Consider the following 126,029-nt stretch of genomic DNA (forward strand, 5'->3'; position numbering starts at 1 on the left):
ACGAAATTCTCACAGATCTAAAGAAACCTCAAAGTTGTTTATTCATCTTCATTTACCAAAATGTTGCGTACCTTCAGAAATACATATGCACTTCTTTTTGTTCTCATAAAATTTGCTTTATGAACCAAAATAACTGACAGGATATGTTACTTGCCAGGTCATCAGAAGTTTTACAGTTACATTGCGGTAAAATACAATATCTTTTAACGGTTTGAAACTAGACTCAGCAGTCTCTGTATTATGGGCTTTCACTAAACGATCCAGGCTGAAGATCTAACTAATATTAGTCAGTAACATAACACTCATCTCATTCATTCAACACAGATGATTCACTTATCTTGTCCTTAAAGTAAGTATCCTGGTATATCGGCGTTGTAAATGTGTGATCGAAACATAATGTAAGGTTGCATTTTTTCCTGACCTTTGAAGATGAATACCCCAAATTCAATTTAAAAGACACCTCAAATTTCAAACGATTAACTTAATTTGAATTTAGAACACCAATAAGTTATAGTGTTAGTAATGATATGTGATGGAATATGTGATGAGCTATGGTAGTTTCCCAGTTATTTTACTAAGGTACATTCTATTTGTTCCCAATACTAAACAACCTTTAATAATAAAACTAACTACTTACAAATTAGAGCGTACAGCCTCAACTAGCTATTCCGTGGTTTATTGCGTCCCTACTTTTTTTCTTATCTAACTCATTTTATTTGCTGGAAGTATACGAGTCTATTCACGACAAACGTTTGTAAACAACTAGTTATATTACAGTTCATATCTTATAGCTCACCTTGACAACAATGTTGTCAAACAATGTTATTGCAGGCATTTCATTTAAACATAAAATATCTTGACCTACATCGTCCCATAAACGCAAATCGCTTTGCGCAGATAATACTTATTTCAAATTATAAAAGGTTCCAAACCCCAGTTGACCCCTCCAACAGCATAGTGTTCAAAGTAGGCTATGACATGGTAAACCTAACCATACGGACTAAGTGACCCATATGTTAACACTACAGAGTATTTGTCATATACATTATCCACCCTTGCAAATGAGAGCAGGCTATGAGGCCAATGGGTCCATGATCGGCTTCATTGCCTCACTAGGCAGACAGCCGGTGCCTCGTTAAACACAGTTGCGATACCGGATAATTAGACACTTAACACGTTAATATTTGCCCAACATGTGCCCAAGTATATAAACCTGGGCCCCCGACAACACTGCACTCACTTCCATCATCATCATCAACATGAACTCTCTGGTAAGTTGGCTGCCACCCTTTACTTCACTAACGTAGACTTTTCGTAAACGTTAAAAAAACCTTTAACCGTGGTTTGTAACATTAACTAGGGTTTTGTAACCAGGCAAATCGTATAAAGTGTTTCTTGTAAAGTGAATAGTTAGTTGATGAAATTATTTTCATGTTTTCGAAGCTTAAGATTTGTTTAAATAGCCTACAGTAAGTAGGCTCTTAATTGTATTTTCTGAATGCATGTGAGCTTAGTCCAATTAGTCTAGAAGGCTTCCTCTACTGTAAAAATGTTCTCTATTATTTTACGGTAAAAAGCTTAGAAGACGCGTTCAAGATCCATAGCATTATATTCACTAGAAGTAGTTATTATTGATCCCGGTAGTTATTGGTTGATAAATCGGTTTTTATTTCTTTTATTTATAAGTTGTAAACGTCTAACTTATTTAATGATACATACTCAAACGTACTCCACACTGCATAGACACTTTATCCACTTACCTAGCATTAGTAACTAAGCATGACAGCTACACAACCAAATATACAACCAATGTATTAGTTTTAGAATGCTTTATCAACGGTTTGGTTGAATAAAATTACTTAAACACTATTTACCTTGCTAACAACCTTATTAAAACGTACGTAGTAAGACCTCCTTTTATACTTAAGTAAATTGTATGGGCAATGGCTAGAAATAAATTTTAATAGTTCAAATCTTTTGGCATATTAGGTAAGAAGTAAGTAAAACATGGTTGTTGTTATAAATTAATATACATTTTTAGCGCCAAATGCATTATAAAACTGTCAAAATCACTTATCAGTTGAATAATGCGTATCAGTTGTATTTTCTTATAACTGCATAGTTTCTTTCTGGAGGACAGATATGCTCTATGAACTATAGTCAGGCATAACCTATAACCATAGATTGCGCTTTACTCTTTCACATGAAAACTCATTTTTGCAACAAAAGTAGTATGCCTTTAAATCCTAATTACTCTTGAAGTCGTACCTTGTAGATTGTACTTAGATGGTGGAATATATATGTCTCTTGTTGCTTTATTATATTGTTTTAAAACATTATTTATAGATTGAAATAGCAAGGTTTTCTAAAATATTTACTAATAAAATATCAAGAGTTCTGTTCCGTCAATGGATTTCAAAGCAGTGTCTAATGCATGTATTTGATTGATAAGGCAGTGATTTTGTTCCGCAATGAATGATATGACTAATTTGTACTTGCCACTTATCCAGTAAAAATTAGTAAAATATAGAATATATTAGATATCTTGTTTTACATTTGTAGTGCACACTTTGCCTAGGAACTCTTGTTTCGAAGTTTTATAGGTTTGAGATGTCATAAAAATGTCAACATCTTTTAAAACTAATTTTATTAGATTTTTTGGTTACAGAATATTTACCTGCCTGAAAAACGATATTATATGTATTTGTTCTCGGTCAACACAAATGCCATCTAAATATGTAAATAATAATAATATACAAACTAACATAAAAAAAAACATAAGATATCACATACTTGTTACCATAAACTAAATGTGTTATTTTTAAAACTTAAAAATGTTGATACATATCAATTAAATCCAGAAGCATATTTTAAAATGTGACACATAATTCATGCATACCTAACAGTCGTAAAAAGAGTTAAATTAAAATCCATTGGTATATTTATTTTTATACAGCTTTGCTCTTTTAGGTATAGTTTTGAATAATCTATGCAGTAGCTAATGGTATTTTTATAGATTTTTAGTTATGTGGGCTTGGAGAGGACTTGTTGTAAATCGTGCATTTAAATTAACTCAACCCTTAACTATGCTTGTGTAGAAAGTATCATTGAAAGTATCATACTTAGTGTAGATTTAGCTTACAAACCTTCAGCGTTCTGGTTATGAGATCATTTTATTAGAATTAATTTACGGATAAACATATGCAAGTTTTGTTGTCTCTTTACTTTATTCCATTCAAGATTTTGAGGATTGCATATAACGTCATCGTTACACAATAATGTATTTTTCCAGGCCGTGATCTTTCTGGTGGTCGTAGCTCAGGTCCTAGGGGCTCCCAGCTACCACGGACCCGAGGCCAAGCCTGTGGTGTTGCCTAGCGGACACTTGGCAGACACCCATGAAGTGGCGGCCCTCAAGAGTCTGCACCTGGGTGCGTTGTCACAGGCCGGAACCCACGGCCACGGCGACCATCATGACGACGGCGACCACGGACACAGCGGCGCTGCCTATCATGGACCTCACGCTCTACCCAAGGTATACATTCAAACACCTTAAGGTTTTATTTTGAAATTATTTCATTCAAGCATGACTAAAAACTCTCTTCGTACAATTATTCCAAGACTTATACCCAGACTCTTGAAAGAACAGGATACTTATACTGTATAGCTCTCTACAGGGATGCAGTATGTCGAATATGCGTTAAAATGAATTTTAATACAGTTAAATATTTAAAATCTCAAGGTCTATTCGCTGAAGTTAAATCCCTCCAAAGATTTTTCACACGTGTATTCTCTTATGTCAATATTAGTTGAAGTTTTGTGTCCCTGTGTTATAGTGTCACTGATTTCAATGTATGATGTATATTATTGAAGTTTTGTTTTCGTGCCAGGTGTTACCGGACGGTCACTTAGCCGACACTCATGACGTAGCTGCCGCCAAGGAAGCTCACCTCGCCGCCCTGGCCGAGGCTAAGAGCAAGAACCCTGGTGGAGACTACAGCGAGACATCTTACGACAGCCACAGCCACCACGTGACCACTGACAGTCATCACGGCCAGTCGTACCACGGACCCCTCGCCAAGCCCGTGGTCCTCCCCTCAGGTCATCTCGCAGACACCCACGAGGTCGCCGCTGCCAAGGGAGCTCATCTGGAGGCCGTCGCCGCACAACACCACTAGTCACTCACTCACTGTTGCCATATGACAAGACCATCTGTATATAACCATTAAAATATTATGATCATAAGCTGTGTATTTCTTGGTGATCGATTTCATTTTCAACCTTTTCCCCTTTGATTTGTTATAATGTAAGGTTTATAGATAAAATGAGAAAATGGTGGAAATGGAAATGGTCAAAACGGTTAAATTGCTCTGGCATCATTTTTTTTGTATAATCACTTAAATTTTGAGTTTATATACCAGTGCTTCATAATTGGTGTAAGTTTAAAACGGTAAAATATTTAAGTAGGGTGTTTATAGTTTGCTAAAATATGCATTACAGTATATTTGCACAATTCAGAATAATACGATACTATTTGTCATACTTTTGTCTCGCATCTTCCTTGACATATTACCGCATGAATGTCATACTGTACATGGCGTGTCAATAAAACCACGCATGCTATTTCTGTTTTATAATTATGCCCTAATAATTTTAATTCTAGATCTTCCTTAAATCGTTAGTTACATCAATTCTTGAAAATAATTGTAGTATTATTAGTTGTGATTAATGATTAAAATACGCCATCACAAATACATAAAAGAGGGTTAAGAAAACCCCATTTTTAAATTAATTTTATAGCTTCTTACCTAAACAGGTTTACCTATAGGTTCTAACGGTAAACAGTATTTTTTCTAATCAGTTTTAACTTGTGTGAGGGAATCTTTATCTAAAAATGGTATAGACCAAATTCAGTTGTTCTAGTGATTTGAATTTGTGATTCTTGAGTTTTATTTGAGTCTGTAAAGGCGATTTATAGGTAAGGAGTATTTACTAGGAAAGTAATGAATGTCCTTAATCTTTTGAAAACAAATTTATCTAATTAGTTTTCAAGAAGAGATAAATTAATAAAACTAATTCTGTTGGTAAATTATTCTACAAATCGTTGACTTTTGTGACCTCTCCACGAAGGCTCTGTCTCAATGGCGTTCATCAGAGCTTGGAGATGGGCGATTCTTGCCTGCATGACCTCTGCGGTATCGGCCAGATAGCCCGAAGGAAGCACCACTGGACTGGCCGTGGGTCCCGAGTAAGGAGCAGCGACAGTGAACGGGGACATTCTTCCACCTCCTGCTGCTGATAATGATGAGTGAACCTGGGTAACAGCAGTTGGGGGCTGTGATCTAAATGATTTGCTATCATGCGAGCCTTTCTGCAAGAGACTGTTGATTCCAAGAGCATATTGATTAAGAGCTATCGGTTCATGTATTTGTGAAGTTATCGTTGCTGCTGATGAACCATGAGTTGCCTTCAAGTTCGAGTTAGACTCTCCTGGATAACTCATTTGATGATTGAAACTAGAGTAAAGGGTGTTTTGTAGTGCTCGAACTCTTGCTGCATAGTCCTGAGCAGCTTTGGCTTGTTCAAGATAATATTTTGTGGATTGGATTTGGTATTTTCTTTCTTGTTCAATGCGGGATGAGACTTCATGTCTAGTAGCATCGTTAACGTATGACAAAGGATTTTGCAGTGAACTGTAATCTCTTAGATGAGGATAGTTGCCATCTTCGACATTATCATAGTCTTCCTCTGTCCCTCGAAACATGTTCAATGGTTGTGGATTTCTATACGAAGCTGAGAACGGTTTTTGAATAGTTGGAGCTGCAACGTTATACATTTCGAGATAACTCCAATTAGGTAAACTAAATCCATTGTGTGTTTGAGGAGACTTTTGCATGGTTTCTGTGTTGATTTTCTTGTGTTGATCGCTCTCCTGAGAACTTAGAGAATCCAAATTTCCAGATAAATGTTTGTTATTACTGAATATTGCTTGTGTGTAGCTGTCACCTAACGACTCATCGTACTGCATTGGATAATCAATAATGTTGTATGATGGCGTAGTAGATCTTGGGGCAGGAAGTACAGAATTGTCAATAACTTCGTCTTTAGTTGTGGTTGTTGATGGCTTCTCAGGATAAGAAGTTTGTCTCTCTTCCAAGGAATCGTCATAGTATTCTTCGGAAGAGGAAAAATTCTCAGAGCTCGTTGACGAGGAGGAGGCGTTAGAACTCACTTTGTCTCCGTATTCGCCTCTGATGGAAGATATGCAGAGAACAGCCATCGTGATGACACCCTGAAAATATGAAATCTGTGTTATCTAATACCTTACTACAAAATGATGGACTGGTACATTGTGGATAGAAGTACTGATTCTTGTTCAATTGCTTTTTGGAGTAAAAAAAGTATAACGTAATATATCTTGGGGAAAGTGGAACGTTGTTTGGTATAAAAACAATTATTTACTTTTTGTGTAAGCTTTTAACTGGGTATCGATTGTATTGTATAGTATGCATATACCCTTAAATTTGCCAAAACTCTAAATTTAAACACTAACTCATGTCCAGATCTTCAGAGGAAAAACGATTTTCAACAATTAAAATCACGTTAAAATCAGTTTAAAATGGATCAAATACGTAAATAAAACTTATTCAATTTACTCACTGTTTTTGCATATTAGTTACTGCAATAGTATCTAAATAATTTCATTACCATAGGTTACTTTTTAACTATTTTATATTTACCTACTCACTATTCAACCCTAATTTTAATATTACCATCGATATCATTTACTTAATTTAAAAAGTAAGTATTTAGATTTTTTGTTTGTAACATGATTTTTTGTCTTTGGCATCACAATAAATTTTAAACTATCACTAAATACATTTACTATAGTTTTATTTATGTTTAGTAAAACCAGTTTCACTTTAACCAAAAAATTTTAATATTCGTAAACATATGTAGGCCTACTGCAACATAATTCTCTTCGTCAATTTACTTAGATGTATTATACTCGTATATGAAATACCATTTGATTCCCTGTTGATTTAATTTTATATATAAGTAAATTTGTATAATGGTAAGTTATTACAAATTGTTTAACATAGACTAATCAGAGTATGCAAATCTGTTTCAAGTAACCATGTTTGTATTTTAGACATATACCTACTGTAAATTTTAAAACCAAAAATACATTCTAAAGATATATACGTACCCAGCATCTCATGATGACCAACAGACAGTTAGTGATGATGGAGATTGCAAGTCGCAGATTTATACCACTGAACATAGTTAATATTCAGCTAGGCTGGCCTCATAACCAGCAAACAGTGCAAGGAATTCGGAGATGTAATTATATTGAATAACCTCTGACTCCTACAGCATGCTTAGCAGGTTGGTATCGCCAAGCACAGTAAAGAAAATATTTACATCAAACATTGTGGGTGGATGCAAGCTTATAGGCCTCAAACGAACTAAGGATTTCCACTTTAGGGGACATTTAAAAATAAATATTAATATTGAAATAAAATACTGATAGTTAAAATACCCCCGCCGCAGCAAACCTGCCGACTAAGCGAATTTCCATTTGCCTGAATTGATCTTCAGTTAAATATATTTTAATAACATTAGGTTTAACGAGTACCTAGGTTTGCTGCTACAAGGAAACTAATTAAGTGTGTTTTTGAGTAAAATATTGATAGCTTAGTACAAAATAAATAAATTTGCCAAGTTTGATCAAAATATATCCATAAACAAGCAAACTACAACATTTGACAATATTCTCCATAAGAATAACATGGGAATTTTAAATTTACAATTTTTTTAATTTTCTCCGTTACTAATAATCGAACAAAAATACTTTTATATACTAAATTTTTTGTTTTTTCAAGCTCTTTAAAAACGTCTAAAGAGAAATCGGGAAATTTTGTGTTTTGAGGGTCAAAAGTGAGAAAAACCAATTTTTACCCCATAAAACCCCCCGTAAAGCCCCGTTCCCATGGTCCGATCGCTCTGGTTCGCGAACTCATTCAAGATTATCCCGCTTTACACCTTTAAACCAAATTTCATCAAAATCGGACAAAAATTACTCAAGTTATCGCGTTCACGGACGTATATATATATATATATATATATATATATATACGTCCGTGAACGCGATAACTTGAGTAATTTTTGTCCGATTTTGATGAAATTTGGTTTAAAGGTGTAAAGCGGACCTATATAAATATAAATTTGAACGAATGGTGTTTTTGGCCTCTGGGGACATCAAAATGAAAAAGAAAATCGGTCCCGGGTCTAGGTCTTACCGTGCCACCTACGGTAATAGCTACTTCCCTATAGGAAAATTCGCTAAAAACAACTAAAATTATTAGAAGATGATGTTAAGTTGACAGCTGAGTTTTTAAATACAGAAATTAAATCTAAAATGCAGAATACATTTTTAGGTTAACAATCGACCATAATTTAAACTGGAAAAAATACATAACAATAGCCTGAGCTCTGCTTGTTTCCAAATGCTTGTGTTAAGAGATAGAACTGTTTTAAAAATTAGATTAATGGTTTATTTTGCATATTTTTATTCCATAATGAAATATGGAAATGTGCTATGAATTCATCGGTTTTTTTGAGAAAAATATTCAAGTAAAAAAAAAATGGTTCGCATTATGGCATTCGCGGTCACGAGTCCCATGTAAGCCAACCTTTAAACGGTTAGTATTATAGAGCTTTCCCTCTCTTTATATACATTCATACTTACTGTTCTTTCAGAAGAATTTTGATCTTCTTTGTGGACAGCATCATTTACATGCATACAACACAAGGAGCAGAGACAATTTTGAATACCAAATACATAACTTAACAATCTATGAAAAATGTACCAGTTACATGGGTATGAAGTTTTTTAATAATCTACCTGCAAACATTAAAAGCCAAATCCGTTTAAAGACTTTTAAGAACACACAAAAAATTATCTTTTAAACCAAGTATTTTACTCTGTAAGTGACCTTTTACAAAATTAAACAGTATTATTATATGTAGCTATTATGTTCTAGACTCAGACAAAAATGTTCTGTAATTGTATTTTTAGGTTAAGATTGAATTGATAATATGTCACCAGTTTTATAGCTTAGCTAGGTACAAATGTTTTTATGTGACAATTAAGTGAATTTGAATGCATCTCTCTGTGGGTTCATCATTCACCAATCATAAACTACTCAAATTTAGGCTGAAATCTAAATGTTATGAAAAGATGGGTATCTTAAGAAACATTTATTCTATTTCATGATTTTTCAGTTACAACAATCCAAAACCTGCAATGATTGTATTTTCAGTGTTTACGTATCTAAAATGCTATTCGATCTTAATCCATACAATGCTGCAAAGCAAGAGTAAGTATCCCAACATCGTATTTGTCTTAAGGGTTTGGACTATTTAAAAATGGAACAAACAAACAAAAATTCCATCACACTAGTGATGTTTTTTATTTCTCTGTGGAAAGCGGTGTGAATATTTTTTTACAAAGACATATTTCCAGATGTTAACCCCTTAAATTCTTTATTAGCATATAATTTATCTTACTAATGAATCATAAGTCGTAAAGAAAGTTTTCCAAATAATTATTAATTTAATATTTATATGAATCCTTACAACCGTGGAAATTTCAAAGCCATACGATATCGGCTATACGTTATCAACCTAAATTAGCCTACTAGTGCAGTATATTATCTTGTTGTGCATTCTTCTGTTACAGTGCAACCCCGTCGTCAGTTATATTGGCTTTAAAGGTGAAGTTAATCTCCACTAAGACAAGGTTAAATAAACATAAGGATATCAAGTACGCATTCATCAAGCAGGATAAAGGGCAGATTTTATTTATCTCAGTAATATATTCAAACAGATCATAACTCTGCGTAAGTGAGCAGTGTAGATACAGTACATTAAGTGGCTGACATGGCTCGTGTGCACCTAGCAACGTATCACATGAAATGTGGCGCCGTCATAGTCGTAGTGTCTACCTGTCTTGTAAGGACGTACAGTAGTACAAATAACACAACTGTAATATGAACTGAGAAACGCTTGCTAATAACCTTTTTATTTATTTAATACACAAGTATTTTTATAATAACTACTATTCCAGTAATGTATTACATACAGTATATTTATTACATTGGTTTTCATGATGTGGATGTATTGTAATAATTTCTAAACGCTTACTAGCTTATCACTATCATATAAATATTTAATAAGTTTATTGTTTGTACACAATTTTACCAAAATGATTTGTTAGAAAAGGCAAACATAATTATTACTGATATTTTCATTTCAATGGTTTCCTAATATTAACCTTATTAATATAACGTTTTCGAAGTCTTTATATTTCAACTTTTAAAATACCTTGGATGTCGTATAGTAATAGCGATTCTGACTAAAAGTTAGTTGACTGCTTTATGTTTATGATGTAACAATATAAGCTGTAAAACAGTTTATACAATTTAAATTTAATCTACGAAGAAAAATCCTTTATTGACAGCCCATGTTTTTTTTATACTCACAGAACGGACAGATAGTCAATTTGTTCCGCTATTTGCATTATTGTAACCTTGTTAGTTTTACATCAACTTATTTGTCGTCAACATACTAAGATATGATTTGGTGCAGTATTATTACGCGTTACAATCAAACTGAAGCCAGTAGTAGTGTGATGAAACCGGCTGCAGTCAGCTTAAGCATGCAGCTAGATCGTTAAGCTTCAACCATGACATGGTACGATACCAACAAACGGTTCTGTTATTGCAGCTGCACATGCAACATTAACTACTGGACATTCCAATATAAACGGGAGCCTTAGACTAAGCTGGTGTCGCAAGATGGCCACAGTTGTGGCGATATCTATGAACGTGTGCGGTTGAATAATTTCATCATCAACAAATTGGATGTCACGGGTGACTGGGTGGTTTGCCAACGGCCTGTATCAGACAGTGGCCGGTGGGTGGCGAGTCACCAGTAAATCATTGTCAGTATAACCACTTCGTGCCACTCGTTGAACCATGCGGAATCTTATAAGGCTAGTGGGGTAAATGCAGTTAAAAGAAAGTGTTTCATTAAGAAATAATATAGCTTTGCAGAAATAAGAACTAAATAAAATGTTGAAAAGAATATAGCCTTTTATATTGCTTTGGGAATTGTATACTTTACATGGTGTTCCGTAAGTAAAAAACAAAACTCCAGGACAAGGTTCCGTGGGTCAAAATAAAGATAAAATCAAGAATAACATTTTTTACAAAGTCGCTTCGTTAAATAGATACCCGCCATTTTGTTTTTTTTTCACATAAACATTTTTATCTTTGAGTTTTTTCAACTGATCATTACGAAACTTTGGTATGTATATTGAGGTAAAACAGACCTACGTCAGAAAACAAATTATCATAATCCAATTGAAAGTTTCAAAACGGCAGCCGTTTTATTTATTTTTTATATTTCAAACTGCAAAAAATGGCAAATTTTTTAACAATGTCATAAAATTCTCTTCCAGCGTACCCTAAAAGTTTATCAATATTTATATTTATTTTAATATTACTAATTGGTACCATCTCGTCCATATGATAACTTAACAAGGGTTGAGGAATTCAAAGCAAGTAGCCTGCATTGCCAGACTTGGTTTGTGTTTTAAGATCAAACCTTTTTAGTAATATGATAATTCTCTTACAATAAGTTCAATCATTCTGCAATCATCCACATTTTAACCAAGAGGTTGATCCCAGACCTCCCGGTGTGGGTTGGACCACAAATTTGGGGGGCTGCTGATTTAATTTTACATTAGTTTTTAAAGTATCTTTGATAAAGATTATATAAAAGAGTGCGGCGCATTGCGCTGATAGGACCCATTGTCATATATATTCTCTGTTATTGAAATTGAGTATTGGTACTGGTAAATGTACATTGATGTTGACTCCCTTAACTTTATTTTATTTAACCTATCGTAAGCTATTGTATTTGGATGCACCTAAAAATAATGCACTTATAAAATACTTAACAATAATATAGCCTTTATTGTTACTGTAATGATTTTATTTGTTTTTATCAGTGCTGCATTCCGGCGGCAGCGTGTGGTTTCCAAGCTTCCTGTGCCTTGAGTAGGGCTGAGAGATGAGCAGCCCTCAATGCCGCAATTTCTGGGGTGTCAGCCAGATAGCCCGACGGTAGTACCATGAGCATGGCCAAAGGTCCGTTGTAAGGAACACTTCCAGCTGCATCTAATGATCCACCTTGTACTTGACTACTGTGCCAGTACCTCCTGGAGGAAGGTAGTTCTGGCTGTTGCCTTCCAGGGAGTTGGAACCAGGGGAAGGATAGTCGTATCCTTCACTGTTTGCGGATGATGATCCACCTTGTACTTGACTACCACTTGTGCCAGTACCTCCTGGAGGAAGGTAGTTCTGGCTGTTGCCTTCCAGGGAGTTGGAACCAGGGGAAGGATAGTCGTATCCGTCACTGTTTGCGGATGATGATCCACCTTGTACTTGACTACCACTTGTTCCAGTACCTCCTGGAGGAAGGTAGTTCTGGCTGTTGCCTTCCAGAGACTCGGAACCAGGTTGAGGATAGTTGTATCCGTTATTTGTACCTTCAACTCCCTTGTTGGTGCTCATCTGAGACCACAAAGACTTTGCCTTGTCCAAGGCTGCGAGATGAGCGGCTCTAGCGGCAGATACATCCGCAGTGTCGGCGATGTGGCCATCCGGCAGCACCATCAACATAGCCACGGGGCCGCGATATCTGCTGTCATAGTCCATGGACACTGGAGGGTAGCCACTACCACTGCCTGGTATGGAGTCACCTCCTTTACCAGTGTTGAACGGGACATCTGGAGACTCCTTTGGGTAACCCTCTGCTTGCACGTTTGGGAGCAAAATTGCAAGAACAGCGAAGCAAACTTGATTCTGAAATTTAAAATAGATCCATAGAATATAAACTGTCATATATCATAATCATAAATAATTATTTCAATACGCATAAACCTTTTTAACTCATTACCTGTATAAGCCCCTTAAGTAAGTATCGTTGGACAACATGTCATCCAATTCGATAATGCTTCTTTTGATTTAAACAAACATTTAAATAAAAACCTACCATTTTTAGGAGATATGGCAGTGAAATAATGATTTTTTTCAAAAAAGTAATTTTTTTAAGTTTGGCTATTATTTATTATTTATAATGCTGAAAAAAATAAAAAAATTTAGTTTTTTAGTTTGTAAACTATATTTAGAAAAATACAGAAAATAGTTTTGAAAAATCCGGTGATTGACGTATTTCAATAATAAGACATAAAATAAAAATGTAATAATAATAATTATTATTATTAATATAATAATTAAGTAATAATTACATAATAATATAATAAATAATAATAAAATGATCTAATGAACATGTAAATTGATACATAACTTAAAAATAAGTAACACCATGGCTACACTACCCAGTTAAACTTTTAAAGTGCGATTCCAGCAAATCAGATTTTTAACATTTGTTACTTCTAAATTTATCTTCAAAACAATTTATGCTACATGATTCAAATTTTAACCAAGTGTTTAGAATGTTATTATCTAAATAATTAGGTAGAATTGTAAATGTATGTCTATTCTAAAGTGAATTTTTTTGTATTTTCATAGAAAACCAATTTCTTTTTTTTTTACAAAATGACCCATAAAAAGTAATAAATCAAGACACATTTATAATTCTACCTAAATATTTAAAGGCGAATTATTCCCTGCAAACTGACGGTTTAATGATTAAAATCAAATAATTAGAACTGAAGTTATATCAAATTTAGTTAATGGCCTAAAAAAAACATTACAAAAAATACTAAGAATGTACTTAACCAAAAGATTTCATTTTAACTACGTTTATACGTATTCTTATGCCTATAAAAAAACATGGTATAAGTTGGAAAGTGATAATGTTAAGGAAGATAGCATTTTCAATGACATATCCCCCAAGAAGAAACAATCTGTAAATATTTAATTTTACTAAAGGTAATCAAAAGGATATTTGAATGTTTAATTTTCGAATGTTAACGTGTTTACAAACTCTATCATGGTAAAGGGTAAAAAACAGAAAATAATTGATTTTTAGGTCTTACCATGTTGTTTAGTTGAAGATGTTATCGACAGCGGGTTGAATGCTGCTATGATTCGTCTATCTGCGACTGTCTGCTATAAAACTGTCTTGATTGCCGTGATAAAGGGCAATTCTTCAGCTGGAGGAGCTACATAATGTCTATGCAAATGCAATGTTGCCATTTCTAAACCGATGAATTAAAATAGTTTGTCAAGGGTGAGGGAAAACTGCTGAATATATTGTTGAAGTGAATTTATGGAAACCACCTCTTTTATTCGACAACTTGTACATCTCAACTCGATATCTGAAAATATATACTTGTCGACAAAAAAACCTCGCAAAATTTATGTTTTTATTTTCAATAAGTGTACCAGCTTCCTCTAGCCATTCTAATGATTCGCAATAAGAACATAAGAAAACAATAAATGTTGTTATTTACCTGTGCTACACAAGTCCCAGTAAATCACCAAAATATTTAATGTTTCGGTTTTAGCTAGATAGTGGTTAGTTATGCAATAGAGAATTTGTTATCTTTTACATAACTGAATGGTAAATGGTTGCCCTGAAGACATTGATAACATATCAGGGGCAGTGAATTTGGCGGTGGCCGCGACAGAGGAAGAGTGGCGATGGAGTGTGACAAGTAAGTGGACCGCAGCGACGACAAGCCACTTACTGGGCTATCAGACAGCGGCTAGCAGGAAACTGTCAGCACTATCTGCTGGGAAAAGGTATACAGAGCTATGTGCACATATAGAAAAGATGTCCGATTTGTCTACTATTAGAAATATTAATTAAACAATTATGGTGTATAAGTGGTTTCATTGACCGTTGGATAGAAATTATACATCCTATATTCTATAATGATCAGCCGTAGCCTATTTTTGTTCAACAAGTGTGATAGTATATTTGTTTGATACCGTCGAAACCAATATTTTCTCCATTAGTTTTAGTGACTGAATTAGTTAGAGCTAGTTAGAGAGTTAGAGAGTGAGTTAGAGTGAGTTAGTTAGAGAGAGAGATCAGTATTCACATAAGCACACTGTGTTATTGGCTTGATATATAAATAATAATGGAGCAGAGGACAGTTCAATATCGTGCTCTGGCTATACTTTAATGATAGTGAGATTGTCACAGGTATACAATGATCATTTCGTAACAATTTCAATTTTCCCAACCCAAGTGCTGTTCATCGTAGGAATGCAAATGAAATTGTATGTACAATTTTATAAATAGTGCTTTCACATAAAAGTAGTAACAACTGGTATGCCTAATACTGTGTATACTATTTTATAGAGGTTATTTTTTGGGACATCTCATGTCCTGTCCGGTCCCAAGATCTAACGGTTTGTGGTTTTAAGTTATGGGGCTACCTTGAGATCAAACTTTTTGTGACGAAACGTCACACACTTGTTGGTTTGTGGAATTGTATAACCAATGGGGTTGCTGCAGTACAATCCTGTTCGAAGTGGATGTAAGACTTCTACGTAATGTCTTCTATGCATGAAAATGGCATTACTATGTATAAACTTTGAACACTTCATCAATTAATTGCAAGTATTATCAGCTTAGTAGTAATTTTAATGATTAAACTGTTAGGTCTATTAATTACAACTAATTAATTACATTTTTATAAGTATCGCTTGGTTAACTTCTGTTTTATCCTTTCCAACATTTTTGTGAAAATACATTTCAATAAATGTTTACCTACAGTTTCAATGAAAAAAATGGGGATTTTAAATATGTTTTCAGTGAGCTTTAATTTCTTTCTTTATGCAATTGTTGGAACTATTTGCAGGCCAACTCATTTACATTCACTGTACGTCTGAATACCGACAGTACTCTCCGCTCTACTTTCCCTGGCAAGTTTCCTGCAATTAATTGAGGTCTTTATGATCCTGACTGCCGAATCTCAGGTGATGTGTTTGGAAATTCACCATCATTACTAGATTCCAAAACAGTAGCACATTATAATATTAGAAGGGTGATATACATCCCTTAGAGCACCCTTCTATATGCCCTGATTTTATAATCAATATTATTTTCCATGCCAGTTCATAGCAAATGCTTACAGAAAATGTGATTGGCCTGATGTAAAGGGCCTACAAATTTTAATTTAAGTTATTAAATTTTTTAAGTTATTATCATCAATCAGTCTTAAACAGTAAAATATTTATTAAAATAATCGAATTTTATTGATGCTTTTACGATAAAAAGTCAATTACATTTTGGTTTTGCCTTGAAGTTCTTATATCATTAAATTTGTATCCTAGGAATTGAATAACATTAAGAACTTCAAGGCAAAGCAAAAAGGTAATTATTTATTAAATTATTATTATTAAATTACTGTTCTTGAAACTGGGTTATATTACAGATACAAATTAGGTAATCATAACTTATGTATGATGATAAAAAATACTTCTTAAATGTATGTTTCATACTTATGACAACATCGAACAGTATGTACTATTGGTTTAAAATAAAATCTTTGAACTCCCTAAGTCGTAATCTATGTTAAAAATTGGAATTAAATCCATAAATGTTTTTTTTTTTTAGATAAGCTCAGATAATTTAGTAAAAGATTTACTACATTTCAAGCGGAGGCTAAGCTTATATTTGTTCAACGGCTTGACTTGTATAAAATAGATAAAAAATGTGCTTTCAGGTAAAATATATCGACATCAAGCTTCTTATTTTGAAAATTGTTTGACTACAGTAAAATCACAAAAAGTTTGGATTTAGACAAAAGCTTTGAAGATGTAAAGTCAAATTTCTTAGATGGTCGAATACATTTAAAAGATATACGTAGAGTTAAAACCCAGCAGTAGAATAAAATTTTATTAAACGGATATTATATTTCCAGTAAAATACAAATCTCAATAAAAACGTTTATAGTTTTTTATTAGCTAAAAGTCCCTACTTATAGAAAAATCGAAATATTTCGAGTATCCTACAAATATATTAGTCTTATTCATGTCATATTTATGATTAAAAAAACACAAAATGTTCGGCATTGCAGAAAAGCAATATCTATTTAGTTTGAATAGTCATTCTCAATGAGAGCAATAATTAAACTGAATAAACAGATTATTGGGGCACGGCCAAAGCCATTGCTCCATTGCATCGCCAGAGCTCTCCATGTACTTCCAAGTGAACAACCCTAACGTCGAGAAGATGACTTCCAGTTACTGTAATATTATATTTCCATATGCTCAGGCAATGTAGCTAAACAGTAAATAACAGAAAAATATGAAAGTTTAAATTGTTTAGGGATTTTAGTAATTTTTCTCTATCTATTTTTACTAGAAGTAATTTCTTGAAGTTAACTAATTAACTTTGTCAACCACAACCCCTGGCCTAAACTACTCTCATGTAGACTCCCAATGAACTCAAATTGTTTTGTCATGATTTTCTAGATAGCATAACACTTCCGTTCGGTATTTTGACCGTTTAGTTTAATTACTACGGCAGAGGAGGAATAATCTGATTAAAATGTTAATCTATTTCATACAATGTTTTGCTAGACTGTAGACTGTATACTATACACTATAAAGGAACTATGTTGGACATTGTAATGCTCAGCTATATTGCTATACTGTTGTTTGTAGACAGTATACTATACAGCAAATATACTGGATATATCTATACTTGATACTGTGATGCTCAGCTATATTGTATGCTATACTGTAGTTTGTAGACAGTATACTATACTTGATACTGTAATGTTCTGCTATACTCTATGCTATAATGTAGAATGTATTCTATAGAGCAACTATATTGGACACTGCAATGCTCAGCTATGGTGTTGGTAGTACACGTGCTGTTGGTGCTCGGTGGTCGGTGGTTGGTGGTCAGCGGATATCGGGTTAGCAAACATCTACATCAGACACAGGGGGAGGGAGGAGCTCGTGAATTAATTGGGAGAGGTGATTGAGGAAGTGGTCACATAACATAACCCGGCAATGCAACAAGTCCTAGTTTCCAGGCGACCGATTCTAGCCTCATACGAAATCGAGGGGGGGAATAAAACGTGTGTACAACTATATATAGATCTCAGACCCACCTCCTTATCAGTGCATTCGACCTTATCATCATGAACAGTCTTGTAAGTATAAGCCGATTTTATAACATGAATTTTCATCCGAATAAAATTATTAATGTTGATTTTAATTTATTCTTCTATTGATATAATTCTCGATTATAAATAAATGTATACAAAAAGTACTAAGTGTTACAGCTAATAGATATTAAAGTCGTTTAAATGGCTTAAAGTGTTCATTGTTCTCTAAAAGGTCAGCAAGGAATTATTTTGCCGGACTGTAACATCAAACACTCATTTATATAAAACTAGACAAAAGTGTTAGTAAACTATATAAACATTTGCTCAAAAAGTATAAATTTGAAAAAGGTCAGCAAGGAATTATTTTGCCGGACTGTAACATCAAACACTCATTTATATAAAACTAGACAAAAGTGTTAGTAAACTATGTAAACATTTGCTCAAAAAGTATAAATTTGAGTTATTAGTTCTGTTTACATTATGCTTGATTATGTTCTTATTATTTTCGTTTGGTTTTTGTATATTTTCTAAACAATAGACTGTATTGATACCGCGTGTATCAATTCTGAGTCTATACCACAACATAATACCGTTACAGTTAGAAACATTATTATAACAGATTAATATAAAAGGCCATTAACCAACTATAGTAACCGGCTGCCAAATAAATGAAATTAATGTAGCTTGGGAAACTATAATCGTCTATTGTCCTTATAAATATGTAATTTTAATTACTCTATGTAATAAAGAACAACAGGTTGATCCAAAAGAAACAGCCTAGCACTATAAAGTAGTAGTTTAAAGAATACAAAATTTATATGGCTATTTTTTATGATAAATGATTCTTTAAACACACCCTCACAACTCCAGGCAAGGATTTAGGAGCAACCCAACCCTGTTTTTGGAACCAACCTACTGAAATGATTTATTAGTTAAAAAAACAACTCCTCATATTTATTCTTAAAGTGAAGGTGGTTCTACCTGAAACTGATGTAGACTATTGTACCGTGGCAGGGGCTGGTGTTGAGCGCAGTGGTAGCTGTGAGTCTAGCAGCCCCCGGGCTATACCACGAGGGTGGCTACCACGGACCTCTGGCCGTGCCTCACGTGCTGCCCGACGGTCACCTGGCAGACACACACGAGGTGGCGGCGGCCAAGGCAGAGCACTTCAGCGCCATAGCCAAGGCAGCGGCTCACTCCGGGGCCCACCATGGGGCCTACCACGGGGATGGGGCTGCCTACAGCGATGGCTACGCGGGGGCCTACACCCACGACGATCATGCCGACCTCAGGTAAGCAATGAGGCACAAACGAGATGTGACGAGTGTGGGATCAGGAGATGATTGGTGGTCTCAAGACCCATATACTAAACTCAGACTACTGTGAATACTATAGCCTACTGAAAGTATACAAAAAAGGCATATACCATCGGTTGGGAATAACTTCCGTAAACCCAAAGATTTATGCAACTCCATTGAGAGCAATTACATATGTATAACACTTTTATACCATTTCTTACTATCATGATCCGATAACATGTAAAATTCTTATTAACAGAAGAATGCCATGTACTCTCGTAGCTATTTAGTCAGAAGTCATGGCAAATCTCCAGTAAAAAGGTCGGTTTGAAATAAAAAAGTATAAAAATTCGATGATCGCAATTTTTTCAATTTTAGTTTAAATATGGAGATTAAATATTTCCAACGATGGATTTTCTGCTTCAAATTGTTCAGGAGTAATTTGTGTACAGTTTAAGTTGCGTGAGATTAGTTACTTATTAAGTTACTTTTTAATACATTTATATGAATTTCTGGTCTATTAATTAGGAAAAATATTTAAATATAATACTTTACAGTATGAATATTAAATGAGATTGTTTAATAATTCTTTACAAGGTTTTCCATATTTTTGGTTGCTCAAAATCTCTAAAAGTTAGGGTAAATAATTTGTATAAATCAAACTTTACTACAGAATTTAACAAAAAAAACATGACTTAAAAGTCGGTAAATGTGTGGTCAAATCAAATGGCCATTATCAAATGGGTGGTTTGATCTTATTTTGTAACAACCATTAAAATAATATGCAAACCACGGATATTACAATGAGCAATGTTTAAACTGTTGTAATCGTTTATGAAATGACTGCAGCTGGAAACAATCCGCCACTGTAAGTAACTTAACATAGTGACAGGCTGCGTCAGTTACGTGCAAGCTACATAAGTGAAACATTAAGTGCTCTTGACTGATTAAATTTCTAGCTTCGTGTAAGTTAACATAATTAACAGTACCATATTGTTTTAAATTGCAACGAGCTATCTACAAAAACATATTAACCTTGACTTAAGTGAGTGTTTTTATTTCCATGTTCAGCTGGCTGTCATAAGCACTGCGTCCGCGCTTGTCCTGTTAATGTTGTCCTTATGATAATCCATCTTGTTAGAGCCCAATTAAATCACTTATTTCGTTTTTACACAGCCTACCTAGCAATTACTGTGGACATTATCCATGTAACGTAATACTGTTGTTTTATAGTTGCACCTGATGGTAATTGTTTTAAAATGTTCTATGATGTGAACATAAACATGCCATTGTAATTTATCCGGTCGAAAAGTAAAATGATTCTTAACACCAAAAAATCTTTGACCACAAACACAACCTGGGCAGGCCTTAGGTTCGCAGTTATAAAGTTGATATTATGTAATCTACGTATGTGAAATATTTTTATTTGGGGTCAGGTTGGCTTATGTAAGATGTCGATGTTTATATTTTAAAGATGTTTAAGTTAATTAGACCAAAGTATTGTTTGAGTAGTGTTGTGTTGTAATATAAGGTCTTATGAAAAGTAGGGTGGAAAACTGGTCGTGATCTTATTATAGTTTCTTCCTTACCTTGAATTCTCATTTGTTAGTTCCGTTGCTAACGTTTGTTTCCTTACCCCTTATTTGTTCTCCAAAACCAAAACCAAAACCAAAACCACGTTTATACCCACCCTAAAACATTAAACGATAACTGTAAATTATTTCAGTCATGATAGATGGCATAACTCTCAATACATTACACGTATTTAAAAATTAAAAAGTATTTCCCGTAGACAGTTTTCAATTCACAAATATTCTTATATGCTTTGTCACTCTTTAGGTACCACGGACCGATAGCCGTTCCACACGTCCTGCATGACGGACACATCGCAGACACTCACGAGGTGGCCGCTGCTAAGGCTGAGCATTTCGCCGCCGTAGCCAAGGCCAAGGCTCACGGAGGACACGGCTACGGAGACCACGACGACTACGACGGTAGGTACGCGGGCGGCTACGGTCACTCTGGGTTCTCCGGTGCGTACCACGGGGGTGCTGGGTACGTGGCAGCCTACCATGGACCCCTGGCCAAGCCGGTGGTGCTGCCCAGTGGCTACCTGGCTGACACTCACGAGGTCGCTGCTGCCAAGGGACATCACCTGAGCGCCCTGGCCCATGCTCATCACTCCGGACACCACGAATATCACCACTAAGCATACTGCTAACTTACTACCACTGTGATACACCTCCTGCAGACGACCCATTAAGTGTTTAGTTATTTATATGTACAAATAAAGTATTTTTATAGTAAACATGTCTCTTCTGTTCTGTTTACATGATGTAGACGTATGTTGGTGTAGAAACTAGGAGGAAATGGCAAAAACTGCTTAGTGAAAGAATTTTCATTCGGCTTTGTACGCGTTTATAATATCCCTAACAAAACAGCTTACATATTCCTCTTGCTGTATTCCTTTTAATGTGTAATGTTTAATGTGTGTTTAATGTGTTAAAACAGTGTAATTATATTGATTAATATCGCAATATTTTACCTTGCTTGGATGTTAAAAGCTGAAAATCCTTTAATTGGATTTAAAGTAAAACATTGTACACTAGTATATTAAATCTTTGACTATTAATATAGTCAATGATTAAAGAAATAAAAAGCCTTTATAACTAATTGCAAAAAAAATTTTTTATTACATTACATATATTATTTGTTCATGGATAAGGAGGGGACCCGTGGTAAAATATGCAGTTTTATAAAATTCATAACTCGTTTTCGAGGCAAAACTAATACAGCAAAAGATTATGTTGGTTTTAGACAGTTATTAGTTGAATAAAATAATTAGTTTTAACTATTCTAAATTGAACTCGTTGATTGCAGATCCAAACCGTCAATAAGTGGTTTATTTACTTTAATCAGGTTACAATTATCACTCAAAGTAGCCTAGGCTATTTTAAACCTATTTGTATTAACGGGTTTGTCTCTAACTCGCTTTACAAAACTGTGGTAAAACATTCAACTAAAGGAAACATTCAGCTTGCTGTAAGGTACAATTCAGATTTACATCCGTTGAGAAGATAGTTAAGCACCATCACTGCATCTTGGAAAGTGGACTCTAAAAATAAATCAAACGCTATATTGAATCGTAGCCGATATTTTAATTACCTTTTTTAGTAAAAATTAGTCACTCAGCTAGATTATAAGTTTTAAAATGAAACCTAAATAGTCAAAATCAGTCAAATAGAAAAGGTTTGAAAGAGATATTACAGATAAACCCCTATTGTATTGAGAATATAGATAAATAGATGAATCAAAACATAAGCAAAGCATTAATTTGTTTGTAACAATCGTGAATTATAAGCAAAACTGAATACACTTTTACTCAATGCATACTTTACTAAAGAAGGTAATCATTTACGTTCGTTTCGTGAGGATGGTTTGCTTAAAAAATAAAATTCCAGGAAAGTAAAAGGAAGTTCATAACCTTGTTTTACAATGATTCTTGTTTTAAACGAATCTTTTTAGAGTAATTGTTTAAATTGTTAAGTTAAACAACATCGTTAATCTTAATCGATCTTACTACAGGAGAGCTTGGATAATAATTTACACAGAGAAATACAGATAATCTAGTACTTGAAATGATGAGGCGTATCGTTTAAAATCGTAGTTAGATCTAAACTGCAGCACGTGAGGTGAGTGCGAGAGAACACAGAGTTATTCCCTGCTACTGTACACTGTACAGTACGCGAGTATACATGGGAAGGTAACCGTGGTAATTTGTAGTGAGAGAGTGATCTCTACAGCTTGTGTAACTGATTACCCTATTGCAATGTAATAGTGTAACCTCTCGTGTTGTACAGTGTGTGTTATGGGATAATATTTCAGTTTCTGGCTCCCATAGCGTACGTTACGTGTTTGTTCACTCGTAATTGTATACATGTAATTGGTGATTTGAAGTAAATTATAATGTTGGACTGTCCATGTTCACATGAGTATTATGATTGTATCCCATGCTAACAAAATATATTTATAAGTGTTGGATTGGTTTAGGAATACACAGTCTAATTAAGATGATGAGCTCAACAGTCAAAATCTTTATAAAATGGTTGGAAATTCAACCTTTCACGTTATTGAGAATTATGATAACATGTGAGCCTACAAAATAAAAAACAAACGTTATTTCTAGCACTGACAATTAAATAACAAAATAATCTTATTTCCAACCTTTGATCTCAAAACTCTAAAGCAGCAACACTTCATATCGTAAAAGCTGTTGCCATTGAGACCTAGGCATTTTAAGCTGAATAAAGTATCCAAATGCTTGTTTAAATTTGGCAAACTAGGGTCAATCTGTAAGTTATCATCAAACCTATTTAAGGGGTATCGGTAAATATGTAAACGGTATCGGTTAGGTCCTTAACGTGTTAAAGATACATGCAGTATATCTTATTCACCCTGTATACTGTTTAAGCATTACAATACACAATGTGTCCCATGATTATTCTTTTCCAAATCTCTTACGAAACATTGTTACCATTTAGTACCTGTTTCTTCTTATTTGTGATGTATACAGCCTACATTATGTTAATCCTAGCGTATTATATATTTTACTGTAGGCTACTTACTTGATGCGAGTGCCCTTAGGATAAGTGAGTAAAAATACAAATTACTACGGAAACTCAGTAAAGAAAATAAATAGCACATTTACTTCCAATTAAACCTTATAGGTACTTACAGATTACTAGAACTCACCCCATGGTCGAAAACTCGACCAAAGGTATGTATAGTGCGAACTACTCTATTTCCCCCCACGCTGTAACTGTAAATGTCACTGGAATTTCTTCATTTGTTTTGATTTTCTGTTTATATTTTGTTGTTATTTCGTCACCAACATCAATTTAAATTATTTTTTTTTGTGCTTATTTTTGAGCCTATTTTAATTTATAAAGCGATTCTTGTATATCTACAGGCAAATGTCTTTCCAACAGTATGCGTAGATTTTACCTGTGATGCACAGGAGCTGAGAAAATAGGATTTCAATAAACATGCTTGTCTATTAACATATAGAACTAGCCCCATGTTAAATCTCTATAAGAATTGTTGAATTTCCATTTTTGACCCAATTAACATAAATATTTTTAAAATACAAATAAAACCTGCCCATATAGGACCGAAAACCTTTGTTTTGGTACGTCCCGCGTGTAATTCGATCCAGACGAATGGTCGGGCTAGCTATCATAAGTTTTACTAAAGTTTTTACGTATATAATACGCATTTGGTAATGAAGCCTCAAACATATTGTATAAGTCTAGCCCAAAAGTTACTACAGTCATGATCCAATAATAGAATAGGTCCTATTGTATAGCGAAAGAATACATACAGTAAATTTACTAAGTCGTTTAGATGTTTATTTATGCAAGTAGGGCCTCTACTATTCATTCAATTCATCAGCAGTTTGACATCATATTTAATTCATTCGTTTGAACAGTTCCGATTTCGTCTACGTATCCAGAGATAGATCTCTACCTCAGAGGCGAGCCTGTGGCTGTGTTACCAAGGAATTATAGATGTATCTATTTTTATATGAGTTGCTATTTCATTCAGCCTTCACAGAAGGTCTAGTACTAACTTAACTATACAAACTACCTCTTGGCCGAGACTTGATGCCTTACAAGGGGAAATGCAGTAAAAGTAACGATATCTTGCAACTATCAGCCCGGCGTGTAATGTGCTGTTTGCGATAGCGAAAATACGTAGCCTAACTATTTTTAATAGATATGGGTATGAATGTGTTATTTTAACTCAGTCTTATAAATGTTTTATCATGGTAGTTCATGGAAGCCTTTGTTTAGATCAGACGATTATGTTTTATAATACTTACTGTACTTAGCTGTAAATAAAAAAAGATGTTATCTTCATTTTAAACTTAGTAAATTCCAAATAATCGAGCTTAGGATAGCTTAATGAACGAATCTTATTTTACACATAGGCGACCTATATCGACCTAACTCTTGGTCATACATATAAGTTTCAACAAACCCAACAAAATCCACATACAAATTTATAAATATATAGTTTTATATTACATTTAAATGCAATGCAAAAGCATTATACTTATACTGTATAATATACTAGCAGTTTCCCGGCGCGCGTTGCTGCGCTAACAACTATTATTTTAAATTGTAATTTGTTCTTTACGATAAATAGTATTAGTATTAATATTATTGGAGTGCCTTCTTTTAATGACAGTAATGTGGTGGGTTAATGACAAATTGGGAAGCATTTGAATACCTGAGATAGCACGCACGATTATTATTTACTTAATAATGTATGTTAGATTGTGTGGGTAGAACAAAAGATAAAAATATCAAGGCATTACCATGCCATCTATTGTTTAAAATGTATAATATGTATTGTTTAAAATGTAAAATGATACAGGTTTTTACAGTTTTTTAACATATTTAAAACAGTCGTTGAGAATTTAAACTTTGTAGAGTGTACAGGTGTGCTTTGTCCAAGAGTCAAATAGTTTTCTATTCAACATTGTGGCACTATTTTAAATCATACAGAATGTTGTGATTCAAACCTACTCAAACCTACAAAATAGTTGGTGAAAGTAAACATCTGGTTTTAATTATCTTTATTTGTAAATATTGTAGTTCCAAAAGTCTGACATAAGACCCCCTAAATCCCTCTGGGGCAGAGCCCTTTTGGCAGATCTGCAACAAACTTCACACAAACCATACTTGAATAATAATCCCTAAAAGTGTCATTACAATCTGTCGAACGGTCCCATAACGGAGTCCATAAGGTACATACATACATACATAAATCCATAGTTCCTCTTTCATAGATATAGATTTTAAACTATTTTTAGTGTTATTGTTCATTGAGAAACTAACGAAACAAATGAAAGAACAAAAATGGATTTTCTCACGTACTGAGTAGTAAAAATAAACTTTGACCTGCTGAGGAAATCGACTAAGGAGAAACCCACTTTACTGTTGTAGAAATCCAAACCTTACATTTTTTAAACTATGAAAACTATGAATAATGCTGTAGTCTCAAGTGTAAACATCTGTATATTATTAACAACATTTACAATCTATCAATCTATCCTATTGTTAAGAAGATTTGGTGTCTGTCTGTCTGTGAGTTTGTATGAGCCAAACTGAAAAACTACTGAACCGACTGGGCTCAAATTACACACAAAATAAAGCTACAGCTCCGAGGATACATATAGAACTATTACAGTTTCAATATTGACCTAGGACTCTGTCCTGTGGGTGTTCAAAGTTCTGAAGCAAAAGTCTTAAAAATAAATATTGATTGGCCTCAATGGCAACAAAGTTCAATATAACAAAGTTTAAATGTAAACAAGCAGAAGTGTCAAATGGATTTTTATTTCACAATTCCACACAGCTGGTTCAAACATTAAATTGTATTAATATTAGAACAGAAACTGTTTGATCATAAACATTAATAAATGAAGAAATTCGCCCAAATGTATATTATTTAACAGTACTTTAATGTAACTGACAAGGATTCGTTCGGTTCCATAAATTGTTTATGCTTATGATCCACACCGAGTTTTATGATAATTATTTCCTGGATATATTTTTGTGGAAACAGTAATAACATTACAATATTGTTAGGTTTGAGACTATTGTGATGATGTTTTGTTTACATGACAAACTACTCACTATGATGTTTGACTTTACATTAAAATCTATCATTGACTTTAAGGATAGAATTTAAAAAATTGTCAATGTTATTTTCCTAAAATCAATGGTAGGAGTGTAAATTTAAGGGTCTTGAATTTTGGAACCGAATATGTGACACTTTTTTGAAAAACGAATTGGATTTTCCAATTTACCTCTTCGTAAGTTTTTTGTCGATAACATATTTACATGAATGAAAATTGTGTAGTAATTAGCAACAAGGATATTTTGATATACTAATGGTGGACATATATAATCTTTCTTTTCCCTCAGTGTCAAATATGTTAAATGAGCTTCAAGGAAATAGGCCTTACCATACTCGAAGCATTTGAGTTATTTGTATCTTTTTTATGTGGCATTTATAACTATCAATGATTTTTTATTCACAACATTGCCCTTAGTTTTAGGATTCGTTTTACCTAGCAATTTACTTCCTATTTTTTTTAGTAAATACACTAAATAAGTAAGCGTATTTAAAAAACTTTAAATCTTATAGGTCTACATATAATATGTTCATGAGTGCTTCGGCATCACTTTTACACCATCCTAGGTAGCCTTAAATAAGTGTTCAAAGTTTGAATTAACAAAAACGGATTGTTATCAAGCTAGGTGGTACAGTTGAATTTCTTTTCCAAATTATATGGAGGATGATTTTCAAGGAACCAAAATTGTCTCTTCTGCATCTTGACCCTGTTGCAAGGCACGGGTATACCGGCTGGTCTGTAGAATAAAGGAAGAAACGACTGGCCTAACAGTTGGATCATAGGATATCTGGAGCCACACTGTATAATGTAAGCACGATCTTTTCATTTAAGTATCGTACCTACATTTTTTATTGCTTTTGCTTTAAAGTATTTGGTATTTCAAATTGAAGTTTTAAAATTTGGCTATAAATTACGAACTGAACGTTGTACGTTTGATATATTCATGGTTTATTTGACTTGGTATTTTTCATTTAACTACCACTATGGTACCACTATTGGTATTTAGAACTGTTGTGGAAAAATAAAACTTTATATAAATGGTATTCTTACATCTGGCGACTCAAATGACTTCGATTGCAATTGCTAAATCAACTGTGTTGATAGTTGCCTGTTACTAAACGTTCTTACTTATAAAACTTGAAACTCCCCCAAAGAAGGTGGATTGGCAGGGTTTACCTCATCATAACCTCCAAGAAGCCTATACTTGACTACTTGTAGTTTTCTTCTTCTAGGGTAGTGTGAAACAGAGTTTATTCTAAATATGGCTAATCTGAGAAATTTAAAAATAGATTTATTTTCTGCAGTTACAAGAGAAACTTTAGAACCACCGGAAAAGACATTCTAATATGTGCATGTAGGAACGACAAATCGTGGTCACAATGAAGTGAATAACAACCCATAAACATCTTTAACATGTCAGGAATTTGAAAAAACAAATATTTCTCTAGGTTTTGCAATTTTTATATAATGATTAAATTTCAATATTATAAACACCCTTCAATATTGCAATTCGGAGAACATCCGTCCCCACCTCTGTCTAAGGCGTGTACAGCGGACATGTCACACTCGGATGGGGACGGCAGGGGGAGGCGGCCCTGAACATACGTATATATACGCTACTGATATCTCACCAGGCAGATAACACGTCACCCACACACTCTCCAACACACTTCAACATGAACTCTCTGGTCAGTATGGCACTTAACACATTAAATAACCAAGTTACTCACAAGTACTAGCTTGATTATTAACTAACGATATTAAGGTTTGTTAGTTTTTTAGTAATTCCTATTTTCCTAATATACAACGTTTTATTTTGTCTATTTTACGTTGAACAGGCAGATATTTGTAGAATTTGTAACAGGTAATGTAGGTTTAGTATAGAAAGGTAACAACATTTTAGCTGAAAACCCCTTTTTTAACCTAGGATCATTAAAGTTAAGGTAATCAATACATGCAGTGACGTAAAATAGCTTATACAATTTGCTCCAGTCTGTTTTGCTAAAATATTTTTCCTTCTTCATGCTTTTATATTCCTAACAATTTAAGTTCTCAGGAACTTTAGTAGAATGAATGAATGTAGTTGAATATATTATATGTAATTCATAACAGGCTAAGGAAACATCTTTAGTGCAATTATCTATGGATAGAATATAACGATATTACTGTGCGTATACCCGAAAATTACATTTACATGTTGCATCCAGTTTTAAAATAAAGACGAAGGTAGTTAATTTATCCTCCGTCAGAGTGTATTACTATCGACAATTGCTGATTATTATGGTACACATAGAGAATTGGTACACTCAACTTTTTTAACCAAGCCAAACTAAAATGTATCATTATTTTCAAAGATTTTTGATATTTTCACAACTTGTGTAGTATAGAAACAACTAACTGGCCGAATAGAATGTCTCTATAAGCTTATTCTAATTGTTCAATCAACCAAGTCTTATTTCCATGATAATTCTGCCACTGGTCCATGTAAATGGGGTGGCATGGCTATGTAACCCTGGCGTTTCAATTCTTTGATAATATGTACAGAATATTATTTGTTATAATTATATAGGAAAGTAATAAATAGACAACAGGTAAGATTATACCCGCATACTAGAAACCACGATGATTAGGCCTACTCCTGCATACAAATGTACGCAACAGATATGTATATATAATATATTGTTACTAAACGTCATTTTTACGTGTAACTATACTTAAATGTATTTAGCTTGAGAACCATCATATTTGTTTAATTGTTCTCGTAAATATACATGAACTCTAAACTACATGCACTAAAGTTAAAAAAAAAATATTTAAAATAATTAAGAATTCTTTTATAAACTAAAATCTTATCTATACCTCTCTCTTGACATGAAATGGTTTTGTTTACCTTACTTCATATTTGGGTTTATACTCGTACATGAGTTTAATTTATAAGATAATTACTATATTTTCCAATTTTATAATCAACACTACAGTACTTGTTCTTTATATTTTCAAACAATATCTCTATTAAATGGATTGGTCTGCAGGTGGTTTTGGTAGCCGCTCTGGTGAGCCTAGTCCACGCAGCCCCTAGCTACTACACAGCAGCCCCTGTGTGGCACGGACCCTTGGCCGCCCCTGTGGTCCTCCCCTCGGGTTACTTGGCTGACACTCCGGAGGTCGCTGCCCTCAAGGCTGCCCATGGTGCTGCCCTCGCTTCTGCCCCCGGCGGTTATGCTCCCACCCACGGCTACGTCGCTGCTCCTGAGGCTGTCCACGGCCCCCAGCCTAAATGGCACGGACCCCTGGCTGTCCCCGTGGTCCTTCCCTCTGGGTACCTGGCCGACACTCCCGACGTCGTCGCTCTCCGCGCCGCCCATGCCGCTGCTCATGGACACGGATACCACCACTAGTCCGTTCTCCACACCTCTGCCATGCTCAACCAGTACAAAACTAGATCTGCTCTTACCAAAGGTGGAGCAAATTTTGTGTATTTATTACGATCTGTCAATTGCTCAATAGCCCAATAAAATAAAATCTTTATTACATTGAAGTGTTTAATTAATCATCCATTTACACGTCTCACATACTTATAAACAACGACAAGGGGATGATTCATATCTTATTACTATATTAATTTGCAAGGATATGCCTAATATTGTCACCGTGCAAAATATCAGAAATTTGCCTGTATCAAGACTATTCTTAAACGTCTGTTCAAATCTTCGACTTAGCACTAAGACGGCAGTGTCATATTTAGTAGATGAGGTTAGTGTGGTGTTTATTATTCTGTGACCAGTGTACTACAATAGTATTTTAGTAGTTATACAATAGTAAAACATACACACAGTTAAAGAAACAGGACGACAAAGACCAAATAAGTGCATATCAAATCATAATTTTAATACTGTATTCACAAAAATACGTTTTGAAAACAATTAATATAAGCCAAAGAATACAAGCCAAGTTCAAAATTCATACGTTGATACGGCAAATGATATAAAATCTAACTTATTTCCTATATCAATGAATAATTTATGTTACCCTTAGACCTATTCCATCTGAAATATTATAATACTAGCTACCGTACCCGTGCTTCACAACGGGAAGATGTACTATACCGCCTAATACAAACTCTTGTTAAGTAGTACGAATTTATAAACAAAAAACCACCAAATGGATACAAAAAAGTATGACCTACATTGTAATTGTCCTACTGTTTACATTAAAATATACCAATAAAATTATTTTCATAACATACGGTTATAGAATCTTTCATTATTTGTAACAGGTCAAAAATTAACTTGGGTAATATTTTACGGTCATCCCAATTACGTTCATTTGTTTCATGAAAAGGCCGCAACGAATGCTGGACATACTAGTCGTAAATGTATAACTGAAAAAACACGACCTTCTTACATGAATCAAAATCTATCCATCCATACAATTATAAAGAGGAGTTGTTATCTTACTGGCTAGCTGTGTGTTGTTGCACTAAAAACGTATAAACTAGTGCTCAAATTGCACAGAAATACAGTTACAGTTCCGAGGATACATTGAATTTAATTGCCGCTTCGTTATTGACCTAGGATCTGCCCCGTGGACCATCAAAGTTCTGTTGCGGGAGTTTAAAAAATTAAATATTGGAAAATGTGTTTTGAGGGTCAAAAATTAGAAAACCCATTTTCCCCCCTCATACTCCATCAAGACTCCCCTTAAACTCCATTACCATGATCCGATCGTACTGGTTCGCGAACTCATTCAATTTTATCCTTCCATAGAATTGAAGGAGGCCATGTTTTATCAAAATCGTTGCTATAGCAATTCCGTTTAACCTAACCGTATCATTAGGCTACGTACTTGGTTATTGACAGTCACACTTGGTCACTTTCATTGTATGAGATTCTTGTATACATACCCGTTCTATACATATATTCACAATATATAATTAACTAAAGTGATGTTCTGGCCCTGAGTCACCTGACTCTATTTCTAGACTTGACAGCATAATCAGCTAAAAATGCCTTTATTTTGAATATTTAATCATTGTAGATTAATAACATTGTAGATTTGGTGAGTCGGTGGCTCAGTTGGTAGCGTCGCGGACTTCGGGCCCGAGGCAGCGATGTCGTGGGTTTGGATCCTGGTCACTGATGAAAACATTTTATCAATACAATTCACCTTTGTACTGTACCGGCTCACCCCTTGCTTTGCTGGATACGTTCCACGCACGGGCAGTTAGTCTATGTGGGCGGGCAAATGCAATGTTAAAAGAGGCCACCAACCTCTTAAAAAAATTTCATAACATACACACGTTTGATCGTTTGTAGCGGAAATACAGAAATTTATAATTACAACAGTACCAGCTAGATGCCTATATATATATATATATAGGGTGTGTAAGAAAAAAAATGTATTCTGTATTTTATTGTTTATTCAGACCATATATTAAACAGTTTATCAAGTTAAAAAAAACAGTTCGATTTCATAGACACATCACGAATATGCTGGACCTGGATGTGCTGGTCCCGGATGAGCTGGTCCCGGATGAGCTTGCCCCGTATGTGCTGGTCCCGGATGTGCTGGGCCCGGATGTGCTGGTCCCGGATGTGCTGGGCCCGGATGTGCTGGTCCCGGATGTGCTGGGCCGGGATGTGCTGGACCTGGATGTGCTGGACCTGGATGAGCTGGTCCCAGATGAGCTGGTCCCGGATGTGCTGGTTCCGAATGAGCTGATCCCAGGAAATCTGAGTATAAATAAACAAATCAAGTTTTTTGTTTATAGTAAAGGACTTTTATTATTAATTAAACTTTTATTACTGTTATTACTAATTTTAGTATTGTTATTACCGAAAAGAATAATAAATTAAAATGAAAGTAAAGAATCATAGATGTAATCTTCGAAAAAAATATTACTCAGCAAGTTTTTGACCATTCGCCTAAATACAACTTTATATTTTTCTAGCTGTGGTTTGTCAAGTAGGCCTAGTGTAAAATGTTTTGTTAATATGAAAAATATGTACATGTATAATAATAATAATAAATGCAAATATGTTTTTGTTTCTTGGTGATTTAATTTACCTAACATGTATACAATTAATATGAAGTTAATAAATGTATCAGATTGCCGAGGTTCATGCTTTATTTGGATCAACTTCATCAATCCTTATATTTATACAAGCCAAAATTTTCTTGCAACCCTGTCGTAAAGCAACTTTATACTTTCTATGCTAAACATTAATTGCTTTCTACCATCATTTCGTTAATCGAAAACCCTTCTCAAATTTAATGATTTTTAGGAGGGATGAAAAAAAAAATTTTGTTAAGTTATTGAGATGGTGAGAGTAAAATACATAGGGCTTACTATTCAAATCAGAAGGAATACTTAAACATCGAAATTGGGACGGGTGATGAAAACCCCCCTTTTTAAGCCATCTAGTTTACTGAAGTTATTTAAAATCTTATATAATAAAATATCTCCATCGAAAACCCTGCTTACAGTTTGAATTATGTCAAGTGAGACTATAATTCATAATGTAAATAAAATAAAAGGACAACCGGTTGTTCAAATCATGTGTGAACTCTTACCATGGTAAACAGGATAACTCTGCCAGTAAGGCTGGTAGTAAGGGGCTGCGTGGACAAGGCCGACTATACAGGCTATCAGGTACACCTGAAACATAGCAATAATAATTGTCAATCAGTACCAGAGAACATAAATGGCCAACGGCCATTAGATTCATTGCCAGTTGTTAAACTTATCTACACTTAAAGTTACAATAGATGCTTTGGTGACAATCTTCCATGTTACGTGGTGACCTACCCTTGTTAGAATCTACGTATTCATACAGCTTGGGTTACCTTTCTTAGCTCGTTATCGCTATTGGATCCAATGGAGGAAACCCCATATAAAATTATTGCTTCTTCAGTTTCGTACTGCTGCATGCCAATTGAAAGTGAGGTAGTCTATTTGTATAACCCAGGGCTTCGCTGCCTGAACTTTGGGATTCAAATTCCGCAAGTCACAAATGGCTTTTGCTATTTCAATAATGCCACGATCATCTTGGTTAAAGCTTGAAGTAGTGTGTATAAAGGTTTAAGGCTTAGTATCTTAGGATATGAGGTTGGAACATGAAAAATCTTAAGCAAGCAACCTCGCTCGCTATAGTTTTAAACTCGTTAAAACATATTAAATCTGGGCTCATATCTGGTAACGGTTAACGGCCAAAGGCCTTGTGGTGTCACCTGAAAATAAGTTAATTTCTTTTCATTTAACGAGGCTAATATGATTTAGGCCAAACTGTTGAAAACATTTTTTACCTACGACCGTTTTTTTAAGTAGTCGTTTCAGTTTAGTTCTTAGAACTGAAAAGTTTCCCATAACAGCATCGTTTACTTTCATAACAACATAGTTTTACTTAACAACACGGGTAACTGACCAATGAGGTTTAGGGAGAAGAAGTAAAATTGTAACTATTCGAACTTCAACTAATCAGCCGTTCAGACCAATTTAATTGTTGAGTGGTGCAATTAGTGTTTAGTATAATGTTTCGTGTCATCGCTGTCAGTGGCAATGAGAGGTTATAACCGAAAACATAACCTCTTAAAAGTTATGAGAAGTGGTAATTAAAACACTGTCGTGACTACACTCGTTAATATAAAATAACAACAGGTCCAAAATATTATATTATTCCTACATTTTATTATGCTTAGTTTTATGCTTAGTGGTTATTATGCTTAGTATTATGCTAAGTTGTATGCTTAGTATTATGCATATTTTATAAAATTTCATTGTTCAGTTTTGTTGGAAAGTATCACGCACATTCTACGCACATATCTATGCCCAGTAATATAAAGTTTTTATCGTTCTGAGGGATTTTGAACTTAGGAATACGGTATACGCTTTCCTGTCATAACAACGACAAGTTGTTTGCTACTATCTCACTTACTTATTATACTCATACTACATCAACTACTCACCGTTGCGGACATGTCTTCAGTCTTCAGTCTCTCCTGGTGACAGAACTACTAAGCCGCCCAGTCACCCAACTACTAAACAACGCCGCCCAGCTACTGAGCCACCCCGCCCATCATTGACCTTGGCTAATAACTGGACACAAATGATTATAACACCTTCCGATATTATCTAACGACTCTTTTCTACAAAACCGGATTTCACACCGAATGGTCATTTTGCATTCAACAATGTTATATTTACATATTCAGGTTAATATTCATTCTTTGTATGTTTAATACTGAACGCCAACTTTTGAATTTTTTTTAGGAACACTGACATCATAGTAAACTAATTTGTGCCTTTAAATAATATTGTGGTTAGTTACCCAATCAACAATTAATTAAGTTGATTAATTAACAACATTAATTAACAATTAATTAAGGTTAATATTTTAAGGATGCCAATGACTCCAAAATGGATGAATAGTTCAGAGTTTGCTAATCAGTCTACTAACTGTACCAATTACTCCATAACAGTTTGGTCTTTAAATATTTTTTTAAATTTAAAAATGTACACTATCATAATCGTACTAGGATTAATTTCCCAAACAAGAACTTATGTTTAATGGAAGTTTACATGCACATTGTTCAAATTATGTCTGAGCTAAACTAACTCCGTACGACCTATTTATGTTTCATATAGGTTTTATAAGAGTAAATCAAACCTTCTGAAAACACACCTTTTATCTTTGACCTGTTTCACTTAGACAGTAAATATATTTGATCACTGACAATAATTTTTTCTGTGATTTGAGCTAATAAAAGGTTGGATCAATAGTTATGCACACTCTTTATAATGTGACTTTAAATCGATAGTGAGTAATTGTGCTGATAAATTTAAATACAGTATACTCTAAAAAATACTCAAGACAATTGAAAGTAATTATTTCTTTAAAAATGCATATTCAAATTATAAGTCAAATAATTAAATATTAAATATCAGGCTTATAAGTTAAATATTATATTAAAACTATATAAGAAAAACTCAGTTATTTACATTATTAACCTTTTTTTCTTGAGCAGTAATACAAATCCTCATTAAAAGCAGGCCTACTTTACTACAAATATGTATTGCGGTAGACTGGGAAATTCTGAACTTGTTTATATTGTAAAATATAGAAACGACTTCGTTGACAACTTGTCGTATATAAACAAGCGTACTTCAATATAAACATTTAATAGGATTCTTCCACAACTTTTAAAGTGTTTGTTTCTAGGTATAACTCAGTTTTTCAATGTTTTATGTATGCATTTTGGTTACACGAGTAGTCAATTGACTTAACTCTCTAGACTAGTAAGTGTACCATGAAAATAATATATATTCAGCTTTATAAATAAAATAATTAAGAAAGCAATACAACAAATGTATTTGTTGAGTCTCAGGATTATTTTTATTTACTTTTTGAACAGGGAAAAGTTAAACTAAACCAAGTTGCGTTGACCATTCTGCAAACGGTTAATTCAATGATTGACAATTTCTACCATCAGCTATCAGCTCCTATCAGCTAATCACTAGCTAAGTTACTGATTTTGTGTTCATAACCTAAGACTATTTTTGGTTTCTAAGCCAAAAGCGTTTTAAGTTTTCAATCTCTCGTACCGAACTCTCGTAATGATAAATGTTAGCTAATCAACAGTATCCTAACAGTATTCTGATGTTGCTGGATCTTTTAATCCAGCATAATATTATAAAGAAAATATAATTACTTGGGTATGTGTGAAAACTTTGGATACGTTGGCCCAATAACTTTAAATATAACTTAGGAAAATTAGAATAACATTTTACTATAATAGTACTTTTATTTCCTAGGAAATATACATAAATACAATTTAGACGATTTGGTTGAACAGTCTGTTGTACTCTTGAGGCGTCATTGAATCTGTTTGGCGTAGGTTAGGAATGATACTGGTTACTGTACAGGTTATAAATAGACATTATTTACAAAAAGCCCAACTGAGGTCTCCGCAGATCTGGCTCTATGTAGTTGATGGGGTCCGGGTAAGGTTAATGGTGGTAGTAGCCGTGGCCGTAGTGAGGGTAGGCATGTCCGTAGCTGTAGCCGTGGGCATAGTTGTGGGTGGCTCCGCCCTGAGCAGCGACGGCGGTCAGATGGGAAGCCTTGACGGCGGCGACGTCGGGAGTGTCGGCGAGGTAGCCTGAGGGCAGCACGTGGGGAACGGCCAGAGGTCCGTGGTAAGCACCGTGACCGTAGCCGTAACCGTGTCCGTAACCGTGTCCGTAGCCGTATCCGTAGCCGGGGCCGTAGCTCCCGGAGCGATGGGAGGCGGCGGCGACAGCAGACAAGTGCGCTCCCTTGGCGGCGGCGACCTCAGGAGTGTCAGCTAGGTAGCCTGAGGGCAGCACGTGAGGGATGGCGATGGGTCCGTGGTAGCCGTGGCCGGCGTAGGCGTAGGGGGAGCTGTAGGGGTAGCCGTGACCGGCCCAACCGTATGCTCCATGGTACGCTCCGGCGTAGCTGGCACTGGCTGCGGCCAGGCAGGCAACCAACACTACCTACACAACAGACATACAGTGTGTCACTAACATGGAGACAGCCAAGATTCACAGAAAAGCACCGCATATAATGTATAAACAAAGCTAGTAATTTCTATAAAGCATGTGCAATCGGTAAGAAGTATTGGTGTTTCCACATTTTCAGTTTTACCATTATTGATATTTATACTATTTAAAGTTAGAATTTAATATTTAAAGTTTATAAATTTGTGCTATTAAAATGCTCATTCTAGTGATACAAAATTGAATAAATCTATAATGGTGACATTAAAGTAGTTTGACGTTGAGGTAATAGCTAACTCATTTTTAGACAAATTCAGTTTTATTTAACGAATTCAAATGGTATTAAAAGTTAAAAGCAAAAGAACTTTAAATACCTTTTTGCATACAACGGTGGACAAAGAATATTATTACCTTTTCCTTTTTGACAGTCACATTGCGCACAAAAAGAGATTTAAAAATCAATACAATATTACGCGTTTTCTTAAGAAAAGGATATTTTTAACATTACAGTTTACCGCTTAAACTAGCGAAAAAACTTAGTTTATCCTGCTATACCTGTAGACACCCTTAGGGATTAAATAGTCATAAAAAAATTTGATATGAAGTAAGTTAATAATATTTAGCGATTTAATAATATTTATCGATTTAAAATTACATTTTGTACTAAACATATAATAAGTATTAAACGGATTTTACGTATAACATATTTATCTTTTAAAATATATATTAGCACTATTTTCCCTTGTAAGAAATATTCTCTTTTTGACCGATTCTGTTGCATACTATAGTTTTTACATTTTATATTAGGTTCTTAAAATTGACTTAGGTTTTAAACTGCTGTAATTATAATGACTTACGTTTGCTAATTGTATCTCATACCACACAAAGATTTGATTATAATTAACATTATTGTGAAAAATACATAATACATTGGTTTGTCGTTGAAGACTTTTTTAGATGAATAATGAATAAAATGAGTGAATTAATGATAAGATTAAAACTCATTTAGGATTCAAAGCTCTTTTAAATAATGCATTTGTTTTGAATTAGCATAGCAGACTGGTGAAACTATAAATATTCAAATGCAGATTTATCATTGATATGTTGACGGATTATTGGATTATTCATAGATTGATTGATGGATACTTACCAATGAGTTCATGACGCGAATACACCAGAGAGACCTGTGTTACACTCCGGTGACAAGATAGGTTTAAATAGTACGAGACAAGGTCAGGTGCACTAGGAAGTCCACACCCTTGCCGCTGTGCTGTGTGACGTGTTATGCAAGCGTTATACTGTAGTAACAAGGCCACGGTCAGGCGTGACGTCACCGTGGTGTAACGCCGAACAAGGGTTGTATGATGACGTCATTCACATTTGTGTTTTTAGCTGGTGGTGATGGCGTTATGCAATAAAATCCAAGGTACTGTTGTTGGGTTATAGAACTGACTGATTTTGCTGGTTCTTGATCTAGCCTACACAAATAATTTAAGTGAGAACTTTTTAGCTGATAAGGACTTTTGGATTGAAGACTTTTCGCTACATATTTTACATCAAACACTCGTCTAGGTGTGAAAATTTTCAAATTGGCTTAAGATTTTTAATCTTGAAAATAGCAAAAGATCAATTTATTTTCATTTATAAAATTTACAGTTCAGAAAGCCCAGCTGCTTAGTTTGCTAATCCACTAAAACCAAATCCAGATTTACTGCCAGTTGAGATGGGGATGCAACAATGAGTGGTTTGACCCAAATATGAGTGAACGATTACTGTATAATTTGATCGGTTTTAGAAGATGACAATAAGTATACAATTTTGTTTGCTGTTTAAAATTATGAAAGTTAGCCGGTCAGATAAGTCATTAAAATGGCAAATAACTATCACTTATGTTAAACAACAAATAATATAGCTTAGCAAGTGCTCTAGCCCAGGGTGTACAGCCGACCGGAAACCCCAGGACTTGTACTTAGATTTTTGGGACTTGAGAAAAAGTTGATAAATTTTATTTCTTATATGACCGGGAGATTTCATTTTTATTTTTTTATAATTATCAAAAAATTTCATCTGAAATAATCACAGGTTGTTCTCTTTTAAACCCGTTTTGTCAGGTAGACATTCGCTAAGATGCTGTTGCAATCACAGATGATATTAAAAATATTAGCAATGACATCTGTATCTGTAGATTCAGTTGACACCAATGCTAATGACAGTTCTGGGTAATGTAGTACCTTAATGCAAACCTTAAAGGAAGTGTCTTCATCGAAACCAGTTAAAGTCTTAAACTTGGCACCTTCTTCATGCTAATGCAAAACTTGAAAACGACCAAATTTGAATGAATTTTACTGGCTACAGGCTAGTGACACATTTAGTACATATCTTTAAGAGGGTTAAGGTAAACCAACCATCTATAGTTATATAAGTTAGTTACTTACTTCCAGTAGGACAAGCAGCTCACGTAGTTAGCCTTTACGACACTAGTAGAAGTTTTTGAGGTTCGTGCCTTAAATTTCTACTTGTGTCGTATTGTATCGTAGACTATCTGTACACGTTTTTTCATAAACTACTATATCAATACAAAGAAATAATCACGGAAAGAAACTCATGCTCTTCTCTAGATAGAAGCAGTAAAAGTCCCATAAAGCGATTAATGTTTTGTTTCAATTAACTACATCTTTCCTCGTTGATCTCAGATAAGTGGGTAATCTTGTAAAATTCGTTTTTACTCTTTGAACGAGGTAGTAAATATTTGTAAGTTTTCCGTTCAAACCCTCACTGATTTTAGATTTTTATTAACTATACAATCAAGGATTGACTTAACCTATAATAATAGCTAAATGTGACAAGACTAGGGGAATCTATTTTAAGTAACTCAAGGTCTTGCATCCAAGAGTCATCCCAGGATTCCCTGGCTTGGAAATCGCGTAATATCCAATGACTTGACAAACCAAGAAATAGCAACAACAAATCCTAAAGATCTGGTTTTGTGTCAAATGAGGTTTTGATTTATAGTTTAAAATAAACCACGGAACATTGAGTTTGATTGGACCTCAACCAGGTTTAATGAGAGCCATGAAGCTCGTAGGAATAATTTTATTCTAAGCTAATCCATTTCCTTAGAGGTGCCTTATATGTTTTTACGTTTCCACTGTGTAATAAAGAGAAGCGGATGCTATGGCATTACTGATGAAATTGATTATTTTAATCTAAAAATTTTATGATTTGTTTGTCAGTTTTACTTATGTAGAATCGTTATTGTAGGATATTTTTGGGGAGGAATTTGTTCAATTGGTTTTCAGAGTATTTTAGTAAGGCATAACAAAACTCTACAACAAAAGATATATATATATATATTAACAAAAAAATATAAATCTTTACGTTTAAAACAGAATAACTTTAACGCCTATTTGGAATTTTCTTTATTCTATAGCGACGTTGATACCTTAACGACATTGCCCCAATATACTTGCTCGGCTTTGCCAGACTATTATCCACGTAACTGGGCCAGTAAACGCCCGTTACAGCCCCAGTGGCGTAACAACCCGGACATTGGGGTTTGGTCGGCAAAAACAGGTGCAAGTGGTCCGACCACACGGTATCATTATCATTATCTCACCAATACGAGAAATAAGCGGCAGTGGCTCTAGGGCAAGATCAAGGTTATCAGACTCCAAGAGGCAATGAGGGGTTTCAGAAATGTAGTATTCATTATGAGAATAGATAAGTTAATTTTAACTTTTATTGGGCATTGCTTATGTTTTTGATTGTTCTTTTTTAAATGAAATGGCAACTTTTACTATTACTAATGATAGAAATGCGGTTCGTAGTTAAGCATTACCGGTATTATTATTGTCAGTTCGTCTACGATTCTCTAGAATTACCAATAGATTAGGTATTTATACATTTATTTTGGTGAACGGATTGAAGCCATTGATATCGGAATAATTTATTTTTCATCTATTTTTTATAGAAAATTAAGAGGCGGTTCACGAGTACGGGGTTTCGTGGCCCGCGGTTATCGTTGGTCTCGACCAATTTTAACCGACGGTCAAAAAATGGGTTCACGACATAGAGCGTTAGCCGAGATCAAGCTTAGCCGAGACCAACGCTGGCCGTCGCTCAAGAGCAGGGATTAACTGGGAATTTTCGTTGGGAGGTTGGCAACAGCCACCTGCCGGGCCGCTGCTCGCGGTCGACGAGCCCCAAAACAAGAGGATGACATTGCGTCATAATGATTGGTACATAAATTATTATAATTAAACAGTGTATTTACTGATATCGTATAAAAGGTTGTGGACTAGCACTTGAATTCATTTTATACTTAAGTTTAAGGTTACTCAATTTATCATTGAATTATGAATAATACACTTTTACTGAATACATTGAATCTGGAAAATGCAATTATGTTTCAAAAAAAGTTTATACAAATCTTGGTAATGTTTGCAATAAAATTCGATTACCAATTATGTTCAAAAACTTGCTTACTTTATCAGGTTTGAACATGAGGTACTTTAACTGCTTACTTTATTAGGTTTGCAGTTGTATCCAAACGTTAATATTATTTAATAAAATGACTGCTCTTTTCAAAGATTTATGAATATCTTTTATTTATCAGTAATTTGTATAAAAAATAAATTTCGAGCAACAACTGGCTATTATAGGAGCAGAGATGCCTTTATACCTGTACTGTAATAAACGTAAATATAAAATGGCAAAACTACAATAACATTTTATGACATCAAGATCTTTTAAATCGGTTCACAATTGGCTACAAACAGCAGGTCTAAGAACTAAGCCCCTAAGAACATTTGCACGTGCCAGACGGGCAGAGCGTAGCCCTAAGCATGAGAAAACAGGTTATAATTAAAAAAAATATTTTGTTGTAATACAACGTTTTGTATATTTAACTATAGAATTTATCTTTTACCTCAGCAAATTGAAGCAATTTATTGTAAATCCCGATATGACAAATATTAAGACATTATCAGATGAAAAGGTCTTTCTTTAACAAATCTTCAATCATAAAAATAATAATATAAACATATAATTTAAAACATACGAAATAAAATTTGGATACTTAAATAAAATGACCGATGTTTTATATGAATTTTATGGCGGAACAAAAATTGAACTAATTTTATACAATAAAAAATCTTAGACAAACCTAACACCGTTTGATGGAACCATTTTTATTTTGATATGATTCAGCTGAAATAAAAGGATTCAAAATATTAGTTATATTTTTACTTAGTAAATTAATCAAAATGCCTCAACAGTTACTTTTTACGGTGTTTTGCATGTTTTCGCTATCAGTAGTAAAAAATTAAAAAAATAAATATCATGTTGAGGGTAATGAAATTGTTCGGAATTTAATGGCGAATCCGAATATAACATTCTTTTTGCTAACAAAAAAACAATAAACGAGCAAATGAGATAATCCCGACATGATGTCAACTTAACCCTGCCCCCTAGCAGGGTTAAGTTGAAGACCAAAACCATTGTTATTTACGCTCGAGATTATCCAGTTTGCGCTAGACCATGACTCGTGAACCCGACATTTGGCCCGGGGTTTACTCTAATTGAACCCGTGAAGCCGACTTTTTGCGCTCGGGTTTATCCCTGTCATAATTGGGTGAAGTTTATCTGTCTGCGCTCCAGCGCGGGTAACCTCGTACTCGTGAAGCCGATTTCCAAGCCGCGGCGCAAAAAACCGGCTATAACTGGATTTTGCGCTCGAACTAAGGATAACCCGTGACTCGTGAACCGCCTCTGTTATAGTTTTATAACATAAATTCATTTTTAACTGGAGTTTTTTAAATTAACTACTTAAATAAAGTTTTAACTTAAATGTTCATAGGAAACATAGCCCAAAACCAACACGCAAAAGCCTTCCTAGCAAATAGACACTGTTAATAAGTCCCCAAAAGTAATATGTACAATGTAGTAACTACAACAAGCTTTTTCTATCCTTATTATGTCGTGGAGCATCCATGAGGATTCCTCAAATAAACAAACAAGAGTTTCCACCGTTACGCTGAGCATGCTTATCATGCTTAGCATACATGAAACACCTGCTTATACATTATAATGAAGAGAACGTATGTGCATAGTATTAATATATTTAATAGTTTACTATGGAGTTCTTACTCATTTAATTTACAGAAGTATACAATTACTGCTTACAACCAACAACCTAATCGTAAAATTACCATATAAACTGTTGAGTGGCTCAAGCAAAGTCGTAGTATTACATCAAGAATCTCGAGCTGATACAATAATCTTGTAAATACGTTTACATTGTTGAGCCAGTTTATTATCCAGTGGACTGAATCTAGTTATGCTAACAAAGTACGGGACACTTGTCAAAGTAGTATTACCGTATTACACTTTATTTATTCACTACTTTGCTTTACTTTTACGATGCGAAGGAAGGCAGACACGTGTTATTATACTTATAAGGAACTTGAAGAGTCTAAATATCATATGACATTTGTACCTTATACACATTATATACTAATACCTTTTGTAATGGCAATCACTTGCCACTCCATACATGTATATGTACAATCCTCATAACCCTTTTATAAAGGAAAGAGTATTAAAATAAAATGCATCTTTTTAGTATTTCTGAAAAAAATTTCACAAATATATAGAATTACTAGCTGACCCGGCGAACTTCGTATCACCTAAGTTATAGGTTTCCCCTAAGACAGACCAATGGAAAGAAAGTACCGTTACGTTTAATTTTCAAGATGATCTCGTTCGCATCGCTCAATCACGTCCTGGTTGAAGTTCGTTCGCTACGCTCACTCACCTTTGGGTTGGAGCTCGTTCGCTACGCTCACTCACCTTTAGGTTGGAGCTCGTTCGCTGCGCTCACTTGCCTTCAGGTTAGCTCGTTCGCTACGCTAACTCGCCTACAGGTTGAAGTTCGTTCGCTACGCTCACTCACCTTTTGGTTGCAAATTAGCTGTTGTCATAAATGTAAAAGAAATAATAGTGCTGCACCCTGTTGGTAATCCTTGTAACTTTAATGCTATTGAACATCATAGAACAGAACCAACTTGTTTAATTGAAACAGCTGTTAAGATTCATTAATTCCATTTCTCATAAGGTTAACATGGGAAACTCCAGAGCCACTGGGGCGGAGCCCTTTTAAGAATTTCGAAACGGGAAATAGTTTACGTCCGATTCGCATACCTACAGATTTTACACACCAAATTTCATAACGATCGGTGAAGTCGTTCCGGAGGAGTTTGCAGACAAACACTGTGACACGAGAATTTTATATATTAGAAGATTTATGTACTTGTGGTAATAACAGAAGTAAAGATAGCCCTTAAGACACGAGTAAAAAATTTTAGGTACTAGCCCTGGCGAGTGTCTTAAAGGCTAATTACGCGAGTTGCGTACTCTACTTTACCTACCACCGTTTTTGTAATTACTATCAATTACTACTAATAACGTCCAGGAGAGTTTATGTTTTTCGTTTATACAACTCTTATTGTCACTGATTGTGATGCAGCGAATCATTGTCCTAACCCTCCCAACCACACACTCATTGTATAAGCTTTTAAATTGGCCTTAAAAGCTGATAAGTTGATGTTCGAAGCATAACATTTTACATATTTTCTTTCAATTGCTGAACCTCTCATTAGTCCAAACTTGTACTTTAAAGTTAAAAAACAATGCTGTAAAGTAAGTCAACAATACTGTAAAGCGAATCTTTTCTATTCTAAAACTAAATGAAAAGACTAGGTTGTAACGGTCGTAGGTAAAATTAGTAATAAACAAAATCTTAACCCATACTTACCTGATTTTAGATTTAGATTAATAGTAATAACGATAATTATTAACAATAGGTATGTTAATAATTAATTAGTATATGTCAATTATAAATTATAGTGTAAGATTTGTTAAGTATTCAATTGGTTTTGTGATCCTTAATCAGGTCAAGGTAGAACCAAATCAAAACAGTGAATTTCTGACGTAATCGACCTAGTTGATATGTAAATAAGTGTAATACAGTTACAAAAGATAAAAAATCTCATTTTAACAAGTATACATTACATTACTTTTTTAGAAATAATAACGTGTGTTATAGAAAATATTTTTGTATCCTATAGAATTAAGGGTGATTGGTCGAAAATTAGATTTAAGATTTTTTGTTATTGTTCAATTATACTATAACTTAGAGATACAAAAGAAATATTATTTTATGTTGAATATTAAGTTAGATATGAAGCTTGAAAGTAGTAAATTTGTCATATTTTGGTACCAATTTACAGGAGGGTGGGTAATGCAATTTTCGCCAAAATTGACATTCAGGTGTGAAAAAATAAGATAATTATCACTAGCTATTTAAAATTAAAAATTGTTTTATTGTTATAAATTTTAAAAATAAAAATAAAATTAAACTTTAAAAATAGCTGGGTAAAATTCCTCTATATGTTGGAATTTAAAAAAATGCGGTATGTTAAGTCGTTTGGGCTGTGAATTCGTTCCTTTGATGCCTTGCGCTGGCAGTGCACTACTCGTTGACATTATGTACACTCACGCCGACGCTATAGAATACAAAGATAAATGTTTTCTGTTGCATGTTGTTACATGATGTTAATAATTACATAATGTTAATGTATTTAATAGCCCTGGCGTAAGTATACACATTCTCAACGAGTAGTGTGCCGCCAGCGCAAGGCATCAAAGGAACGAATTCACAGCCCAAACGAGTTAACATACCGCATTTTTTTAAAATTCCAACATATAGATGAGTTTTACCCAAATACAAACAGATATTTATAAAATTACTTAAAAAAAATTTTATTACAAAAATGTATAAAAATAAAAAAAATAAAAATTTTTTTGAATGCCAAATTTGATGAGAATCGCATTACCCATCCTTCCTGTGAATTGGTACCAAAATATGACAAATTTACTAATTTCATATATCCCTTAATATTCAACATAAAAAAAAATATTGTATCTCAAATGTTTAGTATAACTGAACAATAAAAAAAATCCAAAATCAAATTTTCGACCAAACAGCTTTAAGAAATGTCCTCGTTATAAACCACCCATAAGCTAGCTGCTAGCTTAGAACTAATGGCTTTGACTATTAATACAATAACTTCTGTATCCAATAGTTAATGCTAATAGTCAATCCGACCTTCATTGTATAATACATTTGAAACGAAAATCAGTATGTCTGGAGCCAACCATTAGCTAGACAAGTAGAAGAACGCTGTCTGTCCAGTCTATACCCAAGTGAACAACAACATAACAAGTGAATAACAATGCCTACGGAAAGAATAATAGGTTAATAAATAAAATAGTAATATACGCAAAAATAGTAATAGGTATGCAAATAACAAGGTTTTTTGTCACAATTGAAAGAACGATGTTAAACGTGACATTTGAGATTCAAGCGACTGTATGTTGTGCTCAAGTAAACCTATGTTCAATTGTTTGAATGCTGTTTATTAAAAACAATAATAATGATAATATTTATTTATTCTATTTGCCTTGAGATAAGAATTTAATGCATAAATACGAAATAATGCAAACAATGAATAGGTAACTGTATAGATTTACCTTATAAAATAATTTAAGACAATGGTTAAAAATAAAATAACCTAATTTACAATGAAGGTAAGATTATTGACTTTAACTTCATGTAACAAGAAACAATTTATCATCTCAATGGCACCTAAAACCTAAATAAGCTCTAATTAATAATTTCCTGACAAAGGTAATGTAAAATTAATTACAGTATAGACATTTACACCGTTTTGATTTGATTGACAGATAATGAACACAAACACGGCGTTACTGTGAGGTGATTTGTAGACAACTGACAAACGTTAGACAGCAATCTAGCGTGTATGATTGAAAGGCCTCACTGCCTTCTGTATCTCTCTTGTCTACCAGTGTTGACAGAGCTTGTAGACAACAGTAGAACCTTCAACTGACAAACGTTAGACAGCAATCTAGCGTGTATGATTGAAAGGCCTCACTGCCTTCTGTATCACTCTTGTCTACCAGTGTTGACAGAGCTTGTAGACAACAGTAGAACCTTCAACTGACAAACGTTAGACAGCAATCTAGCGTGTATGATTGAAAGGCCTCACTGCCTTCTGTATCGCTCTTGTCTACCCGTGTTGACAGAGCTTGTAGACAACAGTAGAACCTTCAACTGACAAACGTTAGACAGCAATCTAGCGTGTATGATTGAAAGGCCTCACTGCCTTCTGTATCACTCTTGTCTACCAGTGTTGACAGAGCTTGTAGACAACAGTAGAACCTTCAACTGACAAACGTTAGACAGCAATCTAGCGTGTATGATTGAAAGGCCTCACTGCCTTCTGTATCACTCTTGTCTACCAGTGTTGACAGAGCTTGTAGACAACAGTAGAACCTTCAACTGACAAACGTTAGACAGCAATCTAGCGTGTATGATTGAAAGGCCTCACTGCCTTCTGTATCACTCTTGTCTACCAGTGTTGACAGAGCTTGTAGACAACAGTAGAACCTTCAACTGACAAACGTTAGACAGCAATCTAGCGTGTATGATTGAAAGGCCTCACTGCCTTCTGTATCGCTCTTGTCTACCAGTGTTGACAGAGCTTGTAGACAACAGTAGAACCTTCAACTGACAAACGTTAGACAGCAATCTAGCCTGTATGATTGAAAGGCCTCACTGCCTTCTGTATCGCTCTTGTCTACCAGTGTTGACAGAGCTTGTAGACAACAGTAGAACCTTCAACTGACAAACGTTAGACAGCAATCTAGCGTGTATGATTGAAAGGCCTCACTGCCTTCTGTATCACTCTTGTCTACCCGTGTTGACAGAGCTTGTAGACAACAGTAGAACCTTCAACTGACAAACGTTAGACAGCAATCTAGCGTGTATGATTGAAAGGCCTCACTGCCTTCTGTATCGCTCTTGTCTACCCGTGTTGACAGAGCTTGTAGACAACAGTAGAACCTTCAACTGACAAACGTTAGACAGCAATCTAGCGTGTATGATTGAAAGGCCTCACTGCCTTCTGTATCACTCTTGTCTACCAGTGTTGACAGAGCTTGTAGACAACAGTAGAACCTTCAACTGACAAACGTTAGACAGCAATCTAGCGTGTATGATTGAAAGGCCTCACTGCCTTCTGTATCACTCTTGTCTACCAGTGTTGACAGAGCTTGTAGACAACAGTAGAACCTTCAACTGACAAACGTTAGACAGCAATCTAGCGTGTATGATTGAAAGGCCTCACTGCCTTCTGTATCACTCTTGTCTACCAGTGTTGACAGAGCTTGTAGACAACAGTAGAACCTTCAACTGACAAACGTTAGACAGCAATCTAGCGTGTATGATTGAAAGGCCTCACTGCCTTCTGTATCGCTCTTGTCTACCAGTGTTGACAGAGCTTGTAGACAACAGTAGAACCTTCAACTGACAAACGTTAGACAGCAATCTAGCGTGTATGATTGAAAGGCCTCACTGCCTTCTGTATCGCTCTTGTCTACCAGTGTTGACAGAGCTTGTAGACAACAGTAGAACCTTCAACTGACAAACGTTAGACAGCAATCTAGCGTGTATGATTGAAAGGCCTCACTGCCTTCTGTATCACTCTTGTCTACCCGTGTTGACAGAGCTTGTAGACAACAGTAGAACCTTCAACTGACAAACGTTAGACAGCAATCTAGCGTGTATGATTGAAAGGCCTCACTGCCTTCTGTATCACTCTTGTCTACCAGTGTTGACAGAGCTTGTAGACAACAGTAGAACCTTCAACTGACAAACGTTAGACAGCAATCTAGCGTGTATGATTGAAAGGCCTCACTGCCTTCTGTATCACTCTTGTCTACCCGTGTTGACTGAGCTTGTAGACAACAGTAGAACCTTCAACTGACAAACGTTAGACAGCAATCTAGCGTGTATGATTGAAAGGCCTCACTGCCTTCTGTATCACTCTTGTCTACCAGTGTTGACAGAGCTTGTAGACAACAGTAGAACCTTCAACTGACAAACGTTAGACAGCAATCTAGCCTGTATGATTGAAAGGCCTCACTGCCTTCTGTATCACTCTTGTATACCCGTGTTGACAGAGCTTGTAGACTGTGTTACATTGAACGCTAGATAGGTGGCAAAAAATGACATTGTGACGCATTCAGGTCTTGAGACATTGATCACCTTGATTCCTAGGTGAGGGAATTATTATCTACCTGTCTTGCAGATATACATTATGTTGATTAATCATAATGTGTCTAAAATGTGTGACAACTCTGTGTGCGAGCTTTGTCAGCAAGAAAAAGATCTACAATGTCATATCTACGGAATATACGTTTATTTATAGTTGTTCTGTACTTAATTCATTAGACGAAACCCACATGTCTAGGGAGTTGAAGACTAGGCCCCTTTACTCCATCAGGGATTTTTTTGAAACCCCTGACTCAGTTTGGACATCATGATCCACCGCCTTGTATATAGTGTATATAGTCAAAGTTTTAAAGTTTTAATTTTTCGTAACGCAATCTATTCAGCTATGGCTGGGCAACGATGAGGAACAAAAAAATAGTTCAATTAAACCACCATAATTAAGGCGGGGCCGAAAAATATAATCTCGAGAAATATCAGCTGTGCTTGGATACAAAATTATTTTCTTGACTGTAGAAGACTATATCTACATCAACCACTAGTACTGTCGGTCTTCCGGAGAGCTGCATCAAATTGGTATGTACATTATATGCAATACCATAAGTCTCGTCCTTTCTACGTTGTAGTATCCTCAGTGGTAAAGCTAACAAGAAAAAGTGAACTCATGTTAAACCCACAAATTGTGTTAGAGAGTAATTATAGGATTTCAATTATAGAGTTGTAGAAGGTTTATTTAACTTATCTTTGAGGTAATTATCCAGCTATCACTAGTCTACAAAGATATAATGTCTAGTTCACTATACAAAGTCAATAAATATTTATTTATATAAATAGTTGTGAAATGGCACTTTACTTTCGAGTTACACATTATATTTTTATTCCCTTCAGTTACTATAAAGCATATAAATAATTAGTCTTTCAAACACTAAACTTTACGTTTTAGGTTAGGCTAAATCCGTTTGTAAAACGAAGTATGATACAATGTCGTAGTCGTATAAGTGCTGTCAACTTATTTTCAAGCGTACACGTATTACGTGACTAAAAAAACCACACTGTTTTGTGTTGTTTGGTTGAATTGGTCTATTGAATGGATTTGAACAAAGATTACTCAATATAGGGGAAAATAGAGCACGTCAGTGTTGATAAGTGATGAGCGTTTCGTGTGCAATTTTAGTGCACTGGTCTCAACTCAATGATTCACTCACATTAAGGGTAGATTTTACAATTCGTATGCACGCTTTGTATATTTTACATAATTTGGACAGGTTTATTTACAATATAAATTTAAAATTTACTGGAACTTAAATAATGAAAGCCAAAATTAGTTGTAAAAACGTGAGTTTCCTTAATATTACTTTTACAATCGAAATAAACTATAACGAGCTATGGCTCGGTCCTCCGGTACTTATACTACTAAACATAGTATCCTGTTCTCTAATACGAGCTATGTCTGTTTGTCTGTCTGTCTATCTGTAAATATATCTTGAAATCCAGAGGAAAGGTGTTGTCAAAATTTTGGAATTAGGGACTTATAGGCCGAAAAACGTGACTGGTGACAACCACTAGCTGCCTCAAGAAAATTCGTATTTCGCCACACAACTCATTTGAAAATTATGAAATGTAACACACTGGCCTTATGGGTTGCTATGTTGGTTGAATAAAATAACAAGGAAAAGTAAACAAAGGAATTGTCACTACTCACATGTGTTTATAACAGGCCATCCACAGTATACTAGCAAATTACAAAATACAGCAAAAATAGGAAAAAAACATCAGTTGTAATTATTGAGCAAAGATTAAATTACACTGAAAATTACTCTATATAGGGGTAAATAGCTCCGATCAAATACTGATTATTTTACTTAGCCCTTTCCCACCAAAACTTAAACCCTGAAGTACTGAGGCATTCCAAATAAACTAATTACATCTGGGGGTTTTAATTGGCATAAAACTATTACCGTATGCTAAATTCCAATAACAAAAAACAGACAGAATCTCAAGTTTAGAAGTAGTATCGAAAAAGGGAAAAATCGTTGTCAAAGCCATTTTGAAACTAAGCAGATTGTGTTTGCATTTTATCTGCTGTCTTTAGCGAAAGTAAAAGTGGAACAACTGGTTTCAATGACTAGAAGGGAGAAAATTTCTGTGCGACTAGCACTTTAACTTAAGCAAGATCATACAAAATTTATCTTTCTTTTGTTTAATTGCATGCTTTTACATTACAGAGTTCAGTTATTCAGTCATTATTTCAGTGATCGTCTGTCTATGGTTTGTAAAAAAAATGTTTTCGGTGAATTATAAAGTGATTTTTTACAATATAGTTTTTTTTACTATTAAATCCATTTAACTACAACCGAGCAAGGCTCGGTTCCATGGTATTTATGAAAAAAGAACACAGTTATTTTCTTTTTTATTGGCTAATGCAAACTGCAGTTGAAACTGCAATTTTAATTACTTTTCACCTAAATAAGTTTATAAAATAATTTTTTTAACTGATTGCTAATTTTGAAATAAGTTATAGCATATTATTCATAAGGAAAACTGAAACCCATAAATATAACTAATATAAAACTTGTCTGTTATTAGTGCTATAAACCCAGAAACAAAATGTAAATTCACGTAATTACATACAATAGTAAACCTTTTTAGACAATTTATAGTGATAGCAAATGTCCTGTAATAAAATTGTATGTAACTGTCAGTAGGTATTTATATCTAGACCTAAGACTATTATGCTGGACAAATGTCAACGGGGCAAGAAACTGCAACAACGAGAAATGGCATATGTAAATATTCATTATTACCACAGTTCGTTATAGTAGTAATACAATTGGTTACGGTAATTATTAACGAATCAAATGTTATGATGTTATGAGAGGACGGGGTCCTGCTGGGGGAGCTGGAGCCCAAGGCCCTTGGCCTTGGGTCCAGGTAAGAAAATGTTAAGGGTTTTCAAGATTGGGGTTTAGAGTCTTTTCAAAATTGGGGTTTCAGTTTCTAACTAAATGATTACAGTTCCAGTCTACTCTACCTTTTTGATTGTTAGTTGAGCTTTGTGTTTTTTGTGTTGTTTTGAGTAATTAATAAAGTTAGGTTTTGTAAGCGAGTGCTGAGTTTCATTCCTGAGCTACGTCACCCAAAGTAACAGTAGGTATTCCAAGAGGAATACGACCGTTACAATTAGAGTGATGTTTTGCATCTTTCCATGCATGAAAAGTTCAAAGGTTCAATGGATATATTTCGCCTTTTGTATGTAACCACTATTTATGTTTTAAATGTTTATTTATAGTCTTCTTCAATTATAACGCAAGAGGTCGGCGGCCTATTGTAATCTTGCATTTGCCCGTCCATATATCAGGTCCATATAAGCCTCGGATCTGTGCGTGGAACGTACCCAGCAAAGCAAGGGGTGAGCCGGTACAAGAGCGAAACTGCATTGATAAAATGTAGTGGAAGGTACCAGGATCCGAACCTACGACATGCCATGGATTTTAAATCCGTCATGATATTGACTAATTCATTTGTCATTGATATTCATTGATATTTACTAAACATTCATTTGTATGTTTAGTGAACTTGTTGGAACATTTGAAGCATTACAAAATCCTGTAAAATAGTTTTAACCAGAAACTTTCCTAATTGCCAAGCGAACACCTGGTTACATTTTGGACGATTTCATTCTGGCGAAAGCAGGAACGATGAGCTTGTAGGAAACCTATTAATTTCCTGTCTACATGTTTCGCGGTTGTCATTCGTCTGTTATTATTGACCGCCGTCCTGCATGTCCGCTACGTGCGCTAGTGGAGTGTGTCCTCATTACCCTCATAGCCTAATTATTGATGCGCAGAGACTACGAGCATTGCGCGTGCCAGCTGACAGCTGCGCTACCCGCGCTTTCACTACGTCTGCGTTCTCGCGGGAAATCTTTGCGGCAGTACGGACATCCGATATTGAATACTTTGACACGGACTACTTTCTAGATTGTGATGATACATGAAAATAGGATAGCGGGGTTTATTCCTTCGTGTCATTCCGTCGTCCAAAATGAACCAATAGTTGGTTTACAACTGTTATGATACATACACCTGGTAACACTATAATCGGGAATATTGCTCAGTGTAATTTAGTACTCTACTCTGAATGATATCACCGTAGAAAATTAGAATTATTCGCTTTTAAGTGATTATTTTTCATTTAAAATTTAAAAATCCGTCACTATTTATTGTTTAACTTGACTTTATACTCTACTGTATGTATTAGTGGCATATACTATGACATTTTGTATATACTTTGTGGAAATACACTATTCTTTTAAAACTATTGTTTTGGCAATAACCCAGTCATGATTGATTTGGCACAGCTTCACTTCACTGACATAATACGACCTCAATAATTCCTAAGTACACATCATACGCAGTGACGTAAACAAATTATAATAGTAACTTTGTACTTTTAATTCTTTCACAGTTCTCGTGAAATGCAATACACGCATATCTTAAGTTTAAATCTATCATTAATTGGCAACATTGTCGGAGAGCTCGACAATCAATCTAGCGGCACAATGAGACAAACAGCCTTATATTATCTACAATAAATCTCACCATTTACGGCAGTCAACATTTTACAGTTACAATTAGCCTAGCTGGGTTTCGTTACATAAAACACCGACAACTCTGATTTCATACATTACTCAGTTATGGCCGTAATTGCCTTATTTCCCACACCTCTCTGGCGACTACTGACTGGTAATCAACGATTGCTGTAGGTAATCACTGATTGCTGGCTAAGTGTCCTTGGCAATGACAAGCGTTGTGGGGTTTGATCACTGATTATTGGCTATTAAGAGAACTAATTTGTCTTCAATTAACGACTGTACAGTGTACAGTCCCCAGCTCCTTGAGGTCAGACACGTGCTACAATATTAGAGAGTCGTAATTGTAACATATCACTACATGAAAAGCTGTAGTTTGATAAATGTAGGTAAATAGAAGTGTGTGGTCTTGCAATGTTTACCTTCCAGCGAGTGACGTGGGTTGCAGGGAAAGGTTATGTCCAAGTGATTTACGACGTTCAAACACGGACCGGCAACACTGTTCTTTGTGGATCTGACGTCAAAGCTTACAGGTATTTGGCTCCATTCTCAAGTCAGAGTCACGACATCAAGTTCTGGGGCAGTTTAAACTAATGAAGGAAAGGCACGAATCATCTGTGGAAATTCGGATGGTGATCGATTGGTTGAGAAATTTGTAATATCCCTCAATGGGCTTGTAAAATTGACTTTTTAGCAAAGCCAGATATGTAATATGTTTAACAAATATAAATGTAGTGTGGTTAATACACAGCCTTTGTGCGTGTTTAATTTGAGCTTATGGGGATTTGCCACTGAAAATAGGTAAAAATCATGAAAAATTTTCAAAATATTTTTTTACATTTCTTTGTACATTGGACCCTATTACATCCAAAAAGTATGAAATAATCCATGTATGAATGTTATTATATGTTATAACCAAGGGGTTTCGCTCTTACCAATAGCTACAAGATCATAGGACACCTTCTTATTCAAACGTGGTTTTCCGCAGCATTGAAATTTCACGTTTTTCAATACAAAATTTGATATATCTTGAGAGCCACTAAAGGTACATTGTTGAAATTCTTACTACTTATTCTAGACAGTATTAGGAAAATATTTAGGTAGAATTAGGTATCTAAGTTAATTAGGTACTGAACAATAAAGTTTTTTTCAAACTAATTCTTTTTTCTGAAGAAAAATTATATTTAATGTGTCACAGCAAAAAAAAGTATCTGAGATATTATTATGAATCTACCTAAATATTAAGTTTAGATAACTGTCTTAAAAAAAAATACCCCCGCCGCAGCAAACCTGCAGACTAAGCGAATTTCCATTTGACTGATAGGATTTACACTGAAATGTCTACTTAAAAATATAACATTTATTCTTGATTTAAATAGAATTAGTTTAACAAGTACTTAGGTTTGCTGCATCAGGGAGGGTAAAACTGTTTTTTTTTGTTTTTTGTAAAATGTGAATAGTTAGTAAGAAATAAAAACATTTTCCAAATTTGATCAAAATATGTTCACAAACAAGCAAACTACAACAGTTTACTTATTCTCCATAAGAATAACATGGGAATTTTAAATGTACAATTTTTTGGTATTTTCTCCGTAACCATTAGGCGCATAATAATGCTTCAATATACTAAATTATTTGTTTTTTTAAGCTCTAAAAAATGGTTTGGAAAGAAATTGCTAAATTTTATGTTTTTTGGGTCAAAAATGGGAAAAACCTATTTTTACCCCATAAAACCCCCCGTAAACCCCCGTTCCCATGGTCCGATCATGCTGGATCGCAAACTCGTTCGTATAAACGTACGTTTACACGTTTGTACCAAATTTCATCAAAATCGGATCATTCTTGCTCGAGTTATCGTGCTGACGGACACACACACACATATATATATATATATATATATATATATATATATATATGAATTTGAACGGATGGTGTTTTTGGCCTCTAGGGACCTCAAAACGAAAAAAAAAATCGGTCCCGCGTCCAGGTCTTACCATGAGTACTACGGTAATAGCTTATTCCCTATATGGGAAATTCGCTAAAAACACCAAATTTATCAAAATCCATAAGAACTCTCTTCAGAATATAGATTTTTAAAACCCCTTACAAATTGATCGAAAAACCTCTATTTTATTTTTTTACCACCTATAATTTATATTCAGAAGTAAACCAAAATTTTTCCATTTTTTTTTAAACTATACTTAACTAGAAAAAAAATAGTTTCACGACTTTCCTCATTAAATAAAAAAATTCACCCTTTTCAGTGGCGAATCCCCTTAACACAAATAATCATGCCATAAAACTTACGGGGTGGTCTATATTATAAACATAAATGTGAACGTTCCAATTTAGAAATATGATATTTTTTAAGTCAAGTTCTAGGATTGTGCCCCAGTCCTCTTGGAGCCCTCAAGAAGTTTTGTCATTTTAGACTATCTAGTTTGAATCAGTCATAGTGTGGGTTACAAACTTATTTAGGTTAATCCATAGTTCAACCTAAATAACGTTTTTATATCCATATTAAGAATAAAAAACTTTTGTAACATCACTGATGTAGTAAGGTAAAAGTAAAATCTGACTCTAAACATAGGTGCTGACATTCTCCAATATTCTTCCAACAATACAAGAGTTATATTTGATATTAATTGTCACAACTCATAATCCAATATATTTTCTCATTGTACAATACAATAAATGCTTTTCTTTTGAACTGTACAATTTGTTATCATGTATAATTTATTCACTTTTTGTTCTGTAATATAATTTTTCAGCTATTGCTGTGGTAAGCTATTACTAAATGGAAATTCATTTAGGTTTGCTGGGGCTGCGGTATTTACATTTTTATTCTAATTCAATTAGGTTAAGAGTAGAGTGTTTATTAATGTTTATTAAACAGACAATAATTCTGCATTTAAGAAAATATTTAAGTGAAAATTCAATGAGGATTGCAATCCACTTAGTCTGCAGGTTTGCTGTGGCGTAGGTATTTATAAATTATATTTTGTAAAGACATTTCAATTAAATTTTGCCGACTGTCCAAACTTGAATCTCTCTATTACAATATATTCATGACACACTAATAATGTTGTGAAATTATAGCAAACGCATAACCTCTTAAAATTTTTTCCCTCATTAGTGCAAGGTGAAATAATTCTTCATAAATGCGTGTTTAAGTCAACGATGTAAAAAAGTTGTTTGTATCGTTTGTTAAAGTAAAGATTTGTGTTATTTCAAACGCATGCTATGATTTGATATATTATCAAGTAGCTAACGTTATTTATCTAATCGTATATATGTGTGCAGCACTGCTTATGTTATGTAGATGAATGGAATTATTTCATAGCTACGATAAATTAGGAGCTAGTATATTGAAAAGGGAACTAGCTGGTCTAGGGGTAGAGCGCGGGACATCGGTCCTTGAGGCCCCGGGTTCAAATTCCGCCAATTCACCAATGGATGTCATCTGTGATAATGCTGCAACCCCTAGTTCTAGCCTGAAGTAATGTGAAAAACAATCCTGGCTTCGTGCCTAGCGTCTTAGGACAAAAAACTATATTGGATATAATGATTTGCCGATAAGTTAGGCTTTATGAAACACAACTTACATCTTTACAAGGTACATGAAGTTTATTAAAATTTCTTTTGCATATAAATACACTGTTATTTCAAATGAACTTAATATTGTACAAAATTGAGGTAGCAAACGTGTGATGTTTTGTACCAATTTACACGATAATTATAAGTCAAAGAACACATGTGGGAACTGACGGTTTTGGACTGCGATATTTTCCTTTTCTAAATAATTAATATTGAATTTTATATGAGTGTTTCTATGTACATAAATTTTATTTATACAAGACTTAAATTCACAACATGCAGTAAATAAATAAATAAATAAATAGTTGGCAAAAACAAAAACTCCTTCTCTAGTGTAAGTGTCTTTGTCATGAGCAAGTACTTCAGCAGTAGCAGGTAGCGTTCAACCGTGGTTGTTCTTCTGAAGGCCGAGTCCTACTGCGAAGAGAGCAAAGAAGAACCCAGCGAACCCTGTAGTTCCCACTATAAGCACCAGCCCACCCAACAACAGTGGTATCAGCGTGAAGAACTTGAGCTTGTAAGCCAGCAGTAGTGGCAACATGAATTTTCTCAACTTCTTGAAGTCCTTCAGTTTTAGGTACTTTTTCGACTTCTTGCGTACACGCTTGGTCTTCTTGATGGCCACTGGCTCCACATAGGACTGATCTGTAAAAGAATACATCATATATTCGTGTTTTATATGCATGCAGGGTCCTAAAATCAGGAGGGATGGATTTTTTTAACCATCTGTTAGAACAAAGTTTACTTCTACTGCACGTCAAAATTGTAAGGTTAATGCAGTGGTCAGTGAAGGAAAAAAGCAGCGTTTCAAGTGGCAAGAGGACAAAAACTAAATGACTCTCACTGGACTAGCACATTTTTAAGACCTCTCTCTTTTGTAAAAGCTTGAATGATTTTGCGTTTGAGGTGTCAATATATTTTTCTTAAAGTTGTATGTTTAAATATGATACAGCATGTTCAATAACTTTACACTAAAGAGGAAGTCACCCTCGCTTACATCACAGACTAATGTTGCGATGTAGGCAAACGAGATAGTGACAACGTAGTCTTTACCAATACACCGTACATGTCACCGTATTGTCTAGTCTAGAGAATCCATTGCATAAACGGGCTGAAAGAACTAAGAGACACGATTGGATGTAAACATCTTAATTTCTCAACTGTTGAATTCATGTTGTGTTATATAAGTGTTTAATGTTAAGCCATATTTTGTATGACTAACCTAAGGCACTCTTTGTGTAGGTTTAACAAACCACAAAAATCAACAATCCATCAATAATGAAACCTACTTAGTTGATATCTTACGTAGTTTGGTAAATTAAGCAAACGATGCATGAAAACAAGATACACGTCAGTATTTTCCTTGTCTTAAATATTTCAAAGGGGTTCAAGGTATAAGGGGTTCAAGGTATTTCGTCAACTAACTTACCAGCTTTGATTTAGAAATTAGTAACGAAATGGATATTTGTGAAAAGTGCATCTTTATTAGATGTTACAACTTGTGTAGTATTTTTGAATTTGTACTAAAGGATGATTTAAACCTTACACAAACAAAAATGTCCAAAGCCTGTAAAGTGTTTATTGAAAGTCTGTAATGTATAAGTACAACACGCTCCTAGAAATATTTAGCCTTGGCGCTACTTTATATCGCACTGCCCTGCCCTCAATTATTGTAGGTAGTTTTCTCAGAACACTGAAATGTTGGTATGCAATAATTTGACCACTTTATTGTGTTTTTAAACTGGCCTTTTATTGAACCTGGTTGTTAGCGGTTCCGGTCTTTGGTTGTTTGGCAATAAAATGGAACTACAGCTGCTGGCTTAGCTTTACTATCTTTACCTTGAGAAATAAATAACCTAGACATTAAAACTTTCTCTTCCCGCTGCAAGTAATTGAAACCCCTAACTGATAATATTAACAGTGAAAAGCACAATAAATGGTCAAAAAATAACAATATTTTTCGGAAGTTATTCTAAATATTTGTAAAAGCTATACTTCAGAATTTTTCCAAGGTATGGTGTTCGGCGTTGTGATGCTACTTTATGAATGCGAAAGTCAATGTGGTGAAAATTTTTGTATGTTATCTTCTAGGAGATTCCCTGAAAATATAGGAACATAGAATCGTTACCGATACATGTGCTTCTTCAACTGGACCGCCGAGAACACCAAAAACCCTGCAGTTTTCTGGTATTTCATAGGTTAATACAACACTTCCTTTGATTTAGTTTCATTAAGATCAATTATCCAATATTTTCTATAAGTAACCTATCAATAAAAATATTATTTCATTAAAATCTCTATTTAAAGTCTTTCACCCATGATCTTTTTTATTTATGGTTCAAAACTGGACCCAGCTATACCTGCTCATTGGGCTTTAAATGGATGATCCTGACTAATGTATCAACTTATCTTTGTCCGTAACAAAGCAACACAGATCATCACACTATATTCTGTACTCATTTATCCTTCACTCAAATTTGGGTTAAAATACACACCCATGTGTCGTCCCCACCTCAATGATTGATATTGGTATTCATATCATCATAATTGGATCTGGTTAAATATTGCGTTCCTAAGGATAACGTGCTCTTTGTTATCTTCAATAATCTTCAAAAGTCTTCGAGCGTCCTTTCTCAAAAGGACCTATCGATTTAGGGACATGTGGACGAATATACCAATGTGCTAGTTCAAGTAACTAGTTTTAAAATACAATCATGTAACTACTATACTCAACCTATGAACCTCTCGCCTACGACATAATTATAAAACCAATCCGTTATCGAAAGCCACCATCAACAACAGTTTTCATATCATTCGTGATGCGTGTAATCATGAAAAGACATCTGGGTTGTTTTCGTAGGTTAGGATTACGAAAACAATAATTACATAAAACATTGCCAAGAGCCTCTAGTGGTTATGCGCAATCGAGTCAACAACCTGTCTCTGTTTATTTTATGAGTCAGCTGTTAGGACGCACCGCAATCAGCTGTTTGGCCGGTAATGTGCACGACCGCCCGCCCAGCCGCCCAGGGGTCTCCTCCAGATAAGGTTAACATTGTTAGGAGTTACAACCATTCATCCGTAGCATCCATGATTTACCAATGAGTTGATAAAAGCTGGTGTTTTAGATTATTAAAATTAAACTGCTTTATTAATAAGTGCAGAGATTTTTAAAAACAAAATTGAAGCATTCCAAAATCAAACAGCAAAATAAATGTGATCTATATTGGAACAGTAGTTTAAGCAACGATCGCGTAAATATAGTCTTAACGACTCGAATATAAATTTGAGGTACGAGTCTTGGTGAGTCATTTTATCAGCTGTTAAAACCAATTCAATTTATTAAATAATGAGTGAGTGATTGGGACAATAAGCAGTTGCATCACCCCTAATCAGTGGGAACGATAGGTTATTATACATAAACGAAAACATAGCCTCTCTTAGAAGTTATGGGTAGTGATTTTTAGTAATTAAAAAACGGTCGTAGGCAAAGTAGTGTACGCAACTCGCGTGATTAGCCTTTCGACACTCGTAGAAGTTTTATAGGCACTCGCCAAGGTTCGTATCTTAAATTTTATACTCGTGTCGTAAAGACTCTTGTTCTTAACACGATCGTTTCGTAAACTACTATTTAAATAGATCAGTTTTGACAGCATTTCCCGCTTTACACTGTAGTTGCAATTGTTTTGGAGGTATTGGTATTGATAATGTGTATTAGAAAAACCAAGTAGCCTACTTATTTACTAGGCTTTGACATAAGAAGCAGGTTATCAAAATAACTTGAATATTAACTGTCCGATAAACGTTTAGTAGAGACCTAGTTTATTGCTTTTGGATGAGTTTCTACGTGCACGCCTTGTTTCATTCTTGTATCAACTCCCCTTACTTTGAAACTCACATTTTGAAAAGTGCAGCGCAGTAACTGGTTTAGTTTACTCACTTTAAGAACAATTTCATATGTTATTTGTTGAAAAAATTACTTATTTAAAAGTAAAAGTTATTCTTTGAGCATACATTATTTACCTTCTATAATATGATAAAATATCATAAACAGTATTCAAATAAATTTTTATGTTTTTTAATTTTTCAACTCTCTTAGCCTATTAAAACTATTTATGACGACAATTTTCGTACAGATAGCGTAAACAAAAATGAATAAACTCAACATACACTGAGCTATACGTGCCGATGATTTAAATATTTGTCCACCGTTGGCATTTCTCACTAATCTGAAAGATTTAGGTTGCGTAAAAGAAAATTGCCTCTTTGCGAATAAACAATATAATGTGCAATCCTATATCTCAATAGTTGTTTTCAAAGAAAGGAGTCAAGGTATACACGATCAAAATGTGTTCTATGTCAACTACAACCGAATCCCTATAGCGTACAATTTAGCCTCACCATCTCGGTACAAAGTGTCGGGTAACCACAGTGTTTAGCCCGGCCCTCACCTTACTTCTCGTGATCTCTGTGTAGCCTCTCTTCGCCCTTGCCCCGGGGGTGCAGCCCCAACATTCCCTATTGTTGTCTTATCATCCATATCGTGATAATGTCCTGAGGCACTCCCGTACAATTAGCATGATTCCCAAAGTGGCGATTAGGTTATGAAACAGGAGTAGAAATACCAAAGGTCCGCACGACGGTGGCGATCGTACGTCACAGTCCGATGGTCAGAGACTTTGAGTGTTTAGGCTTCGCTGCCTGACCACCAGGAATGTCTTTCGCAATATATCTGAATCATGGAGATAATCTAGGTTGTGAAAGTAATTTAGAGGAAGATCGCAATAGGATTTTTTATTTTCAATTTAACTATATTATTTTTGTTACTACATCATTTTTAAATTTTAGCATTCATGATTCCAATATTAGCCTGAATATTGAACTTACTGTTGGAAAAATGTGATTCGCAATTAATTTCAAATTCATCAAATCTTTAACATAAAGTTGCCAGAATTTAGATAGATAGATCTCTTGTGAACTTTTTGCATATCTTACATTATTAAGATTTGGCTGTAGCTACAAATGAATAGAAACATATTTTTTTTCATTTTACAGTCATCCATAATGTTATTTTAAGCACATGAAATAGTTAGTTATTTTCGAAAGTATCTTGTTTAGGTTATTCAAAGAATCTGTGAATTAAAATAACTCTTGTCATTGCCTGAAAACATCGTTCAATAATCCTGGTGTGATCCAAGAAGAAAAAAATGCTTGCAGAGCTCAGGGATTTCTTAAACCCAGAAGCAACTCCAAGGTTTTGAAATTGATTTGTTAACACATGACAAAACTCTTAGATATCTTCTGATGACTTGCAATCACCTTACAGATGACAAAGTGATAGTACATTGTGTGTGGTTGATGGGAATACTATTGTGGTATCAAGGTCACGTCTAGCTCTGTATCACTCTGGAGTCAGATCTGCCATCAAGCCATTGGTCCGTTGATAGTTGCCATCAGGGGACAATTAGCCATTTAATGGAGTGCTTGGCATCGAGCGAGGCTGTGGGAACCACCACTAGAGCGTTATATGACGTTTAGAAACCGATGTGTCAGTCGTTTCAAAAACAATATCCTGTGGTTTAGATATTATTTTAATTATTATAAATTATTGAACTAGGTATTTTATTATTATTTAAATACAATGAAATGAGTTAGGGTTGAAAATATACTTTTTTCCTGTGTGATGGACTATATTTTTCGGCAATACTGCATCATTAGTTAACAAACTAGGATTTGAAACGAAAGTACTTTTCTTAAGATAACCTCTCAAATGACTTCTAGCTTGTTTTCAATTCTGCTAATGTAAATAAGTAGCTGTTTACTAAGTAATTCAAGAATTTCTTCTCTAACGATTGTGTTACTGTAAATTATTATTATCGATATGTCGAACTAGTAAAAGAATGCAACAATAAGCTAAAACGTTACTTACTAAATCCATCGAAAAATTATTTTGATCCATCTGATTGCAACAATCAAAATTTAAAACTGTTTAAAATAGCTGATTTTTACTCCCTAGAGAGTAAATAAAAAAGGCTGTTTTACTTCAGTATCACAGGAACTATCATGGGGAAAATCATCAAGGGGAAATAAAGAATATTATACATTAGAATACTCTGTTGGCGATTCAATCAGCTGTGTTCTGCTAGAAGACTACAGCTGGTCCACATAGATGGGATGTCTACTTCAGAGTTTAAAAGGCAACGGTACAAGTCGATAGGGATATTAATTTGTTGGGATTCAATAATATTTGTACTTTCTATTAATAAAGTGGCCTAAAATGATAGAGTGCACCACAAATTATGTGTACGACCTATGGTGATTGTATAATATAAACTTAAGTTCATTGATGGTAAAGGTTTTAGTAAAGAAAACTGATGAGTCCCAGGATCTGTACCAACTAACCCCTTGATTGCTGGATACGTTCAAACGCACAGGTTCACAGCCTAACTGGACGGGTAAGTGTTAGGTTAAATGAGGCCACCAACAACTTTTTGTAAAAAAAAAAAAAATAATCGAAACACGTGCAAAATACCATTTACGTTTGGAGACTGGGGCATTCCTACTTATTCATAAGGATCGTATACTGAAATACACTCACTTGAGCCACTCATAGAGTTTTACCCTTATTTTTAATTACTGAGACATTGGTGTGATCGAAATTGATCGTGATGGTATTGATCAAGAGAAATTGTCGTTCCATTTTTACTCGGTCAAAAACAACTCAAACAAAAACCAGTATTTTACATCAGTGCGCTCTGTTGTTGACTTTTAAATGTTGTATAATGCCAACAAAAAGTAAAAAAATGATTAAACAGAAAAAGTAATCTAATTACCATACACGACAGATAATCAAATTATATTTAAGGATTGTTATGGCTGGATTTAGAGATCTCAAATACCTACTGATCATTTATTCATAGACTAGAAGAAACAAAGATCTACATATTATTTTTTATGGCTTTACATAGGAGCATCCTTAATTTGTCCCAACGAATATTATATTTGATCGTTATATGATGGAAATTTAAAACTAAGATGTAGATCCACTAGTAATACTGTATACCAATTATTAAACAATATAAATCACTTTGGGATACTATTCATGCGGCTCTCATTTACTGATGTTTATTTGTATTGTTAAAGATACATTTTCGTGCAAAGATTGTCCTATAAAAGCATTTCCCTGTAAGATCCAGACGTGGGAAACATACCGCGGTGACGTCTGTAAAGTAGGGCCATTCAGCGTTACTGTAAATTAGATTTGGGATGGTGACTAATGTTTATAAGTTGTTATGCAATAATACTATAACTAGAAAATCTATTTTCACATAAAAATAAATCAGGGTCATTTGTTAAGAGGACCAATTTTACCGAAGTTTTATGTTTTACTTCCAAACAACATAAACAGCCTAACTTAAAAGAAGAGTTAAGGTTGTAAGAGTTAGAAAAAATCAGTAAAAAATGCATTGAAAGTATTGCGCCTGGTTAATGAAATTTTTAGTCGAATTTGGCAGTATTTTCCTTTGCTTTGATAGTATTAAAAGGTTAGTGAGTTTTACTAAAAATGTATAAACTCGCCTACAGCATTCTAACCCCTATTAAACTCATAATATATACTATTAACAAATCAAAGAAATCAACGACATATGTGTTATGAAATGGTACAGCTAAATACCTACAGAAAAAAATATTTCAAACAATCCTGCAACCATAAAATCACATGTTCATTAGACTCATATGGTATGTGAATAGTAAATATTTATCTTAGGTTCGTGTTTGGTTAGGTCCTGCAGAAGTCACGCTATATTAGTGAATTATTAGTGAGCATTATGTGACTGTGGTGATGTTTTCCTTCTTTGAAACTTCGCAATTCATAGTCTTTTTATAGGGTAACATGTCTAGCAGATGTAGCTCACAGGATGAGGAAGAAATCATTTACCGAAAAAATGGTACAGTACTTTTAAGTATATATTTACCACCTGAAGTCGTGATTCTGATGTTGTGTTTCGTTCCTTGGGAGGATCTTCCCGCCTGCCGAGCTGTTTGCAAACTCTGGCGTTCTTTCATAGATCGTGATGTTTCGGAAAAGAAACTAATAACAAAGTTCAGAATGTCATATTTTTCAAATCGTTATAATGGATTGTTTTTAAAACACAAAACTCTACCCTTCTTCATTAAATATGCTATTTCCCGAAAAGAATTCGGAAGTAATGTCTTGTCTTCAATCATTGGAAGTCCAGGGATTAAAGATCCTAAAGTCGTACCCACAATGTGGAGGGTAACACTCAACTGTTTCGGGCTCAACACCGAAGAAATACTAGCAGATGTCCGCCATCCTAACCTAGAAATATTCATTTGGTACAGTTTATATCAATCGACAGAAAGCATCAGAATATCTCTAATAGATGATGAAGGCGAATGTGTATTTTACTCCTTCCAAAAAACTCCCTCAGATGACGATGATTGTGAAAGGATGAAGAAGGTTTTTAATTTCAATGATCCAGGACGGTTTGACGTTTTGGGGAGGTACCGACCTCGTCTTCGCTCCGGTTTTCATATCGAGATCGCATACCTATCGTTGACCGTCCTCACTCCATACGATTTGTTTACAAAGAAGTGCGAATCAGATCTTGAGGAATCAGGCAGGCACAGCGTTTAAATACAAACTCCTGACTCTTGTTTGTCATGGAAGAAACACATACGATTTATCAGAACTAAGGTTCAATTCATAAATTTAAAAAAGTTGGATCCTTTAAACAAATATTACTGCACGGAAAATTATATTCGTATGTGTCAGAACATCAATTTAGAAGGAAGTCTGATCAAGTGTATACTTTGCTAGTGGCTTTATGTGCAAGTGTTAATAAGTTTAAATCTAAATGTATTTTTAGACGGTCACGGTACAAAATAAACTTAACTTTCTTCACGCAGTTCACAAAATGTCTTAAATACGTTGAACGCAGCTGTGATGTCTAAAAAGTAATTTTTGTACATATACTACGTTAAATCTGGGATTTCTTTCTACAGTGAAATTCCACCATATGCATCTCACGTCAGATTACCTTACACATCTCATAAAGAGCTGCTTTACAGTATGACTCGAATTAATTTTATCTCTCACTCTTTTTCATAGCCTACATCTAAAAATTAAGTACGAACTACAGTGAAATCATTATAAATTATTATACATCAAATTTTCGTTTACAAAACTACAACAACATGCAGCCAAAGGTATTAATTTGGTAAATATAACCAAACACCTTTTTTCTCCTGATCTCCCTCTATATTTGGACTGTATAATGTTTTGCATAATTGTACCGTAATTTTGATCTCTATCATGAAATACATTTGTTAAATTGTTAACAATGTTGTTATATAAACAGGGAAACTGCCTTGCACAAATAAAATAAGAATAATTATTAATCTCATGCTTTCTGCAGCGCTGCAGTGTTCATGATAGAAAAACTTACACGAGAGCCACGCTTAGAGAGTTGGCGCTAAATTGAGACCAATGTGCCTTGACATGACCTGTCAACACGGTGGGTAGTTAACGTTACCACTGACGTTGATAGGTTTGGTCGATTATTACATTTTGTTGATTTGAGAATTTGTTAAGCACGTTTATATTATCTCGACTAAAGTATCAAACTGCCATTTTCGACTTGGTACGGTTTAAACTATTTTATCCTCAGTTTGTGACTAGTACTAAATTCCCGCGTAGCAATCAGGCCGATACTAGATTAATTGAGATAAAGGACATTTTACAAGGTATTTTATTTCGATCGAGATTAACAACTAACTGATATTATTATTTATTCCCTATCTTAATGTAAACAAAAACTAGTTTGTTTTATTTTTATATTTTCATGGTGTTGGTTTCTGCACGATTGGTATTTTTTTAAGTCTTTTGAAAAGGAAGGATCTTTTAGAAGGTCTTAAATATAGGATGTAAAGATATCCATCAATAACAGCCAATGTATTTAGATATCAGGTCAAATGTCTTCACTCATTGTCTGAAGATAAGGAGATCGTACCTGACTAGCTTTTTAATCACAGGTTACCCTGTATACAAATTTGCACAGCCCTAACACGTCTAGAAGAAGGTCCGTTTAAGAAGTGCAGGGTGAATTGCCAATTGCTAACGTCTAATACAAGTGAAGTTTGATCTGTAAAAAATCGTAACCACATACATAATGGTATCTGCAGAACTGAAGAGCCGCTGTCGTCTCATTGCCTATAAAAATGCGGTTTACTTATGTGTAATTATTAGCTGACTGCTAGATAATAAAAATTACAAATATAATACTTCCAAATATAAAAAGACAAAATTAACGAAGAGGTTATTTATGTTCCTCAAAATGTTTGTGGTATCCGAAATAAATATAGAACTTTGTAGATTTCGATCACTAGGTTGACTCGTCTTATTTGGTTTTAATAACTTGTGCCGAACTTCAAACTTTACATCGATGTGACCTACAAACATCTAGGGTTGTGACACTAACCTTCATATTCGTGTTTGTCGACTGGCTCTGGAACTTCTTCTACGACCTCCACCTCCTCTTCTTCCTCTTCGTCATCGTCATCATCATCTTCTACGTCAAACTGATCTGTGATGTCCTCTTCATCGTCATCATCATCGTCCTCCTCGTCATCTTCCTCTTCGTACCTTATGACTGGCCTACGCCGTCTCCTCGCCAAGGCGTCCGCCTCCGGGGGCGTCGTCGTCGGTATTGCTACTGGCACCACCTTGGGAGGAACCGTCCTATCCTCTGGGAAACCGACTATCTTGGAGGATAGAGTGATAGAGTCGATGGGAACTTTTCGTTCCCGCTCGTCAGAGACATTACGGAGACCTCGCACATCGACGTCTGCTTTAGTCTGGTTCAACTTGACACTTATCACTGGCTTCGGTGCTTTCGTTGTGAATCCCGAATTCTTTAACACACTGTGAAAGCTCTTTGTAAAGTTTGATAAAATGGGTTTAGGAATCAAATTAAATTTAGTCCACACTACCTTATCACCTTCCCAACTGTCCCCGTTGTCGTTATACACGATTTTAAAACTCGCCAGTAAAACTAGTAACGTTAAGCTGAACATTTTTATCGATCTCCGAAGGCACGCATTTTCCTAGAGGACACCGACCACCAACAAGTCAAAATCGGAACTGACAAGGAGTGTATTCCTCTTTAATCTGATACCGCTTCCTGCCCCCTCTCTTCCTCCGTGCCTCGCTTCACTTCCTTCGCATCACCGACGACGTCGTCGTAGTCCCCAGTCATTGTCCCGCTTTGTGCTTTATGTTGCTGATTCTCATAACACAACACAGCACAACAACACAACGCTTACGTAGACGTTCTATTGTACTGATGCACCGTTAAAACCACCTCTACCAGTTGTCTGAGGAACAATGGAGGATTGCTGGTGGTTTGTTGAAAACACGACATCATTTATAAATTGTGACCCACCACCTCCTAACAATATTACTGTCATGCAATGAGCTGGTCATTCTCTTTTGTGTCTTGTTCCTCATCCTTAGAAAATGTCTTCTCTTGGAAACGATTTGGAGTGTTCATGATTTGCTTTCCTTCATGAAGGTCCTCTCGCAATGGGTCCCTAAGGATCAAAGTTATATTAACATAGTATGCTACATAACCAAGAAATTAAACATGGTCTCATAATGTTTGTGTTGATTAGTTTTATTTTAAATATCCAAGCATTACAGGTTATTAAATAAGTTTATGTACCTAAATACTTATCCATAAAATCCAAGAAGCTAATGCATATTAAGTTTAAGCTAATTTACAAATTAAATAGACGGATGAATTAAAAATAAGTGGTGCTATCGTAAAAGAAAACATTATACTTTACTTTGTCATTTTGCAGTATTATTTTAAACATTTGCACTAATGATGTTTATTTCCGCTCCTCTTCATGTAATTTGTTAAACGTAGAGTCCTCTATGAAGATTGCAACATTATTAAATACATTATAATTATAAGACTTAGTTTTCAGTATATAGCCTATCTGCCTAAGTAGTTCCTATGGAAATGAGTTACATTTCTTCGTTGTCCTGTAGATCATATTGAATTTAAACACGTTTTTAGTTTTAAACTAAAATATAATTTAACATAATTGTGCAGTTTTATCAGTTAACTAGCTTACTCGTTGCACGTTTTAAAGTTGCTTCGATTTCAAGGAAATTAACCATTCCATTTTGAATCTCTGGAGGATCTTTTACATTTTTAGAGCATTCCTTTTTTATAAATTTTAAAAATACATAATTATTATTTATCTAATTAAACAGTAAAACGCCATTTTGCTTCAAAACATTTAATCAAGTGCTTTTTTGTAAACGGTATTTTTTGTTTTTCCGTTTGGGACATAAAGAATAGATTGTTTGGTTTTCCAAAGTGAGAGAAACTCACCTAAAGGGGGTTCGGAGGGTTGTATACTTCCCATGTTAAATTTACTATTTTGATGACCCGTTTTCTCAGAAACAACTATAGGTACAATGTTGATTTTTTTTTACTTGTTTTATGCTATTTTTTGGGAACTTTAACACAAGGTTTGTTTATTTAGTCAATTTTTTTCGGCTTTATGATTTTTTAAATATTTCATTTAAAAAAAAATCATATTTTTCCAAGTTTTTTATTGTAAAAATATAATTGAGCTTCATAGTACAAAAACCTTGTGTTAAAGTTTGCTTTATAGCTCCAAGAATATGTGGTAAAAATTTCAGATCTGTATCTCAAGTAGTTTTTGAGATAACGGGATATATGTAAAAAAAACACTGTTATACGGAAAAACGCGATTAAAATCACGTTAAAGTTAAAACACATAAATTACGTGTGACTTACTATATAACTGACCTGCTTAGTGCATTCCAGCACCATAGGCTGGTTGATCTGGGTCTTCTGCATCTGCAAAAGCTTCCTCCAGCTTCCTTTTAGCACTCTCACGGCGTTGCCTGGCTTTTTTCATGAGGTTCGACAGCATTCGTTCTCCCCTCTGCACGCGTAGTCTGTCCATTTCACTAAAGACAACACTTGTATTTTGGCTCACAGTTGCTCCAAGCTCGTTTAGAACTAGGCATCTAGTCACATTGCCTTTGTTGAAGCTCAAAACAGCATCATAAACACCAGCCAACATGGTTTGCATGCCTATAAATACTGTTTTCGGAAGCCGCGACCAAATTACGGCATTCACCGATTCATTTGGATTCTGTGACTTTCCATGAAGGCATTTCTTCAACAAAGCAGGGTTAGACAAATCTTCAAATATACTTTTGATTTCTAACATCACCACCTCAGGAATGTGAGTGTGTTTATTGTGGTCATATGTCTCACCTTTAGCTACCGCCCGCTGATATTTGCACCAGCTGAGTTCGCCTATATCGCACAGCCGATGTTGAGGTTTTTCATTTGATGAAAGCAGGTGAAAATATGTAGCCCACACTGCTGTTCTCATTTTATTTACGTCACTACCAGGTTTAGCTGTCCTCCTTATAGCTAATCCATAACATTTTTGGATGAATAAAATCCGCTCGTCAGTAAGACGATTTCTCCCACCAATAGTTTTACCATCAGATAATTTTTTCTTTCCAAATTTTTTTTTTATATTTTTTAGGCGAGTACCCATTCTCTTTTGGACATGTCCACAGCATTCCATTTTCTCAATAACATAGTCATCTCCATATGGCCTACTATCATTCACAGAACTAAACGCACTGGAATCACCATCGCCCAAGTAATTTTTGTACTTTACGCCATACTCCGGCTCTGATCGACGAAATATTTCAATTGCTCCATGCACTTCCATAGCACCACTAGTTCCTATAAAGTTTGCTTTGCAATTTTCTGCATGAACACCCAGTAATTTATCTTTACAGTAACAGAATTTACTGATAACAGCAACATCAAGAACGCAGCCTGTGTCTACACTTGTTATAGTTACCACACCGTTATTTGAGGTATGACCTCTCTTCTGCCAGGTCCCGTCAACCGCCACTGTCAGTTCTCTACATCCATTATTTTCTAAAACAGCTTTCTCAACAGCTTCCTTCATTACCTTTTTACATACATCCTTGGTGGCTTTAGCAATGACTTCATTATACCGGTCGAATTTCGCCGGAGGCGGCGGCAAGTTCAGTATTGCACACAATGTTTTAGCCGAGGATTGTCCTTTTCCAATTGTGCGTAGACCGTACACAAGCCTAGTATTGATGTCATACAAATGAGTACCTTTTGTAAGATTAGAATTACTGTACAATACCTTTGAATCACAACTTTTACATTTTAATTCACAGTTTGTTGCCAACCCACCTAACCTATTTATGCTGTAAGCAAGTTCTGCACCACAGGATTTACAAGCACTTATGTCTAATATACTACTAAGAAGAGATTGAATATTCACTATGTCCAACACACTTTGGTTGTCATACTCACTATAACTAAGCCTTGTGTCCCCTATCTTTTGTTTAGATGAACTAGGCCTATTAGGTAAGTCACCAAAACCTATGTCTGGAGTGTTCAGTAAACCTAGGCCTACTGCTTGGATCAAAGGCTTTTTTGGAACTCCTACATTCTTCCTTCGCTTGAAAACTCCTTTTGGTTTTGTCATTTTCGTAAAATAACGTTAAAATAACTGAAAAGACCATTCACTTTCACTAACAAAACACGGTAACTGTGGTAACACAAACTGTAAAGAAACACAGACAGCAAAAACAATCAGAAAATTGTTCCAGATGTTTCTGCTAAAGTCAGTGTGACCAACCAGACAAACTGAAATCACTTATTAACCGAATTTATAATACTGTATATTATACTATACTATACTATGTAATATATACTATATGGCATGAACTTTTAGACAAATTCTAGCGTACTGCTGCGTTGTAAAGCGTTCGTGGTTTGGCGCGACTGAAAAATTTCGGGAAAAAAGCATGACATTGATCTAATAAAAGTTTAATAACTTTTTTTCTACATGTCAGATATGTATGCAGGTGGTCTTAAATTAATTCTAAGGTGTTAAGGATAACAAAAACATTAAAAACAAAAAACTGAAAAAAAAAAATTAACCCTCTGAACCCCCATATTTATTTGATTCATCTATATATATAAAATCCAATGTATGTTTGTATATTTGTATGTTTGTCCTTTATGGACTCCAAAACCACTCGACAGATTGTAATGAAACTTTTAGGCATTATTAAGCATTATTCAAGGATGGTTTGTGTGAAGTTTGGTACAGATCCGTCAATAGGGCTCCGCCCCAGTGGCTCCGGAGTTTCCCATGTTAACATTATGAGTACTCATATTTAAATGGAATTAAAGAATCTTAACAGCTGGTGCAGCTAAACAATTTGATTCTGTGATGTTCAATAGCATTAAAAAGTTAATAGGTTTACCAACAGGGTGCAGCACTATATTTTTTTTAATTTATGAGAACAGCTAATTTGCAACCAAAAGTTGAGTGAGCGTAGCGAACGAACTTCAACCTGGAGGCGAGTTAGCGTAGCGAACGAGCTAACCTGAAGGCAAGTGAGCGCAGCGAACGAGCTCCAACCTAAAGGTGAGTGAACGTAGCGAACGAACTTCAACCAGGACGTGATTGAGCCATGCGAACGAGCTCATCTTGAAAATGAACGAGCATGTGACATAAAACCACAATAGGACAGGACGACGTCTGTCGGGCCAGCTAGTTTTAAATAAAGATTAGTTGCTTGTAATCAAAGCCAATCCAAACGCATTATCAACTCAAGTAAGCGGTTTTGATTGTTAGAACCATAGTTTTACTAGTCATATTACCAACACCAGGTACAAAACTGTTCATGACTGCCCGGGTAAATAATTTGAAATGTTTTGTGTTGAAAACGATTGCCTAAACCAGCGTGATTTTAACCTCAATTGGCCATATACAAGTCGTGTGCTGTTCCATGCCACTGGCTCACATTCCTGAACATTGGATCATTATTGATGCAGATGTTGAAACTTTTGGAAATACATGACTTATCGTCTAGCTTTTACTGAATATGAATGGTTTGTTATAGTCAAACGGTTTTTAGCTAATGAAGTTTTCCACTACAGAAAAAATGGTTCCCGTCTGAGAGACCTAGGCGTATTCACTTTTGTTTTCTGTGATCACTCCACCTAGCTGTTTCTTAGCTTCAGGTCAGTTCCGACCTGCAAACGTGACATAGTTGAACAATCAAAGGTGATCAACTGGATTGGAACCAGAGACCCCTAGACGTTCCAATCCGGCCAGAAAAAACTCTATTTTTGTACCATTATCGTTGTAGAGGTTAGGTGTAAACCATTTGATTTCCTTGTAATCTACTTCACAAACAAGAGAAAGGAGATGCAAATTTCTAAACTATCTAGGGTGATTGATATAAGTGTGCCAGCGGTTTTATTCGAAAACTATACGAGATATCAAAAAAAGTTAAATGGTAAGTGCCTTGGATTTTTTATTACAAAAATTATAGTCAAGTCAAAAAAATATTTTAGCCGCCATTTTTCCAATATGGCCGCCAACTTTGATTTTTCTTATGGAACACCCTGTATTTTATGATGTATTCTGATAGAAAAAGTTATTTTAAGACGATTTTATTCTTGTAATTTTTTTCATAAACCTAACCGTTTCAAAGATAATAATGGTTAAAGTTGTGAAATTTTGAATGGTTTTCGAGCAAAACAGCTGGCATGCTTGCTTAGGCCTTTATCGAAACTCTTTCTCATGCAGAAATTTCAAAACTTTAACCATTATTATCTTTAAAACGGTAAGGTTTATGAAAAAAAAAATCACAAGAATAAAATCGTCTTAAAATTACTTTTTCTACCAGAATACATCATAAAATACAGGGTATTCCGTAAAAAAAATCAAAGTTGGCGGCCATATTGGAAAAATGGCGGCTAAAATAAATTTTTTGACTTGACTACAATTTTTTAAATAAAAAATCCAAGGCACTTACCATTTAACTTTTTTTGATATCTCTTATAGTTTTTGAATAAAACGGCTGGCACACTTATATCAATCACCCTATCTATAAAAGAGGAACAATGTATCTATATATATATATATATATATATATATATATATATATATATATATATATATATATACCTTATGGACTCCGATACGCTTGACATTGTAATGAAACTTTCAGGTATTATTAAACATTATTCAAGGATGATTTGTGTGAAGTTTGGTGCAGATCAGTAAAAAGGTCTCCACCTCAGAGGGTTTTAAGTGGACCAATGTCAGACTTTTTAAACTACAATGTTTACAAATAAAAATATTTTAAAAGCAGATGTTTACTTTCACCATTGACTATTGGAGATAAGTCCAAATATATTAAACCCCAATCGCAGCACACCTGTGCACTCAACAACGTTTAAATTCTCCAATGTTAAATATTTAAACATAAAAACCTTTATGAAAGGATTATAAACAATAAAAGGGATGGCAATGCCTTAATACTTTTATCTTTTGTTCTATACCCACACAATCTAACATAAATTATTAAGTGAATAATAATCAAGCGTGCATAATAAAGCCTCTCAGTTTGTCATCAGCCCACCACATTACTGTCATTAAAAGAACGAACTCCAATAATACTAATGCGAAACTTAAATCCACCGAAGCTGTGCAACGTTACCAGACTGACGAATAAAAAAATTACACCAAAATTGATTGAAGCAACAATTATCAGTGGTAAATTTAAAGGAGAAATAGTCTTAATCCCAAGGATAAGATTTCATCTGAATTGCCCTCTGAATTTAACCAACTACAATTTCCTTTGTATTAAAGTAAATGATAAAAATCAATAGTTGTATGATTTAAAAGTTGTATTAAAAAACAGTGTAAAAACTGTTAACAAATCAAAAATTAATAATAATAAAACCAACATATGTAAAATATTTAGTTAAAAAAACTGTCTTTTAATATGGTGGTAAAGGCCATAAGGAAGAGTAGACACTACAGTGTCTTGCTTTCGCAATCACCATTATAAGGCACTAGGGCAATCCCTGACTATCGTCGGTTTAATTTAAGAAAATGCATGCTTTTCACACGGACACCTGTATGTTGCGTGCTCATGTGGTGGTAGCTACGCATAGAACTTCTATATTTATACACTTAATGAAAAAAACATTGTTTATCCACTGACAATTAAGTAAAATATTATATTTTTATTTGTGGTAAACACTTTTATTATTCATCGTAAAGAACAAATTACCATTTAAAATAATTTTGCTAAGCGCAGCAACTCGTGGCGGATAACTTCTAGTAAGATCATAAAATGTATCGGTGTTCGTGATTAATTGTTACCGAGTAGGTACCTGAAAACAGAAACAGAATGGTCAATTACAGAACGAGAAACTAATAAATCCAATTTTAGGTCATCAGATAGGTGTCGACATTCTCAGTCGTGCGTGTTCGATATTTCTCTTTGCAAAATGACAACCTTTCTATGGAATTATAGGCTTTACTGAGAGCCCTGGCAATGCCGTTAGACTTCCGTTGTAAGTAATTGTGTTGTACCATAACAATACTGGAGCCGACGGAGCGGCAAAATATCACCCATAACGACAACGGCGATAGGACAAGGTTAGTTCACATGCAACCACCTGTAACAGAGGTGGCGACTGGGCGACGAGGAAAAGCAAACTGAGCTATCAAGTCAGCAATAGTATTTTGATATGCCGCTACCCTTACATGAAAATGTATTGGTGTGTAATTCTCTAGACTAAGTAGTTAGAATATATCTCTTTTCTGTTTGATACAACTTCCACTGACTAAAACTAATAAATTTTTCAATAAGTAAATGATAAGACTTTATATTATTGTATTTTCTTGGGCTAAATGTATAACGCATTGCTTCTTAGGCCAGGCGCCAGTAATAGTAAGTTGAAGTACAAGGGTGCAGGAAAACTTTACAATTTACTTGCTCGTACATTCATTGTAAATCTTAGTGTAAAATATAGTACCGGGGGATCGGGCCTTGCTCGGTTTTGGTTAATTAGGTTTAACGTTAAAACAATAGCGTAAACACGTTTTATAATTAACGAAACATTTGATAATTCATGAAAAACAGTTTTATTACAATCGATGGACATTTGATTGCTGAAATAATAAAAACTTTGGAATATACTTTTAATACTTTATTTTAATACTTTCTTATTAAATGGCGACCATACAAAGTAGGTAGGTATTTTAGCCAAGTATGAATGGAGATGAGTGTAGGATGAGTGGCGCGATCTTGTAGTCTTGTTAGTGACTATGGCCGACATTCCTTAGACACAGCTGTTAATTAATAGCCCATACAGCTAATGGCAACTAAGGGACCTACAGTTTATAGTGGAATCCGAACCACATTTTAGCCTTGGTATATACGAATTGGTCTAATTATCAGGATAGTACTGCGGATAGTAGTAGTACTCACCATGACACCTTCTAGAATGTTGATGGATACAAGTCAAAATGTAAAATTCCTGGTAAATCTAGACATCCATGGATAGCCTATCCATACATGACAAGTGTACAGATAGCTTTGCGATTGGCAGGAGAGTTGTAGTTTTGTTTTTCAAGTGTTATCTGGAGCGTGGCGTGCGGCTTGCAGTGCGTGATGGTAGGACACGCAGACGTGGGGTCCTCGCCATTATATGTCATTACCAGTCGAGATATTGGCGGATCGAATCACACACGTCCCCGGTCCTGGAACTGGAACTGGAACTGATGTTCATATTTCCATCTGACAACTGGAAAACTACAATATCTGGTCCAACGGGATATCACCGTCACTATTTTGATCAAGCGTGACATTTTATATAATTTGTAGCTTGTAGATCATTGATGGGTCTTTATCGCGTGACAAACGTGGAGCTGTTTGGCTTGGTTCATTGGCTTGTAGCTATTGACAAATTCAAGAACCGGTACTAAATAGTGTTGCCCTTCTGCTCAAAGCTGTAAGATAGAGCTAGGTTTCTATATGGTCTTTGCTGTTTAGATAACGAGGTATTTCGTTTCAGTTGGAACACCTGAATATCAAGATATAATTGTAAGAAATCCTAATAAATTTCAATATATTATTATTTCTCCCCTCGATTAAATACTTTGAAAGCAGATAATATTTTACAATACCTTTAGAAGTTATTGGATTTGTAATTATAGAGTAGATTTTCTTGTTAGCAAATTTAATTTCCCTATAGGGAAGTAGCTATTACCACAGGTGGCACGGTAAGACATAGACCCGGGGCCGATTTGCTTTTTCATTTTGATGTCGCCAGAGGCCAAAACACCATTCGTTCAAACTTTTATTTATGCATTTAAAAATCTGACAAAAATTACTCAAGTTATCGCGTTCCCGGACATATATATATGAGTTCGCAAACCAACATGATCGGACCATGGGAACGAAAAATAATGTTTTTGTACGGTTATTGGTAAAGGAAAAAATCTAAAGTGGTAAATTTAAAATTCCCATGTTATACTTATGGAGAATATTGTAAAATGTTGTAGTTTGTTTTTATGGATATATTTTGATAAAACTTGACAAATTTATTTATTTTACACTAATCTATTAATAGTTTACAAAAAATACACTTGATTAGTTTCCTTGTAGCAGCAAACCTAGGTACTCAGTAAACCTAATGTTTTTTTTTTTATATATTTAATTGAAAATCAATCCAGACAAATGGAAAATTGCTTAATTTGCATTTTTTATGTGACAGGGGTATTATTATTTGAAGACTGTTGTATCTCATATGTCCATCTTCGGGCACTTAACGATTTCTAAGATCGACCCTACAAGATTAACTACCCAAGAAATCTAGAAATCTGCAAGATGAATCTAAGATAAAGGGTGATATAGGTTTTTAAAAGTTAATGTAATTCATATTTATTAAAGTCTTAGGATGCCACTACTATACTTATTCGTCATTAATCAATGCCATTAAGTTTAATACAATAAAATAATAAATTGATAATGCCATTTATGGTTCTGTTTACTCGGTAGATTGGTTCCTATAATTAATCTGAAATCCATCCATATATGCAGTCTAATGAGTTTTAATAGCTCACTATGTTTGATCTCATGCAAAGGTTAAAAGGTTCAGTTGCAGCTCACGATTACTCAGATTTCATAATTACGATCGTTATTTACGTACTACGGCCACTGACATTTGCTGGCCGCGGCTATCACGACCCTAGGTGAATCTCGTGCACCAGTGTGCCATTGTACGCTGAAATATGGATCACCAATTACACTTCTGTAATGGCTTACAGGTTGGTCTACAATGAAATCCGCAACATTAATGCTCCACTAACGTTTTGAAACACACGACATCAGTTCCCCTTTCATTTGATGATAGATTATGATTGGAATTTATCTGAGGATTTAGAATTTAATATTTTAAAATAGTATTGTTTACAAAAGAGTATTTTTGTATGTTTAAACAGGTGGGGAGTTCTCCTACAGGTTAAAAGCCTTATCGGTCGAGAATGCTATTATCTTCATATTTTATGGACAGATGAAATACGGTTTAAAGAAAGCCATAACACACATGGGCACGACTCGTGTTTATGAGTTTATGAGAAAAAATCATGTTCTTCATATTGGAGGTTGGTGGGATTCATATCCAGTCCAGCAGGACAGTAAGATAACTATGCCAGCCAAGCTATCAGGGTAGTAAGATAACTATGCCAGCCAAGCTATCAGGGCAAGAGATCATTATACCAGCCCAGCTATCAGGGCGGAAGATCACTATGCTAGCCAAGCTATCAGGACAGGAGATCACTATGCTAGCCAAACTATCAGGGCAAGAGATCATTATACCAGCCCAGCTATCAGGGCGGAAGATCACTATGCTAGCCAAGCTATCAGGACAGGAGAACACTATGCCAGCCAAGCTATCAGGGAAAGAGATCATTATACCAGCCAGGCTATCAGGGCGAAAGATCACTATGCCAGCCAAGCTATCAGGACAAGAGATCACTATGCCAGCCAAGCTATCAGGACAAAATATCACTATGCTAGCCAAGCTATCAGGACAGGAGATCACTATGCTAGCCAAACTATCAGAGCAAAAGATCATTATACCAGCCCAGCTATCAGGGCGGAAGATCACTATGCTAGCCAAGCTATCAGGACAGGAGAACACTATGCCAGCCAAGCTATCAGGGCAAGAGATCATTAATTTTACATTACCAGCCAAGCCATCAGGACGGAAGATCACTATGCTAGCCAAGCTATCAGGACAGGAGATCACTATGCCAGCCAAGCTATCAGGAGGGAAGATCACTGTGCCAGCCAAGCTATCAGGACAGGAGATCACTATGCCAGCCAAGCTATCAGGGCAAGAAATCGCTATGCCCACCAAGCTATTGGGGCAAGAGATCACTATGCCAGCCAAGCTACAAAGTCAGCAAAATAACTATGCCTGCCAAGCTACTAGGACAGTCAGATAATTATGCAGGCCAAGCTAATAAGAGATGGATCAAAAATAAGATTACCATGATTCCCTTAAAAATTGACTTTTGTATTTATATTTAAACAAAATAATTGTTATGTATCCATGGGACAGTACATGTATGATTACTATTGTGGCATGTAGCTATCAAACGTACTGTATACATGTTTTTCATTAAATCTAGTCCTTCATATTTGTTTTTTTTTATATTACTTTGACTCATTCCCATTGTAAAGTTAAAATCGGTTAAAAAAATAACTTAGTTCCATTGGTCCGCTAACAGTTATCTGTGCAGCCGTAATAAACTTTCTTTCATGGGTATTTAATTTTCAAATATGCTGAACTAAAATTGTACATTAATTTGTCAATTAACGCACATTTTATGCTTACCCTCACCTATCATAGTATGTCATAGTATCATAGAACTAAATCTTATCTAGTGACCAATGCTTTTACCTTCACATGAATGTAGTGTTCAAATTAATCATTGTGATACATGAATACTTACTTAGCACATCTTACACAAACAGGTAACCAATAACTCTCAAGGCTGCTATAAAAGCATATGCCAATTGACGATATGCATGTACGAATTGAATTTGCATAAAATAATAAATATTGTAATGGTTACATTGTCTCTGGCATTATTTTATAGTTGATCTGCTAAGTTACCTATTGTATTGGCGCCATTACTTAGCTGAGTTTGTGTGTTTGTTTATTAAGTTGTTGATTAAGTCTTGACATCGATACGCTTAAGTATACTCATGTTGATCCGTACACTGTTTTGTTCGGAGAGCTTAGATTTTTAATATAACCAACAGAAATTATTCCATTTAATTTTTTACCTCTGATATTTCTTAATTATTATTTCTACCTATCCAATCAAGTAATAAAAGTGGTAATGAATTTAATATGTACTAGAGTCCCTGTTGCTCGAATTCGAGCAATTGCTAAGTATTACAGGCGTTATTTTAAAACGAATAACAGTCTCTGATGACTTTAAAAGTTTCTACTCAAAGATTATGGAAATACTCAAGATGTACATAAAAGATCGATATAGGCTAATCAAATTTCTTGTAATTATCTTATCATTTTTAAAATGCTGGTCTTGTTTTTTAGTGTTTTTTTGCAAATAGCCTTACTCATAGCCACATTAGGTTGTCCATAATAACGATTACCTATAGATTCTAAAAAAAAAAACAACATTGTTTCTATTTCTTCTCCTTGGTGGTGTTCTGTGACTTTCCTATGTTTCCATAGTTTGCAAATCGGCTCTTTCAATGATTACTAAGAAATGCAGCACAGTGTTAATTTGGTTTTCTTTTTAGTACGATATATAAATTTATCCAGGCTCTCTCGTTTTTTCCATTGTAATATTTACGCCAACCCAAATTCAAATAGTAAATATTTTATTTCAACAAAGTCAGTTAATTTTTGTTGCAAACTGTTAAATTAGCAAACTCATTGACTGTTTACAATTAACATATGTTCTTCTTACTTTTAATTTCTGACAACATATGGGGTTTCATAACAGTTTTTGTTTCCCATGTAAATCTTATGAAGAAATACGAAACTTTAAAGGGCCCCAGGGCCTCACTCTCTAATTATTTCCCTAAAAAGAAAGTTTCCTGCACAACTTCATGTTACGCTCTTTCCAATGACACCAAAAACATGTCAATCGGTTCTGTCGTTTCGGAGGAGTAATTGTCACAAAAAACCTGCTTGCGTATTAAATAAGTAATATATAGATAATTGTATTTCCATCAGGATGTAACGACATTTTGCCAACTCCTGATATCGGAATATCATTTGAATGATTGTTTTGTTTATTTTTTTTATATATATGTATGTGTATATGAGCGTGTTTGCAGTTTTCCAAACTGTTTATTCTTAAGCTGCCCAAATAGTTAACTTAAATTCGTACTTTTTAAATATACAAACTTACATTAACAACTTAAGTGTGTTTCCTAGCAAGATACTAGGATTATGTGGCCTTATACTGCAGTGATTTTACACATAACTATCATTGTGGTTTAATTGTAATCACTCTTTCTAGATTATTGTCAAAATCTTGTCCTAATATGTTCCTGCTGACTATAACCTTGCTTATATCAAATGATCCAGGCTGAAGAAACATTTAACAACAGAACTTGTATCAACGGTACAAAAATGATCTCCTTCTACTCTCACTAACAGCTAATTTATATTCGGATTGTTCTTGTATTCTAGAGATATTATTATAATCATACATCGTTTTTGAGCTGGATGTTGTGTCCGTGCTTTGCAACGGGAAGAGGACGTGGAAAAAAGGCCTATCATGTTGAAAACTCAGGGACAAAGCATAAGTTAATACAGAAATGGTTGAGGAGTCTTACTTGTATAATCAATGACACAATTTAAAACAAATAAAACAAACCATACCACAGTTGTGCAAAATATTATATTTAATTTGTTTTTATTAGGTGTTTGAAATTGTAAAATAAGCAATTGACGGTTCTGCGTGTTAAACTCTCAACGAAAATTAACCTTGTGAGTCTTCCATTCTGCCATGAAGACCAACGAATAGAGTATTAACTTCTAAAAACTCCCTCTTTAAATATATTTGGACGTACACAAAGTGCTCGAGGAAAACTCAGGGAAGTAAATAGGCCTATGACGTTCCTAAACATATGGACTATCTTTAATTTAGGCAATGTTGATATAATATTTTTTAAATACGTTACAGCCGCCCAGCCAGAGATATAGACTGACACCACCTCATTTCCATAATAGTATACATAAAACTTACAATAAAACTGCTTACACTCACTTCTTTCGTCTACATTTTGCATCGGTCAAAGTTTTAATATAAAATATATTTAACTAAATCGTACAAAATAATACATATATTTCTTAGTATGTAGGTTTCTTAAAAAAAACGTTAAACACTACTAAAAGCCAATTACCACAATTTCACTGTATTTTACCGTTAAATCATTGTAAAACGTATAATGCTTTAGCTCCTGGGTACAGTGCAAGTAGGATGTTGAGACCGCGACTGATAACATCGATGCTGACCCCTCTGGAATCTTGATTGACGCCATTAGATCACATGAACTGCATTCTACATCGACACCAAGATTTGCTTCAGATAAACACATTTCTCAAATGCCACAACCTCTTGCAATGCATTCAAACTAAATTACTGAAATAGTCCATACCTTGAAGTAGTCCTATGGCAGTTTTCAAGGAGTTGAATTTCCCATTTTAAACTTAGTTTAACATTTAAAAAGTCATTTTCGTAATTTTTTTCGCACCGTATGGGATGCAGTTTTTTTAAACGTTTGTTTGGTTTATGTTGTAGTATTACGATAAGGTTGAGATTTTTAATCTGTAATATGGAGCTAATCAAAATGCAAGCAAATTTAATTCACTACCAACTGAAACTAATTTCCACCACTTCTCTCGTCTAGTGTTTAATTAACACTTAACTTTCTTAAAATAAACTGTATCAAACTTGTCTCCTGTTGAAAGGAAAAGTATGCTATGACACTATAATATGCCAATATCAACACATCCACCATCACAACTATAGCCTAAATAATTTCAGTAGGTTAAGCATCCATACAAACATGATCATGTAATAAATGTTTTTCAATCTAAAGACATTATGCTCTGCTGGGCAATGACATGATAAACTAACTATCACCTTGCATTCATCTTGTGAATGCTACATTCAATTTAGGAAATTTAATGCGTGTTGCTCGTAATATTTATTCATTCCATTGATACACCTGGTTGATCCATTATTTGATTAAGCTTAGATTCATTGCAGGCAACCTTGTCACCAGCAGATAATAAAAGACTGGAGCTGATTTAGACTCAGTTCCTAAGGGGTGTGTTTGATGATCAACACATCAATGTGATATTCTATTATTTTTACATTATATTCAATAAGGACTTTATTTCACAGAATCACATAAAAGCTTGTCCTGTAGCAGGTAAATTAGTCTTTTCGTCAGTTGCATCAACCACATCTACTTTTTATCTGTTTAAGCGTAATTTGCAGACTGTCATCTAATCTACTCTAGAATACGATCGTCTATCGTAGCAATTATGTTGTTAAAATGCTAAAAACGTGTTTTTAAGATGCCATAATTGGGGTTTTTTTAGAATGATGCGTGTCGTTTCAGTAAACTTAACAAAAACCTTATTGAGTAAACAAGTATGCTGTGACCATTATGGACTGCAGTAGCGTCTCACGAATATTTGTGTATAAAGGATTACTTTTAACAATTATCATTTGATGGGATCACTAATTGATTCACTGTCATGTGCCTGTTAAAGTTAAAAAATAATAATCCTAACTTAGAGCACTTAATCATAAAAATACATTCAAAACATCGATTCATTTCAACTTCAATGTATTTACTATTTATAATACAGGGGGATTCCAATTTATGTTGACACTTTTGAAACTCAATAAATGAAAAATTATAAAACCTATCATGACAGGGTGAAAATAAATTAAAGGAGGAGATTCTTAAGTTTTGATTGACACCACTTTGGCAAACACAGTTGCAAAATTAGCCTCTACAGACATTTTTAGATTTTAACTAAGATTTTAAATTATTTACATACTTCTACCTCTCTAAATCTCAAAACTTCATACTGCATGTTGAATTGTCAAACGTTTTGATTTTACCAATAAGGGTCAATTAGTTCTATAATTACTGCACAGTCATTGTTGTTCGCCATTATAGTAAGCTGCGAGGAACATGCCTTCGAAAGATCAAAAAGGGTTCTGTTTTATAGAGTTTCATCGATTTTAAATTGTGTGATTAATTACACCAAACTACATGTAACATTGTGTGGTGTCGTCTGCCATTACTTTACTCATTCATAAATCGTAATTGATCAATAGTTATACAACTTCTTGATCCTAGAAACGTCAATCACACAAACCTGTTACAAACAGTGTGTTAAGGCTTGACACGAGAAGGTGGCCTTAACTCTGTAGTGCAGACTGTCGGAAGAGTTTGTACTTGTACATTATGGTCAAGCCACGTCGTTATTCACCGCCTCCATGATTTAATGTAAGTTCTGTTTCAAGCGCAGCTTAAGCTTGGTATGAGATCTGTTCTACTCTGAAGGCCGATGTAAGCCAGTTGCTGTAAACGTAATTTTATAGCACACCAGTTTTATTAGGTCGTACATTATTAGTTGACTTATGTTTAAACTTATTTGGTATTGCGATGCGTTTTTAGACTGTAACAGTACAACAGTATGATGAACTGATAGAGACACAGCTGTTTTGATGGTTGGGGGTTCGAGGCTCACCAAATGCTGAAGGTTCTCTTATCTGGACTTTCAGACAAGGGAAAATGTTGATTAATCCACAACTTAAAGAAATGATACGAAGTTCTTAAACATTACCTGTTTAATCTGCTAGGGCGTACACCTCCATAAATAAGTAAAGTCAAAAAGTCTAATTAATTTGCATACAAGGAATCCCGTGCAAGTTAAATAATGGAAGGTTTAGGCAATGCGATACAGTTCAAACAAAAATTTAATAAATAACAAAATAATTACAACATAAAATAAATTAAAAAGAATGTTTACAGGAAAATAAATAACATTTGTACTGATAACAGTCCCCAACATGGAGTACACTGCTGGCTTTGTTTAAAGCGATACCACAAATCCAGTTAAATCGAATATTGCGACAAAGTCATTAAACCTTAAGATGGCTACCAACCTTCGACTCATTTAAGATATTTAAAGTGGAAATATAAGATCAGTGCGTGTAGTGAAAAGCAGTTTAGTATTAAAAAATAAGCCTCAGTAAAATTATAGCTTTAAGTAGTGTTTTATAAGGTACGAAACATAGGCGTATAGTCTAGGAAAACGAAATAATCTTTGGTATACTAGCAATACAATAATAACTATGCCTACCTAAAAATGAGCATTTGGATTCGATATGTGTTTTTAACAATTACTTGAAAAATAAATAATTTCCTAAAAAAATGTAAATTACTTTGTATGTCTTTATGTTATTTTACTTACACCTGTTACTGTTGATATTCTTTGATATAACTAGCCGTTTTGAACTTAACCAAATAACAATAATTTTGTAAGAGGACTAAATAGGCAATGGTTACATTCAAAGACGAAACAATGCGACGAAAGATAAAGGGAGTACACTTATAAAATATAGAAAAGATTTAAAGTTCGTTATAGCAGAGATAGCTGTCATTTTACCAAAGTGTTTAGGGTGGACCTTATTTAAAGAACTGTATAAGTAAAATAGTGTTTAAACAGTTAAGTCTGAAGAAGTTATGAGTTTGTAAGATAAGTTGCGTGATGTCAAGTTTCACAATTCTATGTCTTTATGATAGATCTATACCATGAAACTACTTATTATAAGAAAAGTTTGATTAGTTCAAAAAGTATTTTCTGTTTGTAAATTCGTTGCTATATCACAAGTAGTCCGTTTTTAGAATTGTAGTATAGTGTAGTATCGTAAAACCCGTAGTTGGTGAAGAAATATATACACGACCTCGTATTTTACAGAAAAAGGTATCTTAGTCCTGCTTGAGGTAGGCGCTGTAGGCCAACTCATGGGCTAATTCGTTGCCTAAGCCAAAGGACCTCCTATCCCAGCCCCCACCGTGGCCGCTGCTGTGCTCGTGGTGGTGTTCCTCCATCTTGCTGTTCAGAAGCTTCTTCAGTGTGATGATGAGGGTCAAAATGAGAGCGATCTTGCTGATGATGAATGCCTTTCCAGCTAACAGGAACAGACCGATGAGAGCGATTGGAATCAGCATCATCTTCTTCATCATCACCATCATCATCATCATGCTCATCATCTTCTTCATTTTACCACGACCTGGGGACAAAGAACGGCTGAGTCATGTGAGGATTTGATCAATTCAGACACTTACGGAGGATCTGTAATAGAAAGCATGTCGTTGAAATTGAAACTGTGTGGGGTATTATAAATATTGTTAATTCCTGAATGGTTTCATCATCATAATGAGTACATTAAAAGTGCCTTATCTACTACTTATTTCATTTTTACTATAACCAAAGTTGATAATATTTCATAAATTGCAATAACCGTGCGAAGATATTGAGTTTAACCTAAATTAATGAGAACAGCATATCATTTCATAGGTAATCTCTATATAACTAGGTTGGGCCTCAGCACTACTACTAAAGTACTCTCAATAGTTTGATCATGAAACCATCCCAGCGGTGGCGCTAAGCCATGTTGTTCGCTGACACGAGGGAACGGTACCTGTACGACCGGACGACGATGGCGAGTTAGTAGGCACATTGTGGGCTATACTTAACCCTGTTTCCTGTAACAAACATGTCCTTAAACCACCATTAGCGACGGTTGGAGTAAAACCGGGTTACGTTGCCGGGCCTTCTTTGACCGTGAAATGAGGATTCCTTGGCGACTTTCACTGGTGGTGGCAGGTGACTTACCTGCTGGTCATCTAGTCATCCTGGCAATGACAAGTCATCTGCCATGTGTCCTGACTTGTACAGTACTGTCCACACTGGACCTCAATATGGAGAAAGCCTTGTATGATTAAGACATTCCAACTATGATTATTGAATTTAGGATAGATTCCAGATTTGAAAAGATCTTTTGATTTTAATTATTTATGCCTTATGACTTTTATTTTCTCATATTTTAAAATTGTTATAGTACACTGCTCATTATGTTTGAGTCAAGGACATAAAAATTTAAATGTAGCTTGAGTATGGTTGAATAAATATTAGAGAACGTTCTTACTTCCAATATCACTTTTTAAACATCAAATAATTGGTTTCAGGTGCATTTAATTTATACTGTAAGTCTAATGCATTAAAAATAATTTACCCATGGGTTATGGACGTTTTTTATATAAGTTCAAGCAATCGGATGATAGATGTTAAAACGTATAGGATTAAATAAAATGTAATATTCAAATATAAAACGATCAATTTAGCGTAGATACACTTATTGTGTACACACATTGCATTTTTGATATGCATAAACCTTTTGCTGCAGTAAGATTCAGGTGCTTTAGGATTCAGTTTTTGCACATAAAACAATGTCAAAATAAAAAAAATAGCATTTCCAATTGTTATGGTCTGATTGTTGTTGTTTATTGAAAGTCGAAACAAAACCTCGTTAATCCGTTCACCTATAAATAATAAATTACTTCAGACACAAATGTGAATTAACATAGTTCATTCACGTCATTTTCATGAATGAGTACGTCTGAGACGCGGCTACGTTTCTCATCTCACCACTTAACTCGGGGTCAGGGTCGGTCAACGAGTGAGACTGACTACTGTGTGTGATGTAATGTCAGTGAAGTGTCGATGTCAGAGAATGGATGAGTCGGTGAAGGTTACTAATACAGAGATGTCCCGGTGGTCACGGCCAGGGAATGGCATCTAGTGTGACAACTAACTTGGAAGACTTTAACGCTCGGTTAGGACTGATGTCTCTGACCATTCCCAATGGGTGCGTATGTTTGTATATTTTAATATATTGAAGCAGTATAAGAGAAACAATGTCAATATTATTAATATAGAGAAATACAGTAACATCGGATCAAGCTTAGCCAATAACAATACATTTAATGTTAGCAAAACATTGATTTTATATATTTTTCCTAAATACACAATTATTTTAAATCTTGTTTTCATAAAGATAGCCATTTACTTTATTCATAAAATAAAAATATTTATTGAATTTACTTTACGTTGCACAGCGTAGAAAACGTGATAGTCTGAATTTAACCTGTACAGTATAATATCAAGTTTTTTTACCGTAAGTGATTTGAAAAGTACAAAAGAAATTCTTTGGGATCATTTACGGATATTTTCATTGGGAAAAGAGTAGGCAGTATAAAAACCGTACTTTCAATTCAGTTTTTCATTGAGGCACAAACTTCCACGCTAAGTACAAAACACTACGTTGTCCACTCACTGCATGACATTATACCTGAACTGACCCCGCCTGTCGTATACTATAGTGATAAACACGACACCTTAGGCCACAATACAGACGTTTACATCAATTTAAAACCAATAATCCTCAAGGTACGCTGCCATTTGCCTGTTCCCTACATTCCACGATGATAACCTTGCCTAGGCCTACACGCTACATGTTATCCAATACCTAGGTGTGGACGTTGTTTAATCTGAGATAGTAAAGTTATATTTACGTCGCTTTTAACCTTAGTGAGCCCCATTCAAGTAAGACTAAATTATGTTGGACTAGAGTTCATTCGTGATTACGCAATTAGGATGTTGGCGTGTCATTAATAGTTTGCAAAGCACGAAATGGTTATAATATTTTGTCATGGTAAGATTGAAGGCCACTTCTAATGATTATAAACTGAAAGTTCAATGAATAGTAATCAACTCATTGTTGCTCAAGGACTGAGGACTATGTGTTTGAAGTTCAAGGCCCCAATAGTACAATTTCATTGATGTATTACTAAGGTGTGGGTATATACTACAATTTATCTAAGTAATGCAGGTGCGTTTACTTTAAACTGATTGACTTGGAGTTTATTAGATTCAGAAAAACATTATTTCAGTAAAACCTTGGTTGAAAATGAACTAGAGTTGACTATCGATAAGTTCAATATCTAAGTTTAGGAAATAGTAACTACCATTATAAAGAAGAATACTATTATATTTTTAAAATTGGTTTTATCTGACAAGTAGTTCATAACGATTACGTTTGTAGGTATTATTTAGGCTTTTGCAAAAGTTCACCGTAAATAATGGGTTATATATATTTCCCATTTTTAATTATTTACATCAACCAGTTAGGATCATAATCACTTAATCAGCATCAAACCCAGAGTGTTTAGACGAAATTTACACTACAATCAATTTTTAAAAAATTTTAAAATTATTTTTAAGATCGATGCCCGTAAGGTTTCATAAACTAAAAATAGGACTTGCTATAAGTATTCAAAAAAATCGGTTTTCTGCATTTTGACCATATTTTTTTCTCAGACTTTTACTTTCTTGTGAAAGTCCTAAGACTTTTCATGTGATTAGACAAACGTTGCTGAGGTTAAACACGTTCAGGTATTTCATTGGTTAGAAACAATACCTAAATTACGAGTCATTTTCAAAATTGCCTATAACAATATTATATGTAAACGGTTAAAGCGTTTTCTACAAACAACCATTTATTTGAATTTTTAACGCCATCGATTTTATATTAGTGCACTACAAAAATATTTGAACACTCAAACACTAAGTGAGAATAGTTACTCATTACTGTGTTACTTCAAAGAGTTAATAACACCCAGAGTAGGCAATCTGCAAGTAATTGTATGTAAACATTGCCACTGGATACTATCTAACGTATTGGCTAATCAATGTTATTAGCAACTTCGTCGGCGTTTTTAATTAATCACAATGTATTTTCCGTAACCCGCCTACATGCCGGGACCTTGTTTACATCGCGTTATCGCGTCATCAGCGTGGACGTGTCGGAACGTGTTGTACCACGCCCTGCTGTGTGACAGACGTGACCCAGGAGGCTAATAATGATGTGATAACAACTGACCTTGCTGGAGCATTAGGGCATTTAATGTATATCAGTAAATGTCTTCCGTAGATTATATTGTCAATCAAGTATAGGTTAGACTGAGGACACCCTGGCAGGGCGAGCTATCGGGCCCTAGGTCACATGCGACCTGACCTGAAGAACGATGTGACAAACAATCCCAGGCTGTGTTCAACGGAGTTAATGGTAGTTTAGTGATTAGACTTATCAATTCAGGGGTCTCAACTGCAGACTAACTAACTATGTGCGTAACAGAATTTCCCTCACATGACGTGCCAGAACTGTAACCTATTTATTGTGATTTGTACCCATTCATGTACCTATTAATGCCAATATTTTTTTCCGAAAGAAAGGTACCGTTCCGCCGCGTTCCCCGCAAATTGAGCACTGAATATTATTCTATTGAACTACTGTATCGCTATCGTTATGAGGTGGTATACTGTATATTATGCCCTCATTTAGATGCACTTAAGACAACTCGTTATAATAACATAAAGGATAACCAAACTGCGGAAATCGTATAATAAATCAGCGGAAATCCTTCATAGTCAGGTATCGCATGTAGGATATGGTAGTCTGGAGTGGATACCATTTAAGGAAACCATAAACAAAGGAAAGTGAAGAGATTCGGTTTCCTGCCGAGAGATTAAACTTGCTGGGATTATGACTAGCTAATATCTTTGCAGGAATAAATGTGTACAGTATAGAGCTTTTCAAGTTTTCAGTAATGAAAATTCTTTTAATCTTTACGTTTATAATATGTTAGTTAGTTGTGGTAGGAGGGGAGTATGTGAATGAACCTAACCACCTGTCAGTATTCAATTGATCATAATTTAAAACACATGTTACCAATTATTGTTAACTTATTATTTACCTTTTCTTTCGTTTGATGTTGAACTTTTTTTCTATACAATAAATCTTCTAAAATGTAATTATATTATTTAATTAATGTAGAATACCACTAATCACATTAAACCATGAGCTAGACAAACAGTGGTTCGTTTATAAAATTAAATCAAAGTTATATTCCTTATATTTCGTGTTTTCTTTTTATTAAAACCATACAATTAGATGTATTAGTTTGTTGGAGGCAGTGCTGCGCCCTGGCAGAGAAGCAGCAAACCTTGAGGAGACAGCTAACAAAGGTGGTTCCGTCTCTCTTCGTGGTAAAACTAACGGGAAATGTATACATCACAGTTATGATTATTACAACGAGGTTTCTAATATTTTTATAACCAATTGATGAAAACAAGCAAAACACGTCTGCAAATTTTTTTTATTAAGTTTTCTAAATAGATCAGTTGTGAGTAATATCACTTATATAACTTAGTTTATTTGTTCTGAAATTGTATAGCTCATTCAATTAATGAAATAAGAGATTTTAACAGGATATCCAGAAAAATTCTCGGTTCATATAATATCATCATAACGAGTTTTTTATGTTTAACTTCACTTTGCGTTGCTTCCACAGCTGATTGAAGTGAGTTCATACATAATATTGAGCAGTGAAACAACATATTATTTTCACAACAAGAAAAACTTTGTAAGCCCTCCCCGTTGACCTTCATAAATAAAACACTATTAACACTCGTAAATGTTAACTAGTTTTATTTAAAGCGATTGTTTACGTTTTAGAACGAAATATCTTGACACATCTACTACACTTTTACCTTGAGAGGTTAACATGTCTGTTCCAAGTGTCATAGCTTTGAAAAACGAGATTGTAATGACTTCAATAATTGCCTTTGTACTTTACTACACGTTATTGTGAGCTCACGTTTTTAACCAGGTCCATCGGGCATAATTTGAAGTGCACCCAAACAGTAATTATGGAAAATTTGACATGATAAATAATATCTATATAAATAACCTATAAATTGTTGAAAAGTAAAATGTTATCCATAGTTTTTATTACTTCTGCAATAGAGGCTCTAAGCCTCCATTCAAATTTGTACGTACTCTATTATTCCATTGCTGGTTTAGAACGCACACCCCTAAATGCTACCTGAAGTAATTAAATATCCAACTTTATGTGTCAGGTATTATACTGTTTACTGCCCATTTACCTCTTGTTTGTACAATTCTTAAATTTACATATTTTTTGTTTAATACACGTTACGGTTATTTATATATTACTGTGAATCACATGTATTTTTATTTGATCAAGTGTTTTCTTGACCATTAATTTGATACTAAAACGTTGAAAACATCACTAAACAGAAATCAGCATGAAACTGTACATCACGCTCCAGTGTATAAAAACATTTCTTAATGACCTAGTAAAATAAACGGAGTCTACTAGATAACTGACCAAACCCACGGTATCCCCATCCATTGTCCTCCCTTACCCTGCCTTAAACATATGTTTTAATAGTTACGAGAGGTCGTCCAGTGGTCGAAACTCGACCAAAAATATGTAATGTACTCACTTATCTATTTTCACCCCACACTGTAAATAAAACATGTGATTGGAGTTTCCTCCATTTGTTTTGATTTTCTGTTTATATTTCGTTGTTATTTCGTAACCAGCATAGCAACGCATAAGATCCATGTTAATTTTTTCAAATTTTTAAACTTATTTTTTGTGCTTATCTTTGAGCCTATTTAAATTTATAAAGGGATTCTGCACACCTACAGGAAAATAGCTTTCCAACGGTATGCGTAGATTTTCCCTACGATTCACACGAGCTGAGAAAAAAGGTTTTAAAGAAACATGCTTGCCTATTAATATATAGATAGATGGCAACTATAATCAATACTACCATCTACTTAGCCAGTGTGGACGCTTATCACACACAGGCAGAAACCTATCTGATGTGTTTTTTTAATTAGAGACAACACTACTTGTAAAACGATTGTTGTCAAATTTTACTATCCTGCTTAATTAATTTTAACAATTAAGACTTACGAGGGGACCCATGCACAAATTTCACATATAAATAATTTTTAAAACTTTTTCCCTGGCACAACGAATAATTCAATACCCTTTTATTTTTCATGAGACAGTTGTTAAGTTGATCATACTATGGAACTATATTATAGAACTACTAATAAGCTTTGACTATTCCTCAATCAGACTAGAATCGGAAATTTTTAATATCTATTTTCATAATCCGTTTCATCTTGTGTTACAGTATGACTGCGGATAAACATTCAACTAAATGAAACTATCTGTTAAATTACAAATCCCTTTTAAACCAGTTATAAAGAATGTTGGTCACCAGCACTGGCTATTTGTAAGCGAACCCTAGAAATAAATCAAATGCTGAGCCCTAAAGGTGCATTATTATCATTCACCTCAGTAACATTAGTACGAGACTTTGCCAACAAACATAGAAGCTATGAAATGGAAAATGCTTTTAACAGTATCAATATTGGCATTTAGTTTAAATCTGCTAATCTCATATACCATAGCCTCCTCTATTATACTTGACAAGCAACATGTTTACTTGTATACTTAATGTAAGTGGTTTCAGTTACACGGTGAACCTGCGAATTATTATCGGATGGATATAAATATATATATATATCGATTATAACTCGGTTCGATATAAATATCCAATTGGGTTTAATTGTACCATATGACAAAAAAATAGAACAATTGGAATAACAAAAACACTTAAAAGTTGTTCTTCGATTTTATCCCTAGTTTTATTTGGAATTTGTAAGACGAAAAGTGAAAGAAACTATACATTCTCGAATCCTAAACGGTAAGTAACTACTAAGTAAACTACTAAGTAATAACTTGTAGTTAGTTGTATATAATTTTGTTAATTTTCATACAATACATTTTTTATGTCTATAGATTCATTTATTAAACAAGTACTAGGGGACCGAGCATTTCTCGAGGTGTTTGATTTGTTCAAGAGGTAAAAAAATTAAACCTATAAGTCTACAAACATTTTTAGTTTTGAATTGATTAATTAAGTTGTAAATTCAATTCGTTTTCGGTAGACATCCACTCATTCTTAATTTACCTAACAAACTTTTTCATCTAGGCGAGCAATCTAAAAAAGATTTTTACAATAAACTCAAATATAAAACTCATGATACATATATTAATATTGACTGTTATTGCGTTAGTTACTGGGATCGCGGAACAGCTTAAGTATAATTATAAGATCGTTGAATAACGCATCAATTCTTCGAAAACTACAAAACGTCCTTGGCCTTTCCTTTAGACTTTTAGTTCAATATTAGTGTATGATGTTTTGTTGTAAAACACTTAACGTTTTTGATCATTCGTAATTATCCATTTGGTTAGTAATACATCATACAATTCAAATGTATTGTATAATCAATGTTCAATAGCATTCATAGACATTTCCTTTTCCTTTGTACTGTATTTTGTAATTTGCTACTGTACTTTAGATGACTTTTTTACAAGCATATGTTAGAATCCATTTGTTTACATTTTCGTAAAACAGTCATAGCTAGTCTATAAGAGAAAAATGTTAAATATTTTAAAATTTAATTTTAAGGTTTTAATGAAAAACTAATTTTCCCAGAACAGAGTCTGGCATGGATATTGTTTTCAGCCTAAAACTAAGATATTTTTAAAAAAAATTGAAGAAATCATAGGACCCGTTTTTTAAATCATTGTTTGCAAATTTACTCATATTAGATAGATATAGATAATAAAAACATAAACAAATGATAAGTCGATTCAATTCTATGTTTACATAAAAAAAGAGTATTGTACAAACGATATAACTTATCGAACTGAATTAAAATCTATATAGGCCTATTGATATTCAAACCGATAATATATCGCAGATTCTCTGCAGAATTGTACCCAAGAAAATATTAATTTTATATGCCTATATGAACAAGTGAACCGGTTTTGTTTAGACATGCTTAGGTTGTGGACATGGTTTTGTTTGGACATGCTTAGGTTGTGAACATGGTTTTGTTTAGACATGCTTAGGTTGTGAACATGGTTTTGTTTAGACATGCTTAGGTTGTGAACATGGTTTTGTTTAGACATGCTTAGGTTGTGGACATGGTTTTGTTTAGACATGCTTAGGTTGTGAACATGGTTTTGTTTAATTGATGTTTTCTTTACTCACTGGAATTCGTCATATAATTTATTTTCAATATTTGTTTCTCATTAAAGGAACTACTTTTCGTAGTTATCTACAAAATATAGTTCATTGATTTGTGATACCTAACTTAGATTGAATATTTACCAGCATTATGTATATTGAACATTAAAAGCGTACAATTTATTTTTTAGATCCATTTTGTGATAAACTGTAATTTAAGATATTTAATTACAGTTCACTCATACTGATCTGCTGAGCAAGAATGAATTGCGATTTAAATATGATGTTGATAGTTACTTTCAAGCTCATAAGGTAATGATAGATCAATGCATGTGTTTCGAATAATGTAGTTATGCATGTTTCGTAAGTAAGATTAAAAGAGGTTAGGTATATAAAACACAGAGAATGAATTTGGAGCAAATAGTTTATTGATCAAAATATTTACAATTAAACAATAAGGTGCTTACTAACAGTGATATAACATAAATAAATTAACACAAAACTACAAAATGGCACACTGACTAAAATCTTTAGGTTACAAATAAGTAATGCTCCAAATTCATTCTTAATATTATGATACAAGTGCGTGTATCTCTTACATATTTTGTACTAAATTTTGTACTTGACAATGTTTGGGTATAGTAAATATAGTTCTCTTTTTACATTGCGAATAATTGCCCCTAACAGGTAACAAACAATTTTTTAACTGTTATCACATTTTTTTGGTTAGATATAATGTATTTTAACGGTACTATTTTACTTAGTTGAGTTATTCTGACTTTATTTCGTAGGCATTTTGATGTTTCTATTTGTTGGCATTTCCAATTAAGTGCAGTGTAGTTTTTTAAGTTATGCAATATAGAATTAGGGAGCATCGAGTTAAACAAATATATAAGATTATTGCATAATCTATTTAATGTATGGGTGTATCGATAATTTGAACTTAAAAGATATTAAATCGTTGTCCAAAATCGTCCATCATTACAGCAACGAGATATGTTAGTCTATTATTTAAAATATATTTACTTGTGTGTATATTTAAATGAACTGTATAACGTATTTTTGATTAAATATATTTATTTTTTCAAAACTGTAAAGATAAATGTTTAAAAGCAATTTAAAGCAAATAAAAATATCTTTGGCATAATCGAAAGCCCTTCAAATAAAACTGATTCATGAAACAAAAGTTTCAATTTAAACTTTGGCGTGAAGCAATTCGAACCTAAAAATGTCTACTCTATCTTCCGTAAGCAGAAGTAGGAATAAATAATGCATGGCACACACAGTAGTAACGATAAGACGAACTATTACCTCACAGTATAGAAAGTACGATGATTAGTGCATATAGAATCAAGTTTTGGATTTTACTTTTGATCTTTTTACCTTCTTCGTAACCTCTAGCCAGTTCTTCAGAGGACATCTTTGGCAGGGACAGCTTGACGCTGTGAGAGTTGAAGAATCGTGCCACTCTGTCGAACAGAAGGTCGTTGAGTTTGGCGTCCCTGGAGGTCTCGTCGGCACCTTGGGAGACGGTCTCTAGGTCGGTCTCGGTGATCGCCCTCCCGTAATCCACCCTGGAACCTTCCTCGCGGACTAGAGTCACCAGATCACCCACTGAGATAGAGTCACTTCTGCTAGCACGGTCGAAGAATGTAATGGCTTTCCCTTTTAAACACATCATGGCTGAGTCCTTTTTCGAACAGTCGTCATACAACTTCCTCAAAATCCTGAGCCCGGGGACGACTTCGTTCTCCTCACTGTTAGTGGGTAACGCGAACGTCGTCTGCACCACCAAAAAGATCACCAAACCCCACACACCGGCTGCCATATCGTCTCCTACACTGCCACCAAAGCACTAATACCTCCCCGCCAGATACCCCTCTATTTATACGGAAATACTAAAGTACATAATCTTAGGCAAGATTCGCCCCCCTTTCTCCGCGCGCATCTTCTACTCTCACCGGTTCGCGTTCGTGACCTTTTTGGTTCCCAGGGCACATGGTGGGGGTCGACTCAGAGGTACACGGTACACTCTGGTCAGTGGCACACACCGTTACGAGCTTTGGCAAATCAAAATTTAGCAGGGAAGAATCCTGCCTGTGAAACAGGTTTCACATATATTAATGAACCTACACGCCTAAGCTTTGGGAATTCGAAAGAACAAAGGAAGCAGCGTGTGAAATTGTACAGTAAACTAGGCTGATATGAAGATAGCTACTTGGTTATGAGAGGCGGATTACCCATTACCCACAATGAACTGTGAGAAGTTACACAATTAATCGGTGACTGGAGCAGTGCAACTACCTCAAGGACCGGTTCTGGACCGAGGACTGGTCATGAGATCACCCAGATTACGGGGCTCGGCGGATGTTACACTGTGTCATAAGAGGAAATTGGACTACTCCATGTCCCTACTTCAACCAATCTATATTATTTTTTGATGTTCTTAGACTGTGGTCTATGGGTGAAAACTGGGAAAATGTAAACTTTTTCTGTTTAATAGTGAGAATATCTAATATCGGACTAAGTTTCATACTGCTACAATCTTCAATATCATGAACAGTTTCTTACGAATGATAAATATAAACTAACAGAGCTAATATTCAATAGCTATCATGGTAAAAAAATACAAACATAAACGATCTAAAGGGATTCATGTTAAAATGTATTTTGGTATCTGACTTGTAGCCCATGTACGCCATCGGTATTTTTTTTAGATTTTGTGTAAGGAAACAGTCCAATCTGTTGTCTTGTTACAATCATTGACGATCCAGAGTCAATCTTTTTTCGATGAAATAGTGACCATACAAAGTAGGTATTTTAAGCCAAGTATGAATGGAGATGAGTGTAGGATGAGTGGCGTGATCTTCTTGTTAGTGACTACGGCCGACATATTCCTTAGACACAGCTGTTAATTAATAGCCCATACAGCTACAGTTTATAGTGGAATCCGAACCACATTTTTGCCATGGTATATATGAATTGGTCTAATTATCAGGAAAGTACTGCGGATAGTCGTAGTACTCACTCGTGCGGACGTTAATCCACACCAGAGAGTATCGCATCCAAAGTGCATGCCTATAAATATCCACAATTTCGTGACCTCCTAGTAGCTGGATTACAGGACGACACCACCCGTCCCAGTTTTATAACTTAGCATCAATTGTTAATAGCTAAATGAAAAATGCGCCCTTAACTTCATAAACATTGAAGCATTTTTCTCTGTATGCCTTTACAACGCAACTTGCCTGACTGTATTCAGCAATTACTCAACAGAGGCTGCAGGAGCAGGAGCGAGGATGTGATGAACAACATACATCAGTTCCGGTCGGCCGAGGGAATGGAGGAAGTGACGCAACTGTAAACACCCCGAGGCGACAATCAGTCTGGATGTATTCCAACCGCAAGACGCAAGACCTTGACATTTCGTTATGGTTTCGCAAACACTAGAGCACCAGATCATTGTGGAAAACTGCTGCAGGTGCGACCTTGAGACAGATTTCTTTAAGTGTCGAGAAATGTTATAGAACGATTTGTGAATTCCACTCACACAACAGATCGGTTGCTAATAGTCGTCAAAGTTCCTTGTCGCCACGTTGTAGGAATTTTTATTTACATCGTTGAGCCGTGTAATAAAGGCTGAACTACATATTTGGCTTTGTTCTTGAAGTACTTTTTTTATAACGTTATAATCCGACAAATATTTGTTTCCAATATCCGAAACACCCTTTATATTGGACATTTAAAAACTGTATGAACCCTACCACTCAAGTTACTGATTCGTCATAGCCATGTTGCTTCACTTTCTAATATCAAGAGATTTGACTATCAGAAGTACTGGCTATGCACCTGTTCATATTGAAAGTGGTTAAAGTCATGCATGAATGACTTTCTTGTTTCTCGAGAAAGCCTTTTACTTTTCCCTCAATCTGATGGGCAATCTGAGGTTTGCCGTTGTCCCCAGACAGTACGCCATTCTCACGTCTGCCATATGTCTTCCTAGGAGGATCCGTGACTCGGGTGACCTCGAACCTAGAATCCCTCCACCCTCCGTCCTCCGCTCCCCCACGCGGCTTCGTGTAGGCATCGATTACATCGGGCATCTCTGACCCATTATTCGGATTTGCATCGCCAGTCTTTGAGAACTTTCCTCGGTTTCTCCAATCACGATACCTGCTTCACCATCACCGCCATCTCCGGTCGTGGCCATGGCTTGGCTGTGGCAGTTACCTCCTGCCCTTGGTCTATCCGGCTCTTCATCTTCCGTAAATCAATAGGACTTCAGCTTCTCAGAAATATTGTTAAGATAACTCCTTTGGCGGTTCCTAGATTGTAATTTATTCGTAGGTAAATTTATCAATTAATATTTTTTGCTTCAAATTACTGCTTTCCTAGTGATAAGCATTTCGCCTGTTCGATCCTTAGAAAGGTTTGCAGCCTCTTGAAGGTTCGAAACTGCACCCAACATCCTTTGATCGTTGGGTTTAAAAATGATCTTGGCTGAAGAAACATGTGGTAGGCAGAGTCAAAGCTACTCAAAGGTACCGCACTTCATCTACACTCATCTTTTACTCCTTTTTGGGGTAAGCTACGATCTTAGGTGGCGTCTCCTAAAATCTTATTGTTATTACTTACTTACTTGTTTTCGTATGTTATTACTTAATTTATAAAGTTATAACAATCTACTATAGAGAGCTATAGCTAAGAAATCATTTTTCTTCTTCAAATCTAAATTTACGATCTAAATAATTGTGTAATGGACATGGAACAGTGTTGCAGGGATGGATAGAGTTTAACTGTTTATTTAGGGAAGGCAAGCAATTATTTTCCTATCTTCCCCAATAATTAATTATGGTGTAACTTTCCCTTAAAAAAATAAAAGGTCTCTTAAAATTTACAATCTTGTAGGTTCTGTAATGTTTTGAAAGTGTCAATAACTGTATACATATTGAGCAAAACTCATTGTGCACTTACTAGAAGATCCTAGAGGAACCTATACTGGAAATTGCCATTGTTTAGCTCAAGAGAACTTTCTCTTTCCTGAGTTAAGGCCTAGGTCTCATGCTACACGGCAACGACAGTGACCTTCTCAAGAGAGAAAGAGGAATCCCGCGCTATCGAAGCCCCATCTCACACTCACACTCACACATGACCCCTGGAAGTGTGTTTCGAGGGAAGCTTATTCCAGACAGGTCACGCACTCACCCACGGATTTCTCTCCAAATCACAACAATACCAAGCACTTGTCGCACAAAACCATAGGACTTTCTCCATTTACATTGGAGCTCAATTGTAAATTGGTATTTTGCTGAATGAGAATGTTATTTTTCAACGGAAGAAATGTGAAAATGTTGGTGAACTAGCAGCGACTCTACGGAAACCAACCACTATATTGGTTGAAAATTACATACTTTACACAAAGTTTGCGAATCGTCATGGGCATCCTTCAGTCTATTTATAAGTTATTTTTATGATTCTAAAAATTCCCAAAAAAATAATTTGTTTACAGTTAAATATCAAAACACTTTTAAGTTTCTGTTTATAAACTTAAGCATCCATTGAAACAATCAGTTTAAATAAATATAGTTTCTACTACATTTGGTTCGGCTGGTCATGATTAACAAGCTGATTTTTATATTTGATGTTAGGATGAGAAAAAGTTATGTGGTTAACAAGGTTTTGTTCTTACAAATATTCCATACCATGATGAGGTTGATGTGTAATAGACGTTTTATTAAGGATCATTAGAAAAGGGGAACTAATTATATAATGTCGGGAGAATATTATTTTATCATCAGCGTTTCATAAAGTTATAGCCTAACCATTATTCTATCTATTTTACAGCACTGTTGATGCGTTCAACACGCGGTGAATAAACATCAATCACTCATCAATAAATTAATGACTATGGTCAAGTTTTATTGAACAAAAACAGTTATTACTGCAGTACATAGAATTGAACTATTTAAAAACTAAATACTGAGAGTTAATACGATTATACTCCTTTAACATCAACTAGATTTTCTACTCTCAGCAGGTTCGTGATGGCCATATTGCTTCTGTATATCTCGTGGTTGTCATTGCCCCTCTGCTCTCAGGGCCTACAAAACATTTAATTACCTGAGTCAGCATCTTGTAGCAAAACTGTATTAATTGCGACTCTCTCGTGAGACGTGCCTGTATCATTATCTACACATTAGGTGGAGGTACAGTAGCCGCTACTTTCATCCATCTCTCTCCACTAGTCACTAGACATCGGGCCATCAATCATGTGATGCATTGTCTCTGCCTCAGAGCGCGAGGTGAGGATCACAATGGAATGACGATGACTGACTGCATCGTGAGTCTTCAACTGAGATGACAATTGGTCGCAATCTAACATTATCATCAGTATGTGAAGTATGCCAGTATGTGAAAACAAATACGTGGTATATTGTACGATAGTAAGCCTGTGTTTTACAAATTTAAACTAAAACTAACGTCTATAGAACGTAATGCAAGAATCTTTATGATACGACTTATACTTAAACAAATACGGAGTAGTTAAAAATGATTTGCCTGTTTACAGACATTGAGGTTTTGAGGTGTTACTGTTTTAACTGTTACAAATTTATTATGATACAATTCCTTTTTTCACCTGACGATCAAATCTTGTTCTTATAAACCATATAAGGTATAACCAATGATTTAAGCTAATTAACTTTTCGTAAAATTTTAGTCAAATTTAAATATAATAGATGGTTTCTTTAATTGGAATAAGGAAATACATTTTGAATATGTGTAATGCTTAGAATATATCATAGAATTTAATGACCAGTTTAATTTTATTTACTGACTCACGTTGTATCCATCCAATAAAAAGTGTAACAACTAGGCGTTCTAACCGTTCAAACAGATACTATAGAGACGTTTCATATCTCACAAGTTGTTCTTGTGGATATAGAATTCCAATAACAGCTTTTAATATACACATACATTTCTGTATGGATAAAAAATGAGTAGAGCCAAGTATGTTACAGTATACTTAAGTAACTATTACGTAGCTTAGTTGTACTCTATCCAACAGATACGTTATTTATTGCATCAACCGCTGTAAAATTGCCCAGTGAAAAAATACAATGCTTTAAATCATGTGGTACAATACGTTTACTACACTTCAATAGGTACTTCCATAATACGAAGAGAGCATTGTTACGGAAATGACTGTGCTTTGAGTTGAACTTAAATTACGTTCATAATTCTAAACAAACAAGAAGACCTGTTGGACGTTGCTTCGTTATTTACCGGGGAAACTGCACAATCACGAGTCCGAGCAAGCTGCCCTGTGGTGTGCCCAATACGACCCCACCTCTAACCTCTGTGGACAGCCATTAGCTTATTTCATCTCCTAGCAATCTAACGGATTGTATCTTCGTTTACATAGGCTTCTACTCCTCTCTTTTACATCAGCACATTGTAGCTAAAACATCTGTTTATACCTTGAATCAGTCTGTGAAACGAATCAGAAGATCTACGACTGAGCTGGTACATGATATAATTAATACGCCGTCTTTGGTGCATTGTTATTTCAAACGACATTATTGTTATATTAATGTTTGTTGTGCTGTGCTTTAACTTCGGGTCAGTTGGGTTAGTGAAGTCAGCTTTTTATTGGAATCTTAAATCATCGTCAGCCACATGTGATTCATATTTCAAAACTTATAATTTAATCAGCGAACGATGGTTTGACACTTCAATTGAAGTGATTTGAGAAATCTTAAAATTAGGTGTTGGCATTAAAACATATAATTATTTTTACTTCCTCCTCTATACATGGTACATATAAGGAGAAAATATTGTGTTCGTCAAATTTCCGAGTTAAAGATTGTAAATATCCGTTTTACCAAAAAGGTGGTTTTCGATGTGTGTGTTTACAGAGATAAGTAGACTATACCTCTGAACCAATTTGGTCTGTGTGTAATAATATTCATAACATCTCCAGGCGTTTTATAAGTCTATTATTTGGACTGTTTTAATTTTTTTATTGTTATTATCCCCATACAAAAAACCCCTACAATAACAAAACGATCAGATAAAAAAAAGCTTAAATTATTTTTATAAAAACGTAGTATGTTATGTATTACATTTAAACATGATGGTATACCCCCAGTTTTTATTACTAGTCTCGAAAGTGACTTACTGCGGGGAGAGATTGCATTTACGCGCTAGGCCAAGCCGAGCGTGGAGCCCCGTACTGGCACTTTTGAGACGAGTATTGAACATTATTTTACATTGCGATATCGAAAAACTGGTAAACAACATGAATGAATATATAGTTTATTCAGCTTAGTATAAAAACCCGAACTCATAACGCTGAGTTTCCGTGCTTATGTTGAAGTACAAAACAATGCAACAGCAAATAATGCAACAGCTGATCGTCTGCCCCGCAAAAACTGTTCGTGCGCCACAAATGCACAGAAAGTTAAAGTTTTGTAATTTTGCCATACAGTAGCGGGAATAACCTATTTTCTTAGCTCATTTTATGTTTAGAAAGTGTACTTTCGTGTGTTAATGTAACTTATGTGATTTCCCCAATAAAATATCGTAGTTTCTCTTACCGCAACAGTTGTTTACAAGTTATGGTAAAGGTATGTGTCAGAATGCTAATACAAATTTTTCCGGTCGTTTACCATGCACAATTGGAACGATACATACATGGTTCCAATTAGCATACATATATGCTAAAAAAAACTCAGCTTAAAAACATGTACAAATTGTTTGAATAATTTTAGTGAAATATTTTCATTGTCCTGACTGTTTCATGCTGCAACCCGATTCATGGATAACTTAAAATATTTCTTTACATTATTATGTATGTTATATCACAGCTATGAGATAAAATTATAGATCTAGGAGGGATTTACCTTTTCAAAATTATATCAATAAAATGCATATCAACTCTGTCATATTGCCACACTAGGTACTACTAAGCAAAACCACTAAGTTTACAGCACTAGTATAACACTTACAGCACGAGAATGTCACAAATGTAACTTTATTGTATCCGCCTTCTAAGTAGCCTTAATTGTGCAATAAATGCTTGCAGTCTCGTATTTTTACTATTACAACCGCTTCGTGTGAACTTGACATTATAAGTCGCTCTGATCTCGAACCACGGTTCTGGTGTTAAAGCTGTTTATTTATGCAGGGTCATGGATTTTATGATCTCTGACGATGATGACAAGCTGAGTGTTCCATATATTGTCCGGAGAAGGATAGTTATCACGACTATTACCACACTCAAGTCCCTTGGTAACAGAAAACATATTTTGAATAATACAACTTAAAAACTACTATTTATTAGATTTCTATAAGACCAAAGCTCGTAAGTAGAACCTTTGACTATTAATGGTATAACCTTTTTATTTTATGTAATTACGATTGGTTCAGTTTACTCTTACAGAGGTAAGGTCTTTGCAGGTATGATTACTACTCTTCCATTCACATTTGGTCAAAAATAGTATTCAGGTAAATCATGTGTATACCCGAATGCGTTCAAAATCATCAAGCTTATTCTGACGGATAGATAAATAAATGTTTAATGAGATTGAATTCACTAAAAAGTGTAACCGTGATTTTTCTGCATTATCTTGTACAACACTCCCTTAGTATACAATAAGCCAACATAATTTTCCAGATTATCTGTCTATCAAGACATCACGTTCTTCGATGAGCGTCTGTGGTTAGATCTAGAAATCAATCAGTGATTTTTGTGGTAGACTGTAATCACTACGTTGTGGCCCCTCAGATGAGGTTATTTCTTTATTCGTGAGTGTGAGGTATGTAACTTCCATTCATACGAGGGGTGGCCGGGAAGTGAAGTGGGAAATGGGAAGTGGGAGTGGGAAGTGGGTCGCCCTGCTTCTCACGACTGTAGTATTAGGCCACAATCGCATCAAGTTCAAGGTTCGCTTCAGCCGCTACCAACGCAGCTGTCAGTCTCCGGTACGACTGGTTTACAAACAATGCTTGCTGCATTGTCTGTGTTACTGTGTTTTGGTCGAATTATGCATGTTCTGTCTGTCAGATACCCGGAAGAAACAACCTAGGGTGAGGTGAGACGGCATGATCACTGTAGCCAGACCATCTCTATGCAGGTTTATTGTGTATGATTTAGGAACGTTTTTATACGATATTTACTAGACAGTTAAGCCTAATTTTAAATGGGGAACTGAGTTACTTTTTATAGGATGTTACTTACTGAATAAAGATATTTAAATGTAATGCAAAGACTATGTAAGACACATTTCCAATACCCCCAGATTGTATACGAAGAATATGTAGTCCAATTACCGAACCTAATAAAATTAGAAGTCAATGAGGCAACTCGTTGTCGTTATTTGTCATAGGACGTCTCTAAAATAGTTAAACCAATAATAATAGTTTTTATTGTTTACTAGTTGTTTATAGTTGATACGAACAGGCATCATGACTAATGTTTTGATTATTTAAGCTTTATATAGTTTCAATGACTTCCAATTTACATGACGTTTTGACTTAAACGTTTTTCAGATTACCAGGCGATACTGAAACACTCAACTGCCCAGTTCCAAACCGTTATCTCATGCGATGTACCATTTAGTTCAGCGAAAAAAAAACAAGGAATAATACAAATAAATATCGTATTAAAACGTAATTCTCATGGTCTCAGTAGAAAAAAGTAAACTACTGTACATGTCGTCCCATCTGCCTGACAGGCGAGCGGCAACAGTCGAAAGTTGCACCCAACCCGAAGATCACGACCGGGGTTCAGGGTTCAGGAGGATTTCCTTCTCACCTTGGAAGGTCAAGTAGGAGGAGCCGCTAATTGGTCACAAGGGTGTCCCGAGGGTGTAACGGGACTCTAAGTAGGACACAGGGCTGTTTAAATATTTAATTCATTCAACAATCCACGGATATTGCTGACCAAAGGTCAAATAACATATAGAGACTTTCTCTCGGTTGAAGCGGTTGTTTTCCTCAATTGCTGCGTTTAGTTGTATTCAATTTAATGATTAATTCCACTGTAAGAATGAAATAATGCTTTTAGTACATTGAGCAGAAAGTATCCAGATAAATTGTATATATCGTCTGTTTATTTCAATACCGAGAGCTTGTTAGTTTGTCACGAAAAGGAAGTGTTAAGTTTAAATTATCCATATTTCTCTCTAATATGGTTGACAGGTCCACATCAAAACAACATCGCGAGATTATAGTGGGCGATAAACTGAAATGTGAAGACTTTGCCTCTACAACCTTGAGAAGGTGGTTTGGTCGGCGCTAAGTGTGTTAAATTGTGTAGCAAACTAAAGGACAGAGCAGTTACCATTCTATAGGTGTAGCAGTTTCAATTCCTTCTAAGCCACATTGTTTAGGATAAACTAGGTAAATGTTTTATGATTGGATAAGAAAAATAGTTCCTTAAAATTAATTGTAAAGTGAAACATTAAAGAACTTAACTATAATATACAGAACTGAATATTATGATGTAGTTCTAAGTAATTAGTAGGTCAATAATATGAGGGAGGCTTCGTAGAAGGTTCATCGTATGCAACGTTATATTTATTATGCTACCTTTTTATTTTTCCCTCTATACTTCATGAAATTAAAAAAAAATATTGTTTTTGTCACATTTTTTATTGATTAATAGAATTTTATTTTTTCCCAATTTAAATACACAAACAGGTGTAAGAAATACGATCAAGAAATTCAGTTAAGAGTTAAGAAGTTAAACTGAACACATAAACTACAAAACCACCAATAATCATAATAATCAAGGAAGCTGTCAATATTTATATTGAATTTACTTTCTAAATAAATTATCGAGTCTCATAAAACTCATAATTAGGGTTTTCAAGGAGAAAGTTTGTCGCAGATTCTGATACCGTTTATTCAGCTGATCGACTGAGCGTTGAAAGCGAAATCATTTCAAAACGCAGACGGCTGAGAAGACCGGGTCGTTCTAACGGTTTTGCAAATTTTGAGCAAAGGCGGTTTCGTCTGCCAAATTGCCTGAATTCCAGAGAACTCCTATGACCCAAAATCTCAAGAGAATCTCTCTCTCCTGTGCCTGTTTGTCTGCTTGAGCCTCTAATATTATAAGCCAAAAGTACTATAACTCATAATCAATGGCTTCCTCTGATTAAAATAATATATGTCTATAGTAAATTATAATGCCCTACCTTTCCTATGAGTATAAACATGGGTTGAGATTGATGTCACAAAATGTGTTCTATTCACTCATATATGGAGTTATGTAACTAGTTTTAAAGGCTGTTAAAAATGTGCTTGCATATCGATATTGAATTACTATAAATTGTTAAAAAAAAATTATGAAATTTACTCTGCTAATTAAAAAATAAACGGTATCAGCAATCTGACACATACTTTCTCCCATTAGCTTGCCAAAACCCTTTAACATGGGATAAGTGGTGGGAGTGAATATTTTTTTTTTATGGGAAAATAACTTAGGTTATAATAATTTGTGAACTAAAATGTTTACGAGAATGGGATTTGTACCATTTTGTTTAGAATTTAAAGCATTATAACGACTAACTTTCATATAAACTGGCTTTTTTCTAAAATCTTATCTTTTTATTTTATGTTTTTTATATTATAATAACATACGTTACAATAAATTTTGAACCACAATTTTACGAAAATGGGATTTGTACCATTTTGTTCCCAATTTAAAGGGCTATAACATAATAAACTTTTATCAAAATCGTTACGGTCATTTTCAAGACAATTTTATTTTACTATTATTTTACAGGTTTTATGGAAAAATCACCATCACAATTTTAAATTACAAAAAAATGAAATAACACCTGAAGATACCATGGATTAGTAAATATATACAAAATGTAATCAAAATTGGACCATAGTGGTCTGTAGCTCTGTACATATCCATACATACAGACACACTCACACACATACACACAAATACACCCAGACATCACTTCGAAAACCACTTTTTCGGGTTCAGGGTGGCCGGTGGCCCAAAACTGATAAATGCACTCAAAACTCAATCTCGAACATTTGGACGAAAACAATACTTTCTCCGTATACTAACAATCAGTATACCAATAGGGGGAGAAAGTAATATAAAAATAGAATAGGCCTCCTCTTCATATTCTAAAAAAATAAAATATTTACAGTTGTTTAATAAGAGAAAAATGTAACATGTTAACCATTAGTTACACCACAGAAATATGGAACTGTAGTAGATAATTGTTTGTTATTTTGTTCCCTCTTGCAACAACTGGTTATCAAGGTAGTTTGATGGAATTCAACACGTTATGAATAAGAGATACGCGGGGAGAACGATTGTTTTACTGTACGATTGGGAGAACACGCTGAAATCCCAAGAAAATATAATACCATAGGCTACTGAATTATATTACTATGAGGAAAGTGGCGTTAAATAAGGCTCTACTTCAATGGAATATAATACGATACAATTAGAATGCGTTCTTTTCAATGAATCCTTTACAAGCCAAAATTTTCACGGTTTGGAATAAAAATCTCTAAAAACCCCTCTTAAGAGTTTTCTGAAAATCAAACCCCTTCACCCTTAAAAAATGCCATACTTTAGAAATTTTTACTATTTTGCAAATGTTTAATGGTTTTTGGTACCTTTTCCTACCAAAGTAATGTTTTTTAAATATTGTTAATGGTCTGTACTCTCCTTAATTTACCTCAAATTTTAGTCATTACATGAGTTTTCAAAACCTCACTCCTTGGCCCCTAAAATTTAAGTTTAATATCAAATTTGAAACATTTTAACAGTTTCTCATATTATTCTTATGGGGAATACGCTTGAGAGTGGTTGACTTTGGTGTTCGTTTCTTAACCATTTAGATACGTGGCAAGGATGTAGGCCTTGAATTATCACAAAAGTTTGTAGAACTACAACAAATTTTCAAATTTTAACCACCCCAAAAATCGAAAATGGCGGAAATCTGAAAACTACAAAACATGTTTAAAAAATAGTTGATAACTTAAAAATGGTAAGAGCTATCAAAGTTTTGAACAGATTTACACAGTCAGAAATTAAATATTCTACAAAACCCTCATGGGCATTTTCCACACATTCACTCCAAAAAGACGCTCTACTTCTACAACTTTAAAACGTTTCGAATTTTTGACGTCATTTTAATTTTTTTAATTACTTATCGGACATATATTTGTACTTAAATTTGACTTTTTTGAGTGTTTGCATCCCAATACACCATAAAATACATAAAAATCTTATTTTTAATTGACCCTACCCACCCTGTGGTCGGTAAGGCAGTTCGTAATTGAAAGTAGCCGACTTTAATATGCTCATCTCAACCGTTTAAAAACGTGCTAAAGACTTGAAATTTGACGATAGTGCATCACCATAAATTATAGAGAACATTTCCGTCAGTCTCAATTTTTCATTTCAACCCCCCCCCCCCTCCGATCCAAAATCACGGACATCTGAAACGACAAAACGCACTTTTTTAAACAGCTATAACTCAAAAATTTATAAAGAATTTTCATAGTCAGGAATTATTTTTCTACAAAACCCTCTTAAGCATTTTCTGAAATTCTCCCGTTTAAAGTCGTGCTAGAGATTTAAAATTTATTGTGAAGGGCCGTCTTCTTGGTCCCGAATTACCCCAAACAAATTCTAAACTACCATTTTTTTTAGTGGCTTTAACTTAAAAACGGTAAGAGCTAGCAAAGTTTTGAAACCATTTTAAAGGTCAGGAATTAAATTTTCTAAAAAAAAAAACACTCTCGGGATTTTTTAAAGATCGCAATGCTTAACCCTCATAAAACTCCCTACAGTACTTATAAATTGTTTAAATTTTCTTGGATTTTCGATGAGTTATAATTTTTTTAATCACTTTTCAGACATACTGTATATTTATACTTTTATTGCTTTCAACTTGCAAGAAAAACTACCTAAAATCACATTTTTAAGCTTTTAACCGCTCAACAAATTTAAAATTGCAGATTTTCGCAAAGGGCGCTACACTTGAAATGGTCTACTGTCACTCATTCACAGAAGGGTTGGATATTATTTTTTATTTCTCAAAATTTGATAAATACTTGAGGGAGGTGGAATTTTAGAAATTGCAACCCCCATTTCAAAGGTATGCATTTCAAAATTATATCCTCCTATAAATTGTCAAAAAACACTCTTGGGTTTTTTCCTAAGATCGCACCCCTTAACCCTCATAAAACGCTCTACAGTACTTTAAAATTGTCTAAACGTTCTTGGACTTTCAATGTTTTTTTCATTTTTTTTTATTACTTTTTGGACATATATTTGTACTTTTAATGCTCCCACCTTTTAAGAAAAACTACCTAAAGTGCCATTATAAAACTTTAAACCTTTCAACAAATTTGAAATTGCAGATTTTCAAAGAATTCGAAATTGTTCTTATGGGCACTACACTTGCAATGGTCTACTGTCCCTCATCCATAAAAGGGCTAGATACGTTTTTAACTGCTCAATAGTTGATTAAGACTTGAGAAATGTGGAATTTTAAAATTGCAGCTCCCTCCCCCTAATTTCAACGGTATGTATTTCAAAATTATATCCCCCTATAATTTGTTTTGTTTGAGACTAAGCCTTGCACGACTTTAAGGCATGCGTTAAAAAAAGCAATAATTTTGAAAATGATCATATTTAACCGCCTGCCCCCCCCCCCAATTGATTTCCACCTTACTTTGTATAGCCACTGTACGTGTAAGGGACTAGACATGTTCGAGATTTCACATTTGGCATGATTATTGGCCTGGGTTCTTATACCTGAAGTATTTTATAAATGTTGCATTTCAAAATTATACCCAAACCCTGTAACTGTTTCTTAAGCACTTCTGTAGTTCATGCCGTATACTTAGTATTGATATTTTTCACACTTCAACAGTTCCCCAGAACCCAAAAAATGGGGGCCAGATTCTAGACCACTTTAAGATGAGCCATAGACTTCGGTGGTTTAAGGTCTGATGCTCAAGCCCCTGAGAAAAATCCAAAAGTCTCATTTTCCTAATCCGGCTCTCCCAAAATTTTGAATTTCTCCGTTGGAAGGGACTATCTGCCAGGAGGCCTGCGGTAGCCTACTGCTAATTAGCCATCACCCAATCAAGGAGGCCTGGGGCCCCAGCTAGCCAAAAGGCGAGTTAGTCTCTATACAGAGTGACATAGTTAGTATGCATATCAAAAACTCCCTTAAGTATTCTTAAATTAGTATTATTTACGTAATACATATTCTGCTCATTGAGACTGCTAGAAGTAACTATTTGAAACGGTAATGGGGAATTATAAATAGTCCCCGTGTAGCTGTTTGCATAATATAATACTGTAATATGAAATTCTAAATGATTGCAGTTTTATAAGTCTCCCTGATGGTTCATTGATCACAGACGAAGCGTTGGTCCTACAATGATGAAATAAAAAATTCCTACCAAACCAACCTTGAGGAATAACTTAACAGTATTTCAATTTTATTTTTAATAAAGGATGTACCAAAACCAGAGAGAGATAAAATAATCCAAAAATCTCACACTTTTAAAATGAAAACATCATAGCATACATGTTTTCAATCTCTTGTTAATAAAAACATTTTTGTGCAAGCATAATTTGACTAGTTTAAAAATGGCGGCTCCTTATGTGAAAGTTTGTGTCCTATTTTGAATACCCTATATTTCCTATATATCTACTCTAAAAAAACATTTGTATTCCTCATAATCTAAACTTTAATTTCAAGCGTAACAATGCCACAAAACCAAACATTTGAAAAACATTTTTTATATATATATACTTAGTCATTACTTCAAATTTTCAAATCGTAAATGTCCGGATGTACGTTACCTTGAATTTAGTATTGAATAAGTTTTACATATCTCTTATGATACATATATCGCTTCATACAGAATGTACACTTCAGGAAATCAATGTAAAACAACTAATTATTGTACTGAGGGTTTTTATTCAAACGTTTACTAAACTACTAGTATGTCTAGCTGAATAAAAAAACTCTACATAAGCTGGTATATAATCCTGTTTATGTGCATTTAAATGTTGCTATGTAATTTCTTTCATTGCTATGCGCTCACAAATAAGTAATTGAGTTAATTACATCTTTGTTACTGGGGAAGGCGTAAAGGATATTGTTCAATCCTTTCCCACGAGCAAGTAACATCCTCCTTTGATCTTTGACCCGAAAAGCTCTCGCACTGTAGCAATAATAGGTAACAATTAATGTTGATAACCACTGCTATCTCGAAATATCTTACGTCTCAATCTCTATATTAATGTATAAAAGACCAGTCGGCTAATCAGTTTTGAGTGATAACGACGGACCTACTCCACTAGCGGCAGAAGCTGACGAAATGGCGTACGAGTTTTTGGTATGTTTTGTTATACTGTAGTTGACCTCTGTAATATAAAACATAAGAATTAAAGGGACTTCAAATTTTCTTGAATAAGAGTTTATTATTTATTATGACTTGTTTTAAAATTCGCTTATAATTAGTTGTGTATATTTAACTACTAGCTGTACCCGCGGGCTTCGCCCCGTTTAACTTCATAAGTATTCGCATGGCTCATTTACGTCCTGGTTGAAGTTCGTTCACTACGCTCACTCACCTTTAGGTTGGAGCTCGTTCGCTGCGCTCACTTGCCTTCAGGTTAGCTCGTTCGCTACGCTAACTCGCCTCAAGGTTGAAGTTCGTTCGCTACGCTCACTCACCTTTTGGTTGGAAATTAGCTGTTGTCATAAATAAAAAAAGAAATTAATAGTGCTGCACCCTGTTGGTAATCCTTGTAACTTTTATGCTGTTGAACATCATAGAACAGAACCAACTTGTTTAATTGAGACAGCTGTTATTCATTAATTCCTTTTAAATATGAAAACTCATAAGATTAACATGGGGAACTACAGAGCCACTGGGGCGGAGCCCGAAAGGGTTTTTGAGATAAGAATATGCTTTAATGTTAATCGGGAATGTGAGCTTTCAGCATGCCAAATTTCAGCCCAATCCGTCCAGTAGTTTATGCGTGATTGAGCAACACACACACAAACACACACACAAACATACACACAAACATACACACAAACTCACAAACTTTCAGATTTATAATATTAGTAAGATTGTTAATAGTTTTGTATAATTTGTATAAACTAAACAAAATTAAACTAATTGCTCATGGAAAACCGGTTATATTTTGTTAAGATAAAGTCCATAGATACATAAAAACGCATCGCAGACTTTTATTCAGGTAATAATCTTAAGAAAGTAATTTGCATAAGAAGAAAATTGCTAAACATCTCAATAAATCACTATTTTAATTTGACAATTATTGTTATGAAGCTGATATTTTTACAAAATACGCGTACTTTCTAACCCTACCTCAGGTGTATGCAGATGGATGGACTAGTAATACAAAAAAGCCTCCAAGCCTCTAGGTAGATCACCCTGTACAATTATCAGAAGAATGTTAAAACGTATTGTAATGTCTATCATGGAACAAGCTTGGTGACAGTAGGCCTACTATGATCACTACTACGGTCATTGTCATTAGTAATGTCATCATCACTGAACGTTGTAAGCTTTCTTTTTTAGTTGTTTTTTATTCGTCATAAATGACCAGAATATGAAGATATTTTTCGTACTTAAATATATTTTTGTTACTTCTAACTTTAGTGGCCTGGTTGTAGAACGTTCTAAACTGAATTTGAATATATTTCTGTATTATTTATATATTAATTCTGTGACTATGGACTTAAGCAATTAAAGCGTAACAAGACCTGTCCCCCTTGATCTAAATGTTTCCTAAAAACTCAAGTTCCCGAAAATACAAATACCTTGTAAATGATGAAAGCTTAGTAAAAAAAGTAAATTAACATCAACCATAACACAACTGAAGTAGACAAAACTAGGATTAGCTTTGACTATAACACCTAACCATTAACAACATTTTAAAATTAAAGTTTACGGGTATATTTTCCTAAGTAAAGTAGTAAATATAGAGAGAACCCCTTCTGTATTAATCAAGTTTAATACAGAAGGAATTCCCTCTATAATTACCACTATTTATATTTGCCTTGTCGAGTTCTTATAGTCGTATAGCCATATGATTCTTATTAAACGTTAATACTGAAATTTTTTATAACGAGGGGTCAGGTTTTTGTACACAAAAGATATTTTGAGACTTTTCTGATTGTATAAAGACAAAATATACAAGCGTCCAAAAGAATACTTATCATACAAAGTTACAGTTCCAAGATAGCTTACATAATTCAATAAATCCTGTTCCTGCTAAGCGTACAGCTTCATATTTAAATGATATTGTTTAGTGGCGATTGCATAGAGAATGTATATAACGGTTTAAGAAATATTATTTATTTATCACTACCTATATAAAAGCAAATAATAATTGATGGCCTTAACTTTGTTAGACTCAGAATATAAAAATCTTTGGACCATGTTTACTGTAAGTTTGGTTGTATAAATACTCAATGACCTTTAAAATGTTAATCACTCTATTGCATGTATTCCAATATTGTCAAAAGCTTTAAAATCACTAAAGCTTATTTCAAGGTTTCTTGGAAAATAAGTGAAATATTATTGATCGATACGTAGTCAAATCATCTTACATAAAACTAGTAGTTTGATATTCATACGAGGATAAAATAGCTATTAATATATCAATCTTGATTTCAGATAATCGCTCTCGGAGCCTTCCTGCTACAAGGAGAAGTTCTGTGTGATGGCTACCCGAAGGAGACTCCAGGAGATAAAGTAGCCTTGAAAGAAGGTTCCTCATCAGGATCAGCCAAATCTGGCGGAGAAACTTCTAAAACCCTTGTGGCTACTTCTACCCCTGCACTCGCATCGTACAACTCAGTGCTGACCTCTGCACTGAACCCTGCCGTGTTGTCTGGTCTGTACCCAGGGCTGTATGCGGCAGGCTACCCACCTATCTCTACAGACTACGTCAGCCGGTACTACGGCCCCACCTACATACCCACTGTACTACCAGACGGCCACATCGCCGACACTGCAGCAGTAGCAGCCGCCCGCGCCGCCCATCTAGGAGTACTGGAGAGGGCGAAGGCCTTGTGGTACGGTCTGAAGGACGATGGTACTTACAACCCGTACAAGTACGGAGACTACGCTTACAACTATAACAATAATTATCTCAACGGTGGATTGTATGGTCCCCCTAACAGACCTTACTACGGGCCACTGGCTAGCCCTACACTACTGCCCTCTGGCTACCTAGCAGACACCCCAGCGACGGCGGCGGCACGAGCGGCGCATCTACAGGCACTGGCTAGGGCGAGGGCAGATGCTGCGCTGTGGAAAGCCAAAGCGTATGGGGGGTGAAACTGCACTTATGACTTTGTATTAATTATTTGTCATATTTGCTCATGGGTCAATGGTGTTATACAGTATAATCCACAAGCGTCTTATATCACACCATAAAAATTTCAATAAATACTTGTGACATACATTTTTTGTATATTAGAATATACATTTTCTTGTTGCATCATTGATTTGCAATATTTATTTTCCTAAATACTAAAATTAACTTTAAATGAAAGCGAAATGTTTAGTTATGTTCTTTTAGTTTGTTCTACGTTAACCTTTGCTACTTTTTTAAAGTGAGCTGCGCACTTTGACTTCCCAGCCAGCAGCTATCGTGCATACGCACTACAGCAATTAATTATTGCTGATTTCAGCTGTCTGCCGGGGTGCGACTAAAAGAATATAACATTCACGACGATTTGTTGGTGCTGAGAAAACAATATTTTAATTATACATTAAGAAACAAAAATATAAATGAAACACATTGATTTTATCTATAAATATATTGTTAAAAGGATTTGTTGTATTATGTTATTCAGCAAATCAACTCTTGAGTATTTATTTGTATGTGCATATCGGGTACCTACCAATTTAAGGCTCTTTACTATAGATGTGTCTTTTGCTGGTTTGGATGATATCCCGTGAAAGTCCTTCGTCCTTTCTGTTGTCAATCATCTGAACTTTTTCAACTTTACATTTGTTTACATCAAAATAGATGGCCGTGATATAATGTTGTTTAAATCCATACGAAAATGGGGTTATCGTTACAGTTGATGATTTTTTAGTAAATTCAAAAAAATATTGTAATGTTATTTGTATAAAATGTAAAGAAGAAAATCACACACGATAGATTTTGTGTATTTATTTATAAGATTCGCAATAGAAAATTGTCAAATAATTCAAATATATCACGGAGTTTGAAGTCACGAAGTGACGCTGGCCGCTAGTAGTACGTAAACTTAATTTGAAATTTAATAATTAGAAAATAGCCAAAAACTAAGCGAAAGTATTGTGTCTAAATATGTACGATTTTAATTTTTTGTTGTGTTACTTTTTGTAGGTTATATAGCTTTTGTTTGGAATTATGAAAATAAAATTATCCAGTATAACAAACGGCTATCGTTGAAATAATATATTGTCTTCAAAACAAATTAATTTTAATACAATGGGCAATGCTGCAAACTGAAGAAAAAAAGGTTAAATTAATTCCAATTCAGTGATTTGTCAGAACATGAAAATTCTATTTCTGCAGACTTAATAGGGTAAAGTAAAGATAAGTATGTTAATAATAATGTTGGCTATGAAGGTTGGATTGTAAAGCATTTCCAAACTAATTTGAACTAAAGTTGTAAAAATAACACCATATACGGTAGTATCGAGCAGTCTAGTCTGCAAATTAATAATATCCTTATTGCCTCCTTTGGCAGATAGTGACTGCATTACATTTTTTCAGTTGTTTTAAATTATTCAATAGACATACTTTACTTTATGCTTGTTTAATTTGGTTTCCATGGCCAACCACTTGATTTCTACTATATATATTTATAATACATCGTACAAATATACATTATTAATGAAAACGCTTGTTTTTCTGATATGTAAACGGTATTAATTAATTGTAAACAACGACATTGGAACTTTTGTTGTTTTAACTGAACATTAAAATAGTTGACCATTATCAAATAACAAACATTTCAAATGTTCAGACACGAGATCTTTTTGTCGTACTAGCGTGATGAATATTGTTTGTTTACTTTACCGTAGCTGTCTTAAGAAGATATTAATTTTTTTCGTGGTTTATACGATAAATCCAGAAGTCATAAATATTTATTTCTGTTGTGGAATTATGATTTTATTTCGTATTTAGTACATGGATCAAAACTCAGTAAGCAGAATCTTGAACTACATAAAACTCCTTTTTTATTACTAAATAGATAATCTTAATAGCGGTCAATAAATTGTTTATCATGTAAAATATTATTTAAAAATCATATAAAAAATAATGTAGTGGCAACACACCGTGTTATAAAACGAACCGCATATTATTAATTTTGAAGTACAAGCAAATATAAATTTACTTTTGATTTAAATAATTGTGATTGAATATTACCGCACTATTATGCTGGATAATGTGAGTTTACCACACCTTAAAACATATGACAAGGGCTGTAGTTAGGGGTATATACTGCTGCCAAGCAATTTTAAAATTATATTTATATTAATTTATTTAGGCTATGAAGGTTCAATCATAAGCAATCACAAAATTATTCTCCATAAGTATAACTTAAAGGCAATTGACTGCGATTTCACTAGGTTGTAGAAACGTAGCAATAAACTATATTTTTCTTCTTTTTCGATAATCATAAAACTAAACATATTTGTGAAATCTTAAAATATTTGCATCACAATATGCAGACCAATGACTGCGTTTTATAAAAAATAGAGTAGAATGTAGTTTGCATTCTTTCCAAGGACTAATAGACCAATATCCGACCTTGCTGGATAATAATGTCATTATTAAATCAATCACGAGTGTTTTACATAAGGGAAACTCAGACCAGCTGATAGTAGCAGGTGTACATAGTTCAACACCTGGTCGATTACCTTCGTCATTATCATGATAATGATTGTCGTAGTTTAATGCAATTTGCTAACCTATCTTAAAGAGGTTTCGCTAAAAATGTCTTTAGAATTAATCTAAGGTATTTTACTGTACACCTGTTTGGAATTCTCTATGGAATGTTGATATTCCCATGTTTGATTATATTCGGCGTTTCACGACACTAACTATTGCATGTAATGTTTTGTTTTCTTGTTCATTTTCTCCCTTCAGCGGCTGTTTTGTGTTTCTTATTTTTAATATTTAGAAAATGTTATTAATTTATTCGTGAACATACCTATTCCTTAATAATATTCCTTAGAACACCTGCCCTTTCACATTATTAAAAATACTACGAGGTGTTAGCCCGTCCTACGTACGGGAATTCAGTAGTCAGTTAAAACCGTGTACAATTCAGATCAGCTAGTTTACACATATAAAGATAACGTTTCTCCATTCTGTTATCAGTTCCAATATCCTTGATAATTAAACCACCCTCATTGAATCAATGTACATCGTAATTCCCCATATTCATTTATTTATACTATAAAATATTCAGCGCCTCCAACCGTAACCACAACTAAACACACGCCAAACAACCTTTTTTAGATTTCATAAAAGGATGGTTAGTCTAAGTGCAGTATCCTAGGTCAATGATGACGTTGTTTTCAATCTATGTCATTCATCTGTATATCTTTGGATAACACCCGTCTGAGGTTGTGGTGGTAATTTAAAATCGTTTTTCAGGACCTAATCCAAACAAAGTTCAAGCATTCAAAAACATTGATTGTAAACAAAAAGCTGCCAAGATGAATTAAAACATGTAAAAATTGTGATTTTCCTACCCTTTCCAAAAAAGTTGAGCAGTAAAATAATTTGAATATCTTTTTTATTTAACTCGTGCACAGAGCCTCAACTTGTACACATCGATGGTGTTACTTATCTCGGTGGTCTACTAATCTTACTTATTTCCTATAATCAATGACAAAATCAGAGTAAACAACCTCATAGTTTTGTAGGGCATTTTTTTAATAACCAGCTGCTAATTAAAACAAATTATATTGCTCTAAAACAAATCGAAGATTACAAAGATTGCTTTAAAAAATAATTTGAACATCCTATACCCGGTTCAAACAGCCGTGGCACCTGACGGATTAGGAGACCCCATGGAAACCCTTGGAGTCTCCTAATCCCTCAGGTGCCACGGCTGTTTGAACCGGGTATAGTATTTTACTATGCATATTGAATTAATCTATCATCCTCTTACAGAAGAATTGAACGAATCAATGATTAGCATTACACATAGTATAAATACGTCAACCCTATGTATGTCTTTACATTTTTATCCAAATGCTGAATTTGTGACACAAAAGCTGAATGTTTACAGCTGTTATGTTAAGCAAATTATTTTATGCCAAAAGCTAGTTTAGAATCTTAGCGTCGGCTGCTAGACTTTAAAAAAATTAAAACTTAATAAAAAAAAAACTGGGACTCGAAACTAAAATTATGGCTTCGACATTCCCTAGTTCTCAAAATTATCTTTCTTTCAACTCAAAAATCATGAAAATCCGTCGAGTGGTTGATTCAGAATCGTGAAATAAAAAAAACACTGTTTCGTTTTAATATTATAGATTATTGTTATTTGAAAAAAAAAACTATTTATTTTAAATAACATGTTTTGTGTACATACATGGCCAAATTTTGTTGTTGATGGCTCACGAGAACGAAATGTTAAACAGAATACAATGGCACTATTGACAAATAGAACAGCTCACGGTTTATTCAAATTTGTTTCTATTTAATTATTGGCTTTAGCTGGTCCTAACCGAGTTCTAGCTCAGTCTCTATATTCGATGACAACTTAAAAAAAAAAAACACATTTACTAAGTATGCATATTTCAACTTTGTCATTGATTATGGAATTAAAGAAATATTCTATAACCGTAAGTTATGACAATTATGTTATTGATACATTTTAATGTTAAGAGTAAGACAATTCAATGTAGGTCATACTTTTTTATAAATTTTGTGGCTTTTTGTTTATAAATCCGAACTACTTAACAAGTGTTTGGATTAGGCTGAATATTACATCTTCCCGTTGCGAAGCACAGGTACAGAAGCTAGTTCTTATTATATTGTTGTTACATAAACTTGATTTGAGCTAGTCCTAAAGATGAGAAAGAAATTATGAAACAAAAATTATTTTTTTTTATTTACTAATAACTACTCGGTATAGGTTTTATGAGCAAATAATTGCCTGTTGGTGTTGGACGATGTATGCCTTTGTTGCTTTACAACGTCATAATAGAAAAAGTGTTCTAACATCTTCAATTGTTATTTTATTTATGAGCAGGAACATTATTGCCTCTTGTGTGTATATACGTGAGGTGAAAAATCAATAAAATTTGATGCAATATTGTTACTTAAACTTACTTAGATTTTCACAATATCAGTTTCTACTCGGTATTACAAGCCAAGAATCTACTGTACCGTGCCTTCAAGTACAAGAAACACTAACATCGCAGTACTGTTCTGAAACAGTGTACAAGGTTTGCAGGCGTCTTTGGGCTAACAATAATCTGATCAAATATCAATATCATAAATTTACTAAGAACTTATCCCAATAGGCATATTCTTAAACATTATATTCCAAATAATATTTAGTTACCTTCAAATCTTAAACCTTCCTACGTTGTAACATGATATGTTTTATTCAAAATTAAATAAAAATAACATTTTATTTTAGGCCCATTTCAATTTTAATATTTTACAGAAGAAAATTAAAATATTATTACTTGATTCTCATTAGTAATTTAGTTATTATAAGCTGCATGCCATACAAAATTCATGTCACGTCATGTAAATACTTTCAGGTTAAAGATAAATTTTTCCTAATACGCCTGCAGAAAAAGAGGATTGTATAATTTAAGAAAGGTAATATTTGTATCAAGAATGGTTATTAAAAAGTGTAATTTAGTGATTAACTTAACTTTAGAATGCCTACATTTGAGAAAGCATAATTGAAGATATCGTTTACAAATGTAGACCTACATAATTTCAAAATCAATATCTCAATACTAAGACTTGACATTAATATCAATGTCTAAGGATTCTAGGGTGTCCCGGTTAGTTAAACTTACCATTACCTAAAAAGGTTTCTCGGTCATATTGTTTGAGTATTTATTGCATATGCCTTACTACTGGAGCACTCATAAAGTAACATGTTCAGTGAAAATAAGATTAGGTAGATGTAGAATCTTACCGTTTTAAATCCCATAGTAGTTCAACTATCGGTTTTAATGTAGCCTATTTATACGTAATTTCTTTTAGGTTTGTTATTTTAGGTTTGAAAAAAAATACGACTACCAAGTAACGTCTTATTCCAGGGAACTGTTATTAGCAAGATGCTACCTAGTTAGCCGTTCTAAAATGAAATGCTCCAGACAGGCAATGAAGGTATTTAAACGTTGATGTTGATAGAAGGTTGTTTTAAACCCGATACAAAGCAGTAAAGCGTTGGGACTTTAGACATAAAACCAGATGGTAAATGTTTTCAAATCACTAAAGACTTATTAGCATGTACTGTAATACTGAATTTAATTGAACGTGTTTGCAAATTTGGCCTTGGTTAAGGGCATTGGGTGTTTGATCCCCAGAGAAAAATGTTTAGTTTTTCCCTTATGTGTTCCTCGTAGATGTAAAAATTGGTTCTCATAGAGTTAACATTAAGTGGAAGTTTAAATATATTACAAATCTCCATCTAGAAACTTCCATAACCAGCTTAGTCTGCAGGGTTGTTTTGAAGGTGGTGTTTTTGGTTTCTTCTTTGGAATCACATAGCTATTGGTTGCTATCTGTGAGTTTGGAAACTTAAGTTTAATATAGATAAAATAAGCTGATTTACTTTCTGTACCAGTTCACAGTAAGGAAACATGTGTCACGTTCAAGCTGGAAAGTGACCACATTCGAAGAAGAATAATGTTAAAATAAGTTAACGTTGTGGCCTAGGTGTTCTGGGAACTAAATACTACAGTTAACTGGCAATTTCAATAAGTATCAGGAGAATAAAGCCAAACAAGTAACCAATCCTCAAACATCAAGTCTTATTTGCTTAATTTCTGTGTGATTCTTAGAACTCACTCAACATTAGAAACATTAAAGATTGAACTACATTACGAGATTTAATTTTCCCGAGTTAATTCATTCCTTCCTCCGTGGTATCATTGTAATGAGATCAGTGTGTCAGAAAGTAGAGAATGGGAATGAAAGGCATTCGGTGATTATAGGAAGTGAAATGAAGGGACAATGACAGCCAAACGTCCCTAACCGGACATTGAGGCGTAGTGGATATCATCCGTGTGGCCGTGCACTAGTTGTGAGACCTACATCTCTACACCTGATAACCACCTACACACACACACACCTACAACACGCACGCCATGTACACAGCTAACCGTCACTGAATATCACAATTTGTCCGCTTACATTCTTTGAAAATACAGTCCTGAAAATTGACAGGACATTTTGAAAATATCGCCCTTTATACTTAAAGGACGATCTATGAGAGAACCTACAACGAAAAGATTTTGTTGTGTTGTAGAATGGGCTGTTTCTATTAAATTTAGGAACAGACAAACTACAATTTGAAGGATCTGATTAGTTCATTACTTTAAAAAGGTTTTTATACATCCAATGACGGATAGAGATGTTTATTAGGATATATTTTACAGCTAAAGACAGCTCAAATTTACGTACTGTAATGTAACCATAAATGTTAAGTGTAAGTTTTCCTGTTTGCACTATGCGATTTCGCAGTTTTCCTATTACCACCATTTTCAGCTATAGGGTTGATATAAAATTGCTTTTTTCCAATTTACTCAACTATTTTAACAACCGAATTCTTCAAAATTGATTGTTCGTATTATGTTGATGGACATGTCGGATGAGTTCGTAATTGTGTGTAAAGGGTTGCAAAACCTGTAAATTTTATAAAATATTAACTCAATAACAAATAAGAATTTTATAACGAAAATATTACTTTCTGGAGTAAGAGTTCATTATAGTTAACAGTAATACGATATATGCTGGTTTTATTATAGTTCATCACCTTTTTGCTTTGAACATAAACAACATCTTTAGCATTTTATCAGATATTAAATCATAAATTTACCCTAAAAGTAAGCTATCCATAATTCACAATAATGACATATGTAGCAACGTTTGGTTACACAACTATGCATTCTGTATTTTGTTAATAATGCAACTTTAACATTATGCATAATTTATATCAACTGTTGACTAAATGGGGTTTTTATTACCTGTCATGCAGTTCCAAAAGTTACAATAGTGTTACATGTTTCGGCGAGATTCCATCGTCAGACACTTCAGTCCAGGGAACTAAATACGTTGAATCCGCTTGATTAGCTTCGTTGGTTTTTAAATGCGAACACTAGTTATTAGTCAACACAGGACAAGGACAAATATGACATCAATTTATTGTTGTATGAAAATAAGGCCTATCACGGCCTATCTCTGTTCCTGCTCGCGTACCGGCAATGTTGTGTTTCTGGGATCCAACACAATAATCCATACAAACATTATTTATGTCATATCTCTACGTGTGGTGTGTTGACCATGTGTTCGTATACAAAAAAAACAACGAAGCTAATCAAGCGGATTCAATGTATTTATTCCCTGGACTGAAGTGTCTGACGATGGCATCTCGCCGAAATATGTAAAAATATTGTCATTTTGGAACTGCATGACAGGTTATAAAAATCTATTTAGTTATTATTGCAGTTTTGGGGCTATCACAATGAATTATAATCAAACTTTTGTTCGAAAATACATAAACAATACGTCACACATTTTTACAAAACAGTTACTAGTGTTAAAGTATAAACTAAAAAAGAGCATGTAACTAGATGAAATTTAATTTATTTGTCAATTAAGATCTCGAAAAATATTTATAACTTTTAGTGAAGAGCGTTTGTGCTAAATATTTCCTATGTGAGAGTAGTGAGAGTATACCTTCAGTGCCAGCCACAATGGGTTATATTCTGTGGCTTAGCGGATGAACAGTGGCAAAAAACTAGAAAGCGTTTAGTATAGACGGAGAGGAGTGACCACGTATGTGACACGGAGATTCGTGAGTGTAGAAAATGTTGTGAGTGGAGTGGCCATACAAGAAATAGGTTTTACATCGTATAATTTCACTTAAACATATCAGGGTTCAGTTCCAATGATTCGCTGGATTATTGATTTCACACGAACGTGATCAATGATACTAACGTATAGGTGTGCGGCAGATAACAGTTTAGGGGACTTCGAGTTGAAAATATAGAAAACGACCTCAGCACAGCAATCCTGTAGACTATCAAAATATTCATTTGTCTGATAAATAACATGGACATTTTAAATTAACAGTTTTTTTTATTTACTCCTCAACTATTAAAAGCATAACAGCACTTGAACATAGTAAATTATTTGTTTTCTTGATCTACAAAATTATTTATTTAATGCTAAGAAATTTGTATATTTTAGGTAAAAAAATTGGGAAACGAATGTTTACCCCAAAACCCCTGTTTCCATCATAGACTGGTTTTATTTTAAATTCCATTCTGGTTCGTACAGATAATTTTGAAATTTTCTCCGTACTAACCTTAAATCCTAAAATAACGCTTTAAAAATACGATAGTATACTTTTTGTTAAGTTCTACAAGATGGTTTCAATGAAAATTAGGAATTATTTTCATAAACTAAGTTTACAAATTTAAAAACTGTTTTTTTATATTTTAAATTCCATCATACTCTTTTCTCATGACCCGATTTCGCTGGTTCGCGAATACATTAAAATGTATCCAGCTTAATCAGAACAGCAGTTTCTTTGCACATCACAATAGAGTTTTTCCAGACATCCAGACAAAACCTACACATA

General features: G+C 34.4%; 6 protein-coding genes across 6 annotated transcripts; 2 read left to right on the plus strand and 4 right to left on the minus strand.

Moving 5' to 3' along the window:
* The first annotated feature begins 1,232 nt into the window (after window positions 1-1,232).
* On the plus strand, window positions 1,233-30,708 carry LOC128994649 (uncharacterized). Its single transcript, XM_054419336.1, has 11 exons — window positions 1,233-1,271; window positions 3,293-3,535; window positions 3,891-4,177; window positions 12,536-12,820; window positions 14,699-14,755; window positions 17,199-17,302; window positions 17,910-17,977; window positions 19,187-19,464; window positions 21,310-21,668; window positions 28,718-28,863; window positions 30,208-30,708. Exons 1-11 carry the CDS (start codon window positions 1,260-1,262, stop codon window positions 30,571-30,573), a joined length of 2,205 nt encoding a protein of 734 aa, XP_054275311.1. The 5' UTR covers window positions 1,233-1,259; the 3' UTR covers window positions 30,574-30,708.
* Window positions 30,709-32,576: 1,868 nt separating this feature from the next.
* Window positions 32,577-35,250, minus strand: LOC128982754 (RNA-binding protein 12-like). The gene is made up of 3 exons (XM_054401713.1): window positions 35,141-35,250; window positions 33,749-33,833; window positions 32,577-32,907 (listed from the first exon to the last, which is right to left on the minus strand). The coding sequence occupies exons 1-3, from the start codon at window positions 35,150-35,152 to the stop codon at window positions 32,657-32,659; spliced, it is 348 nt and encodes a 115-aa protein (XP_054257688.1). The 5' UTR covers window positions 35,153-35,250; the 3' UTR covers window positions 32,577-32,656.
* A 1,706-nt stretch (window positions 35,251-36,956) lies between these two features.
* Window positions 36,957-38,960, minus strand: LOC129005837 (shematrin-like protein 1). Its single transcript, XM_054434858.1, has 2 exons — window positions 38,845-38,960; window positions 36,957-37,691 (listed from the first exon to the last, which is right to left on the minus strand). Exons 1-2 carry the CDS (start codon window positions 38,854-38,856, stop codon window positions 37,182-37,184), a joined length of 522 nt encoding a protein of 173 aa, XP_054290833.1. The 5' UTR covers window positions 38,857-38,960; the 3' UTR covers window positions 36,957-37,181.
* A 19,342-nt stretch (window positions 38,961-58,302) lies between these two features.
* Window positions 58,303-69,165, minus strand: LOC128982957 (uncharacterized). Its single transcript, XM_054402062.1, has 2 exons — window positions 68,536-69,165; window positions 58,303-58,678 (listed from the first exon to the last, which is right to left on the minus strand). Exons 1-2 carry the CDS (start codon window positions 69,128-69,130, stop codon window positions 58,416-58,418), a joined length of 858 nt encoding a protein of 285 aa, XP_054258037.1. The 5' UTR covers window positions 69,131-69,165; the 3' UTR covers window positions 58,303-58,415.
* A 16,864-nt stretch (window positions 69,166-86,029) lies between these two features.
* On the minus strand, window positions 86,030-97,971 carry LOC128982820 (uncharacterized). Its single transcript, XM_054401836.1, has 2 exons — window positions 97,507-97,971; window positions 86,030-87,367 (listed from the first exon to the last, which is right to left on the minus strand). Exons 1-2 carry the CDS (start codon window positions 97,949-97,951, stop codon window positions 87,063-87,065), a joined length of 750 nt encoding a protein of 249 aa, XP_054257811.1. The 5' UTR covers window positions 97,952-97,971; the 3' UTR covers window positions 86,030-87,062.
* A 15,509-nt stretch (window positions 97,972-113,480) lies between these two features.
* LOC128983616 (uncharacterized) lies at window positions 113,481-116,623 on the plus strand. The gene is made up of 2 exons (XM_054402974.1): window positions 113,481-113,529; window positions 115,846-116,623. The coding sequence occupies exons 1-2, from the start codon at window positions 113,512-113,514 to the stop codon at window positions 116,509-116,511; spliced, it is 684 nt and encodes a 227-aa protein (XP_054258949.1). The 5' UTR covers window positions 113,481-113,511; the 3' UTR covers window positions 116,512-116,623.
* The last annotated feature ends 9,406 nt before the right edge of the window (window positions 116,624-126,029 follow it).

This window comes from Macrosteles quadrilineatus, unplaced genomic scaffold (genome assembly GCF_028750875.1).
Source record: "Macrosteles quadrilineatus isolate MER2022 unplaced genomic scaffold, UCM_ALF_1.0 Scaffold_1__1_contigs__length_201487025, whole genome shotgun sequence".
NCBI classification, from domain to species: Eukaryota; Metazoa; Arthropoda; class Insecta; order Hemiptera; family Cicadellidae; genus Macrosteles; species Macrosteles quadrilineatus.

What these genes read in the sequence shown, in the direction of transcription:
- LOC128994649 (XM_054419336.1), top strand. An exon ending in GTAGCCACTACCACTGCCTG is followed by an intron (nt 12,821 to 14,698) that starts GTATGGAGTCAC and finishes ATAACATATCAG; the next exon opens with GGGCAGTGAATTTGGCGGTG. An exon ending in GTGGCGATGGAGTGTGACAA is followed by an intron (nt 14,756 to 17,198) that starts GTAAGTGGACCG and finishes CTGAATAAACAG; the next exon opens with ATTATTGGGGCACGGCCAAA.
- LOC128982754 (XM_054401713.1), bottom strand. An exon ending in GAGTTATCCTGTTTACCATG is followed by an intron (nt 32,908 to 33,748) that starts GTAAGAGTTCAC and finishes ATTTATACTCAG; the next exon opens with ATTTCCTGGGATCAGCTCAT.
- LOC128982957 (XM_054402062.1), bottom strand. Translation starts at nt 69,130, where the DNA reads ATGTTCAGCTTAACGTTACTAGTTTTACTGGCGAGTTTTAAAATCGTG. An exon ending in CGACAAACACGAATATGAAG is followed by an intron (nt 58,679 to 68,535) that starts GTTAGTGTCACA and finishes ATTCTTTTACAG; the next exon opens with ATCAGTCCTATGTGGAGCCA.
- LOC128982820 (XM_054401836.1), bottom strand. Translation starts at nt 97,951, where the DNA reads ATGGCAGCCGGTGTGTGGGGTTTGGTGATCTTTTTGGTGGTGCAGACG. An exon ending in GGCTAGAGGTTACGAAGAAG is followed by an intron (nt 87,368 to 97,506) that starts GTAAAAAGATCA and finishes CTTTGTCCCCAG; the next exon opens with GTCGTGGTAAAATGAAGAAG.